The sequence below is a fragment of the Hevea brasiliensis genome, chromosome 14 (genome assembly GCF_030052815.1).
Source record: "Hevea brasiliensis isolate MT/VB/25A 57/8 chromosome 14, ASM3005281v1, whole genome shotgun sequence".
In the NCBI taxonomy this organism is placed as follows: Eukaryota; Viridiplantae; Streptophyta; class Magnoliopsida; order Malpighiales; family Euphorbiaceae; genus Hevea; species Hevea brasiliensis.
This window is the reverse complement of record NC_079506.1, coordinates 77,631,322-77,775,500: the sequence shown is the minus strand read 5'-3', so window position 1 is coordinate 77,775,500 and position 144,179 is coordinate 77,631,322. Positions and strand designations below refer to the sequence as shown.

The 144,179-nt window shown below is 31.8% G+C and overlaps 8 protein-coding genes, 1 non-coding gene and 1 pseudogene across 10 annotated transcripts; 7 read left to right on the top strand and 3 right to left on the bottom strand.

The window, feature by feature from the left end:
* Positions 1-22,565: 22,565 nt before the first annotated feature.
* On the top strand, positions 22,566-31,252 carry LOC131172494 (probable LRR receptor-like serine/threonine-protein kinase At3g47570). Its single transcript, XM_058133344.1, has 4 exons — positions 22,566-25,277; positions 25,637-26,015; positions 28,272-28,312; positions 30,999-31,252. Exons 1-3 carry the CDS (start codon positions 22,583-22,585, stop codon positions 28,273-28,275), a joined length of 3,078 nt encoding a protein of 1,025 aa, XP_057989327.1. The 5' UTR covers positions 22,566-22,582; the 3' UTR covers positions 28,276-28,312; positions 30,999-31,252.
* A 22,923-nt stretch (positions 31,253-54,175) lies between these two features.
* On the bottom strand, positions 54,176-55,985 carry LOC110671231 (uncharacterized). The gene is made up of 3 exons (XM_058134638.1): positions 55,917-55,985; positions 54,586-54,966; positions 54,176-54,514 (listed from the first exon to the last, which is right to left on the bottom strand). The coding sequence occupies exons 1-3, from the start codon at positions 55,983-55,985 to the stop codon at positions 54,176-54,178; spliced, it is 789 nt and encodes a 262-aa protein (XP_057990621.1).
* A 10,393-nt stretch (positions 55,986-66,378) lies between these two features.
* On the top strand, positions 66,379-66,485 carry LOC131173708 (small nucleolar RNA R71). Its single transcript, XR_009144021.1, has one exon. It is a non-coding gene; the product is annotated as a small nucleolar RNA R71 (small nucleolar RNA).
* Positions 66,486-73,079: 6,594 nt separating this feature from the next.
* Positions 73,080-74,441, top strand: LOC110671229 (flavonol sulfotransferase-like). The gene has a single exon (XM_058133337.1). It carries the CDS (start codon positions 73,181-73,183, stop codon positions 74,207-74,209), a length of 1,029 nt encoding a protein of 342 aa, XP_057989320.1. The 5' UTR covers positions 73,080-73,180; the 3' UTR covers positions 74,210-74,441.
* A 513-nt stretch (positions 74,442-74,954) lies between these two features.
* Positions 74,955-76,359, top strand: LOC110637271 (flavonol sulfotransferase-like). The gene has a single exon (XM_021787307.2). The coding sequence runs from the start codon at positions 75,076-75,078 to the stop codon at positions 76,060-76,062; it is 987 nt and encodes a 328-aa protein (XP_021642999.2). The 5' UTR covers positions 74,955-75,075; the 3' UTR covers positions 76,063-76,359.
* Positions 76,360-79,010: 2,651 nt separating this feature from the next.
* Positions 79,011-80,338, top strand: LOC110641699 (flavonol sulfotransferase-like). Its single transcript, XM_021793520.2, has one exon. The coding sequence runs from the start codon at positions 79,079-79,081 to the stop codon at positions 80,105-80,107; it is 1,029 nt and encodes a 342-aa protein (XP_021649212.2). The 5' UTR covers positions 79,011-79,078; the 3' UTR covers positions 80,108-80,338.
* An 8,830-nt stretch (positions 80,339-89,168) lies between these two features.
* Positions 89,169-90,428, top strand: LOC110641700 (flavonol sulfotransferase-like). Its single transcript, XM_021793521.2, has one exon. It carries the CDS (start codon positions 89,169-89,171, stop codon positions 90,195-90,197), a length of 1,029 nt encoding a protein of 342 aa, XP_021649213.2. The 3' UTR covers positions 90,198-90,428.
* A 386-nt stretch (positions 90,429-90,814) lies between these two features.
* On the top strand, positions 90,815-92,188 carry LOC110641706 (flavonol sulfotransferase-like; annotated as a pseudogene).
* A 35-nt stretch (positions 92,189-92,223) lies between these two features.
* LOC110637275 (serine carboxypeptidase-like 18) lies at positions 92,224-137,527 on the bottom strand. The gene is made up of 9 exons (XM_058134637.1): positions 137,431-137,527; positions 94,927-94,964; positions 94,720-94,821; positions 93,939-94,028; positions 93,678-93,842; positions 93,484-93,555; positions 93,274-93,401; positions 92,693-92,806; positions 92,224-92,403 (listed from the first exon to the last, which is right to left on the bottom strand). Exons 1-9 carry the CDS (start codon positions 137,525-137,527, stop codon positions 92,316-92,318), a joined length of 894 nt encoding a protein of 297 aa, XP_057990620.1. The 3' UTR covers positions 92,224-92,315.
* Positions 104,021-112,949, bottom strand: LOC110641705 (CDPK-related kinase 1-like). Of its 2 annotated transcripts, none has more exons than XM_058133335.1 (15): positions 112,098-112,949; positions 111,395-111,525; positions 110,584-110,625; positions 110,395-110,503; positions 109,505-109,583; positions 109,113-109,409; positions 108,872-108,984; positions 108,321-108,428; positions 108,162-108,224; positions 107,880-108,047; positions 106,929-107,278; positions 104,680-104,769; positions 104,419-104,583; positions 104,230-104,301; positions 104,021-104,148 (listed from the first exon to the last, which is right to left on the bottom strand). In XM_058133335.1, exons 1-11 carry the CDS (start codon positions 112,578-112,580, stop codon positions 107,141-107,143), a joined length of 1,731 nt encoding a protein of 576 aa, XP_057989318.1. In that variant the 5' UTR covers positions 112,581-112,949; the 3' UTR covers positions 104,021-104,148; positions 104,230-104,301; positions 104,419-104,583; positions 104,680-104,769; positions 106,929-107,140. The 2 variants fall into 2 exon arrangements, with proteins under 2 accessions (XP_057989318.1, XP_057989319.1); XM_058133336.1 differs by having other exon boundaries at positions 109,505-109,559; positions 112,098-112,816.
* Positions 137,528-144,179: the final 6,652 nt, after the last annotated feature.

Sequence of the window (144,179 nt, the reverse complement as noted above, 5' to 3'; positions counted from 1 at the left end):
AAGATCGAAATCCTCATTAAACCGGACCAAAACCTTAACTCTTAAACTTTTGAAAGGGAGATCGGCAATAAAACTGGTAAGAAAAGATCTAGTTCACTTCGTTTATACTACAACGGGTCGGAGAGATCGGTGAGTGATTTAATAGACTGGTAAGGCTCTGACTGATGTGAGGACTTAGCATTGATTTAATTCTCTGTGAGGAGAGATCGAAAATGTGACTGTCTATCAAAGAGAGATCGAAAATGTGACTGTTTATCAAAGAGAGATCGGAAATGTGATTAGCTGTCAAAAGGGGACTTAGTACTGAGGTCAGTTTCAAAGTTTTATTGATTTTGGGGATCGGCCAAAATATGGTGTCAACAGATTGTATGTATATAGAGAAATTGAAATTTTTAGAGTTAGGGTTTGAGCACCAAAAATTGGATTTTGTTTATGTATTGATGAAAAGAAGTTGTAATGGTCAATTGGTGACCATTTGGTCATGTTTGAGTAGGAAATTGAGTGAATGGTGCAAAGGGAATTGAGGTTAGGTATGCTGTCCAATGTGCCCTGCGGGTCTGAATGTGAGTCTAGCAAGGTTGGACAGCTTTAACTTAAGTTGTGTAGGTTCAATTGGTGTAAGGCCAATTGGACATGAAATTAGACACATAATAGCACAACTTTGATGAAGAAACCTTGCCCAGAAATAAAACATAGAATACCCTAAAAATTGACCAAATCCGGGTAACCAACCTACTGGTCCTGGAAAATGACTAAATGAACAGTGTTCATTCATTTAGTCATAACTCAGTGTAGAAAGGTCCAATTGACCTGAAATTTATATTAATGGAAAGCTTAGGCAAATTAGAACAACTTTCATGTAGAACACAAACTCAAATTCTGGACTTAACTAAATGAAATTAATAGCCAAAGTTCACCTACCAAATCTGGCAGAACCAGAATTGCCCAGAAATTCTGGGTAGAGACCAATCCGGCCAGTTATGGTAGTTTGGCCATAACTTGAGCTAAAAAACTCCATATGGAATGATTCAAAAAGGGAATTAAAGAAGACGCAATAAGGAACAATTTTGGTGAAGAAAAGTTAGCCCAGTTTCCACTATAAAATTGTCCAATAGAATAGTAAACTTAGGTAATCAAAATTGAAAATTTAGAAATGCATCTAGGGGACTTTAAATTGCAATTGACAATTAATACTAGCATATGGAAAACTCAAAATGTGGGATATTGGTGTAATTAAAATTAACATATCCATTAAGTATGAAAAGTCAACATTTTGGTTGACTAGTAACGTGAATAGTAATCAAACTGATTAGTAAATTAAGATGAAGACCTAGTACCAATTCTAAGCTTAAATGCTTAGAATTGTATGACAAATGTGGACTATGCATCTTAGTCAAAATTGTTAGAGGGAAATTAAGGCCATAAATTTGAAATCCATGAAATGTTCATGGATTGCTTGAAACATGAAAAGTAAGTCACCTAATTGATGTGAATAAGTAGTTAGGGCTTATATGCCCATCACAAATAAAATTCATAAAATATTAGTAATTTAACTTGAAATATAAAATTTGTAATTACATAAGTAGATTTTTCGAATGTATAAATAAGAAAGGAAAAAAATATATATTTTGAATAAAATGGTACATGTGAACCATTATTTTGAATTGTGATCAATATGGATAATATAATGACTATATAAATTATGATGAATGCTTAAATTATGTAAATATTAGACTTAGAGATTTATGTTTCTATTATGAAAAAGATAAAAATGTTAGAAATTATAATTAGAACATATAAGGAAATAATGAAACTTATGAACACTTAATGGTACTATGTGCCCATGTATTGCCTAGACATGTGTGTCAGATTGGATAGATTGGCATGCCAATAGGGTATTATTTTAGTAGTACTGCAAAAGGCTTTATGCCTATTTTCATGGCTTTATGCCCGTATTCATGGCTTTATGCCCACACTCATGGCTTTTATGCCCGATTATGTGTTATCATGGCTTTTTAGCCATTCTGACTGCATGCGTGGTTGACATTCCGTGTCCCATGGTATGACGGCCCAAGGCACCGCAGTGTCTAGTGCCAACGACCCGTTATCCAGTTTAGTCAGCCTGTCATAGGTTACTTGGGCAGTGAAATTTATTGAAATAAGTTAAGAATATTAGTAACTGAAAATATTAGCAATTAAATAAATGAGTAAGAATATTTAAAATAAATTAGATTAGTTATTTAGCAGAAAGAATTGAAATGAATTGGAACGATATTAAAATTTAATTATTATGAAAGAATTGAGCGCTTCTGAAGAGAAATAAATTACAACAAAGGATAGATAATACTAGAAGTATTATATGAAATTAGATTAAATTCCAGAGTATCCAAATTTTGATCCATTTCTTTTTTTTTATTGTATATTATTTTCTTATTATATTATTGCACTACTAAGCAGCAATGCTTAGCGCGATAGATTTGTTTCCTCGCGCAGGTACTGAAGGTAAAGCCCAGCGAATATTAAATCGAGATTTTGGAGTTCTGATCTTCAGAAGTGTCTGAAGTATTCAAGGTTGTCACCTTCTCAGCAATGCATGTAGATAGGGCTCATATAGGTCATAATTTGTATGTTGTATAAAATACTTAGTTATAGTATTGTAATGTAAATTATGAAAATATAATTAATAGTATGTGATGTAAATTAATAAATCAGTTAATTCATATGTGATTAAATTGTATATCATGTACATTAATGAAGATTGAAATTTTTCATATATGAGTTGAGCATGAATGGGAATGTATAGAAATAGATATGAATGAAATTGTATAGATTTGAATACGGAATTGAAATATATAGATGATGTATGAAATTATGAGATTTTTATTTTAAAACATTATTGAAATTTTCAAACAGATGAATAGTAAAACACGTCAAACGTTAATAAAATAGGGGAAACTCTGTTGGTTTCTCCGTAAAAAAAAATTATATTAAATTAAACAAATTCAAATTTTTAAAGAAATAAAGTAAAATAAGTTAGGGTGCTCCGGCATCGAGTGTGACATGCCTTACTGAGGGGTGTCACATAGAAATTATTGGAAAAGAAACAAAAATATGCATGTTAAACCACTCTTGAATTTCAGTTGTCATGGGTAGGTTAGGGTTATGATGGTTTTCAATTAAATTAAAGTTGATTAGTGATGAATTTATTGAGTACATGTAGATTAGAACCTTAATTTCCATGTGTGGTATAAGATTGAGATATTGGGTATTAGGGTTTGAGCCAAAATTAGGATTTTGTCAAATTGATGATAAATTGGTGTTCTTAAGGTTAATTAGTGACCATTTGACATGGTTTGACCTTAAAATGGAAGTGATTGTGGCATTGAATTATGAATTGGAGGTGCTGCCCTTTTGTTGGAAATTCTAGACCTTGAGTCTAGTGGGTTTGGGCAAACATAAGTTAAATTGTGTAGCTTCAATTAGTGTAAGGCCAATTGGAGGCGAAACTAGGGACATAATGCCACATTTTTCATGAAGAAATCCTGCTCAGAAAACCAACACAAAGTGACCTAAAATTGACTTGAATCCAGGTAACCAAATTCTGGACCTAGAAAAATGACCATATGAACAGTGATTGTTCAAATGGCCATAACTTTGTGTAGAGAGGTCCAAATGACCTAATTCTTGACCCCTTAGAAATCTTAGACATAGTAGAACAACTTTCTTGAAGAACAGAAACCCAAATTCTAACTATAACCTAATCAATTTTCTAACCAAATTTAGCTCATCAAAACTACTAGAACCAAAATTTGCCCAGAAATTATGGACATAGACCAATCCGGCCAGTTATAGTAGAAATGCCATAACTTGAGCTACAAAACTCCAAATGGAGTGATTCAAAAAGAGAATTAAAGTAGAGACATTAAGGAACAACTTTGATGAAGAAAGTTTAGCCAAAATCCCACTGTAGATTGGTCCAATAAAATAGTAAAAATAAATGACAAAATCTGAAATTTTGAAATTTCTTCTAGGAAGCTTTGAATTGCAATTGGCAACTAATGCCAACAAATTTATAACCCAAAATGTGGTATGATTATGTGTTTAGAATTGTATACCTATTATTTTTGAAATAGTCAAAAATTTGTATGAATAGTAATGTAAATAGTAACCACAATAACATCAAATGTAAAGAACCAAAAACCTAATTTGCTAAAATGCCCATGTATGCCTAGTATGATTGGTTTGGATAAGTTGACATGCCAATAGGGTTTTGACTGCAGTACCGCCTATGACTTCATGTCATTTCGTGATTTATAGCTCTTATTGCCATTCTGTGATATTATGGCCTTTGGCCATTTTGCTATTCTTTGATATACACGGCTTTATGCCTGACTGATTTTATGGCTTGTTAGCTATTCTATTACACATCTGGCAGATACTATATGACCGATGGTGTGATGGCATGAGGTGCTCAGTACCTAGTGCTAGTTTACCCGTTTTGTAACACCCCTCACCCGACTATAGTGTAGCCGAGCAAAGTGTGCTACATTCGGTGCCGGAGTACCCTATCTTATCTTATTTTATTATTTTAGTAATTTTGAATTCGTTTAATTTAATATCAATTATTTTTCTATGGAGAAACCAGCGGAGTTTTCCCTATTTATTTCTATTTGGCGCATTTCATTATTCACCTGCTTGAAAATTCAACAATATTTTCACAATAAAATCTTATTCATACTAATCATAATTATCTCATCAATTCGAATATCCTCTATATAATTCAATTTCATATTCATTTCCATTCATTCTCAACTCATATATGATAATTTTCAATCTTCATTAATTTACATGATATACAATTTAATTACATATGAAATAATTAATTTATAAATTTACATCACATAAATATTACTTACAAATTCTTAATTTACATTACAATATACAAATTACAACATACGCAATATTTATAACATACAAAATACATAAACTGATATACATAGGTCCTAGCTACATGCATTGCTGAGGAGGTAACAACCTTTGACACTCTACAAATCTGGACTCCCAAAATTCCCAGTCAAATGTCCATTGGGTTTTAACTTCAGTATCTGCGCGAAGGAAACAATTCCATCGCGCTAAGCATTGCTGCTTAGTGGTGTAATAATATAACAAGAAATAATGTATACAAATAAAAAATAATTGGAGCATATTTTCTATACTCAAGAATTTTACTGGATTCATATGAAATTTGCTATATAGTATATTTTTCATCATTTATGTTGCTCTCTAGAATCTCTTCTATCTTAAATTTACAATAATCATTTTCATAATGTACAAATAAATCTAAATATTTAGTTTATGTTTATTTTATTATGGAGGATGCATTTCTAATAATTACTTACGTTATGCTTATTTTGCTAGTTTTTCATTTACTCTCTTAATATTTTCTATGTGTTGTGGATCATTTCGTAATAATTAAATTCTTAATACTAGTTTAATACCTTTCAGATTTTTCTCACTGATTTATTTAGTTTCTAATATTTTTAACTTATTTTAATAATTTTTTTTCTCTGCCCAAGTAACCTATGACAGGCTGACTAAACTGGATAACGGGTCATTGGCACTGGACACCACGGTGCCTCATGCTGTCATACCATGGGACCCAGAACGTCAACCACGTATGCAGTGAGTATGGCTAAAAAGCCATGATAACACATAATCGGTTATTAAGCCATAAGTGCGGGCATAAAGCCTTCACAGTACTGCTAAAACAATACCCTATTGGCATGCCAAAATATCCAATCTGACACACATGTCTAGCCAATACAAGGGCACATAATATCATTAAATATTAGTATATTGTGTTTTATGACTTCATTATTTCATAATAATTTTCAATTATAATGTATACATTCATTTGATCATATATATGATCACAATTCACATCAATTATCCCTTTATAGCATTGTACTCAAAGTACTTTTTCTTTCTACAATAATGAGAACTAATGTCTCATTCATACATTAATATTATTCATTTATTTATTCATTATGTTATTCATATTGATCACAATTCAAAACAATGGCTCACATGTACCATTGTATTCAAAACATTTTTCCTTTCTCATTTATACATTTTATGAATTCTATTTGTGATTGGCATATAAGCCCTAACTACCTATTCACATCAATTAGGTGACTTACTTTTCATGTTTCAAGCAATCCATGAACATTTCATGGATTTCAAATTTATGGCCTTAATTTCCCTTTAACAATATAGTTCTTACACTTTGTGTCTTTATATTACTATTGACATTACTATTCACTCAAATTGTGGACTTTTTAATACATAATGAATTTATTGAACTTAAGTTCACCAAGATACCACATTTTGCATTTTATTTTTGTTGGTATTGATTTCCAATACCATTTCGAAGCTTATCTTATATTATTCAAAATTTTCAGATTTTATATCCTAGGTTTACTGTTCCATTGGTCATTTGTACAGTAGGAATTTGATAAAATTGTCTTCATGAAAGTTGTTCCTTATTGTGTCTAGTTACATTTCTTTTTTTGAATGACTCCATTTGGAGTTTTGTAGCTTAAGTTATGATCATTTTACCATAACTGGCCAGATTGACCTGTACCCAGAATTTCTGGGCAATTTGGTTCTGCCAGATTTGGTGACCTAAGTTTGGTTGGAAATTTGACTAGGTTATGGTTAGAATTTGGATTTGTGTTCTTCATGAAAGTTGTAGGGCTATGTCTCAGCTTTCTTCTGGTAAAATTTCATATCAATTGAACTTGCCTACACTGAGTTATGACCATTTGAATAAATACTATTCATTTAGTCATTTTCTATGGACAGTATGTTGGTCACTCGGATTAGGGTAATTTTTAGGTCAACTTGGTTTGGTTTCTGGGCAGGATTTCTTCACCAAATTTGTACCATTATGTGTATAGTTTCATGTCCGATTGGCCTTGCACCAATTGAACCTATACAACTCCAGTTATAGCTGCCCAAACCTGCTAGACTCACACCCAGTACTGTAGGTCACCAAGGGCAGCAAGCCTAAGCTTAACTCCATTATCCTTACTCACTTTAATTCCTCCTCACACACATTCAAATGGTCACTAATTGACCATTACAATGTTAATATACCATTACATAAGAAAAACTCTAATTTTTCACAAACCCTAATTCCCAAAGTGTCCATTTCATGCTATCCATGCCATCTAACACATCCAATCACAAATACCTACTAAGCAACTCCAATAAATACATTTTATTTCATTTAAATTCATCAATTCCCATAGGTACACATACTGACCAAAATTATTCTTCCATCAAACATGAATAATTTCTCAATTTTTTTTTTGTAATTCTTTCCCTTTTCATGCTCAAATTTAAGTTTACTAAAAGAATATGGAAGAAAGTAGCACTAACCTTGTTGTGTGTCAATCGAAGCTTGACAAACTCCTTTATTTTCACTTTTTTTTGCTGCCCAAGTCTTGCTCTAGTGGCGATGACAAGTTTTTATGAAGGGAAGATGGGCTTTTGAGGTGATTTAATAGGTGAGATGAAGCTTGGGTGAAGTTGTTAATGGTGGAAGAGAGGGAGAGAATGTGTTACGGCTGAAAGAAGGAAAAGATGAGCACAATTCTTTTGATTTTTCAGCCTATTTAAATCCTTTAATTGGGTTTATAATGAGGTGTCAAATGTGATTGGGTGGGGGCATGTTAATGACATCATGTGATGTCATAATTCTCAATTTCTTTCATTTTTCTTTTCTTTTCTTTTCTACTCATTTTCAATTCAATTTTTAATAATATTTATTCATATTTTAAATCATAATAATTATTTAGTTAACTGGACAAGTCGGCCAAAAATCGTCTCTGATGGTGAAATGACCAAAATGCCCTCCGTTTGGCTTATTGAGCCAAAATCGTCTGTACCAATCGAAAAATTTTTCTAAGTATTTTCTTGGTATTCTAATGCCATAGAAACCTTAATGACTCTTCTCTGGAGTCTCAAAAATTATTTCACGAATTTTCTCTGGGGTTGAGGGCTTTTAGTTGCGAAGACCGTAACTTCCCACTGGGTTACCTATCGCTAGGGCACCGCTCATTTAATTTAGTTGTATTTTATTTCAAAAAATTTTTCTAAATTTTTCTTATTATTATTTGAGTTATTTATGACTCCTCACTCTAGTCTAAATATTTTTCCAGAAGTTCTAGCTGTTCGGACTGACACCGAACACCAGAACAGTAGAATGTATGGAATTGCTATAGTGAAGGTGTTACACGTTTATCCAGTCCGGTCAACTGGTATAGGTTACTTGGGCAATTAAAATAAGTCTTAAAAATTTACAACTAAATAATGAATATAAAAACCTCTAAATTAAGGATATTACAAATAGTTACCAAAAATTTAGTTTGTGTGATTCATTAGCATAATTTCTTTGTATTTAATTATTTAGTTTATTTTTATATTATATTGGCACCACTAAGCTTTATGTTTAGTGTGTCGCTTTTTGCCACGCATAAGTACCGGAGACCAAGAGCAAAAGCCCAGTAAACCATAGACTGGAATTATTGTGAGAGTCCAAATCTACACTTGAGTTCGGTGTCACTTCTTCTGCAGTGCATTTTGGTAGGACTTGCTAGGCTTGTTAGTGATTTTCTATTTTGTAGTTAGACATTTATTTTGTCATGTAAATTATAAACTTATGTAATTATTTGTAAATTATGTAAATTAATGAAATTGTGCGTTCTATTTATGAATGTGAGTATCATTTTATTTATTTATGTATAAATGAAATTTGTGAGTTTGAATAAATGAGATGAAGTATTGGAATTATGAAAAATTTATGTTATTGAGATTATATTATTGAGATTTTAAACAGGTGGGATTTATCAAAATTATGAATAATTTATGAGAAACTCCATCAGTTTCTCTGGTTAATAAATTGACCCCAAATTAATAAAATAAAATGTGAATACTGGGAAATGTAATAAGATAAGTTAAGGTGCTCCGGCACCGAGTGTGACATGCCTTGCTCGGCTACACTATAGATGGGTATGGGGTGTTACATTGTATATAAACGTAAGTTTGTAATGTAAATTAAGAGTTCACATAGTTAAATTTGTATATGATGTAATTAATGAAGTTGAAAATTTTATGTATAAATTATGCATGAATGGATGAAAATTTGAATGAATTTGATGACTTGAAATTGAGAATTATGGATTGAGATTATGAATTAAAATTGAGAATGTTGATAAGTATATGAATTGATATAGAATATTTTTGAAACAGGTGAATAGTATAACTCGCCAAATGTTAATAAAACAGAGGAAACTCCATCCGTTTTCCCCATTTAAATATTCAAAAATAAATAATAAAGGAAAAATAAAAATTAATAAGGAATAAAGTATGACAATTGAGTTTTAAAACGACATTTAAAATAAATTATAAATAAATTAAGATAAGGTTAGGTGCTCCGACACATAATATAGTATTCCTTGCTCAACTATACTATAGATCGAGGAAGGGGTGTTACAGAAGGGCTAGCTAGAGTGGTATGAGGACCAATTTTAAATAACACCAAGGTGTAGATGATTGATCAAGACAGTGAAAAGGTACAAGTTTTTGGCATGGTGATCAGGTCAAGAAAGAGAATATAACTAAAGAATAAAATAGTCAAAGTTTGATTTTGGGTAAGAGAAAATGAGTCGGCTAAAGAACAAATTGAAAAACCTAGATCAGGATAAGATTAGGAAGAGTAGAGTTAAGATACAGAGGAGGCAAATATGGTTCTAGAGAAGGTAAATGAGGTAAATAAAAGGGTAAGGATATGGAGAGCTTAGAAAAGGATGACATTAGGGAGAACATTTATCATGGTATAAGACCTAGAAGTCTAAAACTCAGAGCAGGTCAAAATTGATTTAGTGTTAGGAGCTTAAACCTAGAGCTCAAAGTTTTAGGATTTGGATTAGACTTCTTCTATTTTCTGTCCCTAAGGTAGAATAAAGGGCAATAGGATAAGAACCCTTTAGATTATTGATAGTATGAGAAAAGTTAAGTAAAGTATGCAACCCCAGCAGGTAGTAGCTATAGGGTGTGTAGTGGTAGCTTGAACTGTCCTATTAGGCAGAAAAGCAAAGTCAGTAGGTAGTAAGTTAAATAAAATTTAACCTAATGGATTCAATTATACTTGATGAGAAAAGAATAAGGGATAATGATGCATAGGCTTTAGGTTAGTCTATTGAGATAATGAGAAGGTAGTTAAAGATTTGTTATGAATGTTAGGCGAATGTTTTTAGTGTGATAAATAGAGTCACTTTGCAGTAAGCAATAGTGATAGAACAATAGTAGGGTAGAACAGAAAGTGATGGTTATAGGTGGTTATAAGTCACAAGGAAGTTTAAGGATCAAAATAATGGTTATAGGTAATGGTAGAGTTAGTATTAGAAGAATCTATTAGTGAGAAATGTCTTTCAGAATACAATAAAAGTCAGGGGCACAATATGAATGACAGTAGGTATGATTGAAGTTCACTCTAGAAGAATCTATTAATAAGAGGTATCTTCCAAAATACAGTAGAAGGCGAGAGACAAGATAAAGATAATATATCAGGATTGGACAGTGGTATAATAGAGGGTTGGTGAGGCTGATATCTTATATGTAGAGCATAACTTTTGTAAGGAGATGATAAAATTAAAAAAAAAAAAAACTAAAAGACATGGGTTAAACATTATTATATGAAATCATATGTAATTGACTATAGGAGGATATTTCTCCTTCTCTTCAAGTTTAGATCGTACTTTTGGCTCTAGAGGGTTATGTAAGGAATGGAGACTGGGTCGAGGTGACCCAGTTATTTGAGAGTTTAGTAGGCACCAGTTCATACACAATCTCCTGATATAAGAATGACGGTAAGTGCATACTTAATGTCAAGGATGGATGGACAATTAGGGTAATGACAGGAGCTAGATCAAGTTAGTTACCAGGGCTTATAGCCCTTCTGAACTATAAGCTAGAGGGAGTGCTATCTATGGATGAGATTCGATGGATAAAACTTTTGCTAATGGGTAGATTTAAGGCTAAAGTCTGGAAAGCTGTAGACAATAGGTGTGGCTACATCAAGAGGAATAAATATATAAAGTATCTTGTCTGGGATTGTGGTACAACACACATTTCTCACTGCTATGACAATTTAGGTGGACTTATAGGTTCAAGGATACCTATCTAATCATGAAGGGCAATTCCTTACAAAGGATAGTAGGGGACGATAATGTTTTGATGGTCATATTAGGAAGGAGGAATAGGAAGAATCATCTATGGTGAATGGCCTGTGTTTCATAAAATGAGTAGTAGATTAGTACTATAGTATAATATTATATAGTAGATGTGCTGGTGAAAACCAATCGCAGAGTTAAGATTAAGAAATAATAAAAAGGTGTATTTCTATATTCCTGGAATGGAATAGTTTAGCTTTGATGATGACAGGAGTGTAGCTCCATACAATTTAGTGTCAGCCATTAGCGCCAAAAAGATGTTGAGGCATGGATGTCAAGGGTATTTGGCACTAGTGAGGGACACAATTAAAGGTACTAATGTGGAGAATGTACTTATTATTAAAGAATTTGTAAATGTGTTTTCTGAGGAACTTTCAAGATTGCCACCGAATAGGGAAATAGAGTTATGCATAGATATTGTGCTAGGTACAAATCCCATTTCTATGCCACCTTATAGGATGGCACTAGCAAAGCTAAAGGAACTGAAGGAGCAATTACAAGAGTTGTTAGATAAGGGTTTCATCTGGCCAAGCACTTTACCTTGGGGTGCTCCTGTTTTATTTGTGAGGAAGAAGGATGGAACTTTGAGGTTGTGTATTGATTATAGATAGTTGAACAAAGTGACTGTTAAGAACAAATATCCATTTCTTCAGATTAATGACCTATTTGATCAGCTACAAGGAGCAAGGTAATTTTAAAAAATAGACTTGCGGTCAGGTTATCATTAGCTGAAAATTAGAAGTGAGGATGTGCCAAAGACAGCGTTCAGGACTAGGTATGGTCATTATGAGTTCCTAGTGATGTCTTTTGGACTCACTAATGCACCAGCGGCCTTTATGGACTTAATGAATAGGGTGTTTAGGCTGTTCCTAGATCACTTTGTCCTTATATTCATAGGTGACATTTCAGTGTATTCTTAAATCGAGGAAGAGCATGTGTGGCATCTGAGGATGGTGTTAAAGACATTGAGGGAGCATCAACTATATGAAAAATTTTCAAAGTGTGAGTTCTGACTGGAGAGCATTTCATTCTTAGGACATGTGATCTCTAGTGAAGGTATTTGGGTGGACCCTAAGAAAATTAAATCAGTAATTGATTGGTTTAGGCCTATTACAGTCATCAAGGTACAAAGTTTTCTAGGCCTAGCAGGTTACTACAAGTTTTTTGTGTAGAATTTCTTTAGAATAGCAGCTTCTCTAACACAGTTAACACAAAAGAATGTCCTGTTCTTTTAGTCAGATGAATGCAAGGAAAGCTTCTAAAAGCTTAAGGACTATTTAACTACAGCCCCTGTGTTGACTTTGTTGGTGAGTGGAGAAGGGTATAAGTGTACTGTGATGCTTCTAGAGTTGGGTTGGGGTGTGTCTTAATGCAGCATGATAAAGTAATGGCTTATGCTTCAAGGCAGTTAAAGAAGCACGAGCAGAACTGCCCCGCTCATGATATGGAAATGACAGCTGTAGTTTTGTACTAAAAATCTAAAGGCATTACCTATATGGCGAAATGTGCGAAATATATACTAACCATAAAAGCTTAAAGTATATTTTTTAATAGAGGGATTTAAATTTAAGGTAGAGGAGATGGATGGAGTTCTATGTAGCTGGTTACATAAGATAGGCAGGAGTTGGCACCTCGTTACATAAGACCTTTGGAGATCATAGATAGAGTGGGAGCAATTGTGACACCCCTTACCCATCTACAGTGTAGCCGAGCAAGATATGCCACACAGTGTGCCGGAACACCCAATCATATTTTCATTACAGTTTACCCTTTTTAATTTCTTGATTTACAATTTTTTATTAATCTGAATTTTTCGCAAATTTTATAGAAAATCCGGCAGAGTACCAGCTGTAAATTGGAAAAACAGTTCTTCTCAACTCAACTCAACTCAACTAAGCCTTTATCCCAAAAATTTGGGGTCGGCTATATGGATTCGCTTTTTCCACTCTGAACGATTTTGGGTTAAATCCTCAGAAATAAAAACAGTTCTTCTGAATCTGTTAAAAAACACTTTCAATATAATCATAATATCAATCTCAGTCAACCACCAACATATTTTCAACAATTTCTCAAATGACTTCATTATCTCAAATTTCAATTCATTTCATATCATACTCAATTCAATAAGAAATATTCAAATTTATTACTGAACATGGTTCATAAATAATTACATCAAAAGCATAATTACATGAGTTTATAATATACATTACAAAAGTTTACAAAATACAAAATACCAAAAGTAGCCTAATGTCCTACCAATGCACTGCAAATGTGAGGTGACTCTAGACTCTGTGTGCAGATCTGACAATTCACCCGATCTGAGGTCTGCTGGACTCCCCAGCTATGTCTCCAATACCTGCGTGTGGCAAAAGCGACACGCTAAGCAATTCTGCTTAGTGGTGACAATATAAAATAAAATAACTAAAATAAAGTGAATATGCAAAATATATGTTTACATCTTTGGTAGACTTAATATCTGGCATTTATTACAGTATTATTCGATTAAAATTTGATAAGATTTATTATCATTGCCCGAGTAACCTTTACTAGTCGACTGGACTGGATAAACAGGTAAACTGGCACTAGGTGCCAAATACCTCAGACCATCACACCATCGGTCACATTGTGTCTCCCGGTGTGCAACAGAACAGCTAATAAGCTGTAGTAATTATCAGGGATAAAACCCATGTATAACAACTCAATCAACATAGCCAAAGGCTATTATATCACAGAATGGCATGGGAGGCCATAAAACATAGAATGGCATGAAGCCATATGCAATACTACTAATAGAACCCTATTGGTATGCCAACCTATCCAAACTAATCTTGCTAGGTGTACTAGGGCATGTTACACTCTTAATTTATACAATTCTTGAAATTTAAGTTTAAGTATTACTATTTATTTCATTAGTCAACAAAAATGTTGACTTTTGCATAGACAACAGGTACATTGGTTTTAATACTCCCAACATACCACATTTTGCATTCTAAAATTGTTGGTATTGGTTGCCAATACCATTTCTAAGCTTAATGTTAGTTGTTTAAAATTTTCAGATTTTAAGCCTTGTATTTACTGCTCCATTAGTCATTTTTGCAGTGAGAATTTGGAAAAGTTGTCAACATGAAAGTTGTTCCTTATTGTGTCTAGTTACATTTCTTTTTTCGAATCACTCCATTTAGAGTTTTGTAGCTCAAGTTATGGCCTAATTACCATGACTGGCCGGATTGTCAACTTCCCAGATTTTCTAGACTGACCAAATCTGTAGTGTTTTGTGCAGTGATTGCAAGTCACCTTTTGAACATGTTATGGTCAAAATTTGGGTTAGGTTTCTTCATAAAAGTTGTAGGTCTGTGTCTCAGCTATTTGCTGGTAAAATTTCAGGTCAATTGGACCTTTCTACACTAAGTTATGACCAAATGAATAAACACTGTTTATTTAGTCATTTTGCCCAGGCAGAATACAGGTCACCCAAATTAGGGCAATCTTTAGGTCAACTTGGTTTGATTTTCTGAGCATAGTTTCTTCACCAAAGTTGTGCCATTATGTTTCTAGTTTCATGTCCAATATGCTTTGCACCAATTGAACCTCTACAACTCCAGTTATTGCTGCCCAAACCTGTTGGACTCATGCTCAGTCCTACAGGTCAGCCAAGGTAGCAACACTAACTTCAATTCCCACCAAACAAACCACTTCATTTCTTATTCACACATAACCAAATGGTCACTAATTGACCATTAAAACTTACTTTCACCATTACATGATCAAAATCTCAATTTTGGGTCCAAACCCTAGCTCTACCATTTCAATTCTTCAAACACATACAATCAATGGATCAATTCATACTCCCAATGATGCATATACAAGTTTAAAGGATTAATTGACACTAACCTTTGTTGGAGAGTTTCCCTAGCTTACAAAACTTCTTGATTTTTCTTTCTTTTTGCTGCCTCAAGCTTGCTCTAGTTGGAAGGAGGAGTTTTAGTGAAAGGAGCAAGTGATTTTAGGGGGGTGTTTATAAAGAAAATTTAGAAAGAAGGAAAGTCATCAATGGAGATAAGAGAGAGAGAGGAATTCGGCTGAAGAAGGAAGAGAGAAGATAGCAGATGTTTCTTTTTATTTTTACCCCATTTAGCTCTTTTTAAATTGATTTCATAATGCTTGTTATAATTTGATTGGTGGAGCCCTTTTAATGACATCATTCTTATGCAATAAATTCATTTATTTCTTTTTTTTGTTCTTCTTTCTATTCATTTTTAATTAAATATTTAATAATATTTATTCACATTTTATGTTATATAATTTATTTACTTAATTGGACAAATTGGTCAAAAATCATCTCTAAAGACGAAATGATCAAAATGCCTTCCGTTTGGCTTAACGAGCTAAAATTGTGTGTACCGATTAATTAAATTTTTCTTGTGTTTTCTTAACATTCTATTGTCATGGGAACCCCAATAATCCTTCCCTGAGGTCCCAAATATTATTTTGTGAAGTTTTCCCCGGGTCTAGGGTTGTTAACGGCCTTCACCGTCACTTCCCCTTCGGGTTACTCATCACTAGGGTTTTGGCTCGTTTAACCTTAGTGCCTTTCATTCCTAAAAATTTTCCTTGATTTTTATGAGCATTATTTGGTTTCTTTAAAACTCCCCACTCTAGTCTAATTATAATTTCAAACATTCTAGCTGTCCGGACCGACATTGATCGCCGGAACAGTAGACTGTACGGACTAGCTAAAGTGAGGATGTTATAGCAATTGCCTATCAGTTAGAGTTGCCACCAAGCTTTTCTCATGTCCATATAGTATTCCACATTTCCATGCTTAAAAAAGTATGTTTCCGACCCTTCTCATGTGCTACAACTAGACACAGTAGAGTTAGATGAGAATTTGACTTTTACGGAGCAGCTATCAACTGAGGCAGTTTTGGTCAAAGCAGATCCCCATAGTTAAAGTTCTGTGGAAGGGTCAATCTGTAGAGAAATGCACCTAGGAGTCAGAGTAAGGTATGCACAACAAGTATCTGTATTTGTTTAATATGTAGTTCTTTATTATTATTCTGCCTTGTGCAAAATTCGATGACGAATTTTCTGTAAAGAGAGAAGAATGTAACACCCTGAATTTTTAAATAATTATTTTGTGTAGTCACTTGAGTATTGTCTGGTTTGGCAAGCCCAGGAGAGGTCGTATAACATTGTTGCTATTATGGGCCTGAGGCCCTATGTATTGCATTTTATTGAATTTTCATGCAGGGGGTTAGGTCTAGTTATAAGGAAAACTCTGTCGAAATTTTGGCAATACCTTAGGATTTATTCTTGCTTTTATAGATTAAATTAATTAGTTAATTCTGACAGTTAATTGATAGAGGTCAATGTATATGTATAGGTGAACGGTGTCAGCTAATCTTCTCTTATTCAGTCGGACTAGCTGTAGTCGGGTCATCCTCTCTGTGAGTAGATATTGATTTTAGTTATAATTTAAATATTATTATATTCAAAGCATATTCATGCATCACTTATACATATATGTATGTAGTAAATATTAGGCACACTTTATATTACATTTGTTCTTGACGATATTGCTGTGATTATTGTTTTATGGTGATCTAGAGCTATGTGTGTGAGTGGGTGTGTACGTGGTGTGTATATGGATATGGGTAGGACGGGTAGACGCGGGTAGAACTTGACTCACTGGGACCCAATCCTTTTTATTAATAAGTTGGGGTAAGCACGGCTTTGAGTTGATCTTATTGGCCCCCGCATTTGGATATTAAGAGAAAGTCTGGCTTTGAGTTGATCTCGCTGGTAGAGGTTGGAACTAAGAGAGCTGTATAGGGAATCAACTCATATATATATATATATGTGTGTGTGTGTGTAAGAGTATGGATATGACACATGGGTGTGTAAGTGCTCCAGATTGCTTTTGGGGTGATTTTAACTTGGCCTGTTTGAATTGTGTGAAGGTGTTACATTCATTCTTAGGGATGCACTAGACTTAGGTAGATATAAAAATTATATGTAAAATCAATATTTTACTCGATAGGTCAAACACTCACTCCTATTCACCCATTTTTTTTAGGCTACAGGAGAACTCTTATTTGTGTTTAACCTGCTTCCTACCTCGCAGGTCTCTTAGTTGCTCTATCTATGTTTTATTATAAATTTTGAAAGTTTTAGAACTCTGCATGTGTTAGAAGATATTTTATTTGACTTGAAACTGTAATAGATTATTATTTAAAATCTGTAACTTATTGATTCTATAAATGTGGATTTGTGAATTGAATGGGTTATGTGGATGAGGGGGCTGAACTCCTAGAAATCATATTGAGTTGTTGATGATTGTAAGGGTGAGCTGAGCTCCAAAAATTAATTTATTTTTTGATCACAGGTCGGGTGAGCCAAAAACTCTCCATTGGGTAGTCCAATTTATGGCCGGACTCTGTCCGGTTGATTTTCTTGAAAATGGGCTTGAATATGGGCTTTGAGTTTGGGCCAGAGAATGTTAGGCTTATTACGGGCTTTGGAGGCCTTATGCTTACCCAAGTCCTAGTACCAGTCCGGCTCAGAATTTGGGTCGTGACACCTTTTCTATTGAGTCTGCTGGGAACATTAATATTGATAATACTATTAATCTTGGAGAATGCTTGTTTGAGAAATCTAGCATCCCATCCCAGAGGGAAGTTATTGAAGTATATAGTAGGTAGTTCTTGATTGAGAGAGCTAGTATTCAAATTGTTTGGTTGTAGTGGTAGAAAGATTGCGTTCTAGTGGTGATTCAAGGGAGGGTTGACATAAGGTTGGGAGGGTTTTTGGGGACGCATCGTTTAACGGTGGTTACAATTGTGCAAATTTTTAAAGTATAGAGTTTAATTAGTAATTATTAAAACATAGAGTATAATTGAAAAAATTTTGAAAGTATAAGATTTTTTAGTAATTTCTCATTTTAAAAAAAAACAAATATTTCATAAAGCCCTAGAAAAGTGACGGATACTTCAATATAAAAAAAATTGAAAGCAATCAACGGGCAAAGAGGTAGACTGGTTCAGCGCAAGTCATTAGCAATTTAGTGTTAGGTTAGACATCATCATTGTCTCCTTCATTGATGTCGAAGGGATATGGGTATCAATGAAAGATTCCTACACACTATTAGATTTTTTAGTAATTTCTCATTTAAAAAAAAAACAAATATTGCATAAAGCCCTAGAAAAGTGAAGGATAATCAACGGGCAAAGAGGTAGACTGGTTCAGCGCAAGTCATTAGCAATTTAGTGTTAGTGTTAGACATCATCATTGTCTCCTTCATTGATGTCGAAGGGACATGGGTATCAATGAAAGATTCCTACACACTTTTAGTTTATTATATTTTTTATAGACTAAATTAATAAAATTATTATATAATATTTTACATAATTATAAATAAATATATAATTAAATTTTTAATATTTTTCCTATTTAAAAAATTATAAAAAAATGATATAGAGTGATTTAACTGATAATAAATTTACCTAAGAATCTTTAATTAATAATTTTTCTAATGCATATTTATTTTTTTAAAATATAAAAATTTCATTAACAATTATTATAAGTAGATTATATATGATATATTATGTAATCTATTAACACACATTTAATAATTTTTATTTTTTTATTAATTAATTTTGAATGGCATTTTTATTCTTTCAAAAATTTTATCTTTGAAAATATTTTGGTATACTTTCTTGAGTAATAAAAAAGAAAGTGTTAACCGAGTCTTATTGAGTTCCTCTTTTTTTCTCTTATTAAAATATTAATAACTAATAATTAAATATTTATCGATTATCTAATGATTTTTTTCAATTGCATTTAGCTCTATAAATGTGAAGGGTATTTTAGTCTATTTAAATTCTAAGCAGTTAATGGACTGAGACCTAATCAAAATAGGTTAGGTTTCCAGTGAAATCAAAGACCTTTGGGTCAAATGTCACGCTCATCTTGAACCATATCAAGGGTCATCCATTTAGTATCATACCAACTTAAAATTTAATGTCTATTATAGATAAATAATAATTAATATCCTTTTACAGTAAATCTCCCAATTAATATTTGTTTGAAAAATTAATATAAATCTTTGTTTTAAAAAAATATATATTTTTAATATATTTTTCATGCTTTTATTAATTATTTAAATTATAAAGAAAATAAACCATTGATATTTTTAATTTATTAGTTTAATAAAAAAATAAATTTATTTAAATATTAGTTTTAATTTGATAAGTAGATTAAAATTGACATAATGCATAAAAAGTTTTCTCTTCACTAATTATATTATATGAAATTAATACATAAATATTTAATTGAGTCATTATATATATATATATATCAAAAATGCTACACAGCTCAAATTGAGCTAACTCAAAATGGCATATTAGTAATTAAATTAAAATTCATTACCATTTTACCCTTTTAATATATGAGCCATTTATGGTGACTTGTGAGCCATTTAGCTCATTTATAAGCCACTTGACTATAAAATCTCTTCATTTAATATCCACTCACCAAATAATATTTTCCAATGTCAAATTAAGATGCTAGCAGTTTTTGAAACTCTAAAAATTAATGCTATGGGAAATATACAAATTTAGAGATACTGTATACTATAAGTTATTACATATAATATATTTGTCATTTTTTTTTTCCATTTATAAGCACACCTAACACAATACGTTCTTGATATATGTATATATATATTTTCGTTGATTTGAAAAGCGGATGAGGGCTAATAGCCCGATTGCACATGCTCCCAAGCATACGATAGAGGGTTCAGGGTTTGAATCTTTCCTTTGCCCTTTTTTTTTATTTATGAGTCTTTATAATTCTTTTTATTAAAAAATATAATATTAAACTGTAATAATTGGAAGTATTTTTAAACCCTAATTAACATTTTTCCTTAAAATTATAATATAACAAATGTTTAGATTTGAAATTATAAGATATATATAAATCATTTACTTGTATACATCTAGTTTTATAGTATTAACATCACTTCACTACTATTAGAATAATCACCTATACAACGATCAATAGTTAAATCAGCACCACCGCTATAATCACCACGTATACAATATTACTATCATTATTATCATTAAATCATTGTTTTTAATTTAAATATAGAGGGAGATAGTCAAAGATATTTAGAGAATGATAGAAATAAAATGAATTATAGATAGAGATATTAGGATTATCATATATATATAAAGATAAATAGAGGGAGAGAGAGATAAAGATGTGGAGAGAGATATATAGAAATGCATAAATCAATTTATGTTTTGATTTCAAAATCAACACATATATTGATTTATACATTTCTATATATCATATATATAAAGATAAATAGAGGAAGAGAGAGATAAAGATGTGGAGAGAAATATATAGAAATGCATAAATCAATATGTGTTGATTTATTGATTTATGCATTTCTATATATCTCTCTCCACATCTTTATCTCTCTCCCTCTATTTATTTTTATATATATGATAATCTTAATATATCTATCTATAACTCATTTTATTTCTATCATTCTCTAAATATATTTGACTATCTCCCTCTATATTTAAATTAAAAGCAATGATTTAATGATGATAATGGTAGTAATATTGTACACGTGGTGATTATAGCGGTGGTGCTGATTTAACTATTGATAGTTGTATATGTGACTATTCTAATAGTAGTGAAGTGTTGTTAATACTATAAAACTAGGTGTATATAAGTAAATGATTTATATATATATCTTATAATTTTAAATTTAAATATTTGTTATATTATAACTTTAAGAAAAAGTGTTAATTAGGGTTTAAAAATACTTCCAATTATTATAGTTTAATATTATATTTTTTAATGAAAAGAATTATAAAGAATCACAAAAGAGATCTCATCCGATAAATTTTTGTATACACACACACACAAGAGTTATTTCAAAATCAACACATATTGATTTATACATTTCTATATATCTCTCTCCCTCTATTTATCTTTATATATATGATAATCTTAATATCTCTGTCTATAGCTCTTTTTATTTCTATCATTCTCTAAATATCTTTAACTAGCTCCCTCTATATTTAAATTAAAAACAATAATTTAGTGATGATAATCTTGGTAATATTGTACATGTGGTGATTGTAGCAGTGATGTTGATTTAACGATTGATCGTTGTATAGGTGATTATTCTAATAGTAGTGAAGTGGTATTAATACTGTAAAACTAGGTATATATAAATAAATGATTTATATATATCTTATAATTTTAAATCTAAAAATTTGTTATATTATAATTTTAAGGAAAAATATTACTTAGGATTTAAAAATACTTACAATCATCATAATTTAATATTATATTTTGGAATGAAAATAATTATAAAAAAATCACAAAAGAGAAAAAAAAGGACAAATGGAGGGATCGAACCCTAAAACCTCTATCTTATGCTTGCGAGCATGTGCCAATCAGACTATTAGTCCTCATCCACTTTTTAAATCAACGAAAAAATATATATACATATATAAAAAATGTATTGTGTTAGGTGCGCTTATAAATGAAAAAAAATGGCATTTGACATAAGGAGGGCTCGAACTCTGAAACACGCTGGAATGCTTACTTTTATACCAATCAAGCTACTTACCCTCATTTAATATTTTATTACATGAAATATATATATTATACAAGCTCTAATGTGTATATATATTATTTTTTTCAAAAATATAAATTTTATTTGCCAAAATTATATATCATATCCAGTAATATTTATTTTTATATTTATATCTAATTCTTCTCTGTAATCTAATTTATTATACTAGCTCATCACTGCTGCATGTAGTAGCTCATATGTGCATGCATTAATGCAATAGACACACTTCTCAAATCATCAATTCTTGAATTGTGTGCATGGCTGCAAGCAATAATAGCTTATTGCATGCACACTTTCCTTTGCATGAGCCATTAAATAAGCTACTTCAACAACTCCAAGCTTTGAAGTTATTTTTAAGCTGTTTCCTCTCTTTCTTTTAAGGGTATAATAGTAAAACTATATACATTAGTATCATTTGAGTTAACTCAAATTGAGCTATTTAGCAGTACTCTCTCTCTCTCTATATATATATATATATATATATTATTTGTAAAGTACTAAAAATATTTCTTACACGCGCTTATTAATTTAATATAATGCACTTAAAGCTATACATAGAAGCGATCGCCTGTCAAGTAATCACTATACATAGAAGCGATCGCCAAGTAATCAAGTAAATATTATAGAGATGGTTGCTGGAGGTTCAGTGATAATGTCTCTTTTCATCCATGCCATTCTTCTCTCTTACCTGATTTGCCAGAGTAATCATGGTTTCACAGCAATAGCCGCATCCTCTCTCGGTGGAAATGAGACTGATCGAACAGCTTTACTAGCTTTCAAGGACAAGATAACAGATGATCCACTTCACGTCATGAGCTCATGGAATAATTCTGTCCATTTCTGTGACTGGTTTGGTGTCACATGCGGTCGTAGGCACTGGAGGGTTACAGTGCTCGATTTACAGGAGAAGAAGCTTGTTGGGTCCTTATCTCCACTGCTTGGAAATCTCAGCTTTCTTAAAACATTAAGCCTGCTTAACAATGGCTTCAGTGGTCAAATCCCTCAAGAATTGGGGAATTTGTTCAGACTTCGAGTGTTAAGCTTGGAGAACAATTCCTTCACCGGCGAAATCCCATCCAATATATCTCACTGCACCAACGTTGTGTACCTTGGTTTAGGAGGTAACAAGCTGGTGGGAAGTATACCAAAGGAGTTGGAGTCTTTGTTCAAGCTCCAGCAACTTGTTATCCCTGAAAACAATCTGACAGGAGGAGTTCCACCTTTCCTTGGCAATTTATCATCTCTTGAAATCGTCCGAGCCGCAGGTAACAAGTTCGGAGGGACGATCCCAGACTCTCTTGGCCGGTTAGTGAAGTTAAGGGTTTTAGCGCTTGGACTCAATATGTTGTCTGGTACAATCCCTTCCTCTATTTACAATCTTTCTTCTATCAAAATATTCTCTGTACCACTAAACCTACTCCAGGGGAGTCTTCCCTCAGACTTGGGATTTACACTTCCAAACCTACAGAGGCTTAACCTTTTCAATAATAAATTTAATGGACCCATTCCTGCTTCCCTGTCTAATGCTCAGGAACTATCTGCAATCATGATTGGGAAGAATTACTTTGAAGGAAAAGTTCCTCAGTTGGGAAGATTGGTGAATCTGTACTGGTTAGGCATTTCAGAAAATAATCTTGGAAGCGGAATAGCAGATTTTAATGGGTTGAGTTTCCTGTCCTATCTCACAAATTGTACCAATTTGCGTCGATTGGGTCTAAACGACAATAACTTTGGTGGGATGTTGCCAAATTCTATAGCCAACCTTTCAAACCAACTTGTATTTATGACACTAGAAAGAAATCGAATATTTGGAAATATTCCTGATGGCTTAACAAATCTTTTCAATCTAGAAATGTTGAGCATGGGGAGCAATGAACTAACGGGTACAATCCCTGACAAAATTGGCAAACTTCGAAAGCTCCAATTCTTGAATTTATCAGGAAATAAACTCACAGGCAACATCCCTTCCTCTCTAGGAAATTTGACTATGATTGGTGACCTCTACCTAGGACAGAATCCTTTGATTGGGAACATACCTTTAAGACTAAGTGAATGCCGACGCTTATCCAAGCTCTATATTTATCAAACCAACATCTCTGGGCTCATACCTAACGAGATTTTCAACAGCTTGCCCTCACTAACTTTTTTAGACCTATCTTATAACAATCTGAATGGTTCATTACCTTCAGAATTTACTACTTTGAAGAATCTTGTTACTTTTGATGTTTCTAATAACATGATATCTGGCAATATTCCTAGCAGTCTTAGCAGTTGTACAAGCTTGGTAAGTTTACTAATGGAGGGTAACTTCTTTCAAGGTACTGTTCCTTCCTTGATGTCATTGAGAGGCCTTGAAGATTTAGATCTTTCAAGAAACAACTTGTCTGGTCCAATTCCAAGATATTTGGAGAGCTTCATGTTCTTAAGGAATTTGAATCTTTCCTTCAATAATTTTGAGGGTGAAGTTCCAAACAATGGTGTCTTCAAGAATGCAAGTGAAATTTCCTTGGCAGGAAACCATTTGCTTTGTGGAGGCATACCAGAATTAGAATTGCCAACATGCAGTACAAAGAAACAAAGCTTCCCTGTTGTCCTGAAAGTAGTTATTCCTGTGAGTTGTGGGCTTTCTGCAATAGCACTGCTACTTTGTTTCCTTACCTTTCGGTTAAGAAAAGCCAACAAGGAACTTCCTATAGGCCCTTCCTCGAATGAGGATTCTCCTCAAAGAGTTTCTTATAGAAGCATCTTGAAAGCAACCGATGGGTTTTCTTCATCCAATTTGATTGGAAGTGGAAGTTTTGGATGCGTTTACAAAGCAAAATTTGATCAAGAAGAAAGTCCTGTAGCTGTCAAAGTTCTAAACCTTCAACGCCAAGGTGCTTTCAAGAGTTTTATAGCTGAATGCGAAGCCTTGAGAAATATCAGGCATCGAAATCTTGTCAAGATATTAACTGCTTGTTCGAGTGTTGATTTTCAAGGTAATGATTTCAAGGCTTTGGTGTACGACTTCATGGTTAATGGGAGCCTTGAACAATGGCTACATCCAGCTAATGGGATCACCGCAGATGAGACATGCATTGAGACCAGGAATCTAACAATTCTTCAGAGGATAAATATTGCAATTGATGTGGCTTATGCACTCAACTATCTTCATCATGGTTGCCATAAGCCAATAGTTCATTGTGATGTAAAACCGAGCAATATCCTTTTGGACTCATCCATGATTGCTCATGTTGGTGATTTTGGATTGGTTAGGTTTCTTGGTGAAGACAGCGAAAGAAGCTCTCTAGTAGTGAAAGGATCAATTGGGTATGCGGCTCCAGGTACCTCACTTGATCTTTTTCATATTTCTATTATGAAAAGAAGCTTTCTAATTTGTCAAAATCGTTAAGAGTAATATATATTTGGTGTGATACAAAGATTCAAAAAAGAAATTGTCTATTGAAAATACTCAAAGATTCCAAGAACATGTCAAGTATTAATGAACAATTCATAGATGTTTTGCAATCAGTTAGGAATGGGCAAGTTTCTCAGGAAATTATATGGCTCAAACCTCTGGAGCTAATTATATTATAATCCTGAGTGACAAGTTAATGAGCCTTATCTTAAAAAGATTTCTTATCAACTTCATCATATAGTTAATATATATATTAATGGTATGTATAAATGGTTTGTGTTGCAGAATATGGTTTAGGGAGCCAAGTCTCCGAATTTGGTGACCTGTACAGCTATGGAATTCTCTTGCTAGAAATGTTCACAGGAAAGAGACCCACTGATAACATGTTCGAAGATGGCATAGACCTCCATAACTATGTTAGAATGGCATTGACGAATCGGGTTATGGAGATTGTAGATCCACAGATTTTTGGAGGAGAAAAGGAGGAAGCATTTGCACAATATATTCAAGAATCCATTGCCTCAATTCTAAGTATTGGGTTGGCATGTTCTATGTATTCACCTTCAGAAAGAATGGGCATTAGTGAGGCTGTCACCAAGTTGCAGAAAATTAGGGACGGCCTATCCTTGGACCTGGGGAGACTGAAGAAAAATCAAAATTATAGGTAAAAGTTCTTCTATTTATATTATTATTATTATTATTATTATTATTATTATTATTATTATTATGGAAAATGCTTGTAGAAGTCTTTGAATATATCTCAAGTGTAGCGCAAATGGATTAATTCTTCATAATATACTTTACTCAAGTGAATTTTTTTTTTTAACAATAAAATTATAACGCTAACAATGCAAAAATAGTATTAATTATTGTTTTTAAACAATTTTCTATTTGAACAAATCCTTCAAATTTTGATGATTTTATAAATTAAATATAATAAGAAAATAAAAACTAGAACGCCAAATAGTGACGAAAATTTGATGATGAGAAGAAGAAAGAGTGGGTCAACAAAACTATCCTATTTGACCAAATAGTTAAGAATTTTGAAACATTATGGATGCCAAAATGAAGTTAAAAAGTAGGGGGCATGCGATTCTGATTTGGTTTTGGGTCTATTTAGAAATTAAAATCAAATTGAAATTTCGGTATAGTTTTGATTCGGTTTTTTATTATTTCGGTTTTAATTTGGTTCTTAATTTTTCAATTTTGATTCGATTTGGTATGATTTCGATTCGATTTTCAAATCTTGAAACAATTTGATGTAGTTATTTCCTTAAAAAGTCGTATTTAAATTAGCATTTAAATTTTGAATGGGATATTAATACATAATATATCATATAATATATCTTTAAGTTATTTTTAAATTATATAATATTAAATTATAAGGTGTTCATATAATTTATAATTAAATATATTATATAATATAATAATATAAACATATTATAATATATATTTTAACTATTTATTAATTATATAATATTTAATTATAATATATAAATATAATTATTAATTAATATATATATATATATATATATATATATATATATATATATATATATAGGATAATCTACATTTATAATTAAGGATTATAAAGTAATTTAATATATTAATAGTTAAAAGTATTAAGAAAATATAGAGAAATAAAATAAAATATTATATTTTATTTATTTCATAATTATATGTGTATATATATATTAAAAATATATAATACATCTAAAAAACATATATATAAATTTTATTCTCAATTTGATTTCAATTTGATACGATTTTTGTGTAATTCTAATTTGATTTTCAGTGAAAAATTAAAATTAAATTTAAATATTAAAATAATTTTAATTCAATATAATTTTTTAATTTGATTCAGAACACAGAAGACCGTGCACGATCCCATTAAAAAGTAATGATAACAGCAGTAAGGTTGGATCATTGTGAGTTACTATAAATCAATTAAAAAGTAGAGTCGAAGAATCAACTAAAAAAACTTGGATAGAATTACAATAATTTTTGGCAAATTGGATAAAATTGCTAAAACTAATGGCTTTAGATAATATTAAAAAAAATACAAAAATGATTTAGCTTCTTTGGCCATTAAGGTTTTTTTTTTTTTTTTTTTTCCTCTTTTTGGTTTGGTGGCCTCTAAGTTGTGTTCTAATTGTTACACTCATGTAAGCAAAATTCAATTCAAATAAAAAAATCGATCAAATTGATGTAATTTGCAATTTTTATTTAATTTATTAGATAATTCAGTTCAATTTTTATTTTTATAAATTTAAATCTATCAACTCGAACTTTAAAGAGAAAAAAAAAATCAATGAAATTCAACCGAACCGAAATCCTTCAAACACAGCATTTAACTTTTGCTTTACATTTAACTTTTACTTTCCCAGTTTCCTTTCTTTCATGGCTCCTCTCCCCTCTTGATTTTTCTCTTCTTTCCCATTTCCCCACTCGTGATCTCGTCAATTCTCCTCTCTTAGTTCCACTCAACCTCACAATAAGTTAGGGCTACTTAATGTAGTTTAATAAAATATTCCTAACTCTATAAAATTATTTAAAATGAATTGGGATAACTTAAGGACCACATGATGGACTCCAAGAAAATTTTTAGAATTTTTGAGGCTATACAGATAATTGTTCATTCGGTATTAGGGTTTAGGCATAGCAGAGAATTGTGGACAAAAATTATTTAGGTAAACCTTGTAAGTCTTGAATGGGCATTGAATACACAGCATTATGGGTCTGAGGCCATTGGTGATGTTGTTGCTTTATTATTGTATTTTCTTGTAGAGAATTGGATCGTAGGTACTGAAAAAATTCTACAAAATTTTAGCAGAATTTTAGGGTATTGTTTTGAATCCATTATGCCTTTATTTCTTATTTCTGTTTGTATGGTAATTATTGTTTTGTACATTTTGAATAGGTGATCGGGGCTACATTTCTACCTCTTCCTAATTAATCAAGGTACTATATACTTGTTAGCTTTGTGAGTTAGATTTTTGAATATTTTTTTAATTTCAATAGCATTTTATATGTTTTGGTATGTCCATGTATTCACTATATATAAATATAATCAAAGGGATTAAAATAAAATTTAAAAAGTTAACAGAAAATTATAATCTAATTTTTGGAGTTTTATTTGATTAATAAAATAGATTATTGATTTATACGTATTTAAATACTTTTTATTTATTATATGATATAAAATATATTTATAAGTCATCCAAATCACATCAGTTTTTTTATTCTTTTTTATGAAAATCATTACTTTGAAGTTGATTAGTCCCAGCCTTATCACTGTACTTCAGCTCCAGCATCTTCGTCGCAAGCCAGATATAAATAAATCTCTTTCCCCTGTTTTCTTTATTTTGTGTTTCAATGAGTTATCTTTAGGCGCCAATCTGTTGTTTTAGCTTTTAAAAATGCAAGGACACAGACTGGGACTTTGTGTAGTGTGTGTTATCCCCAGCTTTCATTTCTATCAGGGATGGCAAATGTGTCGAATTTTTATGACTATATGATGTAATAGAATCTTAATAGAATGAATTTAAGTATTATATAATTAAATTTGAATTTAAAAAAATAATATTTGTAACAGATTCGGATTAGATTTAGATTTTATATGTTAGACATTTATTGTTACATATTGCTTTCATTTCTATTAAGGATGGCAACGAATCAAATTTTTATGAGTATCTAATCCAGTAAAATCTTAATAGGACGAATTTAGATATTATATTATCAGATTTGAGATAGGTTTAGGTTTGAAAAATAATATCTGTAATAGGTTCGAGTTGGATTTAGGTTTTACAAGTTGGATATCCGTTACCTAAACCTATTTATATAATACTTAATTAAATATAAAAAATATATATCTTTTAATAATATTTATAAATTTTTATATATTTATTTTATAAAAAATAGAATTTTAAATATTTTATGAAATTATTAAATTTTTAAAATATAAATTATTATTCAAATAATTTTTTATGTAAATTATTAATTAAAAATATATAAAATTAAATAGGTTTGAGATTTTTTTGGATAATAATAATCAGATTTGAGACGGATTCGAGTAGTTAAAAATAAATTTTAATCGAGTTTGAGACAAGTTCGAGCTTTAATAATATTAATTGAGTTTCATATTCGAGTTGGATGATTTTCACTGGGTATCTACTCAGTATCATCCTAATTTCTATACATATTTTTCTTCGCATTTTATTTGGATTATTTTTTTTCATTAATTATGACAAACATATATATATACGAGTATTTTTAGCTAATTATTAAAATAATCCTACCAGTTATGACTAATTAGTTTTTTTTTATAATTCTATAAATAATCTTTTAAATTAATGTTAATATAATTTTTTTAATTATATGCATAGTGCCTGCCCGTTGCTGCGGAGTTTTTCTAACTCCTATTTATTTTGTTATTATATTTTTATTTAATGAAAATTTTATAAAATAAAAATCATTAAAAACGGTAAAAAAAAAATAAAGAAATTAACACAACTTCCACATTAGCTTTTAGAAATATAAAAAAAATTCAAATTAGTATATAAAAGAATAGAAATAGCCATCAGAATATTATATCTTTATAATAATATTTTCTTAAAAAAATTTTGCAACTAAACCCCTGCAGATTCATAAAATTTAAAATAAAATCAAAACATAATCCACTAATTAGAGTTACATATATTTTAATTCAATTCGAAATTAATCTACTTAGATTGACATGATCAATTTGAATTTTGATTAAAAAAAGAGAAAATTAATTTTTTTAATTCAATTGAATGTGATTTGGATCACTTATAAATATTATAAATACATTTTATATTATAAAAATATGTTGTATAATAAATAAAAAATATTTAAATATAAAGTTAAAACCAATAAATTATTTTGTTAATCAATTAAAACTTCAGGAATTATATTATAATTTACCATTAACTTTTCAAAATTTAATTATCCCTTTGGCCACAATTGTGATAACTAACCAAGATTTTATTATGATACATACGATTTAAAGTTTTGGTTATAATCATGAAAATCTCTAAATTTTTGAATTTTCTGTCCAATATATATATGTAGAGGTTGTCCATGGCAGCTTGCACTACATCTCAGGATATGTATATGGGTGAGGGGTAGGTTGTCAATGGTAGGATGCTTACTAGCCTAGATTGTTTGTGTGCTTGTGTGCACGAGCGCGCGTACGTGTGAATGTGTATGAGAAGGTGGAGCTAGGCTCCCTATTTATTGTATTTAGGTTCTCAGAGTTGAGTTGGACTCGTTATATGTTTGCTTTTATTGATGTTGTAGATTCAGTGATCAAGATGACCCTTTTTTGTGGTGTGTCTGCATTGCATTCGCATGTCTATGGTGCATGTAACTCTAAATTATCTTATTATACATAAATTTTGGTGATTTGTAAGTTCTATGTGTTCGGTATTGCATTATTCATGCTAGGATTGTATTAATGCTAGACAGATAAAGAACTTATAATTTTACTCAATATTATAACTCTCTGAATAAAACATTTATTTCTGTTTAACTAGTTTTCTCTAGGTAACAAAAAGAGATAATTTTTAGTGCAGTGAGTTCCTCCTGGCAAGAAGTTGTATTAATTTTCTTAAATTTATATGTGCAGGTATTTCGACCTTACCTCTTAGACACTCCTATGTGACTACAAATTTACCTTTGGTTGTAATATGTGTAGAGATATATTATTCAAGTGTGTGTACCGAGTTGAATTGGACTCTCCAAATTTTAGTTGAGATTAGAGGGTCATGTTTAATATGACATAATCAAAATAATAATGTAAGTACTAAGGTCATGTTTGGTATGGCATAGCCTAAAGTTAGAGGGTCTATTTTATTAGCATAATGTTTTAACTATCTTGACTGTGGGGGAATAAATACTTTCCTGAAATCATGTTACTTTGACCCTTCCATATTGTTCATGAAATTGAGAAAATAAAACAACTAATGGAAATAGGTCTAATGATTAAAAATAAAAAGTCTAATTTTTTTTTTTGTTTTTCAATTGTATTTATGAATTTTAATTTTAACAACTGGATCCTGATTATAAAAAATTGTTGCAATTGTATCTGATTTTTAACTAATTGAACCTTCAACTTCATTTTTTGTTTTATCCATGGCCACTCATGAATACCATACCTCCTAAGTTTCATTTTGGCACATATGAGAAATTAAACAATCGTGAGATTTAAATGGGTGTTTGGCTTAATTACTTACTTTTAACTTTTGACTTAAAATATATTTTTTAATTTATAAGTTAATTTAAAAATAAATAAGTAATTATTTGGTCAAACTACTTAAAATTAATTTTATAAATAAGTAGGTAAAAAGGTAATTATTTGGTTAAAAGGTAAAAGAATTTAACCTATCAAAATAACAAAAAGTGTATATCATTTAGTGTTATAGTTGTTAAAATGAAGATAATGTTAATATTTTTAGAAATTGTTGGGATAATATAATCGTTTACTCGGTCAAAAGGTAATTTTAAAATAAGTAGATAAGTAATAAGTAAAATGTATTTTATTTATGACTTTTAACTTATTTTAAGTAGTTTTTATAAGTCAAATTAAATACTAAATTATTTATGACTTTCTACCTAAAAATTAATAGATTTGACTGACTTATAAATTAAATCAAACACTTTCTTAATAAAAATAAAGAGAGAGAGTAAATAAAACCATATGATTTATCTAAACAATTAAGAATTTTAATGTATTCTGGGTATCATATATAATGAAGCTGGAGTGATAGTTAGTAATAATAATGAGGTTGAATAGTCATGAGAGTCTATGAATCAATTGAAAAATGAAGTTGAAAGATTTGATTGAAAAAATTGAATAGAATTGCAATAATATTTTTTAAATTAAATAAAATTGTTAAAATTAAAAGTAGAAGATAAAAAAAAAAAAAAAATATATATATATATATATATATATATATATATATATATATATATATATATATTTCTTAATCATTAAGTCATAACAATATGGAGCACATGGAAACAGAGCCTTGGTAAGCCACTCAGTGTATTGATTAGTCATTTCAAGGCCTCTCTCTCTCTCTCTCTCTCTTAGATTTTGTTATGTTCTTTGTTTTTCTTTAGCAATGTATTTACAATATGCAGCAATTGGCCTATGCTTGTTTTTGTTCTTTCATCAACATTGACTGTGCTATTAGTTTGATACTTCATCACCAAATTATAGTGCTTATTACATATGTATAGAAAGAAAATCACAATCACTATTAAGGCACTTAAGAGAAGACAACACACATACATAGATTAATTAAGCATGATTTAAACTTGTTAATCCCATATCAATAGCTCTTTTAAAATTTAAAGATAAAAATTAATGAAACTATATTATCAAAAGTTGAAACAATTGCACTCTAAAATGAACTCTATTGCATTACAAAACACTAACCCTTTGTTTAAATCCTTAACCCTTTATTTGAATCCTTAATTGTCCTGTGAAAATGAAGAGAAAATAAAAGGGAGAAATGAAAAAAAAAAAAAAATCCCTTGTATTGTTTGGATGAGAAATACTGCTTTTCATGTTGAAGAATTACTGCTTGACAAATATGATAAAAAAAAAAAAATTACTGCTTTACATTTTAAAGTAATTGAAGATAAGAATAAAAAAATTCAAATTGAAGATGAAGGGCAAGGAAACAATGAATATGAAGATTTGAGAATGAAGAAATAAATTAAATTTGGGAAGGATTGAATTTTCCAAGTTATATTTTGGATTGAATGATATTTTAGATTTTAATTACAGATTAGAAAGACCAAATTCAAGTACGCTCAACCAAAGACGAAGAAGCGTGCGACGTGGCTTCAAGGTATAGATAAAATAGAAAATAAAATTTTATTATTAAATATATATTTTGTATTTTTTTATTTTCAAAAATTTAATGCCTGTTTAGCATTACGTTACGAGATTCAAAATTACTTTTTTAAATAAATTCATCATTTTAATGCCTGTTTGGCATTGTGTTTAAATGACTGAAATTACTTTTCTGAATAAAAGTATTATTTTAGATGCTATTGAAAAAATAATTTGAAAAAATTTATTTTATTATTTTAGTATTCTTATAACTAAAACTTATCAAATTTAATTTTAAATTATTTTTTAATACTTTCTAACTAGTATATTAAAAAAAAGTAATTTTCGTAGTTTCAACAGTAATGCCAAGCAGTTTGAAAAAAACTATTTTGTTATTTTAGTATTCTTATGACTAAAACTTATTAAATTTAATTTTAAATATTTTTTAATACTCTCTAACTAGTATATCTAAAAAAGTAATTTTTTCAACAATAATTCTAACAGTAATGCCAAACATATCCTTAATTTTAAAAGATTTTTTAAGATAAATTTAGTCTAACACATCATTTAAACTAAGTTAACTAAGTTAATTAAATCACTCGCATCATTCATTTTTATTTGTAATTATATAAATATAAAATTATAATTAAAAATTAAATAACAAATTTATTCATAATGATATTATTATTAAAATAATTTTATATATTTAATTTACAAATAAAATGCTAAATTAAATTATTTAATAATTTCTCTTTAATTTCTTTTATTTGTTAACTTTAACCATTAATAATTAGTACGCGTCTTACATTTGTATAAAAAAATCGATAATTTATTTTTATTATTTTATTTATATATAGAGAGGTTCCACACAACAATTTTTCTTACTTTTAGAAAGCCCTTGCTATATGTAAATAATTTTAATTAGAAAAATAATATTTTTACAAAATTAATATATATATATATATATATTTAATATTAATTCAGTTAATATTGTAAAATCAATACTCAATGAAAAATAATTACACGTTAATAAAAATGTTTTAAATTAAATAATTTTATTATTTAAAATTTTCATGAAATGAGACATGCCATTAAATTATAAATATTATTTAAAAGTTTAAATAATAATATTAAACTTTTTTTAAAAAAAAAACATACACTTGTGCAGCACACGTGCTAATAAAAACTAGTTAAAATAAAAAAAGGTGAGTATAAATTTAATGAATGGATAAATAGATAATAAAGGGAAGAAAACAAGGTTTTGGTATTTAATAACACAGCATACTATGTCAAAATAGATCACCTGAATAAATATCAATTATTTCAAAATCACATAATTAAGTTAAAATAAAATTCATTCTCTAAAAATATTATTGAATTATTCTTCCTAAAATATCATAAAATTTGTAATATTCTAATATACTGGCAATACGCTTATTGTAGATAATAAAATAAAAATCTGGCAGTCTGAGAGTAATACTGGTATCTTGGGCTTTATAATGACACTAACAGCCCAAAAGCAATAAAAATGCTGATCATACACATGTGTAAAGTTACCCCCAAAGGGCAATCACCTGATATTCGCCCCAAACGCTATCTGTATGTCCAGCACTATCCCAAAAACAATATAAAGATAAGCTGAGCTGAAAATAAATTACTTGTCATCAAGATACTATCTATTCGGTGCATATATTGAATATATTCGATCATTTATTTAGCTATAACTGTAAATCTTATTTTTTTTAATTAATAAACACATAACTATAATTTTTTGTTCCTATTTTCATAATGAGAAAATAACATATATAATGTAAATTTAAATATTTATCCACTTACCTGGTATCGAAGACAAAACTGAATTGAAAATGAACAAATTAATCGACAAAAGTATCTCTAGGACCCACTACTAGAGCACAATATCCTATAACAAGAAATTGGATTTCAGGAATAAATATAAAATTCTAAAATGCTATCAAGATGTTTAAAATGAAAGAATCTAATCCTAAAAATTCTAAAAAAATTTTGGCAGCATCCCAACTGAAACTAGCTCTAAAGAGCCTTAACAAAACACAACACAACATAAACCAATAAGATGCCTGCGCAAAGCCTCACAGCGTATATGTGTGTGTATATATATCCATCAACATTTTCCAAACTTCAAAATGTCAATTTATAATGTTTAAATTCATAAGCTCTTCTAATTTTGTTGTGCAAAATTTTGTAAGTGCACGGATCGTTAACAAATAATAAAATGATGAGTAGATTATCGTTCCCATTAAAACCGTGTTGAGTACCAAACTACATAGCAAATATAATTATTTAGACTATTGAATTTGAAAGGGATGATTAAACTAAAACTAATTATCACTAAAAGCAAATATAAACTAATTAACTAAACTAAATATCAATGAATTAAAAATTACAAAGTTAATGATTCACATTTCAATCAATTATAGACCTAATCCAATTCATTTAATAAATAATAATTTATTACTTTGAAGGGAATTAATCCTAAGTTATCTCAAGTCCTCTCTCAAGGCACTCAAGTTGTATCTTAACTAACTTAAACTCTACTTTCATAGTGATTAAATCAATTAAAACTCATTAAATTACTTAATTAATTATTAAATCCACATAGAATTCCAGCCTAGCTCTAGATCAAGAATCGTAAGTTTTAAATCCTGTTATTCCAATATTAATCTTTACTTTTTAGTCCTTCAATTAATATATAGAATCAATACTAAGTGAAACTCAACACAAAGCATGCATTAAGAACACGAGATTGATTTTAAGAATAAAATACCCAATATATTAAATAAAATAAAACCAAATTCATAACTAAATTGAAAATGCTACATCCCTAGCCCTAAAATAAAGAAAACTACTCATGCATGGTGAGTTTTATAATTAAGTTTATAAAATAATAAGGAAAACATGAGAAGAAAATAGAATGAAATAACATAGATGAAAAATTGTAGCCTTGGACTTTTGAAACTTCAACTGAAAAGCTTGCAGATCCGTTTCTCCTCTCGCTTCTCTTGAAGGTAATGTGTTCTCTTAAATGTAAAAATGTTGATCCTCATTGAAACCTTGATTTATTGTATTTATATATGGTGTAAAAACCCTTATTTCAGAGTCTTAAAAGTCTTAGAAGCCTTCTGGATTTAGTGAAAAGGAAGAAAAGTCAGGTTGAAATTCCTGTTTGGAGTCATTGCATGGCCCATGCAACATTGCACATGGTAGGGCTATGTAACGTTTTGTTGCCTTTATTTCTTGGATTTCCTTTGTACAGAAGGTTGCACAGGGTACAAGGGATTGTACGGGTCATTTTGCACAAGCCATGCACTTTGTATTCTATAGTGCCATATTGCACGGGCCATGCAATATGATTACAAGCCCCATGCAATTCCTTTTGCTTCTAAAACTCGACTTTCACCTTTCGAACTTCATCCAGACTCATCTTTGGTTCTTGGGATTCATCAATACACTTGATATAATATAAAAATCAAGGTCTTAGGTTAGATTAATAGGTTTTTTTTCAAAATATAATAAAAAATGTTTAAAACTATGCACAAACTAGTTAAACATGAATGAAAATGCAACAAATGCTATCCTTAAATGCCTATACAATGCAAATGCATCAAATTTCCATGGACTTCTGTCATTCATACGACAATTAACATAGTAATGTGGACTTCCATTTCCCTATTCCTTTTTATCACATGCTAACTTCCTCAAATAACTTAATTTACAACCACATATGAAACAATTTATCAAAGCTAACTGGACTATTTACCATTTAATTCTTCAAACTCAACTCAACATTCAAGGTTTAAAGATTAAAAAATGCTCTCAATATAGGATAACATAACAAGAATAACAAACTTGATCCACTTTCCAAAGAAGCATAGACTGGCCAGCAATTGCCTTCATAACTTCACTTCTAAAGCACTCTATAAATGACTCTCTTTCTCAATAACATTGAGATCCATGATTGAATTCTTAATTCATAAAATAATTCCAAGTTAATGCTTAAGTCTATACCTGACTTCCCAATTCAAGCTTCTGATTAAGTACAAGCCAACCACACACACACACACACACACACACAAATATATTTATCATTCTTGATTTAACCACAACATGGCATTACACATATACACACATAGATATATTCATCATTCTTGATTCAACCACAACATGACATCACACACACACACACACACACACACAGAGATATATTTATCATTCTTGATTCAACCACAACATGGCATTACACACACACACACACACACACGTGCATAGATATATTCATCATTCTTGATTCAACCATAACATGGCATTACACAAACATACACACATAGATATATTTATCATTCTTGGTTCAACCACAACAAGGCATTACACACACACAAATATATTTATCATTCTTGATTCAACCACAAAATGGCATTATAATTTATTAATACACACACACACACACACACACACACACACATATACATACATACATACATACATACATACATACATACATACATACATATATATATATATATATATGTATATATTTATCATTCTTAATTTAACCACAACATGGTATTATAATTTATTAATTCCCTTTAAACTCATCACTTGACACAGCTAACACACACACACACACACATTTATCATTCTTGATTCAACAATAACATGGCATTATAATTTATTAATTCCCTTTAAACTCATCACTTGACATAGCTAACTAATTACAAAATTGCCTGCATTTTCCAACTTAATCACAATCATAACCCCTTGTCAAATAAACAATAATGAATTGATTTCATTTTAATTAAACATCTTAATACTAATACAAACAAGGCCTAGAACTTGCAAATTGACCATTTAAGAAATTCCAACACAGACAACTTAGCCGAATTAAATGATATCTTAACACTCTTAGAATATCTGATTTAAAAGAAACAATCTAAACAATATAAAACCTACACACTTGCAGAAGCTGTTATAGGCAATTATTTCTCACAGCACCACTAAAACACACAGATTCTATTGCTCAAAATTTTGATTTTCCAATCCTCCTTCAATACTCGATGAAATCAACACCTATTGAAGAGTTCTTGGCATGAGAAAGAGGCGAGAAAGCTACTGGATGATCATAACAGCATAGGAATGTTGAAAATGACAAAAAGGGCAGTAACGATTCTCTCTTTCAATCAATTACTACCAAATAGAGGCTAAAGATGGCTTAATAGCAGCTAAAAGAGGCAAATAAGGCTGCTAGTAGGCTTCAAAAGTGTAGGGAGAGCAATAATTTAGGTCGTGGCTACTTTAGGCCTCTTTTCATTCTCCACAAATTTTGGGTTTTAGGGATAAAGGGGAGGCAAGCCAACTTCTTCAAGGGATGGGGCTTTTGTGTTGCTATAGAATGGCTGATAAGGATAAGTTTTTGGCGAGAAATTTGTTGGCTTAGGTGGTTGCTGCGAGTTCTCTCCTCCCTTCCTTTGTTTAGCTTTCGTGATTCTTCTTCTCTCCTATTCCTTCTCTCTGTTTTTTTTTTCTAATTTCCTATTTTGGCCATCTAGGTCCAACATAAATGCAGAGTCTTCTACATCCTTTCCCATTCTTCTTTTCTTTTCTTTTCTTTTATTTTTTTTTTAATTAATCATTTTCAAAACACTCCTTCCTTTTTCTTCTTATTTCTATTAAACACTAGAAAATTCTAAAGTGGTCCTTCTTTATTTTATTTCCAATTTTTTTAATTTATTTTTTGAGGAAGGGTGTGACACATTCAGTTTATTTTTTTGATAATCCAAAATATTAGACTTAACATTTTAAACAAAATTGATATTTATTACTATTTATAAAAATCATTTAACAATTTAAATTTGAATAAAATTCACTTCTTTGCTTATATTGCATATAATTAATATATATATTGTAATGACCCAAATTTAGGACTGTTATTGGTGCTAGGGAATATGTAAGCATAAGGCCATCAAAACCTACAGCTAGCTTGAACATTGACCTCCTTGCCTATATATATATATATGTGTGTGTGTGTGTGTGTGTGTGTGTGTGTGTGTATCAGTCACACATTCCTGATTTACCATTAGATTCTACTTCCCTTTTCAACTATACACATTTCATAGGGGCAGGGCCATCATTGCATCATAGACATTCATATTCTTTCATCTGTAAGTGAAAGAGTCTTTCCATGTATCCATACTATCATAACTTGAAAACATAATGCTTTATAACATAGGCAAAGCTATAGAAGTATTATATTAACACATAACATGGTAGTAGCAAGCACAGTACAAAAGTAACCAAAATTATACATGTCTCAAGACAGTTCTACAAAATAATATTATAGAATTTACAAAAGGCCTAATATTCAAAAAAATCTAAAACTTTATGCATTTTTGCAATTATAGCCAAAAACTTTTTTTTTTGGGTCAATTTTGGCATAATTTGAAAGTTTAGTATTTGTTATGGCCCAGTCAAAATTGGGGATTAGGGGGGGCAGACGTGACAGTTGACATGGAAAAATATTATTTTTTTAATATATTATTACTGACGTGGAGGGTGATGTGGTAGAAACTTTTAAATTGTGACTGACGTGACAAAAATATTGTTATTTTATATATGTTGTTGCTGATGTGACATAACTTTAATAATTGAAAAAATTTAAAACTTTTTGACTTTTGTCAATTATAGTTAATTCTATAAGTTTATTTCATTTATAGCCAATTGACTAATTTTGATCTAACTTATTCAAAAATTAATATTTTATTACCTAATAAAATTTTAAAAATGAATATTTATGTTAGTGTTATATAAAAAAATAATTTCCCCCTCTCTCCCCTCACATTTTTTATTTATTTAAAAATTAAAAATTCATGTAAAAAATGTCAATAATAACAATATTCATCATTTTAGCAAATAATAATAATAATAATAATAATAATAATAATAATAATAATAATAATAATAATAATAAAACATGTGGTTGAATGTTTATATATTATTGGATGATGGTGGATGGGAGGGGAGAGAGAGAAAGAGAGAGATGTAGGTATAAGGATATTTCTTAGAAAGAGGGAGAGGGAGAGGGAGAGAGAAAGAGAAAGGGAGAGGCAGAGAGAGAGAGAGAGAGAGAGAGAGAGAGAGAGAGAGAGAGAGAAAGAGATGTATGTATAAGGATATTTCTTAGAGAGAGAGAGAGAGAGAGAGAAAGAGAGAGAGAGAAAGAGGTAGATATAGGGATATTATTTAAAGGAAGAAAGGTGGGTGGAGGGTGTATATATACGTATTATTGGATGACAATAAGTAGGAGGAGAGAGAGAGAGAGAGAGAGAGAGAGAGAGAGAGAGAGATGGATGGAGGGATATTTTTAATTTTAAATAAATAAGAATTTATCTATTTTCATAAATAAATTCCATAAATACCAAAAAAAAAAAGGGAGAGAGATAAGGGAATATTATTTTTTATTATACTAAATAATATAAATGTTCATTTTTTACAATTGTATTAAGTAATACAATATTAATTTTTACCAAATCAGATAAAAATTAGTCAATTGGCTATAAATGAAATAAACTTATAGAATTAATTATAATTGACAGAAGTCGAAAAGCTTTAGATTTTTTTAATTATTAAAATTATATTACGTCAGTAACAACATATAAAATAATAATATTTCACCACGGTAGTAAAAACATAAAAGTTTTTACCATGTCAACAATAATATATTAATAAATAATATTTTTTGCCACATTAACTATCACATTAGTGTCCCCAAATGTCCAATTTTGATCGAGCCATAATAAATACTAAACTTTCAAATTATGCCAAAATTGACAAAAAAAAAAATGGCTATAATTGCAAAAACGCGTAAAGTTTTAGATTTTTTTATAACATTTAGCCTTTACAAAATGCCATATCGAACCTTGGAGCTTACTTATCCAAAATTTGCTAACCGCATCTCTTATTGTTCCTAAAAGGGATAGACAGAAGTAGGGAAATGAATATATAAATTAGTGAGTAGAGAAACTATTGAGGGAAAATAAAGTAATTATTTAAAAAAAACTTCAAGCACATGAAATGTAGCACTCACATGAATTTACACAACACAAACAAGTCAAACAAGGTAGGCATACATGTCATTATAGGTCCCCTTATCATTACTTTCCTTTATTCCAATGCATCTGGCCTTCTATGGAAGCTCATCAGGACTTCCTCTTATTGTCAATTACCATGGTGGATGAAGACATATAATTGCTTTACCAGGACATCCTATAACATTACACATAATGATCTCATACTGCATGGATACCATAATCATTCTCTTTCTCAATCTCTCTATGGGAACTGTTTGATGGTTTTACAATCACCGCAAGTGAACGGATCGTAATAAAGTGATGAGTAGAGTATCATTCCCATGAGGACCATGTTGAGTACCAAACTATAGTGATTTTAATTATCTAGACGATCGAGTTATAGAGAAATAATAATTAAATCTACACTAAAAGAAATAAAGTCTAAAATAATTATCTAAATTAAAATACCAATGGATGAGAACATTCTAGAGCTAGGTGTTCACACTCAATCAATTATAGAGTCAATCTAATTCATTCAATAATTGGGAGATTATTACTTTGATAGAAATTAATCCTAAGTTATCTTAAGTCCTCTCTCAAGGCACTCAAGGTGTATTTTAATTAACCTAAACCCTACTTTTGTAGTGATTAAATTAATTAAAATCATTTAAGATCTTTAACTAATTTTGAAACTCCACAAAGGTTATCAGCCTATCTCTAGGTCATATTTTCTAGGTTCAAAATCATGATTTTCTAATACTAATCTTTACCTTTCAGTTTTTTAATTAGTATCTTAGATCATAGCTAGGTGGGTACCAACACATAGCATGCATTAAGAACATAAGAGATTGAATCAAAGAACAAAACCCTCAATATATTAAATAAAATCAAATCAGATCCATAATCAAATTGAGAGTGCTACATCCCTAACCCTAGAATAAAGAAACTACTCACACATGGTGAGTTTTATAATCAAGTTTATAAAAAGATAAAGAGAAGACATGAGAAGAAAATAGAGTGAAAGAACCCATAAGGAGAGTTGCAGCCTTGGACTTTTGGAACTTCAGCTGAAAATTCCTTCTAGTAATCTTGTAGATCTTATTTCTCCTTCGCCTCTCTTAAAGTTGATGTGCATTCTTGAATGTAAATTCTCCTCCCCCCTCTTAATTCTTGACTTGTTATATTTATATCTGGTGTAAAACCCTAATTTCAGAGTTCTAGAAGCCTTAGGAGTCCATCCGGGTCGGGTTGGAAGCAAGAAAAGTTGCATCAGAATTGCTGTTAAGGGACTTTATATGGGCTGTGTAGTGATACACACCCCGTGTAACTTTATGCCACTTTGTTTTTCAAGTTTTTTTTCAGTCCAGAGAGTTGCATGGGGTCTAGGAAGTTACACGGGACAGTTTACACGGCCCGTGTACTGCTTGTGGCCCCGTATTCTTCACTTTTTGACCTCTAAATCTCTTCCGAACAAGTCTTTGATTTTAGAACCATATAAAAACACCTGATAAAATATAAAAAATCAATGAATTTATTTGGATTAATATGTTTTCTAAAATAATAATGAAAACACATAAAAATAAACATAAAAAGAGACTAAATGCTAACAAAATGTAATGAATGTTAACCTTAAATGTCCATATAATTTGACTTCATCAAATACCCCCAAACCCACACATTTGCTTATCCTCAAGCAAAATAAAACTTTATAAAAACTCATTGGGGGTACTTAGAAACATAACCAAAAACTTAACTTGCACATAGTTGGACACTCTTCAACTTTTATACCAATTCCCACTTTCAAGGCATAGAGACCTCAACAATTACCCGCTAGAACCTCACCCTATTTATGGTGTTTCAACTAATTATTCCTCTATACAAGGCCATTAATAAGTCATAAATAACATGTTTTATTAGGATAGACTTGAGAAACACTTACTCCCCCAAATTTGCCTCTATTGTGGGTAATTGTGGTGAAGTGACTCAATTCCAACTCCATAGGCATATCTCAATTTTCTATCTCCACTAATATAGCATACACTTTTCAAAAGATCAAAAGGTCTTTAAAAGGGTTGTAATGGGGCTAAAAGGATAATGACTTGGTTGCCAATGAAAGGTTTTTAGGGAATGTAAATATGAGATAGCATATATGCATAAAATACCAAGTATATTAAGTTTATTCTATTCATTTTGTATGGAGAGGAGGGGCTTTTAGTTTTTTATAGAGCCAAGTATGCTTCCATGATACTTATCTAAGGACTTCTTCTTCTTCTTTTCTCTCTCTCTCTTTCTCTCTTTTCTTTATTTATGTTCCTTTTATCCTCTCCCCCAAACTCATTGCTTTTGCTGGGTTAGAAAAGCAAATTTTCTTTAATTTCAATTGTACACTTGCACTCTTTCTTGAGTTCTACATTCTCTCTCCTTTTTTTTTTGCACCTAATATACCCTTTACTTATGCATTTAGCTTCCTCAAAAGGGTAGGGTAGGTGTTTAGGTTGGGGGCTAGATAAAAAATGTGGGTATGCAATAAATTCTAAGGGATAAATATAGGTTTCAAGTTGGCTACAAGGGATATATATTTTAATTAGGGGTGGCTAAGGCTTAGTGAGGCTATATCAAAGAATGCCTTAATAATCTCTTCATTAAGCATATGCTAGGATTTCGCCTCGATAGGTCTAAGAGACATGTTCTAGAGTTGGTAAGGCATTTTTAGGTTTGCTTGTATTTCAAAAATTGTCTCCTAATTTTATAAGTTCAATGCGACAGATTAATGGCTAAGAAGGGGTTTAACTAGTTTAACTCCACTTAGGTGATTAAGTTTTTCACAAACAACATAATAAAGCCTTTTTTGCCCATTCGATTACATTCATTCCTCTTTCTCAGAGAGTTCAATCATTAGCTCATCAAAGTTTTAGCTATAATTCTAAGTTAAAAGCCCTTTGAAAAAGTCCAAAATTTTCAAAATTTATAAAAATTTTCTAGATTTTTGATACTCAAATATAATATAGATGTAATAAGGTGATGCAGAATGAAATGCAATATATGAATGCAATGCATGAAATGCACCCCCAAACTCAAATTTGACATTGTCCTCAATGTCGTCAAGATATCATAATCAGGTCAAGAGCAACATCATAAATGTAATAACAAGGAAAAGCTAATGGATATAGAATATTCCTCCTTGAAGCATGCCTTCCCTCGAAGATTTATGATTTTGATCTCCATTGCTCCTTTCAAGTGCTTTTTGAACCTACAAAGTGAACAAACATCGAAATCAAGTTTGGGAGGGTGATAAAACAAAAAAAATTGACAAATGCAAAGATTAAATTTAAAACTTGGGTTGCCTTCCAAGAAGCACTAATTTAAGGTCTTTAGCTTGACCCCTTATCGAATTGTTGATCAAAAAGCAGTTTTCGCCCATAGTAGTTATCACGTAACACCACATATGGGTCTTGATTTGTGGTACCCTCAAGATTGATAAGATCTGAAACAAGATTGCACGTAGAACGAACAACACATGGCTTAGAGTGATATGCTTGGGATGAGGACTGTTTTAGCCCATGGAGGACATATGATGATGTAGGAGGTGTCCATGATACAAAAGGGTCTTTTGGTGGTGTATGTGTAAGAATCATTAATGAACTCAGATTGATAGTCTTATTTATTTCTTCATGCACCACCTTCATCTTTGATTTGTCTTCATGTAAGCACTCTTCCAATGACCCTCCATCAATAAAGGAGTTACTTTCTTTAATTTTAGGTTCCACTTCTTCTTCAAGTAACTCCTATTCTTCTAGGAATTCTACTGGTAACTCATCTTTAAAGGAATTTTGTTCTTGAGGTTTAACTTCTTCTATAGGTTTAAATTCCCATGAAGCTTCTTCATTTTCCTAACCTTGTTCCTTTAATTCGTCCTCATAAAGTGATAGCTCATTTCTCACCATTAGGTTATTAAAATTTTGCAATGGAGCTACCATCTCTTCAAGTCCCACTCTCTCATTTAATTGCAGCTCAAATGGTTGATGTGAAATATTAGGTTGATAAGTGTGTGGGGGGTGTTGGTGTCTCCAACCTTATAGTGAAGTATCCTAATGCCAATGGTAATCAAAATCTGCCATGTCATTCAACAAGTGAATGGCATCCTCATGGTTTCTTTGAAAAATGTGATCATTGGTAGCCCAAGCTCCATAATCTACCCAATTCCTTGTCACTTCATCCAGACCATTGTAGAAATTGAGAGTGAGTTCATAATTTGAAAGACTATGATTAGCGAATTGCTCTACCAATTCATTAAATCTTCTTCAAGCATTGTAAAATGGTTCATTGTGTTGTTGAATAAAACTTGTGAAGACTTGTTGATGAAACATCTCAATGTACCTCATAAGAAAAACAAGTAAAAATAAAATTAGTCAAGAAATAAACTATAAAAGAAATAAGAATGTCTAGAGTAATCGAATCACTAATTGTTTGATATCAAGCATCGGTCCCCGGCAACGGTGCCAAAAACTTGCTTATTAATTTTACGACTACCACAAGTGCACGGATCACTAACAAGTAATAAAGTGATGAGTAGAGTATCATTCCCACGAGGACCGTGTTGAGTACTAAACTATAGTGATTTTAATTATCTAGACGATCGAGTTATACAGAAATAATAATTAAATCTAAGCTAAAAGAAATAAAGTCTAAAACAATTATTTAAACTAAAATACCAATGGATGAGAACATTCTAAAGCTAGGAGTTCACACTTCAATCAATTATAGAATTAATCTAATTCATTCAATAATTGGGAGATTATTACTCTGATGGAAATTAATCTTAAGTTATCTTAAGTCCTCTCTCAAGGCACTCAAGGTGTATTTTAATTAACCTAAACCCTACTTTCGTAGTGATTAAATTAATTAAAATCCTTTAAGATCTTTGATTAATTTTAAAACTCCACAAAGGTCATCAGCCTATCTCTAGGTCAGATTTCCTAGGTTCAAAATCCTGATTTTCTAAATACTAATATTCACATTTCAGTTCTTCAATCAGTATCTTAGATCAGAGCTAGGTGGGTACCAACACATAGCATGCACTAAGAACACAAGAGATTGAATCAAAGAACAAAACCTTCAATATATTAAATAAAATCAAATTAGATCCATAATTAAATTGAGAGTGCTACTTCCCTAACCCTAAAATAAAGAAATTACTTACACATGGTGAGTTTGACAGTTAAGTTTATAAAAAGATAAAGAGAAGACATGAGAAGAAAATAGAGTGAAAAAACCCAGAAGGAGAGTTGTAGCGTTGGACTTTTGGAACTTTAGCTAAAAATCCCTTCTAGCAATCTTGCAGATCTTGTTTCTCCCTTGCCTCTCTTGAAGTTGATGTGCATTCTTGAATGTAAATTCTCCTCCCCCCTCTCAATTCTTGACTTGTTATATTTATATATGGGGTAAAAATCCTAATTTTAAAGTCCTAGAAGCCTTAGGAGTCCATCTGGATCGGGTTAGAAGTAAGAAAAGCTGCATCAAAATTGTTGTTAGGGGACTTTACATGGGCTGTGTAGTGATACACACCCTGTGTAACTTTCTACCACTTTGTTTTTCAAGTTTTCTTCAATCCAGAGAGTTGCACAGGGTCCAGGAAGTTACACGGGGCAGGTTACACGACCTGTGTACTGCTTGTGGCCCTGTATTCTTCACGTTTTGACCTCTAAATCTCTTTCCAACTTGTCTTTGATTCTAAAATCACATAAAAACACCTGATAAAATATAAAAATCAATGAATTGAGTTGGATTAACATGTTTTCTAAAATAATAATGAAAACACATACAAATAAATATAAAAGGAGATTAAATGCTAACAAAATGCAATGAATGTTAACCTTAAATGTTTGTATAATCTGACTTCATCAAATACCCCCAAACTCAAATATTTGCTTGTCGTTAAGCAAAATAAAACTTTATAAAAACTCATTGCACATAGAATTGTTGATCCCTTTTAGACCTTAATTTGACTTTATCAGGAACTAATGGGTTATCCATTAAATATTGGCACAATACAATTAATAAATGCAACACTTTCATAACTTTAAACTTCAGAGACTATTTTGTTAATAAAAAAAAAATTTCAAGACTAATTATGTTTTAAATTAAAAAACATTTGATGGAGTTAACAGTAAATTTAGATCATTGGGACTAATTTGTTAACAAAATTAAACTTTGAGGACTTAATTATTATTAAAAAACATATGGATAAATTGCAATAATTGTCCTTGAACTTTAGAAGTTGTAACAGAGTTGTCCCTTAACTTAAAATTATAAAATAAAACCCCTTGAACTTTGAAATTTAGCACAATAAAATCTTTTAACTCCCAATAGTCAGTTTATAAAATCAATAGTGGCGGTGACATGGACAATTCTTTCTCCTCTATGTGGCAGTGGCCAAATCGCCTATGATTTTCTTCATAGATCAACCATTGATGTTGTCACAAAAATCTCCATGATATGGATTTGCAAAATAAGAGAGCACCAAGTGAGTTAGTTGACCACTGCTCTGATGCTTATGTTAGTGTTGGGAACTGGAGAATTGGAATGAAGAATTAAGAGAATCAAGGTTAGCTCTTATGTACCTGTCAATCCCCATATATATAGGCATCAGTTAGACTACCATTAGGATTAGGAGTGTAAAATTGTGATTAGGTTAATCTTTGAATATCTTGGATTATTTATTGATAGAGTCCTAATTCATCTTAGAGTTATCTTAGGATTAAGATTCTAACTCGTCATGCAAGTATCTCAAAATCTTATCCAAGGAAAAGGAGACCTCCCATTTCCTTGCTGTGTCTGAAAGCCCCTTTCAGTTATTGGGAGATAGGTGGATTGCCCAATAAGGGAACATATCTCGAGCGAACGTCACTTGGGATGCACCATTCAGGCGAGTAGCATCATTAGTCCCCCTACTTGTTTGAATCTTTAGGTTTGGGTAGTTCTAATTTTGAAATGAGTGGCTGTGATCTCACCACCTCATCTTGAGAGGTGAATAGTCATTTTGGAAAATGAAGTGTTACCTTTAGGAGTCCAATAGTTTTTATCCATTGGGCTTCCCAAAGCATTTTCTCAATATTCAAGGTCATTAAATGACCTACCTATATATGTTTGAGGAGGCACTCTCTTTTCATTTTGCTTTTCCTTTGGTTTTGGGTTTTGAGAGCTCTCTACTTGTTTGTCAGTAGTGCTTGGGTTATCGCCAGAATCTTATTATGCAAAATCTCACAAGTACACGGATCATAACAAGTAATAGAGTAGTTAGTAGAGTATCATTCCCACAAGGAATCTGGTTTGAGTACCAAACTATACAGTAATTGTAATTATCTAGACTACAGAAATTAAAGGAGGAATTATAATAAACTGATTATGGCTACAGAATGAAAAAAAGCAAGTTAACTAAGCTAAGAATATCAAATAATAAAGGTATTCTAGAATTAGGGGCTCACGCTTTAATCAATTATGGGTTTATCTAACTTATTCAATAAATTGGAAATTATTACTTTGAAGGAAATTAATCCTAAGTTACCTCAAGCCCTCTCTTAAGGCACTTAAATTGTATTTTAATCAATTTAAAATCGCACTTTCATGGTGATTAAATTAATTAAAATCTTTTAAGATTTTTGACTAATTGTAAACTCCACATGAAATATTAGTCTATCTCTAGGTCAAAAACCCTAAGTTCAAAATCTTGATTATCCAATATTAATCTGAACCTTTTAGTCCTTTAATTAATACTTAGAATTAATACTAAGTAGAGCTCAACACATAACATGCAAAAAAAACACAAGAAATTGAATCAAAGAATGAAATTCCAAATTTATTAAGTAAAATTAAATAAAATCCATAACTAAATTGAAAGTGCTACATCCCTAATTTCATAATAAAGAAAACTGCTCACTCATGGTAAGTTTTACATTCAAACTTAAAATAATAAAATATGAAAAGCACATTAAAAGAAATAGAACAAAGAAAAGCATAATGAGGATTTTATAGCCTTGAATCTTTGGAACTTTAATCTCTTCCAGACTTGTTAACAATCTGTGCTATGGTGAAATTGTTATGCTTAAATGTAAAAGAATCAATTCCTGACTTGTTTCTGACCTCTTGTATTTATATCTAGTGTAAATAAAGTAATTTTAGAATCCTAGAGGAATTAAAAGTCTTTCTGGGTCGAGCAGATAGGAGAAAAAGTCGAATTAGGAGTTTCTACTGGTGCACAATACACAGCCCGCATAGCAGTACACAGGGCAAGGCCGTGTAACTTTTTAGCCATCTGAAACTTGCATCTTGAGAAGGAACAGAGCATTACATGGGATAAAGGTCAGTGTAAGGGTCATGGTACACGGCCTGTGTACTGGTCCCCCCCCCCCCTAAAGCTATGTTGCATAGGTCCCTTCTTCAGCATTACATGACCTATGTAGTTCTTCCAGCATTATAATTTGAACTTTTTGACTCTCAGACTCTTCCAAACTTGTTCTAGGCCTTAGGATTGCATCAAATCACTTGATATAATACAAAAATCAAGATATTAAACAGGTTCAACTCAAAATCCTAAAACATAATGAAACTAATTAAAAAGCATACAATTAACAAACAAAATGTGGATGAAATGAAGTAAATATCACCTTTAAATACCTATATCATATAAGTGCATCAAATAATCTCAAACTCAAACATTTGCTTGTCCTCAAGCAAACTAAAATTCAAAAACTCATAAGGGTTTCTTATCTCGTAGAATCACAAAAAAAAAATCCTTTAGCTCCCAATTGGACTCTCAATCTTCAAAATTCAGCTGTTTTGTGTCAAGGCATAAGGAGAGTAATGTTCACTTCAAAAATTCATCTCCCTAATGAAAATTCAACTAATCATTCCAATTACAAAAATTATTACTAAGTCACAAGGGGTATGTCCTGCTTAAATAGATTCAAGGAAACAATTACCAACTTAAAGTGCCTCTACTGTAGTAAGTGTAAGAAGAATGCAATAATGTACTTCAACCCCATAGGCACACCTCAATTTTCTATCTCCAGTAGTGTAGCATACACTATCAAAAGATCAAAAGGTGTTTTTGAAGATTTATAATGGAGTTAAAGGATAATTGTGTGGCAAGCAAAGAAATGGATAAAAAGTAATCAAAGTATGAGAAAAATTATCCTGTAAAAGATCAATTCACACTAAATGGTATGCTCATCATTTTTTTACAAATATAAAGAGAAGAAATTTCTGCAAATTCAATTTTTACTGCCTTGGTATGCTTTCCTTGATCATCAAGTAAGGACTTATTGCATTTAATCATTGTACTAGTGTCCACCCCCAAACTCATTCCTTTTATCAGTTGGGAGGACTTTGTTATTTTACACACCTTGCACTTTTTTTGTTTTTAGTTCTTCCCCATATTTCTTTTTCCTTCCTTTTTTCTCATACACTTAGTGCATTTCTCACTCTTACATTTTAGTTCTTCTCATAGGGTAGGATTAGTGTTTAGGCTAAAGGCTAGGTAAATGATGTGGGTAATAAAGAAAAATTCATGGGATGAATATAGGCTCAAGTTGGTTGCAAGGGTATATTTAAATTGAGGTTGGCTTAAAGCTATAATAAGGTTATAATCAAAGAATGCTTACATCATTTCTTAATCAAGTGTACACCAGGATTTCGCCTTGATAGATTAAAGAGGATTGTTCTAGGGTTAGTGAGACATGCCTTAATTGTTTCAAGTTTTAAGAATTTTCTCTAAGCTATCAAAATTCATTTGTAACAAACTAATAACTATGAATAGGTTTAATTAGTTTTATCCCACTAAGAAAATCAAATTTTTATAAATAAACCATCTAAGTCTTTGTACTTATTTAGTGTGTTCAATTTATTTAAACAAGAGAGAATAATTGTTTGCTATTGAAATTTTTAATAATGGTTTTAGAGATAAGGATAAGACTTTAAATTTGATGTAAACGCAAAATTAGGCGTAAAAGGTAAAATTGAAAAAGCAAAAAAAAAAAAAAATTACGCACAAGAATAGAAAAAGCAAGTGAAAGCAATGAAAAAGCAAATGAACACAAAGTAAGAAGAAAATAAAGAATAGCAAAACTTTGCTATACCCCCAAATCATTCTTGACATTGTCCGCAATGGCAACTACAGATATATGCATGCTTGTAATTAAAAAGATAACACACTTTAAGAGTCAAAAGCAATGCATTTCTATTAATATTTGTAGAAAGCTAGATGGACAAAATAAAAGTTAGGCTACACTACTAATGATAGGCTTTACATTCCTATAAGCCTTTACATTAAGTCAAAAGATAAAAAAGCAAAACCCTAAATCTAAAAGTCTTCAGAGGGGAAGGATAGTCCACTATCTTAGCACTTCAGAAACATGCCCAATTTGTTGTGTGCTTCTTAGAGGCTGTCCTTAAGTATTTTAAACCTTTAGGTAAAGTTTGTCTCCATGCGCTGCAAGTATGCAAGGATAGGGTCTGTAGCTGCTAGTGTAACTGGTGGAATATGAGTTGGGTCTGCCTCCTCCTACTATTGCTCTCCAATTGTTGGGATGTTTCTTCCTGCTGTAGTGGATGGGATGGCTCTCCTTGTTGCTGTGGCCTTGCTCTTAGTATAATTTCACCATCTTCATCCACCAAGAAGCACCAGTCTCCTACCTTTCTGCATAATCCCATTGATATGATAATGGTTGCATCTATCCTTATTGTCCCTATAATTGGATGCAACCTTACATGGGTGGGTATAAAGCCAAAGTGGATGGCAATAGCAGTAATGAAACCTCCATTGATAATGTGTCCCGTTGTTTGGTGGGAGATGCATCTGAAGTGTTGGCATAAGAAGAACCCTGTGCTGCATCTTCTATTATTTAGCATAAACCAAAGGAAGAATAATTTGTTTACATTTACCACCCCCAAACTCTCCCATCTTCCCACAATGGTGTGGGCTGACAAGCAGTGAAGGTATCTCAAAGCTGGGTTCGTAAGGCTCGAAGATTTGGAGTGGCTTGGTTGGTACTCATGCGCATTAGGGGCTATGGATATACAATGTGAACCTATTGTAGACTATTCTATTTATGGGGATTTCATAGAATCCTTCACCATCAAACCCAAAAATGGCATTGAACTTATCCATATTTATTGCGCGGTCTACCCCATCAATCTAAACTCTATTTATCCCTTTTCTTCTCTGCTTCTTGGCCAAAGAGTGGTCTTGAAACTCCTTAGAAACTCCAATGTAAGGTCTCTATAGGTTGGGAATCAGAGTGTGGCAAACCTAGCCTACCCAATATTGTCCAAATATTAATTTACTTAGGCCTTTAACCCTAATTAATCTAACAACTCTTCATCAAGATACTTAGTGGTGATTACTTTTCTCTTGGAGAGTTGAATGCGTGAAGCTTTGTGGGTGGCATCATGAAATGGCCATGCCAACACTAAATCTATCTCTTATGGTGGCTGTTGCTGGGCTACCATGGGTTGGGTTTGAGGAGCGGCTTCCTCTCTTTATAAGTAGCAAGTTCTTTATCTTATTGGGGGAGGTGGAGTTGGTTCCCTTTCCCTAGATGATGATGCACAGCCTACTACTCTTTTGGTGGATGTCATTGCTAAGAAAAAAATGATTTCTAGAGTTAAGTTTTGGAGGGATTTGGGTAAGGGAAGGAGAGATTGGATGTTTTTAAAAGAGAAGAGTTGTGTTTTGGGGAGAGAAAAGGCATGTTTAGTGTTTAAATAGGCATTAGAATCATTTAGGTAGGGGTGGAAGTGTTTCACGTGAAAAGGCACTCCAGAATTGTGACCTGTGTAAAATTACACGGGGCAGTGCAGTGGTGCATGGATCACCCCATGTAATACTTTACCTGAAATCTGCTTCCCTTTTTTAATTGCTTGGTAAGTTACACAAGCCAAGCAATGTTGCATGGGTCACACCTTGTAACTTACTGTAGCTGCTTCTGATTTTATGCAATTTGATTTATTTGCATGGGCCGTGTAATCTTGCATGGGTCACCCTGTGTCACTTGTTGTAGCTACTTTCCCTAGAGGCTTAGGGTTCTCCTTACCATATGACCTGTGTAGTGGTAAACATGGTAGCCCTATAACTTACTATTTCAAGGCTTTTTGCTTTTAGGTGATTCCTCATTACCTATCTCAAGAAAATTCATTGTTTTAGTAATTAAAATGCTGAATGGTACCCTTTTTTTACTCTATTCCTATTTTAATACACATCCTAAAAAGATGTTTTCTAATTTTGCATGTGATGCATAATTAATGGACTAGCATTTATCAAGACAACACAAAATGATAAATATATCAAGTAAGTTAAGGAATCATCCCTGTTTGGAGTTTGTTGCCCTTGTGTGGTTTTGCCTGATTGTCTATTCCTCTCTCCTTCTTCTTACATTTACTTTTGTCCTAAAATAATTTAAGCTTAGAATTTGGATGGTATGCAAAGTGAAATTTAAAGTAAAATGCAAAATTAGAAAAAGAAGACTTATCTTGTCTCCCAAGAAGTACTTATTTATAGTCTTTAGCTTAACTGTACTGCTTAATTATTATGGAGTAGGTAGATCAGCAAAGGAGTGTATTGCTCCTTTCTCAATAGGTTCTCCAGAGATGTATGTCTTCAAGCATTGACCATTAACTTTGAATGCTCCTGATGATTCGCTCCATACTTCTACTGTGCCACGAGGGAATACTTACAGGACTTTAAAGGGTCTGGACCACCTAGATCTTAAGGTAGAAGGAAAAGATTAGTTCAACCCGTGGTGCTTGTTCCTTGCTAGTTGGAGCTAACATGGTTAGAGTTTGTTTCAACTCCACCACTTGTAGTACTTAAGCTGGTGGTAATGGTGGGCTAGCTTCCAGTAGTTGTGCACATGCTATTATCTCTTTGTTTTCATCTTCAATGTTACTACTATGCACAACATAGGCTTCTAGAGGATCTTCTGGATATTTCTTTTTGAACTCCTCTTCTACTAGCTCATTAATAATGTCTATCCTTAAGCATTCATCCATGTTTAGCTTTTTCTTTATTGCTTGAAACAGGTTGAATTCTACTTCCTCTTCTCTAACTTTGAGAGTCAACTGCCCATTTTTAACATCAATGATGGCTCCTCTAGTTACTAAGAAGAGTCTTCCTAAAATTATGGGAATTTGGACGTCTTCTTCCATCTTTAGAACAACGAAGTCAACGAGTATGAAGAATTTGCCAACCTTTCAACGAGTATGAAGAATTTGCCAACCTTTATTAGAATGTTCTCCAGAATTCCAATTGGGTACTTGACAGATCTGTCTACTAATTGCAGGGAGATAGTGGTTGGATTCAACTCTCCAACATTCAGTTTTTGACAGATGGATAAAGGCATAATGTTGACACTTGCTCCCAAATCGCAAAGGGCTTTGTTGATCTTCATGTTACCTAAGAGATAAGGTATGAAGAAACTTCCAGGATCTTTCAGCTTCAGGGGCAATTTGTTTTGCAATATTGCACTGCATTCTTCAGTGAGGGTCACTGTCTTATAGTCATCTAGTTTCCCTTTGTTGGAGAGTATCTCTTTCAAAAACTTTGCATAAAATGGCATTTGAGCTAGGACTTCAGTGAAAGGGATGTTGATATAAAGTTTCTACAATACTTCTAAAAATTTTTCAAATTAGTTATCCAATTTTGCTTTCTAAAATCTTTGAAAAAAAAGGTAATGAGATGGTTGATAGGGCTTTGGTAGCTTCTTCTTCTTTACTTTTTTTTCCTTTTGCTTCTCTATACCTTTGTCAACGTGTTCTTCTTTCTCCTTTGCTTGAGCATCATTCTCATTAGAAGTTTCATCAGATTATTCTTGCTCTTCTATTGGTTTCTGGTTTTTTAACATCTTGCTACTCCTCAAATTGATTGCCTTGCATTGTTCCTTTAGATTCATCTCAGGCTGACTAAGTAGTTTACCATTGGCTTTGCTTGAGGAACTAGCTTATTAAGAAATTTGGTTTTCAAGCATTTTGTTATGAGTGGCCAATTGGTCTATTCTGGAAGTAAGCTGCTTGATCATCTCACTTTGTTGTTGTTGCGCTACTAAAAAGCTTTTCATTATGGATTTCATAGTCATCTTTAGTTTAGGCTGTTGTGGTTAAGGAGGTTTTGGCAGTTAAGGCTAGTTTTGATTTTTGTTTTAAAAGCCTGATGGTATTGGTCTGTATCCTTTGTCTATTGATCGGCTGATTTTGTTGCTTTTGTTGGTTGGACCATAAGAAATTTGGGTAGTTCCTGCATTCAGGATTGTAAGTGCTTGAGTAAGGATTTCCAATCGCTCTCTTGTTGAAGTTTCCATTGTTATTCACATAGTTCACCTATTCTATGGAAGGCTCACTGTAATTATTGCATTTTGAGGTTCGGTGTCCTCCTCCATAGAGGTCACAGAATTGGTTACTAGCTTTTATTGTATTAGCTTGCATTTTGTTAAGCCTCTTTGACAGTTGGTCAACTTTGAGCATTGATCATACTGAGTGCATCCAATTCTAGTACTCCAATTGTTCTCCTTATGTCTCTTTTTTCATTTGACTATTCAAAATTATGGTAAGCAACCTTCTCTAGAAACTCAAAAGCTTCGGTGGTGGTCTTCTCCATTAGGTCTCCACCAGTTGCTGAATCCATAGTACTCCTTATTAATGATAGTAAACCATTATAAATGTAACACCCCAAATTTTAAATGTATTATTTTGTGAGTAATATTAATATTTTTATTTTATTTAAAATTTAGGAAATTATTTGAAATTTTTCGAATTTTCAAAATCGGGTTTGATTTCCCGAAAATATAAAACTTTGATGATTTTTAAAAATTAATTTAAAGACCACATGGCAAAACTAAAAATATATTTGGAGTCTATAAATTTTTCTGAGTTTTCTAGAATTTTTTTAGAATTTTTGGGCCTCATTTTCTGTCCCAAGGCAGAGTAATAAATTCAAAATTTTGTATCCTGAATCGAACCGGCCGACTTGAACCGGACCGGATCAGACCGGCCGAATCGGGCCGGCTCTTTTTCTTCTTCTTCTCCTTCTCTTCCTGCGTGAGTTCTCCTCCTTCTCTCTCTCTCTCCCGTTTTCTCTCTCCTCCCACCTCCCCTCGCCGGCCAGCTGCCTCCCCAGCCACCCTAGCCCGCCGGCGCGCCTCTCGAGCCACCTCAGCTCCCCGGCTGCCCCCTGAAACGCCGGCAAACGTCCCACGAAGCGACGTGACGCGCAGCGCGCGATGCTTCGTCTTTCCGATAGAAATCCGGCCGATCTGGCCACCGATTGGGCCGGGTCTTGTGTCTAAACCCATCTACTCGTCGAGAGCTTTCCATAGACACCAAGAACACCGAAATCCATCCAGCGGTTTGTCCAATTTTTGCCCGGGAAGTTTTAGCCCATCTTGACTTTTGGGCTAGATTTCTCGCAAACCGTGAACCCCACGAGAAAACCGAGAGTACCAGAGCGCTCCACTTGTCAAGAGCTTCACGGCGATATAAATTTCAAATTTTTCCTACACCATTTTTCGGTGGGTCTCATGGAACTTCGTAGTATTTTTCCGAGCATTAAATGAGCTTAGAAAATTCTGTAAAATTTATGTACTAACCCCCGTGTTGTGGGCTTCGTGTAGGCATCTTCAATTCGCGGAAATTCGACAGTTGTCCGGGTCTGTGAATTTCCGGCCAGAAAGACCGGCTACTGAAAAAGGTCTCCGAATTGGATCGAGATTTTGGCTACCCCACCATTTTCAGATGTCCCGCACGCGTCCCCGAAGTCGGAATCGGCATAGGTAAACCCGAACTTTACTTTTTCGTAATTTTCTAGTGCTTTAATGAGATTAAAATCCGTAAAATATTCGTGGTAGCTCAGAAAATTATGATTCTTTTTGCAATAGCCTAGTAGTATTGCTAAGGACTGCGGGGCAAAGTTTTAGAATTTTTAGAGCTTCTTTGGGCAGTTTTTGCAAAAATGATCAATTATAAGGACTAAACTGTAAATTTACATATTGTGATTGAGGACTGTTTGGATGGGCCGAGGAGGGGCTGTGTGATCTGATTGAGTTGTGAGTGTATGATTTGTGAATATAGAAGTGCGTTTTGAGCCCTTTTGCAGATTGGGTAGGTCCTAGGTATAGGGGAGACTCTGTCGGATTTTCGGCACGACTTAGGACGTATTTAGTCTTTTCTTAGTTTGTATTGAGTCAAATTTATTAAATGATTGTAATAAAATTGTCAGGTGAGCCGGGACAGCCTTCTTCCTCCGCCCAGCCGCCATAGTGACTGCTGTCAAGTCTGTGAGTAAAATATTAATTTTAATTGTAATTTCGATATTATTATATGTTCAAGCATGCCCATGCATCACTTATATGCATATATCTATGTAGTTAAACTCTAGGCACGATTTATGTTGCATTCATAACTGTTAAAGTGCCATAGATGTTGTTGTGGTAATTTGGAGCAGTGTGTGTGCGTTGGCGTGCGTGTGATGTGGTGTTGGCTATGGATAGGACAGGTAGACACAGCTTGAGATCTTCACTAGGACTCGGTCCTTCAGGGTAGACACGGCTTGAGTTCTTCGCTGGGACCCCGATTTGGTCATTTAAGTGAAAGTCCGAGCTGAGTTCTTCGCTGGCATAGGTTGGATTTAAGAGAGCTATATAGGGGATCAGCTCCCATATATTATGATTGATATTACTAGGTGTGTGAGTGCTCCAAATTACCTTTTTGCTGTTATGATGTGAAATTATTACTGATGTTGCATTTCACTCTACAGGGTGCATTAGCTTTAGATAGTTATAGAGATTATGGTTAAATTTGATATTTTACTCTCTGAGTCGAACGCTCACTCCTGTTCAATATTTTTCCAGGCCACAGGAGGATATTTTTGAGGTTAACCTGCTTTTCTCCCTCGCAGGTCGTTTATTAATTTTTATATAAACCTGTTAACTCTTAGAATTTTCGTATGTGTTAAAAATATTTATTTGAATTGGGTTTATAATATAAATTGTTATTTTGGACCTGTAAACTTATTATTTTATGCATGTTGATGGACTGGATGAGGGAGCTGATCTCCCATTTATTTTTATGTTATTTTTATGTTGTATGAGTATGTGGAGGGTGAGCTGAGCTCCCCAATTGATTATATATTGTGTTTACAGGTCGGGTGAGTCAAAAACTCCCCGTTGAAAGGTCCATTTTATGGCCGGACTCTGTCCGGTTGATTTCTTGAAATTGGGCTCAAATGGGCCTTAGAGTTGGGTTAAGGAATAGTTAGGCTTACTACGGGCCTCGGGAGCTTTAGGCTGGACCAGGTCCTAGTGCCGGTCCGGCCCATAGGTTGGGTCGTGACAATTGTGGTATCAGAGCCTAGGCTCCAGATTCATAGGGAATAATTGTCTAAAGTGTTGGGAAGAGTCTGCTATGAGTCACATGCAGAAAATAGGGTCCACATTCATCTGGCATTGTCATCTTTGCTTCTAGTCTCTGCTTCATATATTGTGTGTAAATATGAATCTATAGAGCTGTGTAATGTGCAGTTTTGAATTTTGTGGGCTAATGCTGCTGAATTTCAGGAAAATGCGTAGAAGCAGGAGAGCTGCCACTGCACTAGAACCAGATTTGCCTAACGAAGTGTCAGCACAGGATGAGGCGCCTGCCCCGAGGAGGCGAGGTAGGAGGCCTAGAGCTGCTCAAGTAGAAGAGCAGCTGCCACCAGTTCAGGATCAGTCTTTTATGGCACAAGGTCCCATGGACCCCATGGCAGCTACTCTAGTCGGGTTGCAGAGAACCATCGATATGATGGCACAGTATATGGTCCACGCTCCCCAGCAGCAGCAGTCCACCGCACCAAGAGGGGAACCTTACAAACAGATCATCTTTCAAGAAGTTGGTGCCTGGTACTTATAATGTGTCAGACGATGCCTATCAGTTTTTGGATTCCTGCAGACAGGTAGGAATAGAGTTGCAGTTGACTGATAGAAGACTTATAGAGTGTATGCAGCATGTCATAGGGCCTATGCCTAGACAATGGATGAATGACTACATATTACCTCGGATGGAGGGCTTGTCGTGGAATCAGTTTGTGGAAATGTTTATCAACCAGTTTGTACTAGAAAGTTTCAGAGATTAAAAGCAGTGGGCCTTTGAGGACTTAAGACAGAATGGCAGGTTTGTAGATGAATATGCTACAGAATTTCTGGAATTGAGCAGGTATGCCCCTACAGCAGTAGCTACAGAAACTATGAAGGTGAAGAGGTTCCTAAAGGGGCTTGACAGGAGGTATGCAAACCTGGCCATGATGTCTGATCAGTCTTTTGATGTGGTAGTAGATCGAGCCAGACAGATTGAGATTAGCTATGCTGTGGATGACAGCAGAAGGGCAAAGAAAAATAGAGAAGAGAGTTCTTCAGGTGTTCCCCACATGGGTACTACGGATAGTGGTAGCCAAACTAATTACAGAGGAAGAAGCAGGAATAAGAGGAGTGGTTTTAGACACAAATCTCGAGGATTTAGACCAGGGTACGGATCCAGCAGTAGTCACAGTTTGGGGTACAGCAGTTCTAGGTCTGGTTCAGGATCCTCCTTGGCACCTTGTGCACAGTGTGGAAGAGGACATTCAGGACCTTGTATGATGGGTTCAGGAGTATGTTTCAGGTGTGGCCAACTAGGTCACTCTGCTAGGGAATGCCCCATGTTCAGCGAGCCACAGATGGGGTCACAAGGTTCTGTTGCAAATGTTCCTCGTCAGTTGTATCCTGGTGCTTCTAGCATGGCAGGCAGTCAGTTCAGTGGCCAACAGGGCCGAGGACAAGAGGGACGTGGATTTGGAGGCAGATCAGGAGGTAGAAGTCAGTATCAGGGTTCTGCCACTCAGGGTAGGGGTCAAGCTCGGGTTTTCACCCTGACCCACCAGGATGCTCAGGCTTCCAATGCAGTTGTGGTAGGTATTCTTCTAGTCTGTTCCTATGAGGCTCGTGTTTTGATAGATCCGGGTGCTACGCACTCATTTGTCTCCCCTGTGTTTGCCATGAGATTGGGTAGAAACCCTACAACTTTAGAATACCCTTTATCTATAGCTACCCCGCTTAGTGACAACATAGATGTAGATATGGTTTTTCCAGGTAGCCCAGTAGTAGTGGATGGAAAGATCCTCCCAGCAGACTTGGTTCCTCTACCAGTAATGGATTTCGATGTAATCTTGGGAATGGATTGGCTGGCAACTCATTATGCCACTTTAGACTGCAGGAACAAAAAGGTGTATTTCCACATACCTGGTGTGGAAGAATTTAGTTTTGATGGTGACAGGAGCGTGGCTCCATATAATTTGGTGTCAGCAATTAGTGCTAGAAAAATGTTGAGCCGTGGATGTCAAGGCTATTTGGCATTGGTAAGAGATACATCTGTAGAAGGTGTTAACATGGAAAATGTTCCTGTTGTCAGAGAATTCATGGATGTCTTCCCTGAGGAGCTTCCAGGGTTGCCACCAGGAAGGAAAATAGAGTTTTGCATTGATGTTGTGCCGGGTACAAACCCCATATCAATGCCGCCTTACAGGATGGCACTAGCAGAATTGAAAGAGATAAAGGAACAACTACAGGAGCTTTTGGATAAGGGTTTCATACGGCCGAGCACTTCACCCTGGGGTGCTCCTGTTCCATTTGTGAGAAAGAAAGATGGGTCATTGAGGTTGTGCATTGACTATAGACAGCTGAACAAGGTGACTGTGAAGAACAAGTATCCACTTCCTCGGATCAATGATCTGTTTGATTAGCTCCAAGGAGCTAGATTCTTTTCCAAGATAGACCTGCGATCAGGCTACCATCAGTTGAGAATCAGGAATGAGGATGTGTCCAAAACAGCATTCAGAACAAGATATGGTCATTATGAGTTCTTGGTGATGTCCTTCGGACTCACTAATGCACCAGCAGCCTTCATGGACCTGATGAACAGGGTGTTCAGGCCATTCCTGGACCGTTTTGTCATCGTATTCATAGATGACATTTTGGTATACTCTCGGACCGAGGAAGAACACGTGTGACACTTGAGGATGGTGTTGCAGACTTTGAGGGAGCACCAGCTATATGCTAAATTTTCAAAATGTGAATTTTGGCTAGAAAGCATCTCATTCTTGGGACACGTGATTTCTAGTGAAGGCATTCAAGTAGATCCCAAGAAAATTGAAGCTGTAACTGATTAGCTTAGGCCTACAACAGTCACTGAGGTGCGAAGTTTTCTGGGCCTAGCTGGCTACTATAGGCGTTTTGTGCAAGATTTTTCTAGGATAGTGGCTCCCCTAACTAAGTTGACTCAGAAGAATGTTCCATTCATTTGGACAGATGACTGTGAGGAGAGTTTCCAGAAGCTTAAGGAGTGTCTAACCACTGCCCTGTTGTTGACACTACCGATGAGTGGTGAAGGATATACCGTGTATCGTGACGCCTCCAGAGTTGGCTTAGGGTGTGTTTTGATGCAGAATGAAAAGGTAGTGGCTTATGCTTCAAGGCAGCTGAAGAGGCATAAGCAGAACTATCCCACCCATGATTTGGAAATGGCGGCTGTAGTCTTTGCACTAAAAATCTGGAGACACTACCTGTATAGTGAAGTGTGCTAGATATACACCGACCATAAGAGTTTGAAATACATCTTCCAACAGAGGGATTTAAACTTGAGACAGAGGAGATGGATGGAGCTTCTAAAGGACTATGATTGCAACATCCAGTACCACCCTGGGAAGGCCAATGTAGTGGCAGATGCTTTGAGCAGAAAATCTTCTGGTAGCTTGGCGCACATATCAGCGAAAAAGAGACCATTGATTCAGGAAGTACATGAGTTGATGGATCAAGGTTTAATCCTAGATCTTTCAGATGAGGGGGTATTGTTAGCTCATTTTTCAGTGAGGCCAGACTTGCGAGATAGAGTTAGAGTTTCCCAGCACAGAGACCAACAATTGATGAAGATCATAGAAAGAGTACAGCAAGGTGAAGGTGGTGAGTTTGGATTTGCCAATGATGACGCCCTTATGCAAGGTTCTAGGATATGTGTGCCCGATGTGGACAATCTCAGAAATGAAATCATGCAAGAGGCACACTATACACTGTACAATGTCCACCCAGGCTCCACCAAGATGTACCATAATGTGAAAGATAGCTATTGGTGGAATGGCATGAAGAGAGACATAGCAGACTTTGTGTCCAAGTGCTTGACTTGTCAGAAGGTGAAGTTTGAACACCAGAGACCGTTAGGGAAGCTACAAGAGCTCCCTATCCCAGAATGGAAGTGGGAAATGATTACTATAGATTTTGTGACTGGGTTACCTCGTACCACGCGAGGATATGACTCGATATGGGTAATTATAGACCGCCTAACTAAATCAGCTCATTTCTTGCCTGTGAAGACTACATATTCTGTGGCACAGTACGCCCGACTCTATATTCGAGAGATAGTCAGATTGCATGGAGTTCCTACTTTCATAATATCTGACAGAGGGCCCCAGTTCACTTCTCTGTTTTGGAGAAAGTTGCAGGAGGCACTTGGCACACAGTTGAACTTTAGTACTACTTTCCACCCTCAGACAGACGGATAGTCCGAAAGGATAATCCAAACACTGGAAGACATGCTTCGCATGAGTGTTTTGGATTTTGGAGGTCAATGGGATGATCAGCTAGCTTTGGTGGAGTTTGCCTACAACAACAGTTACCATTCCAGCATAGGGATGGCACCCTATGAGGTACTCTATGGAAGAAAGTGTAGGTCTCCTCTGTGTTGGACGGAAATGGGAGAAGCGAAGGTGCATGATGTAGACCTAGTGCAGTACACTTCAGAGATAGTTCCTTTAATCAGGGAACGATTGAAGATAGCTTTCAGTAGGCAGAAAAGTTATGCAAACCCCAGACGAAGGGATGTAGAGTTTGTAGTAGGCGACTATGTATTCCTGAAGGTTTCCCCGATGAAGGGAGTCATGAGATTTGAAAAGAAGGGCAAGTTGGCACCTCGGTATATTAGACCTTTTAAGGTTACTGATAGAGTTGGAGCAGTTGCCTACCGGTTGGAGCTACCACCCAACCTTTCTCATGTTCATCCTGTGTTTCACATCTCCATGCTCAGGAAATACATTCCTGATCCTTCCCATGTGCTACAACCGGATGTAATAGAGCTGAAAGAAAACTTGACGTTTGAGGAGCAACCTGTAGCCATAGTGGACTACCAAGTGAGGCAGCTAAGATCAAAACAGATCCCTATGGTTAAGGCTTTATGGAGGAGCCAGTCAGTGGAAGAGTGCACCTGGGAGTCAGAACGGGACATGCGTAGCAAGTACCCTTATCTATTCAATGTGTAATCATGTACTTTATTCTGCCTTGTGTAAAATTCGAGGACGAATTTTCTGTAAGGGGGGAAGAATGTAACACCCCAAATTTTAAATGTATTATTTTGTGAGTAATATTAATATTTTTATTTTATTTAAATTTTAGGAAATTATTTGAAATTTTTTGGATTTTTGAAATCGTGTTTGATTTCCTGAAAATATAAAACTTTGATGATTTTTAAAAATTAATTTAAAGACCACGTGGCAAAACTAAAAATATATTTGGAGTCTACAAATTTTTTTGAGTTTTTTAAAATTTTTTCAGAATTTTTGAGCCTCGTTTTCGGTCCCAAGGCAGAGTAATAAATTCAAAATTTTGTATCCTGAATCGAACCGGTCGACTTGAACCGGACCGGATCGGGCCGGCTCTTGTTCTTCTTCTTCTCCTCTTCCCGCGCGCGCTCTCCTCCTTCTCTCTCTCTCCGGTTTTCTCTCTCCTCCCACCTCCCCTCGCCTGCCAGCCGCCTCTCCAGCCACCCCAGCTCGCCTGCTGCCGCCTGAAACGCCGCCAAACGTCGCACAAAGCGACATGACGCGCAGCACGCGACGCTTCATCTTCCCGGCCGATCCGGCCACCGATTGGGCCAGGTCTTGTGTCTAAACCCATCTACTCGTCGAGAGCTTTCCATAGACACCAAGAACACAGAAATCCATCGAGCGGTTTGTCCAATTTTTGCCCGAGAAGTTTTAGCCCATTTTGACTTTTGGGCTACATTTCTCGCAAACTGTAAACCCCATGAGAAAACCGAGAGTACCAGAGCACTCCACTCGTCGAGAGCTTCGCGGCGATATAAATTTCAAATTTTTCTAACACCGTTTTTTGGTGGGTCCCACGGAACTTCGTAGTGTTTTTCCGAGTATTAAATGAGCTTAGAAAATTTCATAAAATTTATGTACTAACTCCCGTGTTGTGGGCTTCGTGTAGGTATCTTCAATTCGTGGAAATTCGACAGTTGTCCGGGTCTGTGAATTTTCGGCCAGACAGACCGGCTACCGAAAAAGGTCTCCGAATTGGATCGAGATTTTGGCTACCCCACCATTTTCAGACATCCCGCGCGCATCCCCGAAGTCGAAATCGGCATAGGTAAACCCGAACTTTACTTTTTCGTAATTTTCTAGTGCTTTAATGAGATTAAAAATCCCTAAAATATTCGTGGTAGCTCAGAAAATTATGATTCTTTTTGCAATAGCCTAATAGTATTGCTAAGGACCGCGAGGCAAAGTTTTAGAATTTTTAGAGCTTATTTGGGCAATTTTTGCAAAAATGATCAATTATAAGGACTAAACTGTAAATTTACATATTGTGATTGAGGACTGTTTGGATGGGCCCAGGAGGGGCTGTGTGATGTGATTGAGTTGTGAGTGTATGATTTGTGAATATAGAAGTGCGTTTTGAGCCCTTTTGCAAGTTGGGTAGGTCTTAGGTATAGGGGAGACTCTGCCGGATTTTCGGCACGACTTAGGACGTATTTGGTCTTTTCTTAATTTGTATTGAGTCAAATTTATTAAATGATTGTAATAAAATTGTCAGATGAGCCGGGACATCCTTTTTTCTCCGCCCAGTCGCCACAGTGACTGCTGTCAAGTCTGTGAGTAAAATATTAATTTTAATTGTAATTTCGATATTATTATATTTTCAAGCATGCCCATGCATCACTTATATGCATATATCTATGTAGTTAAAGTCTAGGCACGATTTATGTTACATTCATAACTGTTAAAGTGCCATGGATGTTGTTGTGGTAATTTGGAGCAGTGTGCGTGCGTTGGCATGCGTGTGATGTGGTGTTGGCTATGGATAGGACGGGTAGACACGGCTTGAGATCTTCGCTGGGACCCGGTCCTTTGGGGTAGACATGGCTTGAGTTCTTCACTAGGACCCCGATTTGGTTATTTAAGTGGAAGTCCGAGCTAAGTTCTTCACTGGCACAGGTTGGATTTAAGAGAGCTGTATAGGGGATCAGCTCCCATATATTATGATTGATATTACTGGGTGTGTGAGTGCTCCAAATTATCTTTTTGCTGTTATGATGTGAAATTATTGCTGATGTTGCATTTCACTCTACAGGGTGCATTAGCTTTAGATAGTTATAGAGATTATGGTTAAAATTGATATTTTACTCTCTGAGTCGAACGCTCACTCCTGTTCAATATTTTTCCAGGCCACAGGAGGATATTTTTGAGGTTAACCTTCTTTTCTCCCTCGCAGGTCGTTTATTAATTTTTGTATAAACCTGTTAACTCTTAGAATTTTCGCATGTGTTAGAAATATTTATTTGAATTGGGTCTATAATATAAATTGTTATTTTGGACCTATAAACTTATTATTTTATGCATGTTGATGGACTGGATGAGGGAGCTGAGCTCCCATTTATTTTTATGTTATTTTTATGTTGTATGAGTATGTGGAGGGTGAGCTGAGCTCCCTAATTGATTATATATTGTGTTTACAGGTCGGGTGAGTCAAAAACTCCCCGTTGAAAGGTCCATTTTATGGTTCGGACTCTGTCCGGTTGATTTCTTGAAATTGGGCCCAAATGGGCCTTAGAGTTGGGTTAAGGAATAGTTAGGCTTACTACGGGCCTCGGGGGCTTTAGGCTGGCCCAGGTCCTAGTGCCAGTCCGGCCCATAGGTTGGGTCGTGACAATAAAAGTTCTGAATGAGGAGCCAATCCTGAATGCCATGGTATAGGCACTCCCTCTAAAGATCTTTGTACCTTTCTTATGCATCATAGAGAGATTCATTGTCTTTCTGCCTAAAGGTGTTGAGTTCAGCTTTAAGTTTAGTAGTCTTCCCAAGTGAAAAGTATCTTGCTAAAAAGGTTTGTGACAGATCAACCCAGTTGGTGAAGGATCCTGCAAGTTGAGATAATAACCACTTTCTTACTTTATCGTTAAGAGAGAATGGCAATGCTCTTAATTGAATGGCATCTTCAGAAACACCATTCATTTTGAATATATCATAGAGGGCATGAAAACGTTGGAGATGGTAGTGTGGATCGTCCATCGATGATCCTCCCAATTGAGTCTATTGAACCATCTGAAGCCATGCCGATTTTAGTTTGAAGATGTTAGCATCAATTGTTGGTATACTTGTGCTCAATTGGAATCCTCGAATAGTTGGGGCTTCATTGTCTCTCAAAGGTTTTGGATGATTGTCCACCATGGTCAAAGTTTTAACATCTTATTGCTTCTTTTCCCTTTTGATAACTTTAAGAGTTTTATCTATTTCTGGATCCAATTCAAGCAGTTCTTCTTCTAGTTTAGTTCTATTCATAAACTAAACAGAAGATCCTGAATGTGACATCCTTACTTTAGGTAGTCCACACATTCTACTGTTTCAGTGACCAATGTCTGTCCGAACAATCAAAATGTCTGGAACTATATTTAAACTAGAGTAAGGAGTCATAAATAGTTTAAATAATGACAAGAAAAATTAAGGAAAATTTTAAGCAATGAAATGCACTAAGGTTAAATGAGCCGTAGCGGGAAGCAGCTGTGAAGTCAGTTACCGACCCTAGACCTGAGGGGAATTCTCTGAAATAATTTTTGGCACTCCAGTGAAGAGTTATTGAGGCTTAGATGACAATAGAACGCTAAGAAAATGCTAAGAAAAATTTTGTAAATCGGTACAAATAATTTTAACTTGATAAGCACAATGAAGGGCATTTTGGTCATTTCACCTTCATAGATAATTTTTGACCAACTTGTCCATTTAAGTAAGTGAGATCCATGTCCTAAAATATGAATAAATATTACTAAAAATTTAATTAAAAATAATAAAAGAAAGAAGAAAAAGAAATACAAACAAATGAAATTAAAAATCCTAATTATGATATCCTGCCCATATCAAAATGAGGTAATTAAAATTCCTAGCCAATCATCATTAGACAAACACAAGTATAAAAGCCAAATGGGATAAATTAAACCAAGAAAAATCAGCTTCTTCTTCCTCTACCCATGATGGCTGAACCATGCTCGTGAGGAAACCACCATTTTTACTTCTTTGAGCTCAATTTCCCTTAGGTTTTCACCTTAATTTCCATAAATCCCAACACAAAACTTTGATTTTTAACCTTGCTTATCACTTTGGGAGCAAAAAGAAAAGGAGAAGTGAAGGTTTAACAAGTGGGGAAATTCATCAATTCAAGGTTAGTGCTTAATCTTGTTTTTCTCTTCTTAAATTCTTAAATTTAAGATGAACTGAGGTGAAATTATGTGAGAAATGTTGAAAAGAAGGGTGTGTGAGGAAGTGAAATTTTGACCAGCCATGGTAGGAAGAGGAATTGAGGTGTTTAATTGAATTTAAATTTGAATCCTAACTTAGGTAAGATGACATATAAGATTTATATGTGGAATTGCATGTGTAGTGTGCAATTAGAGATTGTGAGGGTTAGAGTTTTATGAATAAATTGGGGATTTTATGCTTTGATGTTTAATTGGAGTTCTAATGGTCAATTAGTGACTATTTGATATGGTATGACCTTAAAATGAAGTTAATTGTGGCAATGAATTGTGGATTGGGTGAGCTGCCCTTTTGCTAGAAATTCTGGACATTGAGTCTAGTGAGTTTGGGCAGCCATAAGTTGACTTGTGTAGCTTCAATTGGTGTAAGGCTAATTGGAGGTGAAACTAGGGACACAATGCCACATTTTTCATGAAGAGACCCTGCTCAGAAAACCAACCTAAAGTGACCTAAAAATTACTTGAATCTGGATAACCAAAATCTGGACTTGGAAAAATGACCATATGAACAGTGATTATTCAAATGGCCATAACTTTGTATAGAGAGGTCTAAATGACTTGAACCCATGGAAAGCTTAGACATGGTAGAATAACTTTCATAGAGAATAGAAACCCAAATTCTGACCATAACTTAATCAAACTGCTAATCAAATTTAGCTCACCAAAACTACAAAAGACCAAAAATTTCTCAAAAAATCTGGACAATGACCCATCTGGCCAGTTATGGTAAAAATGCCATAACTTGACCTACAAAACTCAAAATGGAGTGATTCAAAAAGAGAATTAAATTAGAGATATTAAGGAACAACTTTGATGAAGAAATTTTAGCCAAATTCCCACTGTAAATAGGTCCAATGAAACAGTAAACTTAAGTGATCAAAATTGAAATTTTGGAAATACATCTAGGGAACTTTGAATTGTAATTGGCAATTAATGCCAACAAGTTTATAACCCAAAATGTGGTATTATTATGAATTTAGAATTTTCAATCCTATTATTTGTTAAATAGTTAAAATTTGCATAAATAGTATATATAAATAGTAAACACCATGACATAAAATGTAAGAACTAAATTACTAGGAGAAATTAAGGTATGAAATTTGGAATCCATGAAATGTTCATGGATTACTTGGAATAGGAATGGTAATTTGCCTAAATGACTTAATGAACACTTAAGTTATGTGAATAGGTAGTTAGAATTTGTATTCCCATCACTAGTAGACCTCATAAGACATAAGTAATACAACTTGAAATATGAAATGAAATTAACCTAAATGGATTGTTAAGTATAAATAAGATGAAGTTAACATTAGGAATTATGTTTCTATTATAAATAAGATAATAACACCTTGCACAATAAATGGTACATGAGAGGAATTAAAGTGAATCATAAATACTTAGTAAGTAAAATATTTCTTGAATTATGAATTCATATAAATATTGTGTGAATGGAACATTAGTTCTCATCATGAGAGAAAGGAAGAATGTTTTGAGTATAATGGTATGTGAAAATAATTGATGTGAATTGTGATCAATATAGATCATATAATGAATGTATAAATTACGTAGAAATGTGATTTGAAAATTATGCTTCCATCATAACTAGAATTAAAATGCTATAAAATATAAATAGAAAATATAATGAAATAATAAAATATATGAACATTTAATAGTACTACTCATGTATTGCCTAGACATGTGTGTCAGATTGGATAGATTGGTATGCTAATAGGGGATTGTTTGAGCAGCATTGCGTAAGGCTTTATGCCTGTGTTTATAGCTTTATGCCCGCATTTATGGCTTGTATGCCTGACTATTTGTTATCATGGCTTCTTAGCCATATTGATTGCATACATGGTTGGCGTTTTGAGTATTCACGTCCCATGGTATGATGGCCCGAGGCACTGCAGTGCCCTGTCTCAGCTATATTGATTGCATACATGGTTGACGTTTTGCGTCCTATAGTACGACGGCCCGAGACACTACGGTGTCCAGTGCCAAGGACCCGCTTATCTAGTTTAGTTAGCCTGTCATAAGTTACTTGGACAGTGAAATAAGTTTAGAATATTATGAATTAATAATATTAGAAATTAAATAAATGAGTAAGAGATACCTGAAATGAACTAAATTAGCAATAAAATTTTATTTATTATGAAATGATCTAAAACATACGAAAATGTGAAATAAAGCGATAAAAAGATTAGTAAAATAAATTTAACTTAAATAAATATTACAAATGCATCTTCTATAATACTATGAATATAAGTTTTAATATTTTAATTAATTTTGTATGATATATATATATATATATATATATATATATATATATATATATATATATATATTACTATGAAATTAAGAGACACGCGCTTCCAAAGAATGTCAAGAATGATAAAACATATTCAGTAGTAAAATTATATATGAAATCAAAATAATTTTTTATTACATAAATTAGGCTTTATTTTTTTTTTATTTGTATATTATTTTCTTATTGTATTATTGCACTACTAAGCAGAAATGCTTAGCGCAATGGATTGTTTCCTTGTGTAGGTACTGAAGACAAAGCCCAGTGGATATTAGACTGGGATTTTGGAGTCCGGATCTGCAAAGTGTCCAAAGTGGTCACCTTCTCAGTAATGCATATAGATAGGGCCCATATAGGTCATGCTAATATATTTTATATTTTATAAATAGTTATCCTGTTGTTATGTAATGTAAGTTATGAAAATGTATTTAATATGTATGTGATGTAAATTAATAAATTAGCTCTTTTATATGTAATTAATTTATACATCTTATAAATTATGAATTTATGTAATTAGTTTGTAAATCATGTAAATAAATAAAATTTGAGAATTTTGATATATGAATTGTGCATGAGTGTTAGTTGCAAGAATTGAATGTGAGTTGATGATGATGAGATCATGTATTATTTTAATTAAATTTATATGAGATTTTTAAATAGGTAAATAGCGAGACACGTTAAACAGTAATAAATTAGGGGAAACTCTGTCAGTTTCTCTTATGAATTTAATTTATTTTAAAATATAATGAGTTCAAAATTTTTAAAGGGATAAAGTAAGATAAGATAGGGTGTTCCAGCACCGAGTGTAACATGCCTTGCTTGGCTACACTATAAATGGGTGAGAGGTGTCACACTGTAAAAGAGTTTAAAAAAGAAAAACAAAATAAGATAAATTAATAAAAACTAGGTAAAATAAAACGTCTAAATTAATTATATTGCATATTGTCTAATATCAAACACAAAGATTCCTCGAAAACGTTGTTAAAAACTTATTGTGCAAAATCTTACAAGTGTACGGGTCATAACAAGTAGTAAAGTAATGAGTATAGTACCATTCCCATGAGGAATCTGGTTTGAGTACCAAACCATACAGTAATTGTAATCTAATCATAGTGAGAGAGAGAGAGAGGAAGAAACATATCATATATATATATATATATATATATATATATATATATATATATATATATATATGCAAAGTTTTTTAAATAGCTTCAAAAATGTATGCCGCTTAATAAGAAGACTTAAAAAATTGGCATGTGATACACTTTTTATTTTTATTATTTTTATATAAAAATTTACTTATCATGTTAAATATTAAATTTTATTTAAATATTTTCAAATTTCAACTGTTAAAATCTTATCTTATAAGAAAATATATTATCTAAAATTCTATTTACTGCATTTTTTTAAGAATCTTTAAATTCCTAAGTTTATAATTTCATACATTATATATAAAATTCTACTCATCATATCATGTATCTAAAAATTAATGATTTTCTAATTAAATTTTTAATTAGACTAGAAAAAGGGTGATTTATTTTTAAAAATATTTCTTATTTTTAAATTATAAGAATTTTAATAATGTACTTTACTGTAGAAATTATCACGTGGCATATATACTTTTTCCTACTTTATTTATATTTTATTGGTATATATCAATTAATTTAGAAAATAATCTATTAATTAACTTATTTATTTATTATCACATGAAAAAAAATGTTAATTAATTAAAAAGTTTATTATAAACAAATTTTAATAATATGATTATGAAAATACAAAATGTAAAAAATATATATATATTAAATTATATTATTAAAATAAAATAATAAATAATGTGCGACTAGGAACAAACTATAATTATATAATATATTAAATTAGTTAAATTTGTTATCTTGGATCCGCAATTAATCCTAAGGATCATCACATGTAGATTGGTAGATTTCTTCTCGTTGGTATTGCTACGCATAAGGTCATTTTTATGGTAAGAGACTATGATCTAATTACATTTTTCAACAAAATATATCTATTTAAATTATGATAAAACAAGTTATTTATTGCTGTATCAACTTTTCCTTAAATTCAAAAGTTGGACATAAAATTTTGAAGATTTTTAAAATAATATTAATATTTTGTGAAAATTAAAACATTTGAACTAAAACCAAATAAGTAAGAGGTTTGAATTTTTTTTTTTTTAATAATTAAGCCTTTTCTCATAATATGCTTGCAATAATAGTCAATTCATGAAATGATGTGACTTGTTAAATTATTGCTAAAAACAAACTATATATATATATATATATATATATAGGAATAAAAGCTGCATTGTTGGATTACTTTATATAATGTATAGCAATAATTTTTCCAAGCCAATTAAATAATGTTCTAAATGATTAATTATGAGGATAGTGATATGTGTGGGTACCATTGTCTATTTCAAATAAATGGCATATGTGGATGTTGTGAAAATCATACTCACATAAATTAAAAGAACATACAATTTAATATGATTTGGCGTAAGTCTAATCCATTAAATAAATTTATTATAAAGTAAAAATAATTATACAATCATTAATTATTTTTTTCACCCTCAAAATTACTAAAACAAAACTCATAAAATTACAAAATAAAATTATAAATCAATTACGATAAAAAAAGTAACTTGTTATCTTTTGTGTAACATATTTTAAATTTAAAGAAAAAATTTATTTAAATGTGATTTACCATGAATATATATATATATATATATATATATATATATATATATATATAGATTCCAGCTAGTGCATAATAAATTTGGTTTAGATGAAAATTCTCAAATTAGCCCTAATTATTAATGTTTCTTTTTCCTATATAATAGATGTAGTCCATAGACCATATGAGTTTTTCCATAGATGGTTCTTGAGAGTTGAGGGTATTTGCTTTCATTCATGGAACCATCTTGCATTTTATCCAATAAAAGTGATGCTCCTGTTTCAGGAACCAACGCATCTTCAACAAATCATACAAAGTATGAGGAGATCATCTCAACCCTTCCTCGAATTGAAGGTAGATGGCGACAATCTCAGCAACTCCGTGAATACCAAGGCTTTTGGTTCGCTCAAAATATGCTTCAAGGTATCATGTCTGCACAGGAACAATTCAAAGCTCAACCTACTGATATTTTCATTTGCAGCCATCCAAAATCTGGAACAACTTGGCTTAAAGCCCTGTCTTTTGCCATTCTGACAAGAAAACGTTTTATCTATTCCTCTACAAATCCTTTACTTTCTGAGCTTCCACATGATGTTGTGCCCTTTATTGAAACTTTATCCTTCACTGACATTACCAGCAGAGACCCTGAACTTCCACTTTTGTCCACTCACCTGCCCTACACTTCCTTGCCCAAGTCCGTTGTAGAGTGTAAGTGTAAAATTATTTACATCTGCAGGGATCCTAAGGATTTGTTTGTTTCAATGTGGCACTTTGCTGGTAAGTTAAGAGGTACAAGGGCAGAAACCTTTCCACTGGAGGAGGCAATTCAGAAATTTTGTGAAGGACTCAATCATGGTGGCCCTTGCTGGGATCATGTTTTGGGTTATTGGAAAGCAAGCCTTCAATTTCCTGAGAGAATGCTCTTCATCAAATATGAAGATCTGCAAAATGACACCTTCTCCTATGTCAGGAGAATGGCAGAGTTCATGGGTTGCCCTTTCTCCATGGAAGAAGAAAGACAAGGATTAGTGCAAAAAGTCGTCGACTTGTGCAGCTTTGAAATTCTTAGCAATTTGGAGGTGAATAAGAGTAAAAAGCACAGCTCTTCATTAAGACATTTTTTTAAAGTTGAAAAGAATGAATTTTTTAGGAAAGGTAAGGTTGGTGATTGGGAGAACTATTTGACAACTGAAATGGCAGCTACAATTGATCAAATAACTGAACAGAAGTTCAGTGGTTCTGGCTTGTCTTTTAAAGCTCCATAAACATCTTTGTGTCAGTGTCATAATTTTGCCTGTGTTTTTAGAATGGTCTGGTATGCTCTTATAGCTTAGAATGATTGCAGCTATTATCTTTAGTTTTTAATAAAAATTAATTTGAATGTTTATCACTCTTCTGTGATCAACCTAAGTATGTTTTTAATGATATGAATGAAGGCTTGTACTCGTCTAAGTTTGCAATAAAAATTTGTCAGCTATTCAGTCTTTGGGATTACAATATGATCGGATATTTTTGGATATTCCATTCAGATATGCCCATTTTGTATTCAGATATTTTATTTTCTGATTATAACTAATTTTTTAATTAGCTTCAATAAAATTAAAAGTAAGCAAACGTGAAACCCTGAAGTGAGGAGAAGAAGCGACAAAGACAAATTCATTTAAAATAATAATAATAATAATAAATATTGGGTCAATATCCTTCAATAAAAACGTTTTCTTGTAGATTTTTAGGTGAATGATGGGACGAAAATGACCTGTGAACCGCACCATTGGATTAAAAAAATGACAAGGGCCACATTACGTGTGCATGCCTCCACCAATTTGTGATAAGGATTAGCTGTAATGTCAGTTTTCTTAAGTTATTTTAGTAGTAATTAAATTTTAATTTAGTGTTTGTGTTTTGAATTTGGCGAAGAAGCCATCTGCTTAAAACGTGGAATCACCAAATCATTATCAAAAAGATTATCTTGTCCCCCTGCGGGCCCAATATCTAAAATTTCGCGCTAAGCTTAGTTCCTATATCATAGTCTGTAGCCCATTTGAGATCTTTCAAATCAATAGTTATTTAGCTTATTTGAACATTTGAGATCTTTCAAATCGATAGTTCTTGATCCTATCTGATTCTTCATATGGAATCAGATTCAATTTTCTCCAAGAAGAGTGATGTTCCTGTTTCAGGGAACAATGCCTCTCCAACAAATCATACCATCATCTCAACCCTTTCTCAAGAAGAGCGACAATACTCTCAACAGCTCCATCAATACCAAGGCTTTTGGTGCTTTCCAGCTTACTTGGAAGGCATCGTGTCAGCACAGGAACACTTCATAGCTCAGCCTACTGATATTATCGCTTGCAGCCATCCAAAATCTGGTACAACTTGGCTTAAAGCCCTATGTTTCGCCATTCTGACGAGAAAGCAGTTCAGCGAATCCTCTACAAATCCTTTACTTACCGAATTGCCGCATGATATTGTGCCCTTAATTGATCATTTAGCTTATAACAGAGACCCAGACCTTCCACTTGTAGCCACTCACATTCCCTACACCTCCTTGCCCAAGTCCATAATAGAGTCCAAGTGTAAAATTATTTACATTTGCAGGGATCCCAAGGATTTGTTAATTTCGTTGTGGCACTTTTCTGGTAAGATGAGAGGTACAAGCGCAGAAGCCTTTCCTCTGGAGGAAGCATATGAGAAATTTTGTGAAGGAGTTATTCCTTACGGGCCTTACTGGGATCATGTTTTGGGGTACTGGAAAGCAAGCCTTCAATTTCCAGAGAGAGTACTGTTTATCAAATATGAGGATTTACAGAATGATAACTTCTCCTATGTCAAGAGAATGGCAGAGTTCATGGGTTGCCCTTTCTCCATGGAAGAAGAAAGACAAGGATTGGTGCAGAAAGTTGTTGACTTGTGCAGCTTTGAGTTTCTTAGCAATTTGGAGGTGAATAAGAGTAAAAAGCACACTTCTGCAGCAGGACCTTTCAGAATTGAAAACAATGCATTTTTCAGGAGAGGTAAGGTTGGTGATTGGAAAAACTATTTGACAGCTGAAATGGCAGCTCGAATTGACCAAATAACTGAGCAGAAGTTCAGTGATTCTGGCTTGGCTTTCTGATCTCCATAAAACATCTCTGTTTGTCATAATTTGTGTGTTTTAATGGTCTGGTTCTTCCATCTACACATGTACTTCTTATGGTTTAGAAGGCTTGCTCTTTCGATAAAAAAAAAATGTCAAACATTGATCACTCTTTTGTAATCAATCGAAGCGTGTTTTTGGTGATCTAAATGAAGGCATGCAGTTATCTTTGTTTGCAAATAAAATTGGATTGTTATGCCTGTCAAACTCGAAAACAATTCATTCTTTAGGAGCTAAGCCTGAGACGGCAATGCAAATTGACTACATAACCAAACAGAAAAATGGACCCTCACAACAAAAATGACAAATTAAACAAATGAAATATCCAATTAAAATAATTTCCTTCTCGGTAGAAGTTTATATTCTACAGTAGATATCTACAAACCACCTATCAACTCTGGCAAGGCATTGCATAGGTTTGTATTCTAGAGCTGTGTGACCTGCTCCCCGTTCATGATCAAGAAAATATTAAAAAAAAAAAAGAGGAAATTTTCCTTTTATAGCTTTTGTTAGATTTCATAAGTATGTATGATGGGAGAACGAAGCAAAGCCTTCTACTTGCCTTACAGTTGCATACGTCAAAATGTTGTATGCAATATAATTACATGGAAGTAAATTTGCAAAATCATAATCAAAAGTTCAATCTGAAAACCAACCCTGCAATTTTACTATTGACTAACCATGGACGCCAATCATCTTTAACGGTTAAATTTAGAGACTTTATCCATTGTTGTGATGATAATGATTATGAGGGGTTTAAAACATCTAACAGCAGCGAGGAGAATGATTTTGATGTGAGAAAAAAAAAAAAAAAAAAAATGAACTTAGCATATAATCCAAGGTGTAATCATAGTACTTTTGAGTTTAAAGTATTAATGATATTTAAGAATGTCCAACAATTTAAAGATTGTATATCAAAATATGAGATACTTAACGGATATCAAATTAAGTGGATAAGAAGTTGTGACAGCAAATGGAAGGCAAAATGTAGTGGTGGATGTGTCACACCTTATCCCTCTGTAAGGCATAACATGATCACAAGGGATTTAAAAATCATTTTTTTACTTTTTGAAAGTGGTGAGCATTTTTTGTAGGAACTGAAAACATTTAATTGAAGTTGAAATGCAATGTAAAATTTTTGACCAATTTTATTTTTCCGCAAATTCTGAAAAAATTTCGGCAGAGTGCTTGCACTAATTGAGAAAAGCAAAAAATTTACCTGTGGAAAAACACTTCCAATAATAGCACTTCATCAAATCTCAACCATCAAATTACTCAATCAACACAAATCCATCCAATATCCACAATTCATAACATTTGCAAAACAGTTAAGTAAATACATTCACATTGCATTTAAAATATTTGATTACATTCACAATTTAGTTCACAGACATAAAAAGTCAAAAGACAATATAATTACATATTAATTGTACAACTGCTCAGTTACAATAATACATATGACTCTAAAATTATTTACATCAAATAATTACAAGGGTATAATCAAATACCCGTACAAAAATCTCTTAGTCCCCACAATTAGCAGCTCACTTTGCTGCTTTTTCCTTGCCTTTATTCGCGACAGTAAAAGAAGCTATCGCTGAGTATAAAAATACTCAGTGGTGCACAATAAAATGTAAAATGCATAATATAAAATATTTATAAACAATTCACAATTTAAAAATCTCACAATCACATTTCCAAAATTTTCAAAACTCATTATAGTACAGTTTTGGTCAAATAATTTAATAAACATAGTGTTACCAATTCATACACAACTTAAGTTATGACACAAAATTTCCAATCAATGCCGTGTTGTACACCACGACAAAGCAATCTACAGCCTCACTAATCGAAATCAATGAGGGAGGTGGCTAGCTAGCGAATGAGTACTCATCCGATCTCGACCTCAGCTGGTAAGCCAGAAAGATTTTATGATTTGATAATATAAATATATTTTATATTATGAGATTGATGAAATTATTAATATAACATCTATGTAATTAATTGGAAAGATTTTAGGAATTATTATATTTCTAATTCTAAATTAAAATTTATAATAGAATTTCTCACATAAATAATATTTTTAAAATAAAATTTATAGATTAAAAAAATTTAATTTATATTATTTATTTAAATATATTTTAAAAAAATTAACAGAAAATTACACATAAAAAAGTTTAATTATATGTAACGACTATAAGCACGTTCTAAAAAACTAGCTGTGTTAAAAGTTTTAAAGTTCACAATTTATAAATACATATAATTATAAAAATAAAATAAAAATTATTAAAAATAAAATGCAAGTTGCTTAAAGGGGCAAAGGAAGGTCACCAATGCGGTAGAGAGAAGGGTCTGAAAACCTTACGAGAAAGAAGGTAATAAATAGAGAGTAAAATTATCATGTAAGGAATAGAGACTATTTAAAATTATCGTAATTTTAAAAATAATTTATTTTTATTATTAATTTATGTATGCGTATATTCTAATTATTAAAAAAAATATTGTATTTGTTGACAAGTGCTTGTCCCTAGCTATTGGCTTTTCCTTGATCAAATCTGTGAGGAATCATTACTTTTGCAACTTATCCTCACATTTTGTCGGCACGATGAAATTAAATTTAAAATATAAAATTTGATTAATTAGATTTAGAAATTAATAAATTAAATTAATTTGTCTCAAAAATATTTATAATACCCGCTAATAGCAAGTAAGAGCCTAAATTTTGAATGACAAATTATATTACTATTCATAAATAAATTATTATCTAGTTTTTGAAATTTTATAAAAATAATAAGTAAATTCTTATATTTTTAACAATTTTTTTTTTTTTGAAAAATACTTTTTAAAAAACTATATTTGGAATTTTTTTTAATTGTTGACAAGAATTTATAAATCAGCCCTAATCATTCATGTGTTTTTTCCTATATAATAGATGTAGTCCATATGAGTTTTTTGATAAATGGTTCTTGAGAGTTGAGGGGATTTGCTTTCATTCATGGAACCATCTTCAATCTTATCCAATAAAAGTGAGGCTCCTGTTTCAGGAACCAGCGCATCTTCAACAAATCATACAAAGTATAAGGAGATCATCTCGACTCTTCCTCGAATTGAAGGTAGATGGCAACAATCTCAGCAACTCCATGAATACCAAGGCTTTTGGTTCGGTCAAAATATACTTGAAGGCATCATGTCTGCACAGGAACACCTCAAAGCTCAACCTACTGATATTTTCATTTGCAGCCATCCAAAATCTGGAACAACTTGGCTTAAAGCCCTGTCTTTTGCCATTCTGACAAGAAAACGTTTTAGCTATTCCTCCACAAATCCTTTGCTTTCTGAGCTTCCACATGATGTTATGCCCTTTATTGATATTTCAGCATTCACTGATATTACCAGCAGAGACCCTGAACTTCCACTTTTGTCCACTCACATGCCTTACACTTCCTTGCCCAAGTCCATTGTAGAGGGTAAGTGTAAAATTATTTACATCTGCAGGGATCCCAAGGATTTGTTTATTTCATTGTGGCACTTTACTAGTAAGTTAAGAGGTACAAGCGCAGAAACCTTTCCATTGGAGGAGGCATGTCAGAAATTTTGTGAAGGACTCCATAATTATGGCCCTTACTGGGATCATGTTTTGGGTTATTGGAAAGCAAGCCTTCAATTTCCTGAGAGAATGCTCTTCATCAAATATGAAGATCTGCAAAATGACACCTTCTCCTATGTCAAGAGAATGGCAGAGTTCATGGGTTGCCCTTTCTCCATGGAAGAAGAAAGACAAGGATTAGTGCAAAAAGTCGTCGACTTGTGCAGCTTTGAGATTCTTAGCAATTTGGAGGTGAATAAGAGTAAAAAGCACAGCTCTGCAGCAAGACAATATTTGAAAATTGAAAAGAGAGCATTTTTCAGGAAAGGTAAGGTTGGTGATTGGGAGAACTATTTGACAGCTGAAATGGCAGCTACAATTGATCAAATAACTGAACAGAAGTTCTGTGGTTCTGGCTTGTCTTTTAAAGCTCCATAAACATCTTTGTGTCAGTGCCATAATTTTGCTTGTGTTTTAGAATGGTCTGGTATGCTCTTATAGCTTAGAATGATTGCAGCTATTATCTTTAGTTTTTAATGAAAATTAATTTGAATGTTTATCACTCTTCTGTGATCAACCTAAATATGTTTTTAATGATATGAATGAAGGCTTGTACTTGTCTAAGTTTGCAATAAAAATTTGTCAGCTATTCAGTCTTTGGGATTACAATATGATCGGATATTTTGGATATTCAATTCAGATATACCCATTTTGTATTTGGATTTTATGTATTGGAAGAAGAAGAAGAAGAAGAAGACGGAATTTAGATATACCCATATTATATTTGGATTTTATGTATTTGAAGAAGAAGAAGAAGTTTCAGCGTCTCGAAAGCGAAGGAAGACAAATACACATGACAGAAAATACCGTACAATACACATGACAGAAAATATCAGAATTATAATGGTACTTGCATTTTGTTGACTTTTAAGATTCTACCCTTTATTGAGTTTTTTTTTTTTAAAATGAAAGTTATTATGTAATTTTATAATTAAAATTTTTTAGCCTAATAAAATTTTAAAATTAAAAAAAAATTCAAATGAAATGAATAAAATTTATCTAAAAACGGTGGAAGGGGTAGAATTTTAAGCTAGAGGAAGAATTATTAAACTAATCCAAACTCAAATAATGAAATCATATTAAAAACTACTCTTTTTTTCCAATTATAACTAATTTTTAATCAGCTCCAATAAAATCTCTATTAAAATAAGCTAACGTGAAACACCTGAATTGAGGAGAAGATGCTACAAAGACAATATATTTTCTTTTTTTAAAAAAAAAAAATTGGGTCCATATCCTTAAGAAAAAGGTTTTTCTTGTAGATTTTGATCACCTGGCCAATTCTCTAGTCACACTAGCTTCTTTATAGGAAAATGGTTATTAAAAGTTGACTTGGCTAGTTATCTTAATGAGGAGTAGAATTCCATGTTGTAAAAGATTGATAATAGTATATTTGGACCTAAAAGACGAAGAACAATGGTATGAAGACATAGGAAAGTATCTAAAAATAAGAGAATACTCGTAATTAGCCAATAAAAGAGACAAAACAACAAATCGTAGATTAACTAATCAATTTACTTTGGTTAGGGGTAACTCCACAAAAAGTTCATTTTTACGTGATAAGGATGGAACAAAAATGACCTGCGACCTAATGTTGGATTAAAACTAAGACAAGGACCACAAAATTCATTGATTAGAGATATCAATTTATTAATAAAAGTATAATATGAGGATCAAATTATTAATAAAAATAAATTTAAGAATCAAATTTGATAATGTAAAAAATAGTACCTTCTTATATAGGAGTCTCAATTTGGTCTTAGCTAAGGGACCTCTAAAATAGAGAAAATTCAATTAAAGGTTCACCAAAATCTATTCTTGCTGAGATCCTCTAATGCTCAAGTTAAGGAAGGTGATTATTTGTAATAATAGAGAGAAATGGCCTGTTTGGTATTGCTATTGAAACTGCTGTTGAGAAAATTATTTTTTTAAATATATTAGTTAGACAATATTAAAAAATAATTAAAAATTAAATTTAATCAGTTTTATTCATAAGAATACTAAAATAACAAAATAACTTTTTCCAAACTATTTTTCTCAACAGCATCTAAAATAGTATTTTTATTTAGAAAAGCAGTTTCAGACTCTGAAACTCAATTCCAAACAGGGCTAAAGTATGTAGAGAATAGGGAGAAGTAATAAATGAGTAAAATAGAAGGTTGAAGGTGAAATCTGTAAAGCTTCCATGAATAATGGCATGTCTGAGTTCCTTTTCATAGTTGATCTTTTTTTGCTATGAAGTAATGACAGGCAAGTGGATCAACTTGCTCCCTTACTCATGCATTTAGCTTATTTGGGAAATATTTTATCTTTTATAAATCGGGCTATGAGTTTGTATTGATAAGCATTATTAGCGGATCCTTGTAAGGCTACAAGTCAACAATGATGAGCGTGAGAAGTGGGGTATATCTTTTAGCTATTTATTTTATATTGTATAAAAATCGCTATTAAATTGACACCAAGATCAATCTTTAGTTGGATTACTTTATATAATGTATGGCAATAAAGCCAATTAAATAATGTACTAAATGATTAATTATGAGGATAGTGATATGTGTGGGTACCATTGTCCATTTGAAATAAATGGCATATGTAGATGTTGTGAAAATCACACTCACATAAATTAAAAGAATATAAAATTTAATATGATTCGACATAAGTCTAATCCATCAAATAAATTTATTATAAAGTAAAAATAATTATACAATCATTAATTATTTTTCTCACCCTCAAAATTACTCAAACAAAACTCATAAAATTTAGAGCACCTTTCTACTTCTTGAGCTCTCTTCAATATAATGGCCAACTAACTAGTCATATGTATAGGCCATTAAAACGTAGTTCTTACGAGACTCTAATTATTAAACTTCATAATTTAAATTATTTTAAACTTCCTATTTTATTTCTTCCTAAATTAAACTTTATCCTAATTAATCTTAATTCCTAATTCTAATTGGACTTGGACTCTAACAGTCTTCACCTTTAAGTCATATATAATTAATCTTCACAACTTCTGTAAAAGTCAATTTTTTTTAGATACTTCATTGCACTCTTGATTATTAATGTTGTCTCTTACTTCAACTTGCATTCTTCCAATCAATGTGTTTCTTTTCCAATTTGTAAAATTCTTTACACCAATCTTCTTGTTTTTCATGATCACGAGAGTACTTTAACTAAGTCTCATGACACCACCATGAATCAAACATCTATAACCTAAAAAATCAAATCAACCCAAGGAAATTAAATTCCTTTCAAATTTAGGAAAGTGTCTCACTTCATCGAACAATTTTACACAATCACCATATAGCTTAATTTTTCATTCTTTCAAGACCTTCAACCTCCATCCTATTCCCATTGGCTATATTCACTTTGTCTCTTTTCTTTTCTTCAATCACATTAAACCATTCATTCTTTGAGCAAATATAGAATGGGCAAACAGAATCCATTAACCACTCAACTTGTGATGGATCTTTTGCCATTTCCTTATCATTATCCATATTCAAACATTTATTATCAACACTATCATCAATTGCAATTGCAGTAGTTCCTTCCTTTTCTTTTCCATGACTCTTTTTAAATTGTTTAAACTCTGTAAGATCTTCCTTCATCTTCATACAATGGTATTGAATATGGTCCTTCTCATGACAGTAGTAGCATTCTCTATTTTCAAGGTCTACTCGTGATTTTGAGCTTGATCTATTATTTTTTCTCTAATTATTTTCACGTGGATTGCTTCTATCATGACTAGAACCACTAACAAAAGCTCCAATTCCATTGCTACTACACGTCTTCTTGAACTTCTCATTATTCAAGATAATAGCGGTAACCTCCTCCACCTTCAAAGTCTCCTTCCCAACTATTAGGGTTGTTACCAAACTTTTATAAGATTGTGGGAGAGAGATTAGAAGCAAGAGAGTTTTGTCTTCATCATCTACTTTCACAACCACACTAACTAATTGGGTAATTAACTTATTAAAAACAATAAGGTAATCCTTTACATCAGTACCTTCCTACATTCTGAGTTTGTACAATTCCTTCTTCAAGTACAAATAATTTGTGAGTGACTTTGACATGTGCAGGCTTTCCAATTTCTTCTACAAAACAACTGACTAAATCTTCTACAAAACATTATACTTCACATTAAGGGCTAACGTCAATCTAATCGTACTCACGACCCTTTGTTGAAATTCCTCTCAATCATCATCTTTCATGGTTACTAATTGCTTCTCGTTCAATGCTTTGATTAATCCTTATTATATAATGACATCCTTCACAGTGCTTTGCCACAAATTAAAATTAATTTTCCCATCGAACGACTCCACCTCAAATTTTGAGCTCGCCATCTTTGACATTTTGAACTATAACTCTGATATCAATTGTTGTAAAAAATCATACCCACATAAATTAAAAAATATAAAATTTAATCTGGTTTGGCATAACCCAACTCCACCAAACAAATCCACTATAAAGGAAACAAAAAAAATTATACAATTACTAATTATTTTTCTCACCCTCAAAATTATTCAAACAAAACTTACGAAATTTAGTGCACCTCTCTATTTTGTGAGCTCTCTTCAATATAATGGCCAACCAACCACTCATATATATAGGCCATTAAAACTTAGTCCTTTTGAAACTTTAATTATGAACTTCATAATTTAAATTCTATTAAACTTCCTATTTTATTTCTTCCTAAAGTACACTTTATCCTAATTAATTTTAATTCTTAATTCTAATTAGACTTGGACTCTAACAAATTTTATATCTAATTTAACTAAATAGAAATTAAGAAAAAAAAATCCAATTTAATTGAAATTGAAAATATTCAATGGGCTATTGATTATAACTAATTGAATAAAAAAATAAAATATATATTTTGTATTATTAATTAATTAATTAAATATTAATAAAAATATTTTTATAATTTTTTATTTGTAAAAAATATGATTTAATATTAATAAGAGAATAATTATAACTTAAATATTATTATAAAATTATAAAAATAATAATTATAAATAATATATTATTAATAAATTATAATTAATATATTAATTAATAGAAATTTAGTTTTTCAATTAGTTCAGTTACCCAATAAAAGGTAATCGAATTGATAATTGAAAATCGAAATTTTAATAATTACTAATAGAAAACTGAACGGGATCGAACTTATTCTTACCAAAATAACCAAATTTCATTAGTTTGGTTTGGTTTTCGGTTATAATTGAATAGTGCATACTCCTACTTCTATCCCATTTCAAGTGATGTTTTTAAAACAAATTTGTCCCACTTTATTTGCTTTTTTAGAAAATTAAGGAAATATTAATTATATTTTTTTCAACTTTACCCTTGCATGTTTATTGTTATCCACAGTATATTTATATTTTTTTTCCTTATCACATTTCTCTGTCTAAATTAAATTCAAATGCAATTTAGTCAGTTGTTAGTACTTTTTTTATAAAAATGAGTTTATTAATTATTTTCTTAATTATAGTATAAAAATCTTAAAAATTCACTTGAAATGGAATGAAGGGAGTAATTCATGTGCTATAAACTATGATGACTTATTTTCTTCGTTTTTTTTTTAGATGAGCTGATTACTTATTTTCTTAGTTCATTTTTTATTTATCAATTAAAGTTTTTGTATGGTAATTAAGGAAGTAATTAAGCCATCCAAACTATAACAAAATACTCATTAATTTGACTAAATTATCCTTTATCTTACCTAATTATTTCAATTTTAATAATTTTCTATCCATTAATTTGCCTCTAAATTGTAGAAATAGTAGTTACTGCGACACAAGTGAAATAATCAAGAGAGAGAGGTGATAAGGTTTTAGAAAATCATAGAAATAGTTATTATATGTTTAGTAGAGATGAAAAATTAGAAAAAAAATTAATTAATACTTATTAATCTTTTTAAAATGATAAATAATTTTAAACAAAATAATTTTTCAAAAATAACGAATAAAAATAAATGAATGGAGTTGTAAGGTTGTGATAATACTTGAGGTATTTTCAATATATTGAGTTATAAGGTAAAACTTATTACTGCTATACCGCTTTAACGATTCAACCTAGAAATTAAATGAATCGTGTAAGAAATCATATTATTATTATTATTATTATTATTATTATTATTATTATTATTATTATTATTATTATTGTAAATAGATGTTAAATTAACTAATATGCCTTCTTTTTTTTTTCAAAATACATTATTAAAACAGGTTGTACTGTGTTTTTTCAACATAGTTCATTTATATATAATATATTATTTTTCATTTTATTATAGTTAATAATTTGAATTATGAAAGAAAATTTCATAGAACAAAATCAATCACCAACATCACCCATAATGGCATTAACAATGTTACTAGGAACATTATCATCATGAAAGCATATAACACTACAAGAAATTAAAAAACAATTTAGAAACAGAATTTTCTGCTTCTAAATTAAAGATTTCTATTTCTAATTTGTTTTAGAAACGGGAAAAATCTGTTTCTAATTAGTTTGTTTCTAATAACTATAAAAACGGAAATTTCTATTCATTTCTAAATAAATTAGAAATGAAACTAATTCTGTTTCTAATTGTTTTTATTTTTTTCCATTTTTAATCTATTTCTAGTTAGCAACGAATTAGAAACAGAATTCAGAAAAAGAGATAAAACTGTTTCGAATTAAAAACAAATTCTTGTTTGCTCATAATCCATTTCTATTTCGAAAAGGAATTCTGTTTCTAATCCATTTCTAGTAAGAAAAAATATTTAAAAAAAATTTAGAAACAAAATTTTTTTTCATTTCTAATTAATAAAGGCAAAAAAAAGTAATTTATTGTTAAACCATTTATTTTGAAGTCATTTTAAAAGTAATTAAAAAAACAATAAATTACTATTAAAAAATACAATGTAAATACTATTACTAATATTATAAAATAAATATAAAAATATTAAAAAAATACTAATAAAAATACAAATGGAGAATTATCATTAATATGTTATAATAAAAATATTAAAAAAATAAATTACTAAAAAATTTATTAATATATTCCTAATAAAAAAACATTAATACTAAAAAAATATAAAAAAAATATTATTAAAAATTACAAATAAAAATAAATTAAACAGAAAATTACGATAACTATATCATAGTAAAAATTACTAAAAATTAAATTACTAATAAAATTAAAATGGGAGAAAGAGTTATGAAAAAAAATAAGAGAAAAATGAAGTAAAAGAAAATGAAAAAATAGAGAAAAATGAAATAAAAAATTATTAATAAAAAAATAAGAGAAAAACGAACTAAAAGATAAAAGGAAGAAAATGAGAAAGAAAACGAAATAAAATGGAAGAAAGAATGAAATAAGAGAAAATGGAATGGAAAAAAAGTATAAATGGAAAGGAAAAAAAAATTATATGAAAAATAAAATGAAGAGAGTGAGGAAGAAATGAATGGAAATGAAAGAAAGAGAAATGAAAAGAAGTAGAAGAAAGAGTGAAATGGAAGAAAAAAGAAAATGAAAGAATGAATGAAATGAGAAGGTTTTTTTTATAAGCAATTTAGAAAAATAGAGGGATTTTTTCCTTCAAAAATTAGAATCAGATTTCTAAATTCATTTTTAAATTTAAAATGGAATAGAAACGTGTTTTCATGTTAGTTTCTAAATTTTAAAAAAAGCGGAATAATTCTCATCATTAATTTTAAGGTCCACAATTTAAAAACGGATGAAACAGATTTTAAAATCCGTTCCCAGCTTTGGAAATTGATTGGGGAGTCTGTTTCTATTTTTTTTTTTTTAAGTGAGTTATTTTCCTCCATAATTTTCAATATCGACGATTTAAAAATAGATTAAAAGCAGAATTTAATCTCTTTCTAATTTAGAAACGAAAATTCTAAATTTAGAAATGGATTTTAGAATCTGTTTCTAAATTTTCAATCTTCCTTTTATTCTTTACAATTTAGAAATAGATTAGAAATTGTATTGAATCCCTGTCTAATTTAGAAACGGAATTTGTAATCTTTTTCTAAATTTTAAACTTCCTTTCATTCACTATAATTTAGAAACAGATTAAAAATAAAATTGAATCCATTTCTAATTTAGAAACGGATTCCAATCTATTTCTAATCTATTTTTAATCTGTTTCTAAATTTTGAGATAAACTTTTTTGTGCTGAGATTAAAAATAGAAATTTACTGTTTTTAATTTCTATTTTCATTTTGTTTCTAAATATCGCACTATTTTTTAATGCCAAAAATAACAATAAATTCTTTTTTTGTTTCCACTTCGTTCTAGTTCATTACGATACCTAATAAATAAATTTAGTTTCTATTACGTTGTAAGTCCACTGCAAATTAGAAATGGGCATAATTCTTTTCTAAGTTCCGTTGCTATTTCGGTAATATTTTTGTAGTGATAAACCATGAACTGAATTATGGGCCACAAGCAAATATGCCACCTGGTTGCTGGATCGTTGAACATAATGGAAGCTACACGCGAAGAAAACAACTGCATGGCCAACTTAACATCATCCACCAGCAAATCCAAAGGACCCAGATGAGAAGAGCAGACATTAACAGCAGAAACAATGCTCCAACGAGTCTGACTCAACCTGCACCTTGAATGTGGCCTAAAATTAAAAAGTTTGAATATAATTGTTGATTAGTGAAAAATTTTAATATTTTCTAACCATTAGGCTTTACATAAATACGGAATATATGTATATATACATATATAAAGGGCTAGGACGAGCAGAATTAAGAGGCCTAGGGCCCAATGCAAGACTAAAAAGATTCAATAAGGATCCATAATTCAAGACTAAAAATTAAGTTGAGCAATGGTACGGAGGAAATCACTGCAAGTCTACAATGATAGCAAAATTTGCCTTAATAGTATGTTAACTGTAACTTGATTTTTGAGACATCCACCCTAAGAACACAAGTAAGCCAAGGAAGAACCAACATCGTGATGAAGAGCAGAACAGAGCCACGGAGATGTTGGACAGACTGGTGAGGCTTGGCAGAGCTCTTGACATTCTCAGTCTCTCGTAGCTCTCTAGGGACTGAGAACATTTATGGGCCTCCGTGAATGCCCACGAGTTACTAGCCACCAATCTCCTAGCTAGAAAACTTTAGTATTTGATTCAAATTCAAATTTATAAATTTAAATTCATGAATCTAAATATAACATTATTCAAAATTACAAAATAAAATTATAAATCAATTACGATAAAAAAAGTAACTTGTTATCTTTTGTGTAACATATTTTAAATTTAAGGAAAAATTATCTCACCTAGTGCATAATAAATTTGGCTTAGATGAAAATTCCCAAATTAGCCCTAATTATTAATGTTTCTTTTTCCTATATAATAGATGTAGTCCATAGCCCATATGAGTTTTTCCATAGATGGTTCTTGAGAGTTGAGGGTATTTGCTTTCACTCATGGAACCATCTTGCATTTTATCCAATAAAAGTGATGCTCCTGTTTCAGAAACCAACGCATCTTCAACAAATCATACAAAGTATAAGGAGATCATCTCAACCCTTCCACGAACTGAAGATAGATGGTATCAGTCTCAGCAAATCCGTGAATACCAAGGCTTTCGGTTCAGTCAAATTATGCTTCAAGGTATCATGTCTGCACAGGAACAATTCAAAGCTCAACCTACTGATATTTTCATTTGCAGCCATCCAAAATCTGGAACAACTTGGCTTAAAGCCCTGTCTTTTGCCATTCTGACAAGAAAACGTTTTATCTATCCCTCTACAAATCCTTTACTTTCTGAGCTTCCACATGATGTTGTGCCCTTTATTGAAACTTTATCCTTCACTGACATTACCAGCAGAGACCCTGAACTTCCACTTTTGTCCACTCACATGCCCTACACTTCCTTGCCCAAGTCCGTTGTAGAGTGTAAGTGTAAAATTATTTACATCTGCAGGGATCCCAAGGATTCGTTTGTTTCAATGTGGCACTTTGCTGGTAAGTTAAGAGGTACAAGGGCAGAAACCTTTCCACTGGAGGAGGCATGTCAGAAATTTTGTGAAGGACTCTATCATGGTGGCCCTTACTGGGATCATGTTTTGGGTTTTTGGAAAGCAAGCCTTCAATTTCCTGAGAGAATGCTCTTCATCAAATATGAAGATCTGCAAAATGACACCTTCTCCTATGTCAGGAGAATGGCAGAGTTCATGGGTTGCCCTTTCTCCATGGAAGAAGAAAGACAAGGATTAGTGCAAAAAGTCGTCGACTTGTGCAGCTTTGAAATTCTTAGCAATTTGGAGGTGAATAAGAGTAAAAAGCACAGCTCTTCATTAAGACATATTTGGAAAGTTGAAAAGAATGCATTTTTTAGGAAAGGTAAGGTTGGTGATTGGGAGAACTATTTGACAGCTGATATGGCAGCTACAATTGATCAAATAACTGAACAGAAGTTCAGTGGTTCTGGCTTGTCTTTTAAAGCTCCATAAACATCTTTGTGTCAGTTTAATAATTTTGCCTGTGTTTTAGAATGGTCTGGTATGCTCTTATAGCTTAGAATGATTGCAGCTATTATCTTTAGTTTTTAATAAAAATTAATTTGAATGTTTATCACTCTTCTGTGATCAACCTAAGTATGTTTTTAATGATATGAATGAAGGCTTGTACTCGTCTAAGTTTGCAATAAAAATTTGTCAGCTATTCAGTCTTTGGGATTACAATATGATCGGATATTTTTGGATATTCCATTCAGATATGCCCATTTTGTATTCAGATATTTTATTTTCTGATTATAACTAATTTTTTAATTAGCTCCAATAAAATTAAAAAATAAGCAAACGTGAAACCGCACCATTGGATTAAAAAAAATGACAAGGGCCACCTTACATGTGCATGCCTCCACCAATTTGTGATAAAATAAGGATTAGCTGTAATGTCATTTTTCTTAAGTTATTTTAGTAGTAGTTAATTATTTTAATAAAAAAATAATTAATGAATTTTATTTTAGTGTTCTTGTTTTGAATTCGGCGAAAGAGCCATCTGCTTAAAACGTGTCCCCCTGCGGGCCCAATATCAAAAAGATTATCTTGTCCCCCTGCGGGCCCAATATCTAAAATTTCGCGCTAAGCTTAGTTCCTATATCATAGTCTGTAGCCCATTTGAGATCTTTCAAATCAATAGTTCTTTAGCTTATTTGACCATTTGAGATCTTTCATATCGATAGTTCTTGATCCTATCTGATTCTTCATATGGAATCAGATTCAATTTTCTCCAAGAAGAGTGATGTTCCTGTTTCAGGGAACAATGCCTCTCCAAGAAATCATACCATCATCTCAACCCTTTCTCAAGAAGAGCGACAATACTCTCAACAGCCCCATCAATACCAAGGCTTTTGGTGCTTTCCAGCTTACTTGGAAGGCATCATGTCAGCACAGGAACACTTCATAGCTCAGCCTACTGATATTATCACTTGCAGCCATCCAAAATCTGGTACAACTTGGCTTAAAGCCCTATGTTTTGCCATTCTGACGAGAAAGCAGTTCAGCGAATCCTCTACAAATCCTTTACTTACCGAATTGCCGCATGATATTGTGCCCTTTATTGATCATTTAGCTTATAACAGAGACCCAGACCTTCCACTTGTAGCCACTCACATTCCCTACACCTCCTTGCCCAAGTCCATAATAGAGTCCAAGTGTAAAATTATTTACATTTGCAGGGATCCCAAGGATTTGTTAATTTCGTTGTGGCACTTTTCTGGTAAGATGAGAGGTACAAGCGCAGAAGCCTTTCCACTGGAGGAGGCATATGAGAAATTTTGTGAAGGAGTTATTCCTTACGGGACTTACTGGGATCATGTTTTGGGGTATTGGAAAGCAAGCCATCAATTTCCGGAGAGAGTAGTGTTTATCAAATATGAGGATTTACAGAATGATACCTTCTCCTATGTCGAGAATGGCAGAGTTCATGGGTTGCCCTTTCTCCATGGAAGAAGAAAGACAAGGATTGGTGCAGAAAGTTGTTGACTTGTGCAGCTTTGAGTTTCTTAGCAATTTGGAGGTGAATAAGAGTAAAAAGCACACTTCTGCAGCAGGACCTTTCAGAATTGAAAACAATGCATTTTTCAGGAGAGGTAAGGCTGGTGATTGGAAAACTATTTGACAGCTGAAATGGCAGCTCGAATTGACCAAATAACTGAGCAGAAGTTCAGTGAATCTGGCTTGGCTTTCTGATCTCCGTAAAACATCTCTGTTTGTCATAATTTGTGTGTTTTAATGGTCTGGTTCTTCCATCTACACATGTACTTCTTATGGTTTAGAAGGCTTGCTCTTTCGATAAAAAAAAAAATGTCAAACATGGATCACTCTTTTGTAATCAATCGAAGCGTGTTTTTGGTGATCTAAATGAAGGCATGCACTTATCTTTGTTTGCAAATAAAATTTGATTGTTATGCTTTTCAAACTCGAAAACAATGCATTCTTTAGGAACCTGAGACAGCAATGCAAATTGACCACGTAACCAAACAGAAAAATGGACCCTCACAACAAAAATGACAAATTAAAACAAATAAAATATCTAATTAAAAAAATTTCCTTTTCGGTAGAAGTTTATATTCTACAGTAGATAATCTGCAAACCACCTATCAACCATGGCAAGGCATTGCACGGGTTTGTATTCTGCTGTCTGACCTGCTCCCTGTTCATGATCAAGAAAATATTAAAAAAAAGAGAGGAAATTTTCCTTTTGTAGCTTTTGTTAGAGTTCATAAGTATGTATGAAGGGAGAACGAAGCAAAGCCTTTTACTTGCCTTAACAGTTGCATACGTCAAAATGTACTTGTTCTTCGAATACATAGTTACATAGTTGCAGCAAAATTGATTACAAAGTTAATTTCAAATGATCATGAAATAGAACATGGAAATGAAATAATTAGATGGAAGTAAATTTGCAAAATCATAATCAAAAGTTCAATCTGAAAACTAACCCTGCAATTTGACTATTGACGAACCATGGACGCCAATCATCTTTAACGGTTAAATTTAGAGAATTTATCCATTGTTGTGTGCCCACATGTGGTACAACCATGTCATGATCACCACTGCATATGAAATTAAAATTAAAAATTCAAATATTATTACACTTAAAGCATATAATCATTCATTCTTTTCTTATATGTGAATATCACAGAAACAGCCTCTCTGCGAAGTAGAGTAACCTTTCTCCCCATGAGTGTTGAATGCTTTGTACACCGGATCATCCTTTATACATGTATGTTGATAAATATTAAGATGTATCAAATTTCAAATTCAAGCTTAGAATTTGATCAGTAGATTACAAGATTGAGATAAATAGATTACAAGATTAAAAAAAAAATCTCAAATGTGTGATAATTGGGAAATGAAAGGATAAACTAATGAGATTTAGTTCAGTAATATCATTTTCACGATGGAATTGATGAATTTGAATTCTAGTTAAAGCGCAATGATTAGGAAATGAAATGAGAGAAAATGAATGACCATGTTAGCAGAAGTTGCCTAAGCTTTATCCTTCATGCATATTGCATACCTGTAAATTAAAGCATGAAAGCCTTTCTTGGTAAGGTTTTGTTGATACGAAACACTGGATGTGATATCATGTGCGTAATTAGTGGCATTTAAGCTGCTATTGCATCTCTCCCAACCCTTTATGGTTCCCTGGTTATCGAAGCAATTGGTATATATAAGATAAATATACAATACACTTTTTTCTTTGTTAATTAAATATTATTTGCCATACCTCTCGAACATGAAGAGCTGCTTGGACAGTTTTATCATTAGCCCAAATATATGACAGCACCATGTTGTAAATCTGCAAAAGAATAAGAATCGGTAACTATTTGCAGAAGGTACGCAGAGCCAATTGTGAAAAAAGAATAATAATTATTACATATCTATCGATTGTTACTTGCAGAGAGCTAGAAAGAGACTTACCCGACACCATGGTTGTGGAAGCTGAGCAGTTGAGATAAGAACATCAAGAAAAGTCTTTTCCAAATAACTGTTCCGAGTATTCCACTCTAGTGTAATTGGTTTTGGAGAAAGAAATTCAGAACATTTTGGCTCCAATACATTGGGAAGATATATCTTTTCAAGGCACTATGAGATAAGAAAGCTACTTATTAAGTAATCTTGAAGCATAACTGCATGAGAAACATATCTTAATTAAGGAAATAGAGTTTTAATCCTTCTCACATTTTTGACAGCTTGGAGATTAGTAATACAAGCTACATTGCTTGGATCTGGGGCGAAAAAGTACTCGCCATTGCAATCTTCTTTAGTCGACTGGAAAACATAAAGACATTGCACATTAATTTTTAAAGTTGATTTTCAAAAAATGCATTTTAAGAAGATATATCTCAAACAATTTTACAAAATATCATTATTAGATGACACTTATGGCTTAATTAAGAAGGTATACTTCTCTAAATCAATAAATTATGTTTATATTTGCACCAATTTTTAACAAATTAAATGCCCCAATATATGTCCTTGAAATATTTTAGATAAAGTTTACTAACAATTCTTAATTTGGCCTATTATATCCATTATCTTTTACTTTTGACTTATTACACTCTTTAATTTTATATTCATAATCAATAGATATAAATTTTTTTAAAATTTAACAGTAAAAAATAATTAAATACAGCATTTCATATATATATATATATATATATATATATATATATATATAGAATTAAGCTTATTTTGCTTATTATTATTTTTTTATATTATTCTTTATATCTGTTTTACAGTTCAAAGAAAATTAATCCCTTTAGAGTTCATGGTTGCCCCTCCCAATAATACATTTTTCAAAGATCAAATTTGAGTTCTCCCTTGAGAACGCAATGAGCTTTACCATTACACTCAACATTTATTGATAAATTTTACTTATTTTTATAAAAATAAAAATGAAAAAATTGTAATGGATTAAAAATAAAAATAAAGAATACAATAATCATAGAGAGCAACTAACCTTGTAAAGTTGGTCTGATAAAAGTGTCATTCTGTGAGCAAATTGAATTCTTGCGTTCATGTCAATGCCTAAATCAGTAAAAGGGTTACCCAAAAGAAACCCCTGAATTCAACCAATTAGTCTAATCATCACACACTAAAACAAAACTTTACATCAAGTTATTTCCAACTCAAGTATAAAATAAATTAAATTAGAATGGCTAGCTACCCTAATATTAGTAAGTGGCTCGTCTCCAACTTCAATACCTGCAATGTCATTTTTTAAAATAAATTTATGATAAAATTTTGGAAAAAAGAAAGTGAAAAAATTGTGCACATTGTGATGCCAACGTTATAAATATTGTGGAAGCAATTTCAAATAATTAATTTATGTGGATAGGTAATTAATTATGATTTTTTTTTCTATAAATTGGATAATTAGGATTTAGTAGATGGAATTAAACATGTTTTAGGGCCTGTTTGATATTGCTATTTGAGCCGTTGTTGAAAAAAAAATACTTTTTTAAATATATTAGTTAAAGAGTATTAAAAAATAATTTAAAATTAAATTTGACAAGTTTTAATAAGAAGAACACTAAAATAATAAAACAACTTTTTCCAAACTATTTTTTCAATAGCATAAAAATGATTTTTTTTAAAAAAATTAATTTTAGCCCTCTAACTTTAATGCTAAACAAACACTTAGTTTTCTAGTAAAAAACTAAAATAATTAAATTAACCAAAGTTTTATGTATTTATTTTTTATGCAAATATCATGTATAGCAAGAAAAAATTCTTAATAAACAATTGAATAAAAAAAAATATTTTGATTCAATTTAATTCACAATAGATTTGATTTGATTCAATTTAATTCATCCGTTTAATAGGATTGCATTTTTCACACTTTCTAATTCACTTTTCATTTATTTCTGTTCTCATTTTTATTCATTACAAGATTAATTATTCATACTCAACTCAACTCAACTCAACTCAGCCTTTATCCCAAAGATTTGGGGTCGGCTATATAGATTCGCTTTCTCCACTCTAAACGATTTTGGGTTAAATCCTCAAAAATGTATAATGCTTCTAGGTCATGTTGTACTACTCTCCTCCAAGTCAATTTAGGTCTACCCCTTTTTTTCTTTCTATCCTCTAACCTAATGTGCTCTACTTGTCTAACTGGAACCTCCGTATGTCTACGCTTCACATGACCAAACCATCTCAATATCCCTTCTCTCAACTTATCTTCAATTGACACAACTCCTACCTTTTCTCTAATACTCTCATTACAGACTTTATCTAGTCTAGTATGACCACTCATCCACCTTAACATTCTCATCTCTGCAACTATTATCTTAGACGCATACGACTCTTTCAGTGCCCAACACTCACTACCATATAACATAGCCAGTCATATGACTGTACGGTAAAATTTTCCTTTCAACTTATTGGGAATTTTACGATCACATAAAACTCCCGTGGCACGTCTCCACTTCAACCATCCGGCTTTAATCCTATGACTAACATCCTCCTCATATTTTCCATCTACTTGAAGGACTGAGCCTAAATATTTAAAGTGATTACTTTGGAACAGTACCACTCCATTCAAACTAACTCCTTTCCTATCACCAGTTTGGCCTTCACTGAACTTGCAATGCATGTATTCTGTCTTCGTTCTACTTAACTTAAAACCCTTTGACTCTAGAGTACTTATCCAAAGCTCTAACTTTCTATTGACTCCTTCTCGTATCTCATCTATCAGAACAATATCATCCGCAAACAACATGCACCAAGGAATACTCTCTTGTATATGTTTCGTCAATTCATCTAAAACTAATGTAAAAAGGTAAGGGCTTATGGCTGATCCTTGGTGTAATCCAATTGAGATCGGAAAATCTCTTGTATCCCCTCCCACTGTGCGCGCAATAGTTGTTGCTCCTTCATACATATCTTTCAATACTTGTATGTACCTAATAGATACCTTCTTTTGTTCTAACACATTTCATAAGACATCTCTTGGAACACTATCATAAGCCTTCTCCAAATCAATAAAAACCATGTGTAGATCTTTCTTCACATATCTATATTTCTCCATCAAGCTTCTAATAAGAAATATTGCTTTCATAGTTGAACGACCAGGCATGAAACCAAATTGATTGAGAGAGATAAAAGTATCATGACGTAGTCGATGCTCCACAACTTTCTCCCACAACTTCATAGTATGGCTCATGAGTTTAATTCCCCTATAGTTTAAGCAACTCTGTATGTCTCCCTTATTTTTAAAAATAGATACTAAAATACTCCTCCATTCATCAGGCATTTTCTTTGAGTTTAGAATCTTATTAAATAATTTAGTTAACCAGGCCACTCTCATATCTCCCAAACACTTCCACACTTCAATTGGTATTTCATCAGGTCCACAGGCTTTACCCACTTTCATTCTCTTAAGTGCTTCCTTTACTTCTAAGGATCTAATCCTTCTAGTATAATTCACATTCTTTTCTATTATTCTATAGTCTATATTCACGCTATTACCATTTTGACTATTATTAAAGAGATCATTAAAATAATTTCTCCATCTTTCTTTAATGTCCTCATCTTTCACCAACATTTTTTCTTATTTATCCTTAATGCACCTAACTTGATTCAGATCTTGACATTTCTTTTCTCTCCTCCTTGCTAATCTATAAATATCTTTCTCCCCTTCTTTAGTTCCAAGTTTCTCATATAACTTTTCAAAGGCCTGTGCTCTTGCTTGACTAACTGCCTTTTTTACCTCTTTCTTTGCTATCTTGTACTGTTCATATGCCTCATTATTATCACATTTAGGTAATTTCTTATACCATTCTCTTTTTCTCTTCACTGCCTTTTGTACTTCCTCATTCCACCACCATCTCTCTTTTGAGGGTGGTCCATGCCCTTTAGACTCTCCAAGTACTTTTCTAGCTACTTCTCTAATCTTTAATGCCATCTGTATCCACATATCATTGGTCTCCATATCCAGCTTCCATACTTCGAACTCGAGAAGCTCATTTTTGAACTTCACTTGCTTTACTCCTTTGAACTCCCACCACTTTGTTTGAGCTACACTATTTCTTCTGACCTTACTTGAATTGTTCCTAAACTTGAATCCAAGACCACCAACCGATGTTGACTTGTTAAAGCCTCTCCTGGAATGACCTTGCAATCCTTGCATAGAGCTCTATTTTTCTTCCTGGTTAAGAGGAAGTCGATTTGGCTTCTATGTTGCCCACTTTTAAAAGTCACTAAATGTGACTCTTTTTATAAATTAGGTATTTGCTAGTATTAAGTCGTATGCCATAGCAAAATCCAATATGCTTTTTCCCTCCTCATTTAGACTGTCAAAACCAAAACCTCCATGAACATTCTCATAACCTTGTCTATCACTTCCTATATGTCCATTCAAATCTCCACCAATGAAAACATTCTCTTCATTCGTTATGCTTTGCATTAAATCATCCATATATTCCCAAAACCTTTGTTTACTCTCATTGTCTAGTCCTATTTGTGGGGCATAAGCACTAACATATTTATTGTTTCTCCTTTTAGTACTAACTTTACTAGTATAATTCTATCTCCTACTCTTTTCACAGCTATTACTGCATCTTTCAATGTCCTGTCTATGATTATGCCTACTCTGTTCTTATTTCTCTCCTTTCCAGTAAACCACAATTTTTACCCTGAATTACCCACTTCCTTACTTTTCTCTCCTACCCATTTAGTCTCCTGAATGCAAGCAATATTTACCCTTCTCCTTTCCAAGGTATCCACAAGCTCCATTAATTTTCCTGTAAGTGATCCAACATTCCAAGTACCAACCCTGATCCTCCTCCTATCCTGCTCCTTCCTAATTGGTCTCCTTTTATGATATCTTCTATTATTTTCTATATCTATCTTGTGTTCTGTTCCACTATCTGTTCTACTATCTGTCCTATGGACTAACTTCTTTACCCACACCCGTCCATGATGTGAGAACCCTTGCTCACTTAACACCACACCTAGGCACCGGCATGGCGCGTCGCTTTCGGTGAACGCCCTACACCCTTGCATATTTCTCACTACACCCGGGCTCCGATGTAACGCGTCGTGAGTAGAAAACGCCCCAACGTTTATATCATTTGATGCCAGAATAAGAATAATCACTAATGTAGAGGGGATTAAACAAAAATTTAAGGTGAGCCATAAGCCACTGCATCATCAAAATTAATAATAAAACGAGGTCATGTACACTACAATAAACGTTAGAATTACAAGTAAAAATTTTATAGCAACATTAATTTTTTTTTATCATATATCTAGCATACAGCTGCATAGATAGCAACAATATAAATAATTAGTGTTAATGGTATATAAAAAAAATGTCAATAATTATTAATTTGTTGTTCATTATTGTCAAAGGTAATAATAATTGTTAATATCAATAACTTTTTTTTTAAATAATTATAATTTTGCTGTAAAATACTTATAATCATAATTTTTCAGCAGTATCATCAACAATTCATATACTATAGCCATAAACTTATAACAGCAAATTTTATATTTTTAGCAGTAAAATTTTTCGTTGCTAAATCTATTATTTCATGTACCAAGAATACAACTTTAAATTTACCAATGAAGTTTTATTTGATTAATCTTTCCATACACTTGAAAGGACTAATATAGGAAGCATTGATATCAAGTTATTTGAGTGTATATATTAATTAATACAATAATACGATGATGAACTAAAGGTATAAAATGTATAGTACGATATACCTGTTAAATACATATGTTCTATATGCTTATATTTTGAATATATAATAAATAAGGTTTAAATAAGAATTTAACTTGTAATATATAATCACATATTAATTTTTTTATATATAAAAAATATAGGAACATGTGCCATGGTAGATGCACACCCACACTTGTATATATATTTCATTTATTCCCTTGAGAAATTATATTAATTTACCTTTTTCAAAAACTTATAAGTTGGTGCTACTGATGAGAGATCATCAGTTTCATACCCTTTTGAAGTAGTCGCATAGGAGAATCCAGTGCCTACTAGTGCATCAAAAAATATTATATTTGCAACCTGTACAATTATGGATAAATTTTAACAATTGTCCTTGAACTTATATAGTTGTAACACTACAATCCTTCAACTTTAAAATGTAACATAAAACCCCCTAAACTTTCAAATTTTACACAGTAAAATTTCTCTGACTTTCAATTATTGATTTTTCAGTTAGAAATTAATGTGAATAGCTCCTGTATGGCGTTTAGTCAATATTTCTCTCTCATCTCTTATACAAAATATAAAATTATTCTCTTTACGCATGAAAAATTATTCTATCTATAGAGAGAAAAATAATTCAATTTGCATATGGCTTGAGAGAGAAAAGAGAAATACTAACTAAGCTCCATGTTGGAACTGTTCAGGTCAGCGTCTAACTGAAAAACCTGTAATTGGAGGTTAGAGAGATTTTACAGTGCAAAATTTGAAAATTGATGGGGTTTTATGTTACATTTTTAAGTTGAGAGACTGTAATGTTACAACTAGATAAGTTCAGGGACAATAGTCAAAATTTATTCGTATAATTATATTTAATATAACGGTCATTAAAAAAAATTATATTTCTACTAGAAAGCTACCATTAAAAACCCTAATTTTCTCATCTTAGTCCATGAATATGGGTTCAAGACCATTGTTGGTGTAGTATTCCGAATAAAGTTTGCATAGTTGAAAGTTAATGGACCTACACAAATATATTTACAGTTATATTTGACTACTAAAATCAATGGAGGAATTATAACTAAACTTATCATGGCTAGAGAATAGGGAAAAAAAAAAAAAGCAAGTTAACTAAGCTGAGAATATTAAGTAATGAAGGTATTCCAGAGTTAGAGGCTCACACTATAATCAATTATGGGTTTACCTAACCTATTCAATAAATTGGAAATTATTACTTTATAGAAAATTAATCCTAAGTTACCTTAAGCCCTCTCTCAAGGCACTCAAGTTATATTTTAATCAACTTAAACTTTACTTTCATAGCGATTAAATTAATTAAAACCTTTTAAGATCTTTGACTAATTATAAACTCCTCATAGAATCTCAACCTATCTCTAGGTCAAAAACTCTAAGATCAAAATCTTGATAATCAAATATTAATCTTCACTTTTTAATCCTTCAATTAATATCTAGCATTGATACTAAGTGAAGCTCAACACATAGCATGCGTTAAAAAACAAGAAATTGAATCAAAGAATGAAATCTCAAAATTATTAAACAAAATCAAATAAAATCCATAGCCAAATTAAAAGTGTTGCATCCCTGATTCGAGAATAAAGAAAAATACTCACTCATGTTGAGCTTTAGAATCAAACTTAAAATAATAAAATATGAAAAACACATCAAAATAAATAGAACAAAGAAAGCCAAAATGAGGATTTTGCAGCCTTGAACTTTTGAAACTTTGGTTGAAAATCTCTTCCAAAAATCTTGTTAACGATCTCTCCCAAGGTGAAATTGTTATGCTTAAATGTAAAAGAATCGATCCCTAACTTGTTTCTGACTTCTTGTATTTATATCTGGTGTAAATAAAGTAATTTCAGAGTCCTAGAGGCCTTAAAAGTCTTTCGGGTCAAGCAGATAGGAGGAAAAGTTGAATTGGGAGTCTCTACTAGTGCATAGTACATGGCCAATGTAGCACTAGATAGGTTAGGGCCATGTAACTTTCTAGCCATCTGAAACTTGCATCTTAAGGAGGAACAGAGCATTACATGGGGTGAAGGTCATTGCATGGTCATGGTATAGGGCCCGTGTACTGGTCCTCTCCCTAAGCTATGTTGCACGGGTCCCTCCTTCAGTATTACACGGCCTATGTAGTTCTTCTAGCATTCTAATTAAACTTTCTGACTTCCAAACTCTTCTAAACTTGTTTTAGGCCTTAGGATTATATCAAATCACCTGATATAATACAAAAATCAAGAAATTAGGCAGGTTTAACTTAAAATCCTAAAACATAATAAAACTAACTAAAAATCATGCAATTAACAAACAAAATATGGATGAAATGTAGCAAATATCACCTTTAAATACCTATACAATACAAGTGCACCAAATCTGCTTTCTTTCCTTTGCTAGAGATTATTTTAGGGTAATCTGCTTTCTTTTTAACTTATGGAATCTCCTTGGGACTCTCAAGAGATGCTCAGCAGTGCATATGCACGTTCTTCTTCGAGCGATGGGCTTGATGTTGACCCTGAGGTGGTTATAGGTTCATTAGGTTAGATGACCGATGGAGCTGAGAGTAGTCTTCCTCAAGAGAGCGAGCCATTGGAGGTGAGCAAAAGGTTAAATGCATGACTGAAGCAACTGAGTCAGGTAGAGCGATATTGGTTAGGGCAACTGAAAATAGTGGACCTATGGCTCTGATACAATCTAAGTTGAAGAATTTTGCTATCCATTCAGTTTTGCAAAAGTATGAAGTGCCAGATGGGTATATATTCCAACAAGTCCAAGAAGGTTTTTGGGCACACGACCCTGTTCTTCACTCTTAACTTCTTTGTGATTTATGAAGAGACATTCAAAACCGCTTGTTGCCTTCCTCTAGATCATTTTTACTCAGAAGTGTTGGAGTTCTACAACATTTGCATTGCCCAATTGTCGCCTAATAACTGCAGGACCCTAGTAGCCTTTAGGGGTTGTGTCGCCACAATAACATTGAGTGTGAGGTGAGGATCTTTGCTAGCTTCTTCCAACTATTGGATTGCCTAGGCCATGATTTTAATTATTTCCAAACCAAGAAAGACTATCACCTTAAGTGTCTTCACTCCTCTGCGAAGAGATAGAAGAATAAGTTTTTTTCTTTTGGGACAAGCAATAAGACTTAGCTGGGGGAATTTCCCTTTGTCTTGGTCATTGAATGTGAAGTCAAGGAAAGGGAAGATCAAGCTATTCGTGCATGAAAAAATCGTCATTATTGTGCTCAAGAGTTTGGCTGAAGGGGGTCATTTTCCTACGGCCCCTTTGATCACCCAAGAGGTAAACATCTATCAAGGGATAGCAGAGAGGGGGATTCCTTTAGTGGGACCTATGGTAGAGGATTCACCTATTAGGGAGATGCCTCGAGAATTCGAGCAAGAGGGTATATCCTTAAAACTTTGCCATGTTGCAACTAGTAAACTTACTAATTATTCTTTCTTTAAACAGGTATGGTTGAGTCAAGCGAGGAAGAGCGAAGAGTATTGGCCACTCGAATTTCTAACAAGAGGAAGGCAAAAAGAGCCCCATTACTATCTAATCCCCCATTCCAGCAGGCGAAGGGTGAGGGTGAGTCATCTGGCACACCTGATGCCCCTCAAATTGCAAATTCATGCACTAATCTTCCTAGTGATGCTCACCTTGATCACCCTGTTCTGCCTCTACCTCCTTCTTTTTTGACTCCTCCTTACCCTTAAGGCATTGATATTGACTTGGCCAAGTTTTGAACCATTGAGGACAACTATACACTTAAAGGTGTTTTGGCTAAAAAGTTACTCCTTTCGGATGATTACTTTCATTTTGACTGAGAGGATGATGCTGATAATATGATTCTCAAGATGGCAAGCTATAACTTGGAGGCATTGTCAGTTGCCCAAATGGTTCGGGAGAAGTTTAAGCTACTTAAGTAAAGTTATGGGGAGATGTAGTCGCAACATAACTTCATTAAGATGGCAATAAAGGATGTAAATCATCAGAATCAATCAAGAGCTGAAAGGGCTCCTGGAGGCTGCTAAGGGGTAAGTTGGTGAGCTAGAGGCTAAGTTTAAGTTTGTCTGGGTTGTTCGTGCTTAGGAAATTAAACAACTAAACACTCAAATAAGGTACCAGGAGGAGGCAGTAATAGCTAAGTTGGTTGATACATACTTGGACTTGCAAACGGAAGTCATGGCTGATCCTTATGAGAGGCATCTAGATAAGGACTTCGGCTGGGTGAAGGACTTACTTCCTAAGGGTGCTGATTTTTTAGCCATGGGCGATGATAGGGAGGAAAGATTCGATCCAGATGTCGAAGATGCTAAGGATGCCCGGTAATTTTCCATGTATAGGCGATTGCCCCTCTTTTTGCTTTGCACTTCATGTATTTTTGTATATACTTTAAGAAATGAAAGTGAACATTTTTTATTCCACGTGTCATTCTTGCTTTTTACTTTTTTAGTTCTTTATTTGTTATCTTTGCCTGGACCAATATCCAATTATGCCTTGAGGATTTATGAATCATCTGAGTGAGTAAGAGTAGGCCTAAGCTTTATCCTTTATGCATATTGCATACCTGTAAATTAAAGCATGAAAGCCTTTCTTGGTAAGGTTTTGTTGATACGAAACACTTGATGTGATATCATGTGTGTAATTAGTGGAATTTAAGCTGCTATTGTATCTCTCCCAACCCTTTATGGTTCCCTGGTTATCAAAGCAATTGGTATATATAAGATAAATATACAATACACTTTTTTCTTTGTTAATTAATATTATTTGCCATACCTCTCGAACATGAAGAGCTGCTTGGACAGTTTTATCATTAGCCCAAATATATGACAGCACCATGTTGTAAATCTGCAAAAGAATAAGAATCGGTAACTATTTGCAGAAGGTACGCAGAGCCAATTGTTAAAAAAGAATAATAATTATTACATATCTATCGATTGTTACTTGAGCTAGAAAGAGACCTACACAACACCATGGTTGTGGAAGCTAAGCAGTTGAAACAAGAACATCAAGAAAAGTATTTTCCAGATGACTGTCCCGAGTATTCCACTCTAGTGTAATTGGTTTTGAAGAAAGAAATTCAGAACATTTTGGCTCCAATACATTGGGAAAATATATCTTTTCAAGGCACTATGAGATAAGAAAGCTGCTTATTAAGTAATCTTGAAGTATAACTGCATAAGAAACATATCTTAATTAAGGAAATAGAGTGTTAATTCCTCTCACATTTTTGACAGCTTGGAGATTAGTAATACAAGCTACATTGCTTGGATCTGGGGCGAAAAAGTACTCGCCATTGCAATCTTCTTTAGTTGACTAGAAAACATAAAGACATTGCACATTAATTTTGTTTTTATTTTAATTTGTAAAGTTTTTAATGAAGATAATTTTTAATTTCTCATCTTTTTCAATGAATTAAATTTTTAATTCTCCAAGAAAAACTTAAAGGCAAATACACATCTATCGGTTCCATAAATATAAATTTATTTTTTTCTTTCGAAATATCAGGGCAAACTTGACCTGACCTCAAAGAAGGTGATTCTCAAATCCATCTGACCTAAAAGAAACCAGAAGCAACTAGTTGCCCTGAACTTGTAATAATAACTAGACATGTATCCGCGCGAGTATTTTTATTTTTTAAATTATTAATAGAATAAATAATGAAATATAGTATCTAAAAATTAAAAAATATATGTTTAAAATTAAAAATGTTAAAGTTTAAAAACATAACTTATAGATAAAAATCTTGTTCATCATTCTAAAATTACATGAAATATTTTATTTATATAAAATGAAATTAAAAAAAAAAAAGATTAATCTAAAATTTGATTCACTTTGAAGCTGAGCTTTAAAAAGCTTGGAGACAAAATTACATGTTGCAATTCAAGTGTCGTGTTAAGCCATTTATCAGAGAGCTGAAGGGCACCCCCCTCTCCCCCTCCTCCCTTCCACCACAACAACCCACACACCCCCCCCCCCCCCCCCCCCCCCCCCCTTCCCCTGAAAAAAAAAAAACAAAATAAATAAATAAATAAATAAATAAATAATTCATATATACATAGAGCAACTGAGAAATCAAGGAAAGAAAGAAAGAACATAATAGAAGCAAAAGGGGCAGTGAAAAAAAAAAAAAAATCTTGAAAAACGGTAATAATCAGCACCACAGCATATATGCATCAAATCTTATATCAATCACTCAAAATAAAGCAATAGCCACAACTGCATTATATTTATAGTAAAGAAGAAAGTGAAGTGTCAAAGAAAGAGGCAAAATAAAGCCTACATTAAAAGAATACCTCCCACTCCCTTTGATTTTGTTGTCCCCATCAATCTTCCCTCTCCCAGATGCATTTCTTATCCCACCAACACAACATCCACTGACCAAACAACAGCATCAGCAGAAAACCTTATTTCAGGGCCACACCACACATCCTTAACAACCCTACAACTCCCAGGATTGAAACTCCCACTATTCCCATTAATATCACTGTTTCCATAACTGTTACTCCCCTCACCCACACTATGCAACCTCGCATTATCTCACTGCAAATTCTCATACTATCCTTCTGAATGTGGCGCTCTTTTCCATCAACCAAAGTGGCATTAACAAATGCATCAACCAAATATACTGCTAATTGGATCTTCTTTGCCATCTTGTGAGCTTGCATTATGCTTAGAAATAAATAGGCATTTTATTATTGGAACATATTATGGAATTCGAATGGATTGGGAAAACCAAAAGTAAAAGACATAGCAACTGAAAATTTGGTTTATTATTATTATGTAAAGAACATTGAGGATATTATGGAATTTGAATGGATTGGAAAGACCAAAAGTAAAAGACAGTAACTGAAAATTTAATTTATTATGATTGTGTATAGAACATTGAGGAATATCAGAATTTTGTGCTGCCAAGTGGCTGTAATATATGAAGCCACTTGTCAATACAATGTGCTCCTATTTCAATGAGGAACATAAGAGTTTTGTGGTGCCAAGGGGTTGTAATATATGAAGCCACTTGTCCATACAATGTGCTCCTATTTCAAGCCCAGCTTTATAATATTTATGTAGATAATAATGAAAAGAAGTTGATTTAGTGTAGGAAGCATCTCACACTTGTGGATTCAAGAGAGATTAATGTATGGAGCGTTACATCTAACTCCCTTTTTTTATTTTTTTGAAAGAAAGAGTCCTATTGCCTGCGAGTTCAGAACATTATAAAAAGTATAGAATAGATCATCAACTTCATCATAGTGGAAACTATTCTGAAAGAATGCAGATTGTTTGATAAGATGATGAAAAAAAAAATCACTTCAATAGTTCAGTTTAAAGCTGTTTACTAAACCTAAATAAACATTTTGATCTACCCTCATCTGTACAATCCTCTAATCCCACTGGTACCAATCATAGGAAAAGAAAAAGTAAAAACAAAAATAAAAACTTTATATAGGTAAGAACAAAGAGGAAAAACATACTTGACATGAGACCATGCCAGAAATGGTTCCATTTAGCAAAGGCATGCCACATCTGCTAAATCTTTAACTTGCAGCACTCTTCACAGTGATCAACAGAACACATGGTTGTTTTGGGTAAAACTGGGCATGCCATTGTATCCCCTTGCAACGATTCAGGTCAAGGAGAGCCAAAGCAATCGAGAAAAGAAAATATTCTGTATAGGTGGGTATTTTCAAGCCTTCCGAAATGTGCGCGAAGAAACCCCATGAAGAAGCCTAACAAAGCCCAAGAAACTTAGCTTGCCATCTGCATGTCTTATCCAGTCTTGGAGAACCACATGAACTGGTACTGATGGGCTAAGACGAAGCTCCTATAAATACAAAAGGAAAAAATATTTAGTGGTTTGCAACCACTTGGATAGAAACTGAAGGTAACCAAATTCACTAGCATTTTTTCTTCAGTCTTGATTCACTAGCACTAGCAGTACTATACATTTCTAAGTTGTAAAAATTAACATGATCAGAAATTTTAAGTCAGAATCCTCTATCATCCTTATTCTAAAAGGATGACTTGCAATTTAAAGATCTAAATCAAAGTCATGGACTGAAAGTTAACTTCCTCAATTTGGTCCAGGGCAAAGATCACGTGGCAGTCAAAACTGGGGCTATTTAGTGATTATTTCAATCCTAAGCCATTTCTCATTCTCATTCTTCTGTGGTGCTTTAGACCAATACTTCAGCTCTACAGTGCAGGATTTCCTATCACTTAATCATTTGCCCATATATGTAGAAATTTTAGGTACACAGTAATGCAGAAAAGAATGTCTTATTGTCTGCAAATAAGCATTCATGTACATTTGAGCAAACATGTTAGAGATACAAACAGAGAGAGACACACACAGACACACACACACACACACACACACACAGAGAGAGAGAGAGAGAGAGAGAGAGAGAGAGAGAGAGAGATACTGACGCAAGTTCCTCTATCATAATAGGTCTGTTGCCATCCTTCTCAAACAACTCATAGGCACGCCTTGCATGTTGCTCCCAACAATCCATTCCTTCTAGTTGATGAACACTAATGGCAGCTGCACAAAATTCTTCAAAATCCAATTTTCTATATTGGAGAGAACTAACCTGAAATGGACATAGACAATCAGACACTAGACCTCAAAAAAAAATTTCTCAAAATTAAATTTTACAAGGGTCAAACCATTAAGCCAAAAATTAATAATATTTTTGAAGCAGTACCATGCTAACATAATCAAGGACCCTCGAATCCTTCACCGCATCTGTGGAGTTCTTTACTACTGCCTGTTATTTCCAACATCATTCAGAATGACATAAGAAAATCCCCAAAGTACATAAGGTGATGGACAAAGCCAACAAGAGGAAGGATAAAGAGCTCACCATCTTAAAGTTTGACATAGAAATGAATCCATTTTTGCTTGGCCCTAACAGTGTAAATTGTTCCCGGAGGTAAGCTAGCTGGGCTATGGTCAATGTCTTTGCCAGAGCCTGTCATGGTAACCATGCATACTTAGTATAGTCTTTTTTTTTTTTCCGAGAAAAGATCAGAGATTTACATCGTGGACAATACATCAAATATACAAAAGTATTTTTCTGCTCCATAGGTTGGTGTTAAATTAACTTATAATTTATGATGCAGACAAACTTCACTTGAGTTTACTCATTGCTTTGGGGGTCCTTGTAGAATGGTCCAAATCCATTAGAACTGGAAATGGATGCATCTGGATTACCTACAGATCCTTAATAGTCTATGTACATATATAAATCTTTTAATGTCAAGAATAATTTTAATAGTCAGGGTATCAGCAAGTCCATTTTTACATTAGTTCTCAATAAGCCTGCATTTCAGAAGATTGGTCACTCTTTTTATACTAGTCAGTCACTATACTGTAAATTTTTTTACATTAATCAGTCACTATACCATGACTTACCCCCAGTGCAGATTTCCTCAGAGAAGATGAGTAGATACAAGTCTTTACAAGCTTGTATACAATCATATCCAATGGGATCTTTATGTCATGATGATTGGCTAACCATGGATGACCTAACACACAAAAATCCAGGCAGTAATCATTAGAATCTTAAATATTGTTGAAATTGATATATTATGTAACCATATAGTCGGTGATCAAATCAGGGCTTAGAAACACAAATATGACTTCAATTCCTTACTTAGGGCCTGAGCAGCAGTCAGTCTCTTACGATAGTCCTTGTTCAACAACCTCTTCACAAAGTCTATTGCTTCTGGGGATAAAGAAGTCCAAGGAGCATCATCAAATATTGGATCTGCTTTGAGGACAGCTCGAAAGATGCCAGATTCTGTCCGTGCCCAAAACGGCCAGCTGCCACATAGAAGAACATAAGCAATTACACCAATACTCCACATGTCTGCTTCAGTCCCATATGATTGATGTAGAACTTCAGGAGCTACACAATATGCACCTCCTACAATGTCATTCAACCTTTCATCTGCAAATGAATCTAACAATCAAGCTCTAATACAATTTGAAACCAAAAAGGTGAGGAAGGGAGAGAGGGGGAAGGCTTAAGGCAGCATTTCTGACCTGGCTTTACATGGTCAGATAGTCCAAAATCAATTGCCTTCAATGGGGAACTCTCCTCCTTAATAGTGAACCAAAAATTCTAATACATATAACATGGCACATAAAATTAGAAAATGAGAAATATGCCATATTATGAGAGAAAAAGCAATTTGACAGAAATATTTAAGAGCAGAACTTTTGATATACACACTATTTCAAATACACAACACAATCAAGCTATAATCTAGATCTTGATGCAAAGTAAGTTTGCTCTATCATGGCCTAGACGCTATGAGTTCAAACCATAGGAAACCTTTTCCATATTTTTTTTAAATAATAGAGAAAGTAACTAAACTATATGCTACTGAGGATTAGAGAAGAAGATTAGCATCTAAGACAAGCATGGCCATGTTAAGAAAATGAGACTTCTTATTTCAGCAGCAAAGTTTCTAGGTCCAGTACGCAAGATGTTAAAAGTCAAAAGTTGAAACATCTCAGTGGGATATAATATGCAACACGAACACTAAAGCTCCAATCAAATGGGAGATTTTACCATTTGCATTCAAATTTGTCAAAATCACAAAGTCAAAAACAACATAATTCTCCACTGCCATACCAAAACTAATTTTCTTGAATTATTATACCAGCAAATATCATCTTCCACATCTGTATTACATTTTGAATAAGTTTTTTCCATGCTAATAGTCAATAAATTCCATTTGTAATCATTTTCATGCAAAACTGAGGAAAACACATCTGCATGTATAGATGTACTCCAACAATGGCAGTGCTGACTACATATGACACATCATATGCGTGCAGGTAATTAAATTCCAGAAAAGAAATGATTGAAGAGTTTATTTCTTATTTAAAATAATATGTAAAAACAATTATTTATGTGAATTAATTACCTCTGGCCTCAGATCACGATGAACTACACCTTGGAGATGACAGTAGGCAACTACACTTAATATCTGAACCATAACAGTCTTTGCATCATCTTCTGAGTATTTTCCAACCCTGGAACACGAATTGGAGATAGCAAGTTAGAATGTAATAGAACAAGCTGGAGATATAAAACATATTTGCAAGTAAATTACCTTGCAAGAATCCTATCCAATAGTTCACCACCTTTGCACAACCTAAAAAATTACAAAGCAGGTAGATGATAAGCTCCAAATTGTATCTTCCAATATCATGCTACGATCAATTTAGAAACTCGTGAATAATATTGTAACTTCAAGAAAAAATAAATACCAAAAGAATGAAAGAAGTGCATCTTTGGTAAGATACAATTGAATGTAATCAAGCAAAAATTCAATAGAAAATGAAATAAAATACATTTCATACATTATAATTGAATTACACCATGTCAAACATGCATGGAAAGTAATTACAATCAGGTAATACAAAGAACTTTGCACATGCCACTAAAAAAGGAATTCCAAGAATGTTCCTATGAATATTATAAGCCTATAGAATCTATGATTTGAACAATCATAAACAATTTGGATGGCTTGTTCTACTTCACAGAAAATGTTTACTGATCATATTATTGACTAAGCCATGTCAATGTAAATTTGGTCTCATACAAAATTCTATGAAGAATGATTTTGACCAAAACACACAGGACACAGCAGAGTTAAGTATGAGTATTTGACATGTTATAGACATATATACAAGATTCCATTGGTAAAACACATGCATCTTACAGTGAAATACAGGGAAAACAAAAGAACTTGATCGAAGTCTAAATCTTACAGTGAAATACAGGGAAAACAAAAGAACTTGATCGAAGTCTAAATCATAACTTGGTGTTTAACATATTAATTGTAATAGCAATACTTGAATACCACAACAAGATTCATTTCAAGGGGAGAAAAACCAGAAAATGAGGCAATCCAAACTTACTCCATCACAACGTAGACATTCTCATCATCTTCGTAGGCGTCATAGAACTGTACCAGGTTCTTATGTCCAGTTAGAGCTCGTAATATTTGGACTTCCCATCTTACATCCTCAATAGCAATTGCAGTGGTCATCTGCAAAAATTGATCATTTTCATTTGAACAAAACAAATAATTTGTTGTTTTCCAGAGTCAGGCAAGATAAGCTGAAAACCAAAACAAAGACATGACTAACTTAGAGCGTGGAGTCCCATTAATAATACATTGACTTGAGACAAATTTGCATTCACATGAAACTAATCATCCAATGCTACATTACTGCCTTTCATGTTAAAGAAAGTCAATTAATCAAAAGCCCATGATGACATACAAATTATAAATGTCTTCTAGAAAAAATTAAGGACTGCACTTTTAAGACCAATCCAGGGTAGACCTTCCTGATTAAGCCTAAAGGTCAATGACTGCAACAGGCATCTTAACGGCAACAGAGAAAGAGATGCTAAATATCAGTAACAAATTTCCTCTAAAATATCACACGGGAATGAAGGGGCAAAGTGAAAGTTCACCAACATACTAGAATTTAATATATAAATCATTCAAGGCTCCAAATATTTAAACAAATCAATAATAGAAATAGAATTCAGTATTGCTTTTGCAATAAAAGAAATTACTTTAGACAGATGAAATTGAGAAGTTGAGAACTGAACCTTAGACTTAGGAATAACTTTGACGGCCACATCCTGGCCTTTCATGTTGCCTTTCTTGGCCTTGGCAGAGCAAGTATACCCAAAATGACCACGCCCCACCTCCTCACCAAGCTCATAATGGCTCGCAAACTGCTTGGAGAACCCAAAATTCATGTCCAGAGCGATCTCACTCTCACTACCCTCAGGGATAGGGGCTTCATTGGGCCTAACAGAGCCATGCCTTCGTGCAAGCAATGCACGAATGTGCTTTGCAGGAGAAGGAGGTGGAAAGGGCCTCTTGAAAATCCGCAAAGGAGTGGAGCTTACACTTGATATTGCAGGTGAGTACTTGAAGAGGCTTGGCAACGGACTTGGACTATAGAAAGGGTTAGAAGCCCTGCTGGCGCGGGAATTTGGTGGTTGTGAGTCGGTTTCAAAGGAGAGTGTATGGTTGTTGGATTCGTGTTGTTGGGTCTCAATGGGTTTTCCATGACAGAGTCCCATAGAGACAGGAAACCAAGAAAAAGATAATTCAAGAAATCACTCGTAAATCAAGAAACTGAGGACTCAAGAAGAAACTCAAAGAAAAGTAAATAAATTTACACCATTTGAAAGCAAATTCCAGGACTTGAAGCTGAAGAAAGAAGTTTCCACAAGTAATATACAGGGAAGAGAATCAAGAAGAACCTGGTCCTGGATCAAAAAAGAACATGAAACATTTTAAAGGAAAGAAAAAAATAGAAAGCAAGAAAAAAGAAAGAGAGGAACCCGAAAGAAGCAAAAGAAAGAATAAAAACAGGGGAAGTTTTATTCCAACAAGGGAAGAATGGAGAGATGAAAAGAGGCAAAAGCACAGGAAAAGGGAAGAAAAGATGCTTAGTAGAGGCAACAAGAAAAGAGAAAACCAATTTTTTTAAATATACATATGTATAGAAACCAATGAAAAAAAAAAGTTACAGCAAGGCTACTTCCTTCTCTTACTTTTTGCAAACTTCTTTATTTATTTAATTTTTGTTATCTTTCTTCCACTTCCAAAAAAAAAATAAAAGAAAAGAAAAAAAAAATTCTATGTTGATGGTTTCTTCTTTTTGCTAAATGGTAACAGCATAGACTATAGAGAGAGAGAGAGAGAGAGAGAGAGAGAGAGATTTGTGGATTGATCTTGTAGCTCTACAAATAATAATGTAAGTGGGGTTATAGAGGTTTTGGATCCTTCCAGCCTGTCCCTATTGATCCCAAAAAACAAAGATGGATGTAGTGGCTTACTGGTTTTTTTTTTTCTTATCTGTTTATTTGTTTGCGTTCAAGTTTTGATGATATGTGAAACCATTTGTATGAAGTTAATAAAACCGAGCCACCATTGTATTGTCTTGTGCATTTCGCCTTTGAAGTTTGATTTGCTTTTGTTGGGCTTTGAGACCTTTTTGTCCCTTTTCAATTGTTCTTCTCTTCTTTGCTCATTATTTAATTTCCCAGATGCCTCCAACATACCTGTTTTCAGCTGGATAACACAAGTTTACCAATATTACCATCTTCCCCTACAAGGCTACAACTCTACATAATAAATTATTTTAACAACATTTGTTTCATCACAACAACAATATTTGAATTATCAAATATCTATTTTATTAATTGTAAAATCAAATATTCAATTCTTAATAATTTCTACTTCTTAAAATTTATTTAATTTCATTTAGTTTAATAATATTTAAATCATTTTTACAATAATTAAATTTTAATTTTGATTGTATAATTTTTTTTTCACTATTTAGCTCTTGTTAGACGCCTAGTTTCTACTAATATTGTAAATGCTTTTATATTAATAACTTATCACATTTTCATATCAAATTTCTCGTTAAATTAATAAATTTTTCATAATTAACTATTTTATGAAAAAAATCATTTACAAAATTTAATGAGATAAATTATAAAATTTCATTAAATTACTTTATTTTTCTGTGATAAAGTAATTTTACTTTATTTTAAACCATTTAATTATAGGATAAATCTACTTTTAGTATGTATTACATGCATTATGATCATTTTAATCTTATTCATTATTGTATTACCAAACATTCGTATTTTTAGCGTCAATATATATATATATATATATATATATATATATATATATATATATATATATATATATATATATATATTTTTTTTTTTTTTTTTTTTTTTTTTTGTTAAGTGTAATCCTTAAAATTATATAATTTTGAAAATAAATAAAATTTTTGCAATTACATGAAAAAAAAAACTGAAATTTCATATATTATTATTAAAACAAATTCCACACAAAAAAATAATTTATTTGCATGTAAATCTGAAGGATTTAATAAAGTAGAGATTGAATATTTATGTAGAAAAACACGTGCACATTAAACAATTATGCTTTCAAAGATGACAATTAATAAAATAAATCTCTTTGGCTCCTTCAAATTGTTGAATCTTGAGTTGAAATCTAAGCTTATTGAAGGCAGTTCTATTATTGAATTTGTAGTTAGACTTTTTCCAACCTAATTCTGTTGAAGTTTAACAAATTCATTTCATATCTTTTCTAAAAGCCTCACTTATCCTTCTTTTTGTTCACATAAGATAATAAAAGATTTTTTTTTAAAGTCTAAAAATTATGAATTTATGTTTTAAGAAAATTCATAGTTTTTTAACTTGCCAACAAGATGATTTGGAATTTTTTTTTTAAAAAAAAATTCTAAATACCTTTAAAAGCCTTTTTTTTTTAATCATGTTTTATCAAGTTTGATGAAATTTAGTTTAGTTATAATAAATTTCGTGGAATTGATTATTAAAAATTTTAAATGAATTTTATTTAAATAAAATAATAAAAGTTTAGATTTACAAATAAATTTCACAAAATTTTATAGAATTACTTTATACCAAAAACTACTTTATTCTCAAATAATAAAGGATTATAAAAATTAAAAAAATATAAAAAAAATTACTTTAAAAATATTATTTTAAAAGTCCTTATTTTAATTTAAAGAAAATATGAATATGAAATATAATACAGAAATACTTTGCGGATAAGTTCATCCTTATTTATTATGGATTAATGAGGATAAAAATATAATAAAGTATCTTTATAATATTACCTTTTAATTAATTATCATAATCAATATAAGGCTAAAAAATAAGAAAGAACATTCAAATGGTTAATCTACAATAAATAAGTCTAAAATTTATGTTTTAAGAAAATTCATAGTTTTCAAGCTAAATACTTTTTGAAAAAATTTTAATTTTTCAACCCACCAGTTGATTTGGGTTATATATATATATATATATATATATATATATATATATATATATATATATATATATATATTTATATTTACAACCAATTATTTTTTGAAAAAATTTTAATTTTTCAACCCACCAGTTGATTTGGGTTATATATATATATATATATATATATATATATATATTTATATTTATATTTACAACCAATTATTATAATCGACAGAAATAAGTTACTATTAACAATTAATTTTATAGTTAATTTATGATTTGAAATTTTTTTTTAATAAAATAGTTAATTTTAAAAATTTAACAATCAATTCAAGAATCAATTGTTAAATCGGTTGTTATTAATAATTGATTTATAATTAGTTGCTAATTGTCATTAATAACCGATTTATAATTTGATATTAAATCAATTGTTAATCAATAGTAGAAAAACTTTAAGTATACGATTAGCAACCGATTTTAAAATTGATTGTTATTAACAACTAATTAAGAAATTAGTGGCTAAAATATGTTACTTATAGCAATCAATTTTAAAATCGATTGCTAACAAAAATCAATTTAAAGAATCGGTTGTTAAATTAAATAATTATTTTAATTGATTCCAAAATTAGCTACCAATTTACAATCAATTGCTAAAATTGGTTCTTATTTGCAATAGATTACTTATGGATTGCTAATAGTAATCATTTTTTCAACAAATTGTAAATTGGTTGTTAAATTTTTCCCCTAAAAAATTCTCCTTTAAATTTTTTTTTATTTGTAATTGATTTGCGAATTGGTTGCTAATAGCAACTGATTTTTACAATCGATTTTAGTAATCAATTTTGTAACATTTTTTTCTCCCAAAATATTTCCACTCAATTTTTTGTTTTCTTTTATTGATTTGCATTCGATTTGCAAATCAATTACTAATAACAACTTATTTTTTACCCTCAAAAAATCTCACATATTTTTTTGTTTTTTTATTTTAATTTGTAACTGATTTACAAATCGATTGTAAAAAAATTTTTCCCAAAAATTTTCATCCAATTTTAAAAGAATTTAGCAACCGACAATCGGTTGCTCCAATTGATTATTCATTTTATTTCCTTGTTACTCATGTTCTTTCATTGTTACTCATTTTCTTCACTCTTTTTTCTCATTTTCTTCGTCATCTTTTTCATTCCCATATATTTTATTTATCATCTTTTCCTTTCTAACATTTTTTCTTCGTAATCTTTTTTTTTCTCATTTATTTTTTATTATTTTTTTATCTATTTTCTTTTTCATCTATTTTTTTAATTTTTTTTCTTTTTCATCTATTTTCTTTATCATCTTTTTCTTTCTTATTTTTTTATTTAATTTATTTTTTTAGCATAAAATAAAAATTTTTATACAAATATATTTTTTGTTAGTAAATTATTTATAGTATTAATCATTTTTTATTATATTTAATTTTCTATTAATATTTTTTATAATAGTTATTATTAGTAATTTTTTATAATATTTTTATATTAATTTTTTAGTACTAATTTTTTATTAATAATTTATTGTTTTAGTAATTTTTTGAAAATTTTATTTATTTAAATTTTTTATTTATTGTTGGAAATTTAATTTTTTTATAATTTTTTTTAATTAGCAACCGACTAATGGCAATCGATTTATAAAATGATTGTAAAATTATAAAATTAAAAATATTAAATTTTTTACAGTTGATTATATTTCGATTGTTAAATCGGTTGCTACTAGTAATTAATAATTTTTTTCACCAAAAATTTTATTTTTATTTTTATTTTTATTTTTAAATTTAATTAATTTAACAACTAATTTGATTATCAATTTCTATTTATAACCAACTGAATCTGTTACTCTGTCGATTAGCAATCAATTTTAATAGATTAGCAACCAATTGAATTGATTGCTAATTTTTTATTAAGTATTACTTACTCTCAAATAATGAAGAATTATAAAGGTTAAAAACTATTAAAAAAATTATTCTAAAAAATATTATTGTAAAAGTTCTTATTTAATTTACGTAAAATATTAGTATATAGAAATATTTTGCAGATAAGTTCATCTACATCTATCAATAAGGATAATTATGTAATTTTATTATAAAAAATAAATATCTTTGCAATATTATCCTTTAATTAATTATCATAATTAATATGAGGCTCAGAAAGTAAAGAAGGACATTAATGAAACTTTATATCATTAATCCGTAATAAATATGATATAACTCATCGATAAAGCATTTTTTAATAGAATAATAGTTTAAAATTTTATTTTCAGTTAATATATTTAAAATAGTAATAAGTTAATTAGTCATGACGGGAACGATCCATTATTTGACACATAAAACTTGCAACCCATTTGATGTTTATGTGAAAAAAAAGTAATGTAATGACTAGAATAACACCATTTATTTATTTACTTTTAAAACCACACCATTTATTTCTATAGCAAAATTTATGGCATATCTTAAAACTGGAGGACATGACACTATTTGTTGGCGTGGGCTTGTCCTCAAAAGTAGGTGTATCTAGGTTCATGTATTTAGGTGTGAAATTTTTACTCAATCATTTAATTTAATCCAATTTATAGAATAACCAACTAAAAATTTATATTATGCATAAATTTCATAAAAATTAATTTTTTATGTTTAATTTAAATTTAATATTTTATTTTTTTATTAAAATTAATTTTTATATTTTTTTATTAAAAGTGTCATCTAATAAGTAAACAAATAATGTTTTAATTTTTATCTTTACTAGTATAAAGTGTTTTGCTATTTATTTTCTCTCCTCTTAGTGGAGCTTCGTCTTTTTGCCTCATGCCGTATGGTGGATATGGGTTTCACCTTACCTACCTGTTTTATCTAGCATTTTATTTCAATTAGTTTCATGTTTTAATTTTTTTTTCTTTTTCCTTCTCTGATATTTTCTTAGATCAAACTTTCTTCATTATGTCCCATTTGGAATCCTCTCTACATGAGCTCATTAATATGACAGAAACTCTTAGTCATGAAGAACCAACTCTTGAGCTATTGTCAGTAACAGAAACTAGCATGCATATTACTGAAAATAAACTTATTGCAAAAGTTATGGGATTACAGAAGTACAACCCACGGGCGTTGAAAACCACAATGAGTAAAAGTTGGAAGCTCATTTTTTAATGTTCTGTGAAGCGCCGGGCTGCAGGAATCTTTATCTTTGTTTTTGAAGATAGTCAAGTTATCCAAATGGTTAGCAAGGAAGGCCCATGGCTCATTGACAATAATCTTATGATTTTCAAAAGATGGCCACCAGATGAATCAATTAAAGAGATCGATTTCACAACAGATGGCTTCTGGATTCGGGTACATCGCTTACTCCCAAGCATCTAGAATGAGGAAAGTGCCAGAAGGATAGGAAGTTTTGTTTGAAGGATTGATTAAAATTGATGATTTTAACAAGCCTAATGATTGGTAAGTGTCTTTTAGAATCAAAATGTGGGTGAATGTGTTGACGCCACTGAATATGGGGTTTCATGTGCATAAGTCTGATGGGGGGAAAGAATGTGTTAGACCTAGATGTCTTAATCTATGTTTTAATGATAATAAACAATTAGTGTGCTACTAATCTACCTTGAAAGTGTTTGTGTTAAGATTATAAGTCTCAAGTTCAAGATTGAGAAATTGCTTCAAATCAAGATTAAAAAAGAGTAAAAAATTGAAGTAAAAAATCAAGGAGGCACTATAATATAAATTGTTTTCATCTCGTGAATCTCATAATTAGTTATGTTGGCTCAAGTCTAGGATTTTCTAAAATTTCTTAGTGTCTTTATTTTATCAATTTGTTGACCAAGGGGAAGTAAAATGAAACTTTTCAATGTAAATTTGCTTTTGAAAGTGTTTTCATTGAAAATTTTATCAAATTAGCTTTCCAATGGTTTAAAACGAATCGAAAATCCGAGTTAAGTAAAAAAGTTATGGTTTTTTGAAGCTTATTTGCCCTTTTGTCTAGAGAGCACTTCGACAACCGAAGTTTACTTTTTAAATGATGGTTTTGGCACCCCAACCTTCGGCAGCTAAACTAAGAGACTTTAGCAACTAAACTTGGATTTCTGTAACTTGATAAAATAAAGTTTTTTATGGTTGAACAGCTATATTTGCATTTAATACACTCTCAATGGTCATTTTCTTGTCAAAAATATAAATAGAGACCATTTATGACTGAAAGAAATTTACAACAATCATTTCTTTGAAAATTTATTGTATTTTAAAGATTTTCAATCCTTCTCTCTCTCTTTAGAACTTGAGCTACCTTAATTGATTATTGAGAGCTTTGTGTTAAGCTGTAATTCTTTGGTTCAGAGAGTTTATTCAAAGTTGTTGTGAGTATTTATTATTACTTGTGTGTGATAGAGTATTAAATTGCTCTTAAGTGTAAAGAGATTTATAAAAGAGCAAGGGTTTATTCTCGTGGTATTTGTAAGGGGTTTATCTTTACCCAAAAAATAATTATAGTGGAGTTAACTCTTAAGGAGGGCTTTAAAGAGAGAACGTAAGCTTGGGATAGCCAAATTTCTATAAAATTCCTTGTGTTATTTAATTTCTTCTTTTTCTTATGAATTTCCCCCAAAATTTTCCACCTAGAGGTGTGATCAGTAATCTCTTATACCTCATAGCTAATAGACTGGACATTATGTTTTTCATATGTTTATGTGCACATTTTCAATCATGTCTTAAAGGGTCTCATTTGCATGTTGTTAAACGCATTCTCAAACACTTGAATGATAAATTGCATTTAGGTCTATGGTATCCTATAAATGCATCTTTTGATTTGTATTCCTACTCGGATGCCAACTTTGCAAAAAGCATCCTTAATAGAAAGAGTACCTTAGGTACTTATCAACTCCTAAGACATTCTTTAGTTTTTTGGTGTAGCAATAAAGAAAACTCGATTGCACTTTCTACCGCTGAAGCCAAAAAAAAGGCTACGGGTCTTTGTTATAGCCAATTTTTTTTGGATCAATCAACAATTAAGAGACTTCAAAGTGTCTCTTAATCACATTCCTACCAAATATAATAATACAAGTGCAATCAAATTAACCAAGAACCCCATACAACATTATAGAACCAAGCATATAGACATTTGATATTATTTTATACATGATAATGTGTTGAATGGTAATGTTGTTCTTAAATTTATTGATGTCTCTTAATCACATTCCTACCAAATATAATAATACAAGTGCAATCAAATTAACCAAGAACCCCATACAACATTATAGAACCAAGCATATAGACATTTGATATTATTTTATACGTGATAATGTGTTGAATGGTAATGTTGTTCTTAAATTTATTGATGTCTCTTAATCACATTCCTACCAAATATAATAATACAAGTGCAATCAAATTAACCAAGAACCCCATACAACATTATAGAACCAAGCATATAGACATTTGATATTATTTTATACGTGATAATGTGTTGAATGGTAATGTTGTTCTTAAATTTATTGATACAAATAGCCAATTAGCTAATATCTTTACAAAATCCTCGTGTAAAGATAGGTTTAATTTTATTAAGAGAGAATTAGGTATGCTTCATAATTTTGATACCTGAATTTGTGATATTATATGTGTGAATATTTTTGTTTAAATTCTTGTTCAATTGTTATATTTTTGTTATTTTAAGGTTTTGTCTCAAAATTTCTAAAAGGATTTATGTGTAAAGTGTTTCAATTGTTCAAAGAGAACTCCTTTTAAGTTGTTTTTAGCCTTGAAAGTTTATGTTTAAAATTTCAGGTAGCAACTAGTTAGGTAACCGAAATTACCTCTTCTGGCAGTCGAAGTATTTCAATAGTTGTTCATTTTCAAGCAGAACCAAAAGCGGCAACCAAAAGTTCTTGCTTCAACTGTCGAAACTTCAAAAACTCTGTTTTTTTAAAATTAAGCAGAAAGCAAAGAAACTTCAAGCTTCGACAGCCGAAACTTCAAATTTTTAGTTTTTTAAAATTGGGCAAAACCTGCTACGGTAGCTGAAAACCTTAGTTCTAGCTGAAGAACCTGGGATTTTTAAAACCCTCCAATTCCTTTCTGTAGCCATTCACTCTCTTTCCCTCTCTCTTGTGCTTTCCTCTCTTTCGCGCTACTCTCACCCACTTCAAAACCTCCCTTGTCCTTTCCCTATTCGAACTAAAAACCCATCAAAATCTCTCCTTTTCTTACCTCAATCTTGCTTTTTTCATCAGCTTTTGAAAGATGTTTTACTTCTAGGGCTTCCGCATCTTTCTTCAAAACTTTTGATATCTTCTCAACTTTTGCTAATTTCTTTTAAAATTACTACTTTAATGCTTAAGTTTATGCTTATTACTTGCATTTCATTGTGTTAATTGTTAGTGTTTTGCTATTTTGAGTGTGGATTGCTCCCTTTTTAAGTTTTCCCCAATTTTTCTTTTTTAGGTAAGTTTTTCAATATTTGTGTTTTTAGGTTAATTGGTTATTTTGCTAGTTGTTATGCTTATTATTTTTGCTATTACTTAATTGCTATAATGCCTTAATCTATATGTTGTTTATGCCTAAGCAATTTTGTCTCTATGCATGTTCAGTTTCTTATATATATATATATATATGGTGAACTTGCTGTCGTTTGAGTCTTTGCTGCTATGTATGTTTTTGAATATCTATGCTTAACTCAAACCTTTATACTTGTATTTTTGAAGCATATTTGCCATAAGCATGTTAATTATCTACTCTAACTCTAGTTCTAATCAATCTAATTGTATATAGGCACACTAATTATAATGTTAAGGGTTTATGGGTATGTACTTGCTCCCATACATTTTGTTATTGAACCTTAAACCCTTGATATGCCCTTTCTAAGTTTGTGTTTGTTGTCTACTTTATTGTGTCTTATAACCCTACTTTGCATAAGTTACATACTTTTGTCTCATTATCCTAAATATTTGTTATATTGCTCAAAGTTTTGAGATTTTTTTTGGCTTGATTGCTCACATGAACATAATACTATCATTCTGTAATCACTGCTATATCTCTGTTGATGTCTGGACATAATGTTGTTTTGCCTCTTCACACTTTCCTTTTGACTTGGCATATCTCCTACTGGTTTCAAATTGTTTTCCTTAAGTATAAATGTCTTATCTTTTACTACTTCACTCAGCTTTTGTACTAAGATAATGTTGGCTAAGCATTAGTGTTCATGTGCATATTATTGGCCTCATAACCTGTCTCATGAATTGAATTCTTGAATTGTGATGTGTTTTGAAGCATATTCTCTATGATATTTTTAAACTTTGACTTTCAAATTTTGTAAAGTCATTGTAATATATTTTATTTTCTGTCAAATCCTATAAATCTGCAGCTGCATTTCTTCAACTTGCACATCATATAAAATTGTTTGGTTATACTTAGTTTGCTATAATGCTACATTAAAACTCTTTTTGATTTTTCAGTTGCTTATTTGTCATAATACAATTAAATTCTTGCTTCTTTGAGCATATATTTGTGCTTTTGAAATGTACCTATATATGAAGGAATGCTTTGGGATCTTGAGTTTTTTTTTTTTAATTTCCTGTCATAATGCTTTAAGTGGGTTGCTCTTGCACTCTTTCTTTAAGTTTAAGTTATATTGCCTTAAATTGACATGATTTGCATAATATTATTAACTTTGCTATATAGTTATCTATTTTCATCTATGAGGCAATATTTTGAGGCCATTGCTATTTGTTTAGGTTATCTTTTGATATTTGGCTGTTTTTAATTCAGACAAGGATTTTCTGTGTTTGCTCTCTATAATGCTTCTATCTCTACTCTCTTTCTTCTGTCTCTATGGGTCAAAAGAGAGCATGTGATAAACGACCCAGGGGAGAGTTCAGTAGGGGTCCTCAGCCTACCCAAACATCTCCTCCTGCTTTTGAGTTTGATATAGTTGCTAGGAACTCTACGAGATATACACCTTTCTCTAGGACATTCGTACACCCTGGCTGACCTATAGACCCTAACTTTGTAGTTCATTTCACTACCCATGGGTTTCTTACACCTTTTGTTGCTCAAGGGTGGAATTCTCTCATCACTACTTCAAGTACCACTAGAAAGAACCTTGTTAGGGACTTCTATGCAAACCTACATGTAGTACAACAATCTAACTCAATCACTATGGTTAGCTTTGTTAACCAAACTAGAGTCTCTCTCACTCCTACTACTGTAGCTCAGCACTTAGGGATCCCAAATATGGTGTAGTTATAACTAACACTCATCAATGGATCACTGAGCCCTGTACTCCTGCAGATTAAGTTGGGATTGTCTCTGAGGGTAGCCATATTGGTGATCCTGTTTGTCTTCCTACTACAAACCTTAGGGCAATACCCAAGGTTTTCCACCATATAGTCACACATGAGATTATTCCTAAAGCTGGTCATCTGTCTTACCTAACTTACACTAATATGTTTGTTATGACCTATCTTCTAGAGAGTCATCCTCTAAACTTGCCAGTCTTAATTCTTCATACTATGGCCTCAACCCTTAGGCATTCCATGGCATGTCTCCCCTATAGTCGTCTTATCACCAGGCTTCTTAGGGCCTTTAGAGTTTATCCGGGTGCAGAAGCCGCCATGACTATTCCTAAAGACTATGGTTTTTATACTATGGACATTCTTTCACACATGGGGCTTACTGTCTACTGGGACAGCCATTAGCATGCTAGGAGGGATTGCCCTATATCTTCACAGTGACCATAGACACTGAGATCACAACTACGAAGCACACTAATAGGAGCTACTTCAGATCAAACTGGTGCAGCCATTGCCCTTGTAGGGCCCAGTGGCACAGCCGACAAGGGTGAGTTCTCTCGGATTTTGCATGATATTTATAATGCCCTGGCTCATCTGAAGCTTCGTACCATTTCGATGGAGGATTGCCTATGAAGGATGGAGGACTGCCAGCTTCATCATCACTAGCATGTGGAGGAGCAGATGACCCATATCTTTTCTCTTCTTTAACACATGGCCTTTAGCACTCGTCCACCACACATAGCTTCTCCAACTCCTCCAAATAGTTGATTTTCTTTTAGTAGTATTTTCTCTCATCTTTTTGTACGTCTTCCCCTTTGGTAGGTGTTTTGATGATGCTCAAAGGGGGAGATATATAGATAGTGGATGTATAGTTATTAGCTTTACACATGGTATACATGCTTTACACATGCTTTTTAGTTGGTATACATATTGTTAGCCATATTTTTTTTGGTATATTTATGATATATGATGATTTTTGGTATAGTTATTGTGATTTATTGAATTGTTGTTGATCTAGTAATACTCTTGCATCATCATTCATCTAGGACTTATGATATTATGGTATTGCATTCATCGAGCCCAAACCTCTTTTATGTGCTCTCCGAATTCTAGTTATTTAGGTATAAATTGTTTTTAAAAGGGGGAGTACATTAAGGGGGAGAATATTTGAAAAACACACATTTTACTTATGCTTAATTTCCTTCATCCATCAATTATCTGTCATCATCAAAAAGGGGGAGATTTTGGACCTAGGGGCCTCAATCCATGTTTTAATGATAATAAACAATTAGTGTACTACTAATCTACCTTAGAAGTGTTTGTGTTAAGATTGTAAGTCCTAAGTTCAAAATTGTGAATTACTTCAAATCAAGATTGAAAGAGAGTAAGAAATGAAAGCAAAGATCAAGGAGACACTACAATGTAAATTTTTTCTTTTAATCTTGTGAATCTCAATTAGTTAGTTATGTTGGCTTAAGTTTAGGATTTTCCAAAATTTCTTGGTATTTCTATTTTTATCTATTTCTTAACCAATGGGGAGTAAAATGAAATTTTCACTTTTGAGAAGTGTAAATTTGTTTTTGAAAGGGTTTTCATTGAAAAGTTTATCAAATTAGCTTTCTAACATTTTAAACGAATCGAAAATCCGAGTTCGGATCAAAATATGAGTTTTTGAAGTTTCAGTACATTTTTGTCTAAAAAGTACTTTGGTAGTCGAAGTTCAGTTTTTGAAAGTTAGTTTTTGGCGCTTAACTTTTGGCAGCCGAAGTAAGGGACTTCAGTAGTCGAACCTGGGTTTTTACAACTTGATAAAATAGGATTTTGGGTGATTGAACGACTATATTTATATTTAATGCACCCCTAATGGTCATTTTTCTTGCCAAAACTATAAATAGATACTATTTATGACTGGAAGAAAGTTACCACAACTATTTTTGGGAATTTATTGTGTTCTAAAAATTTTTTGTAACACCTCTATATGCATAGCCTAGTATATTTCACTGTTTTGATGACCGGTGTCGGTCTGGATAATTAAGGGGATTAGAACCACATTTAAGACACCTAGATAAGCCCTGAATGAAAATAAATAGTGATTGTCAGATAGTTAAGTATAAGTAAGAAAAATAAAGCATAAAAAGTTAAATGAGCCGATGGTCATAACGATGGGTGACCTTACTGGGAAGTGACTGCGAGGTCAGTCCTAACCTTACTTTTGAACTGAAAATTATGATGCAGCGGTCCTAAGGACTATTGCGAACCTAGTAGAAAAGAGAAAATCATAGAAAAGGATTGATAAGTAGGTCAAATAATTAGGTCAGAGTTCTGGAAGAAACATTAGATTTTGTGCAAACTGGATCAAATCGGCGAAGGACAAATTGGTCAATTCACCCCTAAAGGTGACTCCTAACCTAACTGTCCAATAAAATCAAAAAAACAAAAATTTCGGAATATAAAATTTATTTAAAGAAGAATGGAAAAATAAAGGAAAAAAAAAAGAAAAGAAAATGAAAATGACATCACTCACATGACCTCACACATGATGTCATAATTAGATTTTACTTAAATAAAATTTGACCAAGTCAATTTAAGACATAAAAACCTAAAATTAGAAAGAAAAAAAAACAAATTTGTTATCTTCTTCCCACAACCCTTGCCGTCTCCACTCTCCTCCCTCTCTCTTTAAAACCTCCATTAAAATACTCCATTAAAGCTTGGTCTCAAGCTTTTAATCCATACATTTAACCCTAATTTCCCCAAAAATTCCCCATAAACCTTGCTAATTCCACTAGAAAAGAAGATTGAAGAAACAAAGTAAGGAAGAAAAGTGAAGATTTGGAGAATTAGAAATCAAAGTTGAGGTTAGTAAGTAAACTTGAATTTTGCTGTTTAATTTCTATGTTTTTAGTTAAGTTAACTTAGAATTTAACTTAAATTCAAACAAAAACCATTATGGGGGACTAAATAGAAAATTCAGCCAACAATAGGAGGAAATGGAATTGCATGAATTTGATGGAATTAAAGTGTTAATTTAGTTGAATTAAGCATGTAAACAAGATCTATGCACTTTAATTTCATTAGATTACACAATTGAGGAATTAGGGTTCTTGAACCTTGAAATTTGGGGGAAAAATTGGAGGAAATAGTCAATTGATGCAAATAACCTTAATTGAGGTTAGAAATGGTCAATTAAGACCATTTGTAATGTGTTTGAATTGGTAGAAACAAAATGCAATTCGGATTGGTTAGGGGTCCCAATCTAGCAGATTGACCTAGGTCTATTTCAGGGACCCAAAACTAAAATTCTACTAACCTAATTGGTGTGAGCCTAATTAGGAATAAAAATAGATACATAATAACACATTTTTCATTTAGAAACCATGCCCAGAAAATGACATTTAGATAGTGAACAATTAGGTCAAACCCGAATATTGTGCACTGCCACTATACAAAAATGACCAAATGAACAGTGTTTGTTCATTTGTCCATAACTTGGTCTAGACATGTCCAAATGACCTGATTTTTGTGGCATTGGAAAGGTATTACATAGCACTACAATTTTCATGAAGAATACCAACCCAAATTTTGTCCATAACCAAGTCATTTTGTCACCCAAAGTTAGTTGTCCAAAATTGCCAGAACCTAAACAAGCCTAGAATTCTGGGTTAAGAACCAATCCGGCCAGCCTTATTCAAATGACCATATCTTGGGCTACAAAACTCTAAATGGAGTGATTCAAAAAGAGAATTAAAGATAAGACAATAAGGAACAACTTTGATGAGGGACACTTAGCTAAATTCTCACAGTAAATAGGCCAATGGAATAGTACAAAATAGGGCACAAAAACTAAAAATTTGAAATTGTCATTAGGAGACCTAAAAATTGAAGGGGCAACCAAAACCAACAAATTAGGCACCCAAAATGTGGTATGTGTGTGTAATTGGAATTCATATACCTATTAAGCATGAGAAAGTCAATATTTTGACTTGAATAGTGCCATAAATACTAACCCCGAAATATAAATTTTTAAGAATATGATTTTAAGCATATTAAGATTAGAATTAAGTAGACATGAATATATTTATTGGATTTATTATAAGTTGTGATACTAAAACACTGCAAATTATGTATTTCAGTTGAGAAGAATATGGAGAAAGGAAAGGAAACATCGAGTCAAGGCCTAAAGGCAACTTGTATGAGGTTTGTGCACAACATAGAAATTTCTATAAATTTTCTTCTACAAATTATTTTGAATGAATTGTGATATTAAATTGTGACTTATCTGTATTGAAATTATTATTGAAAGGAACAATATGCTTTTGATCTAAATTGTTGGAAAAATAAATTGTGTGTGTTTGTTAGAAAATTGTTAATATACTTTTGAAACTATAGTGTCATGACCACATATCTGAATGCCTCACTAGCTTGACTAGTGGGAGGAATTAGTTTTGTATTCTCTCTCTGGCTGAAGTGCTGAGGTGTGTGCCAGTAGAGGAAGAAATTTGAATGGGTACCCATAGATTTGAGCTAGCTAGCCTTGGTATTCCTCATAAGCCTCTGGCTATTGAGATGAACAATATATTGATGGTATGATATGACTGTGTGTTTTTATAAAATTTATTTTGTGACTTCTGAAGTGAAAAAAATTATTTGACTAAATTTTAAATTGTGACTTATATCTGTTTACCATTTTCAGTACCATATTTGAAATAATTTTGATTTAAATTATGCATAAATTAGTATTTTTAGTATGTTGTGCACCACTGAGTCATTGTACTCAGCGATAGCTTTTATTTGCTGTCGTAGGTAGAGAGACTAGTAAATTAGTCGAGTGAGTTATTGAGGATCATAGCATTATCTTTGGATCTTTTGTCGGGTATTACATTATACTCTTATTATACATATTTATTTTGATATATGTGACTATATGTACACTCTGTAAATTGGTCTTAAGTAGTTGTACAGAACTTGTATTAATATTATTTTGGATTTCCTGATGTAAATTTAGATCGATGAATGTAAATCAATCTTTCTTTAATAGAATGTGAATGAAATTCTTTAGTATTAGTTTTGAACATAATTGAGTTGAGAATTGACTTGAAATGTGGAGTTTGAGAAAAATTATGTTGATTTGAGTTGTGATGGCGGTTGATTTTGATGAAGTGAATTATAGGAAGTGCTTTTCTACAGGTTAAAATTTTTTGTTTTCTCAAATACAGTCGGCACTTTGCTGAAATTTTTACAAAATTTGCTAAAAAATAGAATTTGTCAAAAACTTTACATAGCTTTTAAACTTCAATTAAATGTTTTTAATACCTGTTAGAAATGATCACCACTTTCAAAAAGTAAGAAAATTGTTTTAAAATCTCTTATAGCATATTTAATGGGTTATCGGTAAGTGAAGTTTGGTAATTCATTAGGTACATTACGGGATCATGTTATGCCTTAGAGAGTGATTGCATCAAATTATATAGACATTTAAAGTTAACATGCATTGCATTTTGTTAGCATTTAGTATCCTTTTTATGTTTATTTTTATATGTTTTCATTATTATTTTAGAAAACATGTTAATTTAACTCAATTCATTGATTTTTATATTTTATCAGGTGTTTTTATATGGTTCTAGAATCAAAGACGAGTTTGGAAGAGATTTGGAGGTCAAAACATGAAGAATACAGTGCCAAAAACATTACACGGGCCGTGTAACTTGCCCGATGTAACTTCCTAGACCCCGTGCAACCTTCTGGACAAAGAAAACTTGAAAAACAAGAGTGGCAGAAAGTTACACTGGGCAGGGGCATGTAACACTACACGGGCCATGTAAAGTCCCTTGAAAGCAATTTTGATGCGACTTTTCTTCGCTCCAACCTGACCCAGATGGACTCCTTATGCTTCTAGGACTCTGAAATTAGGGTTTTTACACCAGATATAAATAGAACAAGTCAGGAATTGAGGGAGAGGAGAGAATTTACATCCGAAGAGGAGAATTAATATTCAAGAGCCAATTTACATTCAAAGAGGCACATCAACCTCAAGGGAGGCAAGGGAGAAACAAGATCTGTAAGATTGCTAGAAGGGATTTTCAGCTAAAGTTCCAAAAGTCTAAGGCTGCAACTCTCTTTTTGGGTTCTTTCACTCTATTTTCTTCTCATGTCTTCTCTTTATCTTTTTATAAACTTGATTGTAAAGCTCACCATGGGTGAGTAGGTTCTTTATTCTAGGGTTAGGGTGTAGCACTCAATTTTATTATGGATTTGGTTTGATTTTACTTAATACATTGGGTATTTTATTCTTTGATTCAATCTCTTGTGATCTTAATGCATGCTATGTGTTGGTACCCACTTAGTATTGATTACAGATATTAATTGAAGGACTGAAAAGTGAAGGTTAATATTAGAAAATTGGGATTTCGAACCTAGGAAATCTGATCTAGAGGTAGGCTGATGACCTTTGTGGAGTTCCAAAATTAATCAAGGATCTTAAAGGGTTTTAATTAATTTAATTACCACGAAAGTAGGGTTTAGGTTAATTAAAATACACCTTGAGTGTCTTGAGAGAGGACTTAAGATAACTTAGGATTAATTTCCATCAAAGTAATAATCTCCCAATTATTGAATGAATTAGATTGATTTTATAATTGATTGAAGATTGAGCCCCTAGCTCTAGAATGTTCTCATCCATTACTATTTTAGTTTAGATAACTGTTTTAGACTTTATTTCTTTTAGCTTAGATTTAATTATTATTTCTCTATAATTCGATCGTCTAGATAATTAAAATCACTATAGTTCGGTACTCAACACGGTCCTCTTGGGAACGATACTCTACTCATCACTTTATTACTTGTTAGCAATCCGTGCACTTGCGGTGATTGAAAAACTAGCAAACAGAGAGGGTTAAGGTGTGACATTTTCCTCTTTCTTTCTCTCTCTATAACTTTAGTTACCATAAATGATTTTTGAGAGCTTAGTTGTTTAAGCTGTAATTTTGAGTTCAGAGAGTTTGTTCAATGTTATTGAGAGCATTTATTGTATCTTGAGTGTGATGGAGCATTAAATTGCTCTTGTGAGAAAAGGAGTTTATAACAGAATAAGGGTTTGCTCTTGTGGTATTTGTAAGGAGTTTATTCTTCACCTAAAGAAGAATTATAGTGGAGTTAATTCTCAAGGAGAACCTTAAGGAGAGGATGTAAGCTTGGGATAGTCGAACCTCTATAAATTTCTTGTGTTCCTTCTTCTCTTCCTTCTCCTTGTGCCTTTTTTTCTTTAAAAAAAAAAAACCTCCTGGCCTTCAAATTCTTAATTAACACCCAATGCACCCTCTCCCCCCCCCCCCTCCCCTCTTGGGTTGCTACAAGGGACAACACTACAATATTTTAAGTTTAGCTCAAGATAGCCAAGTGACTGCCTAGATTCTCTACATGTGTATAGCCTAAGTCCTCAAGCTAAATACATGAGGGGCATATGTTTACACCATAATTTAATTTTAATATTTTTGGGCTCTAGTTAATTAATAAGTCTGAAATATCAAATTAAATTGCTAATTTAATGTAACCAAGCCTATAGCTCAAGTTGGCAGAAGAACAACAATCTGTGGGTATTAATTATGTAGAGCTAGACTGATTAAATAATCACTCGTACAAGTGAGTGTTATTTATTCAATGTCTAAAAATATTTACTGAAGATAAGCATAGAAGTGGAGTAGTTGGCAAGTGGGCAAGTGGACAAAATGGTGTGAGTGGGTAATTGTGGGAGTTGTGGGTGATTATAGGTAGTTATTAGAAGTTGCAAGTAATGGGCTAGTGGGGAGAGAAAAGTGAAAGTGGTGGAGAATGTGGTAACCACCCAAGTTGGCCACTAAGCAAGATTTCTCTATAAATTGGCATACTAGACAGGAGCAAAAGAAACACACAATCAATCAATCAAGACCTAGTAAACATAATATTTTAACTCAAATTTTCTCTAGTTTAGCAATCTTTATATTTTCAAGTAGTCTTTTATTTTTTTAGCCAAGTAATCAATCTTTTATTTTCAATTCAAGTAATCAATTTACATTTTTTCTGTACATATTTTAAATTTTGTAAGTGATCTTTTCAATTTTCATGCAAATTACAGCTTTCTTTTCCATATTTCCTTTCAAGCAATCACCCCATTTAATTTTCAATGTTTAATTTACTTTTCAAGCAATGATTTAATTTTCTGCCAAGCGATCATTTATGTTTTCAATGCATAAATTTACTTTTCGCAAATCGATCAATTTACTTTTTCTGTCAAATAATCAATTTACTTTTCCAATGCATAGATTTAATTTTTAGTCAAGCACTCAATTTACTTTTCCAATGAAACATTTACATTTTTTGCAATGATCAATTTACTTTTCAAGCCACAATTACTTTTTAATGCACAAGCCTCCTGTTAAGTTTTCTTAAGCAATGAAGTTCTCTTTCATTCTCACAAAAGTTGAGCAAGTAAAGATCCCAACGAAGTGCTTCCTAGTGGGGTTAGGGAACCCAAGAGAAGATTAGGCTATTTATTTCCCATCAATCATTATGTTTAGATCAACTCATATTTATTTCACATTGGGATCATATGTGTCCCTAGTACACCTGCAATCCAGTTCACATGTTTGGAAAAGCCATACGTCTTTTTTACACGTGTAAATTGAGTATAATCAATTTCACGAGTAAACACTAGGTTAATGCATGAATTAATATTTTATTTATTTTATGCAAATAAAAGTTTTTAATTAACATTCACTTGTATATAAATTAATAAACCATTAAAATAATTAATTATAAATTAAATCTCTATACTTAATATAAATTTATCTTTGTAATAAAATTAATAGTAAAACATTCTTATTGGTAAAAGCTAGTAGAATTTATAAAATCCAGCCACCAACAATGAAGTCTTATTTTTAGAATATCAACAGTGAAATATCTTAATATTATTTTATTATTATTTCCTTAAAAAACAACTTTTGTTGGCTAACAGCTTAGGATTGAGAGTGTGCTAGATATTGAGTAAATCACATTAATTGCACTTCTAACTTCTATAATCAAATGGTTGTGGGAACTGACTAAACTGAACACAACTTTGTCAAGTAAGTGTAAAGGCTGTGAAAATTCGATATGCTGTATTTGAACACTTGGGTACCTATTGATCAATATGCCATGTTTCGGCTTTCTATTTATGAATGATAGTGGCCATGAGGCCTACTTGTCATATTAGCCTTATATTTATTTTGCATAAGTGTTAGCAATGCCTACTTAATTACACGTTAGCCATTATGTCAATTTCATCTATTCCATTTCTGTAAGGTCCTTAGGAAAAGACATAAGGTTAGCTATTTGAGGCCCTGAGTCAGCCTTGGTTGTTTTATGCTTGGTGTTATCCTGTCGGTTTCTTACAAGACGCGATGACTTTAGACTTGTAGAACTACATCATTAGAATCACTACCTTAAGAATTAGAGCAACTATAACATTCATAAAAGGAATCTAAACTATAGAAATATTGATTCCTCTTATACTGCTCCTGGGGAATTTTGGATTGGTGCTTCTCGAGTTCTTTAATACTCTAGGAAGTCAAGTTTGTCTACTTCAGCCGGAGCAACTGATCATTAGAAGCTGTGAAACTTGAAGGCCAAATTTTCCTCTGTTACCTATGGGATTATAGTATTGCCTAGGGTTTTATGAATTAGAGCTATGATATTAGGAACCTGGATCACAGGTGCTAGTACTTGGGACACTGGTGTGATTGGCTGAGGTACATGCTTTACAGATATATTAGTTCTTCTATGACTATTGCCCCTAGAGCCAAAGGTCACTTGAGGTGTTTACACCTGTTAAGGCACTAGTGAGACTTGAGAACCTACAATTACCTCTACATCATAAATTCCAAGGTGAGTCACAGGGTTAGTATTCCTGAGAATCTAGATAGGAGTAGCGGTCCTACCACTAAGACGACTGATTTGCAATGACGCCCTAAAGTGGCTAGCCACCTATTGCTCTCTCCAATGAGGTTGCTGGTACTTTTCTTTGCTTTCAGTTTGGCTTCCATCAGAACTACCCTAAGGAGTTTGCGATAGAGTTTGTTGCCCAATTCCTTGGCACTCTTGGATGCTAAATGAAATTCCTTTGACTTGAAAGTTTGGCCATCAGGAAGTACTAAAACTGACAAACTGACCATCTTAAACAACAAATTTATAAAAGAAACCATTTTCTTCATACTTACTTTAATTTTGTCTAATAACTAAACAACAACTTTATAAAAGAAATCATTTTCTCCATACTTACATCAATTCTGTCTAATAGACCTATTAAGGCTTCCATAAACCTTTCCATGTCCTTCATCAAGACATCGATGATGGTTGATGCAATCAATGATGGTTGACGCAAGTTTTCTTCATCAATATTAGGCATTTTGTGACACCTCATTAAGAATGTGCATGATAGTGAAATATGAGATCTTCTGTTACTCCACTTTTCGACTCATGATTTTAAAATATATGTAACAATATATTTCAAATTATGTAAATAGTACATATTATTTAAAATTTTATTCCACATTTATGAAATTTATAACATAATTTTAAATCTTATAAATTAAATACATCAAAGACTAATAATTATTAGCCTATTGGAGTTGGTCTAATGGATGCAAAATAGTGATTTTTTTTTACTTTAACGTTATTTTTTAAATAAATAATATATATATATATATATATATATATATATATATATATATATATATATATATATATATATATATATATATATATATATATATATATATATATATGTCATTAGTAATATTGCCCATAGGCAGAATGGAATCACATTCTTAGACTAGAAGGAATATCATTCCCTTATTTTATATAAAATAAGTAAATTTCCTATAGAGAATCTCACATATTCTGCCTAATATGGGTGCTGGGGTATGTGATGCCCACCCATGAAACATTCTTGAATTCTCAAGAAAATGACTAAATTACAATGACAAATGAAATTATATAAAAATTAGTTAAAATTAAATATAATTTAACTAAGAGTGGCTCATCGTGTTACAATAAAAATTTAAAATTTTAAAGAGTTTAGAAAATAAGATAAATTATAAAATTGAAAAATATAATTAAAAAAGTATATAAAATTTACTAAACCTCTATTCATATTAGAATTATATTTTAAATAATTATATTTTAGCTAGTAAAGGAATATAATAAAATATAATTAATTAATCAACTACAAGATATACATACCTTTTGACCATTATTTTTGTAGCATTAGAAGTATGTGCTGTACAAATATTCTTCCTCATTAATTATAAAAAAAATATAAATGAATAAAGTTTAAAGCAAATTAATTAACTGATACCTAAATTTTTAAGAGCAATTATGGAAGTAGGTTCCAATTTAAGGAGCTTGCACAAAAGGGTGGAAAATAAGAAAAGGGCATGTGGAGAAGATAAGACTTTTGGTGCACCTTGACTTCATCTGTCCTATAACAATGTTACTTTCTTTACTTATTTTTATTTATCATATTCAATTTTTTTTAAATTATTTATTATAATTAAAAAATTAAAAATTATTAATTTTTTAATTTTACTTTTTATTTTTATTAAATATAATAAATATTTATATAATAAATAATTAGATAAAATAAAAAATAATTTAATCAATTATTAATATATTTTTATAAAAATAAGATTATCTAATTATTTCTTTAATTATTATTTAAAATTCAAATGCGATAAAAATGCATAAAGATAATATAATACAAGATGAAATAATAGCAAAAACACATAAAGACCACCAAAGTCAATGATTTTGAATTCTAGAATTGACTAAAAAAAACATTTAAAAAAATTCTCTTAATTATATGACTAATTTCAAGCATAATTGCTATTTTGAGAATCAAATTTTTCAACTGAAAATTAGTTCATTTTTAAACTATTTTTCAAATTTAAAATTAAATTTTAATAATTTTACTTTTTATTAAAAATGAGAATTAATCAAATCAAATGAAATGAGATTTTTTTTTATTTTAATTTTCTAACTAAATGTATTTTTTTTATGCGAAATTCAACTACAAAATACTGCAAATTCATGACAACTAATTTATTTGGCAAGACATCACATATATGTGTAGTCACACTCAATATTAGCTCTATACTTTTCAAAGTTAATTAATCTCTCCAATCCAATTGCTTATATTGGATACAAGTGATGAATGGTACACTTTTATTGTATTTTAATTTTTTTATTTAAAATTATTTATTATATTTAGAAGATTAAGGAGCATTAATTTTTTTTAATTTTTTTTAAAATATAATAAATATATATATATAAATAGTAATTAACTGATTATTAATATATTTTTATAAAATAATATTATTTAATATTTTTTTTATTTTTATATAAATTTAAAATGCGAGGAGGAAAGTAATAATTTAAGTTTCTCTGTTTCTCTTTCTTCAAGAAGCATGTTAAGATGAGAGGAAGGTCCTTAGCCAAACGCAAATACATTAGAAAGAAACTCTTTTTGGCCCTTGTTATGTGGTGACAAAATTCCTTTGGAAGTAGCTATAGAAAGAGGAAAATGAAAATTTCTAAAGGATAAAGAACTTGTATTATAGATTTGGACGCCTCTCTTTTTGGGCTATTATATTATATATAATTTATATATATGTACCCTACCAAATACAACAAGGACTTGATTGATGCCTAGCTCCTTTTTCTAATGATAGTGGATATATTCTTATTCCTTGATACCCTTCTCTCCACCCCTTCTTTTAGAATAGAATAAAGAATTGATTAAGAAATGGTAGACCCTAGAGAATAAAATGACTAATTATTAGGTACACTAAAAGTATTAAAAAATAGTTCTCTTTCTCTCACAAAAAGTGGATCCTTCCTATTATATAGGGAGTGGATCCTATATGATTATGAGAGAAGGTGTATGTGCATCAGGTGCACCTAATAATTCCTCAAATAAAATATGTAAGTGGCTCGTCTCCAACTTCAATACCTGCAATGTCATTTTTTAAAATAAATTTATGATAAAATTTTGGAAAAAAGAAAGTGAAAAAATTGTGCACATTGTGATGCCAATGTTATAAATGTTGTGGAAGCAATTTCAAATAATTAATTTATGTGGATAGGTAATTAATTATGATTTTTTTTTTCTATAAATTGGATATATTAGGATTTAGTAGATGGAATTAAACATGTTTTAGGGTCTATTTGGTATTGCTGGTTGAGCCGTTGTTGAAAAAAAAACTTTTTTAAATATATTAGTTAAAAAATATTAAAAAATAATTTAAAATTAAATTTGATAACTTTTAATAAGAAGAATACTAAAATAATAAAATAATTTTTTTAAACTATTTTTTCAATAGCATAAAATTGATTTTTTTTTAAAATAATAATTTTAGCCCTCCAACTTTAATGCTAAACAAACACTTAGTTTTCTAGTAAAAAAACTAAAATAATTAAATTAATCAAAGTTTTATGTATTTATTTTTTATGCAAATATCATGTATAGCAAGAAAAAATTCTTAATAAACAATTGAATAAAAAAAATATTTTGATTCAATTTAATTCACAATATATTTGATTTGATTCAATTTAATTCATCTGTTTAATAGGATTGCATTTTTCACATTTTCTAATTCACTTTTCATTTATTTCTGTTCTCATTTTTATTCATTACAAGATTAATTATCCATATCAAGATTAAAAAAAATCACAACCGAAAAAAATCTTATTTATTATATGATATTAAATTTGTACTAAAACCAAGTTTTAGGGAGCGAGAAGTCACCATTAGATATCTCTTGGACAAGCATGGGAACGGTGATGCCAGAATAAGAATCACCTCTAATGTAGAGGGGATTAAACAGAAATTTAAGGTGAGCCATAAGCCACTGCATCATCAAAATTAATAATAAAACGAGGTCATGTACATTACAATAAACGTTAGAATTACAAGTAAAAATTTAATAGCAACCTAATTATTAATTTGTTGTTCATTATTGTCAAAGATAATAATTGTTACTATCAATAACTCTTGTTTTCAATAATTATAATTTTGCTGTAAAATACTTATAATCATAATTTTTCAGCAGTATCATCAACAATGCATATACTATAGCCATAAACTTATGACAACAAATTTTATATTTTTAGTAGTAAAATTTTTTGTTGCTAAATCTATTATTTCATGTACCAAGAATACAACTTTAAATTTACCAATAAAGTTTAATTTGATTAATCTTTCTATACACTTGAAAGGACTAATATAGGAAGCATTGATATCAAGTTATATGAGTGTATATATTAATTAATACAATAATACGATAATGAACTAAAGGTATAAGATATATAGTGCGATATACCTGTTAAATACATATGTTCTATATGCTTATATTTTGAATCTATAATAAATAAGGTTTAAATAAGAATTTAACTTGTAATATATAGTCACATATTAATTTTTTTTACATAATAAATATAGGAACATGTGCCATGGTAGATGCACACCCACACTTGTATATATATTTCATTTATTCCCTTGAGAAATTATATTAATTTACCTTTTTCAGAAACTTATAAGTTAGTGCTACTGACGAGAGATCACCAATTTTATATCCTTTTGAAGTAGTCGCATAGGAGAATCCAGTGCCTACTCGTGCATCAAAAATTATTATATTTGCAACATGTACAATTATGGATAAATTTTAATAATTGTTCTTGAACTTATATAGTTGTAACGCTACAGTCTTTCAACTTTACAACGTAACATAAAACCCCCTAAACTTTCAAATTTTGCACAGTAAAATTTCTCTGACTTTCAATTATTGATTTTTCAGTTAGAAATTAATGTGAATAGCTCCTGCATGGCGCTTAGTCAATATTTCTCTCTCATCTCTTATGCAAAGTATAAAATTATTCTCTTTACGAATGAAAAATTATTCTATCTATAGAGAGAAAAATGATTCAATTTACATATGACTTGAGAGAGAAAAGAGAAATACTAACTAAGCTCCATGTTGAAACTGTCCAGGTCAGCGTCTAACTGAAAAACCTGTAATTGGAGGTTAGAGAGATTTTACATTGCAAAATTTAAAAATTAATGGGGTTTTATGTTACATTTTTAAGTTGAGAGACTGTAATGTTACAACTAGATAAGTTCAGGGACAATAGTCAAAATTTATTCGTACAATTATATTTAATATAACGGTCATTAAAAAAAATTATATTTCTACTAGAAAGCTACCATTAAAAACCCTAATTTTCTCATCTTAGTCCATGAATATGGGTTTAAGACCATTATTGGTGTAGTATTCCAACTAAAGTTTGCTTAGTTGAAAGTTAATGGACCTACACAAATATATTTACAGTTATATTTGACTACTAAAGTCAATGGAGGAATTATAACTAAACTTATTATGGCTAGAGAATAGGAAAAAAAAGCAAGTTAACTAAGTCGAGAATATTAAGTAATGAATGTATTCCAGAGTTAGAGGCTCACACTATAATAAATTATGGGTTTACCTAACTTATTCAATAAATTGGAAATTATTACTTTATAGAAAATTAATTCTAAGTTACCTTAGGTCCTCTCTCAAGGCACTCAAGTTATATTTTAATCAACTTAAACTTTACTTTTATGGCAATTAAATTAATTAAAACCTTTTAAGATCTTTGACTAATTATAAACTCCTCATAGAATCTCAACCTATCTCTAGGTCAAAAACTCTAAGATCAAAATCTTGATCATCAAATATTAATCTTCACTTTTTAGTCCTTCAATTAATATCTAGCATTGATACTAAGTGAAGGTCAACACATAGCATGTGTTAAAAAAACAAGAAATTGAATCAAAGAATGAAATCTCAAAATTATTGAACAAAATCAAATAAAATCCATAGCCAAATTGAAAGTGCTGCATCTCTGATTCGAGAATAAAGAAAAATACTCACTCATGTTGAGTTCTAGAATCAAACTTAAAATAATAAAATATGAAAAACACATCAAAATAAATAGAACAAAGAAAGCCAAAATGAGGATTTTGCAGCCTTAAACTTTCGAAACTTTGGTTGTAATACCCTCACTGTAGCAATTACGTATATTCTACTGTTCCGATGACCAGTGTTGATTCAGACAACTAGAACATCTGAAAAATAATTAGACTAGAATGAGGAATCATAAATAACTCAAATATTAATAAAAAAAAATTTAGAAAAAATTTTAGAAATTAAATACAACCAAGTTAAATGAGCCGGTGGCCTAGCGATGGGTAACCCAGTGTAAAGTTGCGGTCTTCGCAACTAGAAGCCCTAAACCAGAGAGAAAATTCGTGAAATAATTTTTGAGACTCTAGAGAAGAGTCATTTAGGTTTCTATGGCATTAGAATGCCAAGAAATGCTTAGAAAAAAAATTTTCAATGGGTACAGACAATTTTAGTCAGTTAAGCCAAATGGAGGACATTTTGGTCATCTCGTCTTCAGAGATGATTTTTGACCGACTTATCTAGTTAAGTAAATAATTATTAAGATCTAAAATATGAATAAATATTACTAAAAATAAAATTGAAAATGAGTAGAAAAGAAAAGAAAAGAAAATTGAAGAAAATTAGAATTTTGACATCACATGATGTCATTAAGAAGGCCTCCACCCAATCACCATTTGACAAACTAATAAAAAGGGATAAAAATGAACTTAAAATGGGAAAAAGCCATCTTCTTCTCCAGCAAAAAAATTCTGCAGTCCCAACACTTCCTCTCCATTTTCTTTATTTTTCCTTCTTTCCACCATTAAAGCACCATCACCAAGCTTCCAAACACCTACCTTCCTTCACCAAAATTGTTGGTAGCCTTGATAAACCTCCATAGCCAGCCCTTAAACCCAAGGAAAGTGGGAAGAAAGTGAAAGAAAATTGAGGATTAACCAAGAGAAAATTCTGCTCACACAAGGTTAGTGCTATAATCATCCTACTTCTTTCCTTTAAGTGTTATAAGCATGCTAAATCAAGTTAGTATTGTTAGTAGTATGCCCTAGAGCATATCATTTAGTATGTATCTTGTACATATTTTTATTAATAAAAGGCATTTCCACTTTTCCGTTTACATAATATATTTATGTGTAATAGAAAAGGTCCATTGATATTTTGTTAGAAATATTATTCTTAAGTTGTTAAAAATATGAGTGACAATAATTCTAGCACGAAGTATCATAAATAGGTTCACAATCGAGGATACTTCAAAATAAGGACATGACTTATCCAGAAAGATTGTATTCATGTTTGTTTCCAAGTTATTTATATGAGATATAAATAAGATGGAATGGTGAGTCTCATGCCATATAACAAACATGATAGGCACTTATAAATGATAAGTAGGCCGAACCAGTGACACTTATGACAAGCACATGGAGTTTACTCTTGTCAATATTTTGTCATAAATCATATCAGTGCATATAATCTTTAGACCTGAGATAGCACAGTTATCTTGTATATAGGTAGTTTGAGTTTGATACTGCTTTCATACTTGTACTGTGTATGGGTATATGGGTATGTGTTGGCTCCTACTAGTTATATATGGAGGTAGGTGTTGATCAAGATAAAATCTGTTCCTCTAAGTAAATAGAGATAAAATCCTATGTTCATTTAATTGTTCTTGATGTTTCAAGTTCCTGGCTAGGACAGATAGATTTATTCAGAAAAGAGTTTCTGATGAGAAAATCTTTTTAATCAAGAACTGGAATTAAAAGAGAACATAATATTTATAGCAAATGGAATTTGACATAAACCATGACTCCAGCTTGAGTTGGGATTTTGTAACAGAGGGATTCTAGTGCATGGTAACATATGATTATAGGTTCATTTAAGGTAAACCTTATTACTAATTGGGTGGCCATGGCATGCTATGCTAGGTGTTAACCATGGTCTATGAGATTCATAAAATGATTTAGAGAAATCATTTATGGTAAGAAAGAGTTCTGATGATATTAAGAGTTGATATCATGTCTCATTGCCAATTAGTGATGAGCCTAGTAAGTCACACACATACACAAGTTATCACCTAATTAAATATGATTTAATTAATTAATTAAAGAGTTTAAATTGATTAATTAAATAGGTTTGGTTTGCAATTAGATTGCAAAGTCCCTAGCATGACTTGAAACTAAATCTAGATTATTGGATGTATAATATAAGTTAAATTTATATTTAAAGTGTTTAAATATGAATTTAATTAATGAGAAATTAATTAATAGAGATTAATTAATTAATTTATATTTGATATAAATTAATTAGAAGAAGAAAATAATTATTTTGGGTTGAAGAACTCAAAATTAAGACACAGGGGCATTTTGGTCATTTTGCAGTGTGACACGTGGCACCATGAGATGGTGACACATGGCATAACACATAAGCTTGCCAAATGTTTTTAATCATGTAAGATGATTAAAATCAAGATTAAATATAGGTTTGACACTTGGCACAATGTGATTGGGTCACTTAAACCTAGAGCTAATCAAAGGGTGACATATGGCAAGGGTTTAATGTGTTAACCTAGCTATTTAAGTGTTGTTATGAGAAAATAAAACACAACCAGCAGCCACACTCCTTTGTCACGCCACTTTGAGGGTTTTTATCTCTTCTTCTTCATCTCTTATCAATTCAAAGAGATTAGCCATCAATCTCTTGAATTAAGATCACTAGGAATTGTTTCTAGTGTCCTGTTTACGTCTCTAATCTCTTAAAAGGCAGAATTTGAATTTCTAATTAATAGAAAAGGCTTTAGAAGCTGTTCAAGGGCTGCCATAGGTGTTCTTGGTGTGGACAAGCTAGAGGGACAACATCTGGTGTCCTGAAGACGAATCTCAAAGGCGCAGACACGCTCCAGTGCATCAAGAGGTTAGTGTAATCGTTCTTGATTTAATCTAGGGTTCTAAAATTAATCTGATTATTTTTAAAATCTTAAATGGCAAATACAGATCCAAAAACATATTAAAAGAGTTTTAATATGTTGTTTATCATTGAAATCAAATAGATAAAAATAAATCTTGCATGATGCATGTGACCCTAGGTGAAAATTTTTGAATTCAATGGTATAAACTTGTGTTTTTCACGCTTCCGTTCCTTCAATTGGTATCAGAGCCACTATATTTGCCATTTAGATTGTTGATTATATGATTTAATTGTGTGTTTGATCATGAGATCAAAAGATTATTGCTGGTTGCAAAGCAAGGTGGCGGCATACTTAAAAAAAGACCATCAATGGTGCGCATGGTTTGGCTACCATGGGTGATTCAAGGTTTGGCTTTTAATTCTGCAATTGTTGTATGATCTAAGGCCTATTCTTTGACTAATTAAAGTGTTTAATTAGTAGTTTTAATCACACAATTAAATTATGATTCAAATCAGAATTTTAAAAATTGTTTGAATGTGATTCAAATCTGAATTTTAAAAGTTGTTTGAATGTGATTCAAATCTGAATTTTTAAAGTTGTTTGAATCATATTTAAATCTGATTTTTTAAAATTGATTGAATAAAATTCAGATCTGATTTTTTAAAAAATGTTTGAATGTGATTCAAATCTGAATTTTTGAAGTTGTTTGAATGTGATTCAAATCTGAATTTTTAAATTTGTTTGAATGAGATTCAAATCTGAATTTTTAAATTTATTTGAATCATATTCAAATCTAGATTTTTAAGTTGAATATGAGATATTCAATTTAATTTAAGTATGTATGTTTTATTTAATTGTTAAATAGTGATATGCATGATGGATGATCATGGACTATAAAAGACCAATGTGATTGGATTTATTTCTTTTATGTTTCTTTGGGATTGTAAATTAATTAATTTATTTTAATTTATTTTGGGCATGTATTATTAAGTTTGTAATAATTTTTGGGTTGTAATTTCATTTATTTAAATTCTTGTAAATTCGCCTTGGTATGCCAAGGATTACTATGTAATATTGGATTGCAAGAAGTTCAAGGAGGTCAAGAGCATTGGTGGGACCAGTGGGAGGAATTCAAGATGTACTCCTTCAGTAACTCTTGTAAAATGAATGAATGAAATGCACCTAGGAATGCCCTGATTCAATTCTTGGTGGCTCAGAATTGAATCCCTTAGAAAATCCATGATCATACCATATTTACTGCTTATCCATGAATGCATGAGATGTATGGGAATGTATGCAATTATATGATATATGCATGCTAAATGGATAATGTGCAAAGTGAGACCTTAATAGTAATTAGAATGACCATAAAATCTTCCAAACAAATGATTAAGTTGGAAATGCTATAATTAAAGTAATTATAATATAGGCCCTCCATTGGGTCAATTATTTTAAGAAATTTTAAATAGTTGCATAAGATACAATTTATTTAAGAGATTTTCTTAAGAATAATTGTTAAGCATGAGATGTTGTAAATATGTAAATGGTTTAGTGGCCAATATTGGATGTACCTGAGGACATTAAAATTATTTGCATAATTACTGGCTCAATGGGATCAACTTAACTAATGCAAGATAAGTCAATAATGGATGTAGC

Coding starts and splice junctions, on each gene's coding strand:
- LOC110641699 (XM_021793520.2), top strand. CDS start 79,079: ATGGAACCATCTTCAATCTTATCCAATAAAAGTGAGGCTCCTGTTTCA.
- LOC110671231 (XM_058134638.1), bottom strand. CDS start 55,985: ATGGATTCAGCAACTGGTGGAGACCTAATGGAGAAGACCACCACCGAA. Junction 54,967..55,916: donor CTTTTGAGTTTCTAGAGAAG/GTTGCTTACCAT, acceptor GAAGTATTGTAG/AAACTTTATATCAACATCCC. Junction 54,515..54,585: donor TGGAGAACATTCTAATAAAG/GTTGGCAAATTC, acceptor GTTGTTCTAAAG/ATGGAAGAAGACGTCCAAAT.
- LOC110671229 (XM_058133337.1), top strand. CDS start 73,181: ATGGAACCATCTTGCATTTTATCCAATAAAAGTGATGCTCCTGTTTCA.
- LOC110641705 (XM_058133335.1), bottom strand. CDS start 112,580: ATGGGACTCTGTCATGGAAAACCCATTGAGACCCAACAACACGAATCC. Junction 109,584..110,394: donor ATCGTGATCTGAGGCCAGAG/GTAATTAATTCA, acceptor TATATGTATTAG/AATTTTTGGTTCACTATTAA. Junction 108,429..108,871: donor TGAGGAAATCTGCACTGGGG/GTAAGTCATGGT, acceptor TTACCATGACAG/GCTCTGGCAAAGACATTGAC.
- LOC110641700 (XM_021793521.2), top strand. CDS start 89,169: ATGGAACCATCTTGCATTTTATCCAATAAAAGTGATGCTCCTGTTTCA.
- LOC110637275 (XM_058134637.1), bottom strand. CDS start 137,527: ATGGCTCACCTTAAATTTCTGTTTAATCCCCTCTACATTAGAGGTGAT. Junction 94,822..94,926: donor AGCCACTTACTAATATTAGG/GTAGCTAGCCAT, acceptor GGTTGAATTCAG/GGGTTTCTTTTGGGTAACCC. Junction 93,843..93,938: donor ATCTCCAAGCTGTCAAAAAT/GTGAGAAGGATT, acceptor CTTATCTCATAG/TGCCTTGAAAAGATATATCT.
- LOC110637271 (XM_021787307.2), top strand. CDS start 75,076: ATGGAATCAGATTCAATTTTCTCCAAGAAGAGTGATGTTCCTGTTTCA.
- LOC131172494 (XM_058133344.1), top strand. CDS start 22,583: ATGGTTGCTGGAGGTTCAGTGATAATGTCTCTTTTCATCCATGCCATT. Junction 25,278..25,636: donor AATTGGGTATGCGGCTCCAG/GTACCTCACTTG, acceptor TTTGTGTTGCAG/AATATGGTTTAGGGAGCCAA.